Source organism: Coptis chinensis, chromosome 7 (assembly GCF_015680905.1).
Source record: "Coptis chinensis isolate HL-2020 chromosome 7, ASM1568090v1, whole genome shotgun sequence".
NCBI lineage: Eukaryota > Viridiplantae > Streptophyta > Magnoliopsida > Ranunculales > Ranunculaceae > Coptis > Coptis chinensis.
The window spans coordinates 4,770,651-4,892,198 of NC_141462.1; the positions used below are offsets into that span (position 1 = coordinate 4,770,651).

General features: G+C 37.8%; 6 protein-coding genes, 2 long non-coding RNA genes and 5 pseudogenes across 17 annotated transcripts; 6 read left to right on the forward strand and 7 right to left on the reverse strand.

The window, feature by feature from the left end:
- Positions 1–4,646: 4,646 nt before the first annotated feature.
- LOC147485423 (uncharacterized) lies at positions 4,647–7,931 on the forward strand (annotated as a pseudogene).
- A 1,406-nt stretch (positions 7,932–9,337) lies between these two features.
- LOC147485424 (uncharacterized) lies at positions 9,338–11,388 on the reverse strand. The gene is made up of 3 exons (XR_015202302.1): positions 10,781–11,388; positions 10,662–10,707; positions 9,338–9,744 (listed from the first exon to the last, which is right to left on the reverse strand). It is a non-coding gene; the product is annotated as an uncharacterized LOC147485424 (long non-coding RNA).
- Positions 11,389–11,462: 74 nt separating this feature from the next.
- LOC147485425 (pentatricopeptide repeat-containing protein At2g33680-like) lies at positions 11,463–15,797 on the reverse strand. Its single transcript, XM_086573517.1, has 5 exons — positions 15,533–15,797; positions 15,115–15,200; positions 12,572–13,020; positions 11,973–12,488; positions 11,463–11,892 (listed from the first exon to the last, which is right to left on the reverse strand). The coding sequence occupies exons 1-5, from the start codon at positions 15,795–15,797 to the stop codon at positions 11,463–11,465; spliced, it is 1,746 nt and encodes a 581-aa protein (XP_086429643.1).
- A 2,804-nt stretch (positions 15,798–18,601) lies between these two features.
- LOC147485426 (hydroxyproline O-arabinosyltransferase NOD3-like) lies at positions 18,602–22,423 on the reverse strand. Its single transcript, XM_086572345.1, has 9 exons — positions 22,138–22,423; positions 21,347–21,906; positions 21,101–21,168; positions 20,815–21,016; positions 20,468–20,565; positions 20,283–20,352; positions 20,070–20,141; positions 19,790–19,903; positions 18,602–18,820 (listed from the first exon to the last, which is right to left on the reverse strand). Exons 2-9 carry the CDS (start codon positions 21,755–21,757, stop codon positions 18,758–18,760), a joined length of 1,098 nt encoding a protein of 365 aa, XP_086428471.1. The 5' UTR covers positions 21,758–21,906; positions 22,138–22,423; the 3' UTR covers positions 18,602–18,757.
- A 1,362-nt stretch (positions 22,424–23,785) lies between these two features.
- On the reverse strand, positions 23,786–25,141 carry LOC147485427 (uncharacterized). Its single transcript, XM_086573401.1, has 3 exons — positions 24,975–25,141; positions 24,268–24,879; positions 23,786–24,147 (listed from the first exon to the last, which is right to left on the reverse strand). The coding sequence occupies exons 2-3, from the start codon at positions 24,866–24,868 to the stop codon at positions 24,032–24,034; spliced, it is 717 nt and encodes a 238-aa protein (XP_086429527.1). The 5' UTR covers positions 24,869–24,879; positions 24,975–25,141; the 3' UTR covers positions 23,786–24,031.
- A 1,261-nt stretch (positions 25,142–26,402) lies between these two features.
- Positions 26,403–107,951, reverse strand: LOC147485428 (F-box protein At1g30790-like). 5 transcript variants are annotated; one of them, XR_015201966.1, is made up of 4 exons: positions 28,443–28,575; positions 27,881–28,041; positions 27,635–27,756; positions 26,403–27,550 (listed from the first exon to the last, which is right to left on the reverse strand). XR_015201966.1 is itself a non-coding variant. In XM_086572404.1 (4 exons), the coding sequence occupies exons 3-4, from the start codon at positions 27,968–27,970 to the stop codon at positions 26,816–26,818; spliced, it is 1,071 nt and encodes a 356-aa protein (XP_086428530.1). In that variant the 5' UTR covers positions 27,971–28,041; positions 28,443–28,534; positions 107,721–107,830; the 3' UTR covers positions 26,403–26,815. The 5 variants fall into 5 exon arrangements, 3 of the variants coding, with proteins under 3 accessions (XP_086428530.1, XP_086428529.1, XP_086428528.1); XR_015201965.1 differs by having other exon boundaries at positions 26,403–27,561; XM_086572404.1 differs by adding an exon at positions 107,721–107,830 and having other exon boundaries at positions 27,635–28,041; positions 28,443–28,534.
- LOC147485429 (uncharacterized) lies at positions 30,953–35,578 on the forward strand (annotated as a pseudogene). The gene is made up of 9 exons (XR_015201258.1): positions 30,953–32,082; positions 32,175–32,280; positions 32,378–32,582; positions 32,808–32,940; positions 33,896–34,000; positions 34,252–34,372; positions 34,456–34,657; positions 34,834–34,966; positions 35,072–35,578. The product of XR_015201258.1 is annotated as an uncharacterized LOC147485429 (transcript).
- LOC147485430 (phenylacetaldehyde reductase-like) lies at positions 37,229–40,860 on the forward strand (annotated as a pseudogene). Its single transcript, XR_015201957.1, has 6 exons — positions 37,229–37,439; positions 38,133–38,302; positions 38,424–38,617; positions 39,661–39,823; positions 40,208–40,400; positions 40,549–40,860. The product of XR_015201957.1 is annotated as a phenylacetaldehyde reductase-like (transcript).
- LOC147485431 (uncharacterized) lies at positions 73,732–77,898 on the forward strand. Of its 2 annotated transcripts, none has more exons than XR_015202350.1 (5): positions 73,732–73,911; positions 74,029–74,117; positions 76,752–76,825; positions 76,903–77,210; positions 77,318–77,898. It is a non-coding gene; the product is annotated as an uncharacterized LOC147485431 (long non-coding RNA). The 2 variants fall into 2 exon arrangements; XR_015202351.1 differs by having other exon boundaries at positions 76,903–77,205.
- On the reverse strand, positions 80,674–81,322 carry LOC147485432 (uncharacterized). Its single transcript, XM_086573518.1, has 2 exons — positions 81,229–81,322; positions 80,674–81,155 (listed from the first exon to the last, which is right to left on the reverse strand). The coding sequence occupies exons 1-2, from the start codon at positions 81,320–81,322 to the stop codon at positions 80,674–80,676; spliced, it is 576 nt and encodes a 191-aa protein (XP_086429644.1).
- Positions 91,663–94,660, forward strand: LOC147485433 (peroxidase A2-like; annotated as a pseudogene). Its single transcript, XR_015202731.1, has 5 exons — positions 91,663–91,698; positions 92,973–93,125; positions 93,506–93,697; positions 93,774–93,939; positions 94,044–94,660. The product of XR_015202731.1 is annotated as a peroxidase A2-like (transcript).
- LOC147485434 (serpin-Z2A-like) lies at positions 106,492–107,870 on the forward strand (annotated as a pseudogene). The gene is made up of 2 exons (XR_015201967.1): positions 106,492–106,804; positions 107,037–107,870. The product of XR_015201967.1 is annotated as a serpin-Z2A-like (transcript).
- Positions 107,952–109,769: 1,818 nt separating the features above from the next.
- Positions 109,770–111,781, reverse strand: LOC147485435 (uncharacterized). Its single transcript, XM_086573519.1, has 2 exons — positions 111,218–111,781; positions 109,770–109,823 (listed from the first exon to the last, which is right to left on the reverse strand). Exons 1-2 carry the CDS (start codon positions 111,779–111,781, stop codon positions 109,770–109,772), a joined length of 618 nt encoding a protein of 205 aa, XP_086429645.1.
- Between the last annotated feature and the right edge of the window lie 9,767 nt (positions 111,782–121,548).

The window sequence follows — 121,548 nt, forward strand, 5'->3', positions numbered from 1 at the left end:
CTTCGAGTGAGGGCCATTAAAGATGGAGTGGTGAAAAAAAAATATTTTGGGAAAAAGGGAAGTTAAATTTTTTGAGGTGTCTATCCTTATTATAAATAGGCACCCATCCGAAAATGTAAAAGATACGTTTCGAGGTGTCATAAGGTAGTTAGACCACGTGTATCTTCTAAGATATGCGCAAAAGTGGATGTAGTGTGGATGAGAAGAATGGGGCATGTGACAAGGAGTGCACCCTTTGTTTTTTTTTTTTTTATTTAGAAAAACATAAGTAGAAGGACAAGAAAAATGTAGGTATACGATTACAATAAGATGTAAGAACGTACAACGGTATGGAAACACAACATAATGATACGATGACTTAAATACAAACCTAAATGTTAGATAGAACTATATGCCACATGAACAACATGACTATAATAAACAACCGAGCATGAAGACTTGAGTAGCATATTCAATCTGCTGTTGCTCAAACTTTTCTAGTGCATCCATGAATCTTGAGCTTGGAGTGATCTAAAAATGGTTTTTAGAATAAGAAGTGTAGAGGGAAGAATATGAAATGAGTGAATATGGAGGAAGAGTTGAACTTATTTATAGAGAGAAAATTTCCGTTTTCTGACCGTTTTCTAGATGTGGTCATGACCGTTTTTTAGATGTGGTTCATGACCGTTTTCTGATGCGTTTTCATTATCGGTTTCTGAACGTTTTATAAAACGTTAGTTACGTTAAAATTTGTTGTTTAAGTATGACATGTAAAATATATATTTATATATGTATATAATTTATTATTACCAATATATGTTCCTACCTATATACTATAATATTAGATATAGCTAATATATCAAGATAGAAATATTTAGGAACCATCTACTATTAAGCTGGAAAATGCAAACACGTAAATAAAATATCTTATATAAATATTATACAAGACTGGAAAAAAAATCTAGCTACCGATGATCCTCAGTCTTGTCAGAGCGTAATCCTCGGGCCGCAGAAGAAGAACCAGAGGAGTCCTATGACGTCGTGGCATCCGAAGCCCCGTGGAGGCTAACCGCTCCTGGATATCACCAAGAGTATCCATCACCGAGCTGAAATCGATCTTTGGCTCGCCATGAACATTCGAACCGGTTCCGGCGAAAAGCATATTGTCCCGAAATGCACCATGGAGGCTCTCATTTCTCACTGGAATTCGCCCATGTTATCCGTCATCGACTTCGGCGAAAGTGGTCATATCTGTCCTTAACTTCGCCCAAGGTACGCCTCATCGATACCGGGCGAGTGTACATGTCTCTCGCACCACCGCTTCACGGCACGTAGGGCCTCTATGGGTTAGGTGATCTTACTCATGGCGATCCATCAAAGTATGGTGGGTGAGAGGATCCTACGCTTAGCGTGCTTTCGGCAGCCCTAGGTGCTGTGGGTTCCCAAGGGTCCTGTATGCATTTCTTGAAGACAAGCATATTCTCATATTGTGGTATAAGGAGTAGTGGGGGTGGCGCATTTAAAATCCAGATTAATCATAACTTGCGTTACTAGAACGGCAAGAGGGGTCGACCTAAGAGTGGCATGTGTGATAATATCAAAAGAAAGGTAACGATGCAAAAGTTACCCTTTTCGCCTCTGGAGGATCCAGAGAAGGTGGAGGAAGGTCTTGTTGATGTCCGAAGGCTTCGAGGTGCCAATGACATTCAGTCCCAGCCATTGAGTCATCGCTAGCTGGTTCCGTTCGCACCGAAATACCGATACGCCGCATTTCTCAGCCGATGTTGTACTCTCCCTCGATTAAGCGTGTCGAGCATTAGGTCGTAAGTTCGTGGGTACACGGACTGCTACATCGAAGTCGTCGACGTGGTCGACCGTGGGAATGCCCGTGATCCCGAGAGCAACACACAAAGTGACTTTGTGGCGCACACCCTCGACGGTGACCCAAAAATGGTCGCCATTAAAGCTCCCATTGTCGTAGAATTTCATCACCAAATCCTTGGAATAAAGCCCTCCATTGGCATATAACAAACTCTCCCATCCTCTAGAGTGAATTTCGTGATCAAAGAATGGAGCAAACATCCCATTTTCAAACAAATTTCCAAAATTTCTTTCCACACAAATCCGTCTGTTTCCGGCCATTGCTGGTCTTAGAGAGAGGATGGCTATTGATTACTAATGAGGGGAAGAAATGGGATGATCTGACGGAAGGAAAACTTGGTCGGAGATGTGAGGGTCTCGCGCGAGACCTGGTTTTAGTGTGGGCCTGTCTCGTGCGAGACTAAATTGAGAGGGGCCAAGATCCGGTTTTTTAGGAAGAAGAGTGATGTAAATGTGACGCGTGTTATCAGTTTTTTTGGGTTTAAATGGACCGAGAAATCGATATTTTGGTTGGGCCAAAAATTTTCTCGAAGCCCAAATCAAGCCTAAAGCCCGATTTAAACCTAAAAAATCTAAATGCTTACCCACGACTCGTTTGGACTCCGAATTGGACGAATGAGATACCGAAACGATCGGCACGAAAAATGCTATCCAATTGTATGAGTCGTTCTTGAAAGTCACAATTTTTTTTTTTTAAAGAAAGAGAGTGTTTTATTTATAAACAAAGGTTTTATTTACATACAAGGGAGATATACGTGAAAAACATTGGATGTCCAGGGGAGTCACCATCTTAAATCATAGACAACCATGTGTCGGCTCGGGCGAACCCAATCCAGCCGGATCGTGGCTTCACCTCTATGTATTATGGGATTAGGGGCAGGCGGTACCATCCTCGACCGCGGCGCTTTCTGGTCTAATAAAATTGCCCTTATTACATACGGCTATCCTCAAACCACCCGAGGGACTCAAAGTAACCAATTCTAGGGTTGGTCCGGGTGGAATCCATTGCCCGCTTATGCTTCCAAGTATGCAACATATGAGGTTTGACACGAATCCCATGTGCAAAACTTAATGCAAAGGAAAAAGGCAACAATATAAACATATTTACAAGGTGAGTCTTTTAACGCCGATCCTCAAGACGAATCGAAGTCTTTAACGCCGGATTCTCAAGATAAATCCCAACCTCGTAGGAGAAACGGCGCTGGCTGACGAAGATTATCCTACGCGAACCGGTGTTAGACAAAAGTATACCTTAAACCGGCTAGTATCGGATAGGAAGTCAAAGCCTAGACCGTAAGGGTGTTTGGCAATGCATACACCAGCCCATCCTTCGCCTTCAAGACGTCGCTTACGAAAGCAAAAGAACTATGACCATTCCCTATTCGTGATGAGTGAGACTTACACCAAATGATTAGTGAAGTTCGCGAGGTAGAGAGTAGAAAAGGGAAGAGAAGGAAGGAGGTGAAATTTTAGGTACCCATCGTTTACCTAAAGGCACGTTTGCTCGTGTTCGCGAAGACATTTATACTCGCTTATGAAAAAGAGTTTTCGCGGGACTAAGGTTCCGGCACTTGCAACCACACACTTCAAAGAACTTTGGAGATCATAAGATAGAAGATGGCCCGGCTACCAAAATGGCGTTACCTCTATAGAAACAAGATTAAGACGCTGAAACGAAACATCTAGTCGGTGTATCTTGGATTATGAAGAAGAGTCCGCTCAACATCCGTGGCGTAATTCGTGGTAATGTTTTAGCGCTGTCCATTGACTTGAAATTCACTGTTATCTTTTAGATTAAGCAAAGAGATTGCCCCATAATGTTTCACACCCTGATGAAAGGACCGCACCATCGTGTTTTCAATTTACCGGGAAAGATGTGTAATCCGGAGTTGTACATCAAACTTTTTGGCCAATTTTGAAATCCTTACGCCAAAATGTGCTTGTCGTGGCACTCTTTCATATTAGCTTTGTAGGATTTCGAGAGATCATAAGCATCAATCTAATCTCCTCTAGCTCATTTAATTGCGGTTTTAAGCCACCCTTCTGATGATATTGTATTAGTGAGGGCTTTTGATGGCCCAAAAGGCACGATGCTCAAGTTTAATTGGCGTAGATGACAAGGTTTTCCAAAACAATGCGTAAGGAGACATCCCTATAGGTGTCTTAAATCATCGCTCGGTATGCCACAAGGCATCCGATAAAGCGAGAGACCAGGCCCTCCTTTCTTGATGGGTTGATGGTTTCTCGAAATAGACTTTATCTCTCTTGGAGACTTCCACTTGGCCACTCATTTGTGGGTGGTATGGAGTAACAACCTTGTGAGTAACTCCATATTTCTTCATTAAAACCCAAAAATTTTGTTACAAAATGTGTACCCCCATCATCGATGATAGCTTTGGGAACACCAAAAACGAGAAAATGTTTTCTTTTACAAATCTTCACATGATCTTATGGTCATTTGAAGCGACATCGTACCTCAATCCATTTGGACACATAGTCTACAAAATAACTAAAATGTATAGAAAACCTTGAGAAATAGGGAAGGGTCCCATAAAATCAATGCCCCAAACATCAAAAAATTTCCACAATCAAGATAGATTTAGGGGCATCATATTTCGCTTTGTAATTCAATTAGGTGTCGTATTAATTTAATGCAAGCTATGCAATGTTCGAAGGAACACCAGAAGATGCCAAGCTTGTAAGATCATCAATATCGTTACATCTAGCTGCCTGCTTTATACGGAATAAACAAATATATCCATTGGTTTTAGAATACACATGTAAGAATGCGAGGGACTTACTTCCCCAACAGAGCATCAACGCCTTCCTTCACCCGAAGGTTGCTGCACAGGGGTTCCAAATCCTCCCGGTTTGCTGTTCTGAAACCCGAGGTTGTGATTTCAAATACTTGCAACTGTACAAGTGCAGAGGGGTTAGGGACATAATATTGACAATATTATACCATGACCAAAGCATGGATTAACAAAGTTTGAACTGTAAACTATTTATTATGACAGACCAATCACCCAAGAATTAATCCCTGTTACTGGAAAAATATATAAATAGTTTTGTCTCTTTGAAAAGTGTAAAAATTTGGCAAAAAAACGTGAATGGAAAATTTGGAAACTGTTCTTCTTTTCTTGCTTCTTTGTTTCAGTTAGTTGCTGCGAAAACGCTGCTGCTTCTCAAATATGCGGGCTTTCGGGTTGGGCTCATTTCTGTCAAAAGCCCAGTTAGTTGGATTCCAAGTTTACTGGATTTGAATTGGAAGGAGTATCACTGAAGAAGCGTTTTTTACTCTATGAAACAGTTCACAGGTGGCTACGGATGCAAGCTAACATTATACTAAAGATATCATTTCAGACACAACTCCAAAGCAACATTCAGGAAACTAAAGCACAAAGTTAAAGAATCAGACAAAAGAATCAAATAACACATCTCTAGAATGGTCTAACTCACATTAACTAGTTACTAGGCGCCAAGGACTTCATCTCAAACTCAAAACTGGGTGGGGGTTGACCTTAAACTGGAGAAACCATTAGCTTAAACGCGCATGGAATGTGTAGGGGACAGCTTCTCCAATTTATGCCCAAGACACCTTCATCCCATCCTTTAATCATTTGACCTTGGCTAAAAATCCCAGCATTGTATGCCCTTTTCAAAGAGCGTGTCTGGTTTTGCTTGGGTATGCAATAATGCCTTTTGTGTTAGTGCCTAAAATTTCTAAAATCTCCCTTTATATGCCCTTTCAAGATTTTTGAAAGTAAATTTATGAGCCCAACAGTTGTATGCCCTTTTGTGTTTTTGTGTTCTTCCTAATAGAATGTCTGTTCTTTTTTTGGTAGGAAATTAGGAACCCTAATTTAGTGCCTCTTCTTTGGAGGTACTGAGGTTAACTATCTCGGGCTCTCTGGCCAACAATGACAGCTCAGCCTATGGTCTTGAAAAACTTCTCGAAGGAAGTCCTGATATATTTGAGGCCATTCATTTCTGCCCTCTGTCACGCTCCAACCAATTTTACGCCCACCCTCAAAATTCCAAGACCATGGCGCTTGAAAGGTTCTAGGCCTTAAGCCCTTAAGTGCATAATCACCTAATCCTTTTGAGTTAGTGTTATTATCGCTGTCAGGAGTTACACATCATATAGTAGATGCACTAGTACCTAACAGTAAACTACAGGAGGCTCAAAATAGTGGAAACAGAACTAGGATGATGGAGCCAAGTGGGTCCTCCATTGAACTCAGTGGAGTGAACTCAATTCTAAGGAAGCTGCAATGTGTCAAGCAAAGCAAACACAAAATTCTCATTTCCACCTACCCAAAGAGAGAAAGTAGTAATAATTCAAGAAAATAAAAAAAACAAACAAAACATCATCGTCTTTACCACTCTCATCACCCTCAAATTCTTCTTTTCTTGCTTCAATCTCACCTACTGCTCTTAACCACCAACTCTCCTAATTAGTGATCAAGTCATTTCCACTCCATTCTTCTGCTGTAAGTCTATCTTCAGCTCCTCTAGTTCATTTTTTTGTTCTATTGTTTTTCTTATACAACTCTCAACTAAAGGTCCCAATGCTAGTCTCATAAAACTATTAAATATATGCATTTTAAAATTTATATGGGAGTTGCATAAAAATTTTCAAAAAAAGTGTTATGTAAAAGATTTAGGCTTACATTGATTCTGTTTCAAATTTATGCTATTTAGCTGCTTTTGAATACTAGAGCACCAAATTACAAAACTGTTTTAGCTGGAATGGAATCTTTCGGTGGAACAACTGGAGTTCAATTATAATCCCTAACTCAGGTGTAGATGGTGAAGATGAGTTTTCTGGTTTATTGGAAATATATGTTCACCATGCAAGAAACATTCAAAACATCTGCATATATGAAAAACAAGACGTTTATGCAAAATTCTCTCTTACTTATAGTCCAGATGAGACTATCTCAACTAGGATCATAAATGGTGGAGAGGGAAAAATCCAGATTTTAATGAGAATCTTAGAATGAAGATAAATCAACTTGATGCTGTTCTCAAATGTGAGATATGGATGTTAAGTAGGGCAAGGAATTATTTGGAAGATCAACTGTTAGGATTTGCTTTAGTACCTATGTCTTTGGTGGCAGGGGAAGGGAAAGGTGACACAAGATTTCACCCTTTCTTCAACTGATCTCTTCCATTCTCCTCTTGGGGACCGTTCACTTGACTCTCTTTCTTAGCACATCTGTGCCTGTTAATCTGTCTGGCAAGGCATCCGAGTCAAATTTCAATTCTTCCATCAGTTCGAAGTTGTGTTGCTAAATCGTGAAATGTCTGAGGTTGGTTTGGACCCAGTTGAATATGAGAGAATTGAATTCCCTGACATCAATGTTGTAAGGGAGAATCAACAGATGGTTTCAAGTATTTTAACTCTTCTTTGAGGCCTATTATGTGTGGAGCTGCTTCTTTTCCTTCATCTTGGTGCAGTATCAGAGTCTCAGATGATTATGACATGATTTTAAATTCTTCTGATGAGAATCGGGGAATTGGGTCTGTTTCTCCAAATGAAAGTATTCAGAATTCTGGATTCTTCAATTCCACTACAACCAGCAAGTGATGACAGAAGCTCAATCGATTCTATGGAGAAAAAGAGTCCTGTTGCAAATGAGTCATCTGATTCTCCAGTTCAATCAATATCTGTTGACGCTCATCCAAGTTCAGAAGCATCTCCGGAGCGCCAACTTCAAAAGAGAGTGATGTTAGGGACAACAAAGATCCTAATTTCTCAAGCAAAAGAAACACATAATTCAAAGATTGCCATCAAGTTCTGCTGAATATGCACAGGTATTCAAAGCTCCAATAGGGAACATCAACATTGAGGCCGAGCAGAATTCAATGCAGCAACAGATAGTAGATATGTACATGAGAAGCATGCAGCAGTTTACAGAATCATTGGCAAAGATGAAACTCCCAATGGATCTTGACAAACCAGAACAACATGACAACGGTGGCGTTATTCAGCAACATAACAAGAAGACTGACTTGGAGAAAAGAAGGATGGGTCAAGGGTGTTCTATGGTAGCAGCGTTTTCTGACAGGTACATGTTAAGAAATTGCTTCTCCATGGTAGAGAGTGGCATGTAAAATAAGTTATTACACTGCTTTTCACTGTTTTCACGTAGATCAGGGTGAAACCTTTAGTCGAAGGCTCACAAGGCAGATAAACATGGCACTCTCTCTGTGTCTTGCTGGGACTCTGTTGAGTGGATGCATTTGTCTGTTGCTATTTATTTAGTCATCCAAAATCAGTCATGTAACATCTGACAGTTTTTGGTACATCCCTCTGCATTTAGATGATTCTCAGAATTGAAGTTATTTAATTAGCCTTTCTCACTGATCAAATTACTTTCGGTACTTTCTATATAAATTTGTTGGTTCTTGATATTGTGTTCTTTTAGATGAAATGTATTTTCATTAGTAGATTAATTTAAATATTGCTTCTTCCTCTCCTTTTCTCGGTCTCGCTGTTTAAGATCTGCATAGTCTTTAGTGTCCTCAATTAAACTCACGCCTATGTCTTTCCTAATAATATAGACCCCAACCCCCCCAGTGCCCCACCCACACTCACACATACATACACACAACGCACGGGTAAAAGGCTATGGTCCTACAAAACCAACAAAATCATGGCATAACAAATTATACCAAAATGCAAACTACATGGCTTACTGGTGATGAAAACAACATGCACTGACGTCAATTTATATATGTAATTGAGATTACAATTGTTTGTTTTGACAAAGTATTAATAAGAGCCCCACCATTAAGATCATTTAGGATTGTCTATTTGTAAATAGACATGCATTAGCCACGGATAATGATGATTGAAAACCAGAGCGCAATCTTATTTGGACTGTGTTATTGGAGTGACATGCAACACCTAAGGCAATGCGGTAGTAGAACAATCATCCTTCTTAAACAACAAAAACTAGTTAACTTAATATCGGTAAAGTAATGAAAATTAATGCTAAAACTAGTGCAGTATGGTATTTCTGATATGAATAGGCCATTAGAAGTTCTTCAACAATTCAATTTCATTTAAATTAAGTTTTGGTGTTATTTCCTGAAGACAGAACCTCACCAAAAGCAAGAGGAACGATATACAAGGGCACTGGCAAAATGTCAGAGACAACTATTTCCAAAAAGAAAAATTAATATAAATTAACAATATTGTTATGCAGACCTATCTGTGTGAAGCAGGCTGCCGTGTGAACAGCAGATAACCTCGCCCTCATTACAATACATCAGCAGAAACACAGGAATGCCTCGAAATACACAAGTTTTGTATTTTAAGCCAGTATGGCAAAAAGATGGTGAGGTGTTGTACTCTAGATGAGGGCACAGCCTGCTCTAGATTATATTTCAACACAAAAGATAAAAGCTAAAGCACATAATTGACATCTTGAGCTAATTGAAGCCACTGACCAACAAAGAGGTGAATATTGATTTTGAGGATTATGGAGTGAAAATCTATACCATTCAGTAGAAGATTCTATAATCTCTATCCTCGGATCCTCTGATCTACTCAGACGATGACATATAAAAATACTCCAAGCATGATGCTCTAAAAGAAGTGGGGAGCAAAGAAAAAGGACTTTTCAACTTCTGGATGTACATTGACGCAACTCAATCAAAACGAACAACAGTAACAAAATACAGAAGTAGAAAATCCAAAATAAGTTGGCTAAATAACACTGTAATTGGGAGGTGACTCCATAAGGATTTTCTGAGATAACAGTTGATGAAGATTTATTCGATGTCAAAGATCTGAGAGAGGCTGCAGGTGCCAGCTAGCTTATAAGTCTGAGTTACCATAGCCTTGGTTCAAGACTCCATGGCACTACATACCTACTTAACAACCAATAAGAAAGGATCACGAGAGGTCAGAAGTGGGAGAAGGAAAGAAGGCTAAAACTACAAAAGACTTTTTTTGCTTTCGGTAAAAGTGATATTCCATTAATAAAAGAAAAGTAGGCTGAGAAAGCCTACATTACAAGAGAACAACCGAAAAATAAATATTAACAAGCGATGAAACAAAACATAAGAAGAAGAAAAAACAAAAACCCCGGACAAGCACCGTCACCCCATGTCTAAAAAACAGAAGGCGGTCCCATCTAGCAACAAAAGACTCAAAGAAACATCCTCTAAACTCTTTTGAAGACTTTAGACCAATGAAATAACAAAGCTTTTAAACTACAAAAGACTTTAGGTCTCCAAGTAGAATTTGTAAGAATAATACAATTTTGCATTGTTCTTGATAGATAAGAACCTCTGATTATACAATCAGGCATATAAAACCATATTTAAGACTATGGACAATTACTTTTGCCAATTTATTTGAATGTATGTCAGGCGCTGTTAATTCTTGTGATTAAAAAAAATGGGTTAACTAGTATTACCCCCACTAGATGAGCCAATTAGGATTCCCCACTAGATGGGAAATTAGGGTCTCCCCTAAATACACATAAAAAAAAAGTCAAAGTGGGTTGACCGAATTTTTTTTGTGTGTATTTAGGGGGGAGACCCTAATTTCCCATCTAGTGGGGGGGAAATCCTAATTGGCTCATCTAGTGGGGGGGTAATACTAGTTAACCCAAAAAAAATTTGCTTTCAAATAGTGTAGTTTAGAGAAAAGATAAAAAGTTCAAAATTCAGCTTATCATGTCTTAGGAAGTAGCTCTATCTTCATCTCTTAGTAGATTAAGCTAACACCAAGGACTTAATTGAAGATTCCAAACTTCGCTACACAATTTAAGATTACTCACCATTGATGAGCTGTTCAGAAGAATCCTGCTCTATATCCTTGTAGACCTGCCAAAACAAAAAATCCATTATGGTCATGTCGTCACATCAGTATCCCAAAGGAACTGGTAGATGATTTTACCTGATCCAGTTGAAGATTTTAACCACTTGATGAAGGATGATCAAACTCACACTAGTGAGTAAGCAAAAGCTTTTTAAGGTTTTCCCCTCTTTATGCTTGTCGCAGAGGAAATTGGAACCCTCTCATTTATCTTAAAACAGATCTGAATTTTCCTTTCATGCAATCATTGTCCACTCTTCATAAACTTATTTTCACATAGCTTTAAGAACTTAATCACTTGACCGCAACTATGACATGGTGATAACTCAATTTGTTCGCTGCCACCAGGACCGCTCTAGCTGCATTGGACGGAAGATGTATATTTCATCTGGGTCATAGTCTAGATTCAACATTTCTTAAAGAAAGAAACCCAGAGTGATAATCAAGTTTGCTGCAATTTTCGTTTGTCTACTGCAAGGAAAATGTGGGTCTCTCCATTTACCATTAACCAACTTTGACCTGGATTTTTCCTTAGCCCACGATCATTCATCAATTTCCTAATCTTATTTGCATCTTCCCATCTTCCAGCTCCGGCATAAATATTTGCGAGAGCAACATAAGTTCCAGAATCTTTTGGATTCAACTGTAAGAGATTATTGGCTGCGTATTGAGCTATCATGATGTTACAATGAATCATTACTGGCTGAGAGCAATGGCGACCACATAATTTCATTTGGGTTGAAAGGCATTTCTTCAACGACATTTAGAGCTTCTTCGAGGCATCCTGCCGCCCTAATAGGTCTATTAAACAGGTGTAGTGATCAATTGTGGGTTCCTTGATCAACTTGAAATACCTATATCCCTCTTCCACTAAACCACGGTAGCTGCAAGCCGAGAGAACTCCTACAAATGTAATATGATTTGGCTGTATGTTTGGCATGTTCAAGAGTCCTTGAAAAACTTCTATGGCCATTTCAGCATGCCCATGTTGTGCTAGGCCTGTGATCATGGCATTCCATGCAGGTAAGTCTCGTTCAGGCATCTTATCAAATATAAGTTTTGCTTCTGTTACATAGCCACACTTTGAATACATGTCCACAAGGCCACTATTAACAAATACATCAGATTTAATATTTGAGTCAGACTTAATAATTTGGGCATGAATCTGTTTACCTTCTTCAACTGTAGCAAGACTGCAGACACCTAATGCAAGATACTGGAGAATGTATAATGGTTTGGAGGCTCAGCTAATCCTTTCAACATTTGGACATACAAATCTAATGCTTTTTGGCTTTCACCGCTAATAGAGAAACCCGAGATCATTGAAGTCCACAAAATCAGATCAGGGAAATGAACTTGATGGAAGAGTTGAATTGCATCATCCGAACATTGAAACTCTGCGTACATCAAGACTAATGATGTGGAAATGTGAAGATCACTGTCCCTAGATCCTGTAAAACCCAACTTCATAATAAGAGCATGCAATTGCTTCCCTTCACCAAGGTCTTGAACTCTTATCAGAAGGGATCTTAAAGTTTCTTCATTTAGTTCCATGTCCATATGGAGAGCTTCATGGAACAACTGTTCTGCCTTTTGCCTATGTCCATTTCGTCTATACCCTTGTATTGCCAAATTATAAGCGGTAAGATCTTTTTCACAAATGGCATCAAGAACTTTTTCGGCATCAGAAACACAACCATTATCAACATATATGTCGAAAAGAGCACCACCAATAAACACATCCACTTCAACCCCTATAGTTTTAATGACCAAATTGTGTATTTGTGAACTGAATACAAATCAACATCTTTACAAGCACTAAGAACAGTTGCAAAGGGTCACATGATCAGGACCTTAAAATCTGATTCATACTCTCCCCACATTTTCTCAAATAACTTCAAAACTTCTTTGCCACTAAACTCCCCGGCCATGAGAGCATTCCAAGCCACCACAGTCGGCGTCTCAATTTCCAAAAAAGACTTCTTTGCACAATCCACATCATTACACTTTATATACATATTAATCAATGCAGTTCCAACAAACACATCGGAACCTAACAACCCCTTTACAATATAAGCATGGATTTGTCTTCCTTCAAATAAAGAAAACAAACTAGCACAAGCACTTAAACCACAAGTTAAAACATACGCATTAGGCAATATTAATCCATCAATATCCATCAAATATCTCAAAACCTTTAACACATCATCATACATTCCAGCTTTATTATAACACCCCATCAAAGAACTAAAAGCAAATAAATCCAAATCTTTTACACTAATTTCATCAAACACATTACGCGCAAAATCAACCATCCCAAACTGACCATAAAAATTTATCAAATAAGTACTAGTAATCAAATCAACATTACACGACCCAAAACACTTTACTATCCAACCATGAACTTGAACACCCAATGGGTAATAATCATCAACACAAACTTTAAGGAGTGCTCGAAAAGTGAGAATATCAGGTTGGGTATCCTTAAAACTAATCATTTGAAAGAAAAGATTAAAACACGTGGAAATATGATTGGGGTGATTTGAACAATGAGATATGATTGTGTTATATGTAATGGTGTCTTTATAAGGAAGAAGTTGAAAGAGTTGAAGTGATTGTGTTATGGTTTTGGTTTTGAGGTAAGTTGATAAGAGAATGTTGGTTTGAGTTGTAAGTGAAGTGAGTGAAGTTGGTTTTGAGGAAGGTGCTGGTTTTGGAATGTTTGGTTTGTGATTTTTTGAAGTGATTGGTGAGAACGAGAAGGAATTAGTGGTGAGCATTTTTTTTTTTTTTTTTTTTTTTTTTTTGTCTTTGATATGGCGGGAAAGAAACAGATTTGTAACTGTCGTTGCTTTAAGAACATCTTTTGGAGAGAAACAAAAAAAACACCAAATTTTTTAACCAAACCAAAAAAACACCGACCATTTTTAGTAGAAAAATCAAATTTTCGACATCAAATAATGGGGTTTTAGATATATAGTCCACGCCATTTTCCCAAAACCGCGCGTGATGTATGGCACATCAATTTTTCTTTATTTTTTTCCCGATCTCTCGGCAATTATTCTCAAAAAACCGCCATAGAAACCACTTAGTAGCCTAAGCCCATAATGCGGTGTTAGAAAAAGACTTGAGATCTCTACAACCCGTATACGGATCATCTCAGAATCGTGTTATCTAGCCATTGATCCGAATCGAGATGTGTGTGTGTGCCTCGATACGTGTGTGTGCTCGAGATGTTTGTGTGTGCGAGAGATTCTGAGATGTGTGTGACTTGTTAGAAAATCAATGATGATGCGATTATAGACCTTGGGACCGTTAATTTTGGCCGTGATAGATTTGGATTTTTTTTGTGTTTTATCACCATATGAAAACACCAAATTGTTGAAAAATTTGGGGTGTGTTTGTTAAATTTTAACTCGTGGAAAAAGGAAAGGAAATAAAATAGGTGGTCATTTATAGAATGGAATGGAAATAATTTTAAATAATATGTGTTTGGTAAAATGGAAAAAGAAAAATAAAAATTGGAGAAATGAATAATCATTGTTTGTTTGCAAAAGTTATGGAAATGAATAATTGTATTATTGGGTGTGCTAGTACTCCTAGTAGTAAGTCCCTAGCTATTTATTTTCTTTCCTTTCCACAAAATTTTCAGGGATTAAAACTAAAGACACAAAACTTTTTCTATTTCCATGATTTTGTTTTCATATGTAAAAGCTCATTTTCTTTCCATGGAAGGTGAGCCACTCTTATTTTTCTTTCATTTTCGTAATGTCTCCATCGTAACAAACACACTCTTGGTGTTTGATGCTAGGAAAATATCTATGATGCTCTAAAGTAACAAAATCAGTCAGTCGACATTTCTGCGAAATGTTGAAAGTTTATGGTGACATTCTGTCAACAATATAAATTCGGCACCAAAATTTTGGAACATTTGACACTTTGAAGGATCTTAAATAGTTAAATGACTTCAATCTACCAGTACATGTGGACAGTGGACGCAGAAATTAAATCTGGTACATTTTGTTGGAAAACTATTTTGGTACCTTTACCTAGTTGTCTTAATCCTGCATGGGCCTTGCGTTATGAGTGTCAATTCAGTGGAAAATAATAGTGTAGCAAACTAGTGCCCCCACGTGTAGGCCATTGGTGTCGAAAAGAAACCAGAATTGTGATTAATATGTTTTGGCTTCTATCGATGGGGCTAAAGATCGACGCAGACTAGCACATTGATTACTGAAGAAGTTATTCATGGCAAGCGAATGCAATGTTGAAACTGAATGGGATTTACTAACTATATATGGCTTGCATTTCAGAACAATAATGTATTTGTATCTGTATGCCTGTTTTGAACACAGATAGCCATCTTAGCTGACGTCCAAATTTGCGATGCTTCTAAGTTCCAAAATTTAAAGTACCCAAGATCTACTCATCCACGTCTTTCTATGTCCTAGTTCAGAATAGAACTCAGTGATCCCACATGTACATCTGCTGGTACCAAATACTAAAATTACAGTACAATAAGTTAATTAGCTGCTACAAGGCGGAAGCTAAAAGTGGAATGCAGTACCAAGTAAAATTTGGTATCCGAGGAATGTATATTTCCACACTTCCACAGTGATCCCAAAAGCAAGGAATAGCTCACAGAAGTAGATTGATCGAAAAAATAGAGGAACACCATAGTCGTACTGTGCCATACTGCCATATAACATAACTAGTTAACTACTTTCATTAATGAAACACCGAAGTTACAAAATGCATAGCAATGCACACTACTAGCTAGGAAAGTAGTTGAGTAAAAATCATATTGCGATCTTCAACTCTAAGTAGAACTACCATCAACTGTTGGTTTCTTTGCGTTGGTACCAAGACAATCAACTTGATTAGCCAAAGGTGGTTGACCGTCACTCACGAACTTCTTAGTACCACCACCAACATGACCAATACTAGCACTAGTACCACTGGCAATATTAGTTGATCCACAGCCTTTGTTACCAAAACCACCATCTGCTAACACCTCCATTGATGCTGCAGGTTCTTCACTAATCACATTGAAGGATGCTGGTAAAGCTTGTGATGCTTGACGCCTATGGCGAGACATAATTGACTACAAGTGTGTTGTGTGTGTGAAGGATGTAGCAATGATCTCTTGTTTTGAGGGGTATAAAAAGGATTAGTGATATGCGATTCTGAGAAACGGACAAATATTTTGAGCATACGTGTACTAGTGTGCACCTCTTATTTGTCCGTACAGATTATGGGACAACAATCTGACAGTGTTGCCACGTGTACGAGTGTTCCCTTGTACTGGGGATAAACACTAATGAGATGTGTATCCATTGGATCCTTGCGCACAATTTTAAGTATATCCCCTCTGGAAGAATACACCACGTATCGTTCATGAGAAACGGAACTGAGACTGGTAAACAATATTGATTATCGTACCATCCACAAATAATATACTGCATAGAGCAAGATGTAGAAATCTTAAAATTTCATGATATCTGCTATGTTATACATTCGTATAACAGGCTAAGAGAGTGTATTGGAAATTAATTAGAAATATAATGGAGTTGGAAACTATTGGAATAGAATCCATTTGAATAGAATTCGATTCAAACTTATAAAATGTGTATTTGGCAAATTTTCAGAAATTATTGAATTTCAATTCCTATGTAAATTTTTGTATTTGGTTGTCATATTAAATCCTCAATTTAGTTATTTCTTTCTTTTATAAGTCTTAATTTATACGTCAAATGGATTATTTCTTTCCAATTAAAATGCAAATAAGGAAATAAGAAATGAGTTTTGTCGAATTAACAAGGGTCACTTCTCAAGAATGCAAATGAGGAAATGGGTTCTATTTAGAGCATTCCCAATGCAAATGAATATCAAGGGGATGTGACAATATTCACCTCCAAATAGTCACAAACTTTTGCCCAATGCAAATGTGAATATTAAGGTGATTATTTTTCCAACTCAAAACGAGAGTGAAACTTTCAACCGAGATAGTAGTTGAGTTGGGAATTTCGAACGGAATGTTTTATTCCGTCTTGTGTTTTTAAAAAAAAAAATCGTTTGTTTTTTTCATTCCATCTCTCGCCGTCCAAAAATAATAGTCATATTTGCATTGGATAACGTCACTTTGTTTTTCATCAAAACGGTGGAAAAGAGAGAAAATAGAACTGACGTGGAGATGAATAAGAGTGGCTTGGATGGGGAATGCTATTAGAATCCAATTTTTTCAAATTACAACCCATCCAAACCGTCCACCTCAGGGTGGTCCTTCGTGGGAAACAAACGCACCATAAGAGTTTTGTTGGTATCGACTTTTTCCTTGGTAAGTTTGTTATCTTCCAAATTCCAATATTGTGGAAAGTATATCGGGGATATGCCATTCCAAGGGCTTACAATCTGAGCAATATGAAGATCTCGAACTTTAAATTATGGTAATATTTTGAGTTTCAACCGTCTTCAATTGAAAGACATACTTCCCATGCATTTTCCTGATATAAATTCAAACTTGTTTGTGGTCCTGTGGTATTAAGAACAAAATTCACACTCTTAACTCTTTGAAAAGTTTGAAGCAATGTCAAAATTCATCTACATGAATTAGGTAACATTCGACGTAAACGTTCACAAAGCGTGAGCAAATTGCCAAATTCCTTAAGGAAGAAATTTCAAATCAGCTTCCGAGACTAGTTGATCCAACCTCTTGTTTACAAGAAGCGACAAATTTCTGGTTTAAAACTTAAAATTAGCACAATGCATTGCACGAGCACGACTGTGACGACCCAACTATTGACGATCAGGTTGAGGATATTGTCCTCACACGTCTTCTGAACTATGCTGACAAAATAACAAGGGTGGGGCATATCAAGGCAGAAATTGTGCCAGATCTGGGTTTTAGGTGCAATGGTGCATGTGGGTTCATGTTCATAACTTCATACTTCATAAGCCATCACTGTTGACTCGAGCAGCCACACGCCGACACCTGTTTCACTAAACAATCATTTGCCTAACTGAATGTTTCCCCATGACACCCAAACTCGAGCCTCTTGTGACTTTTGTGAGTGTTAAACACAAACCAGTTTCACTAAACAATCATTACGCTTGAGACGATCCCCAAATGTACCATAAAATTGACCCTTTGGACTACGCATCGTAATGTAAAATGTTATTTAACCGTTTCTTTTAGCAGATCTTGCTGCATTGTATTTGGATCCAATGTTATGTTTACCTAGTTTCTAGTTGTAAACATTGGTTGGATACTTGGATGAATGCCTGTTCTCTTGGGAAAAATAAGAATTAAGCTTTGGTTTATGTCCCATTAGGCAGTATTTACTCCCAAAGAATGATTCAACCTTCAATTTTAGCCTAGCTGTAAAAGTTGGATGACCATTGGATCAAGGACCAAAATATCGATATTGGTGAATATATCAGTATATCCAAAACTAATATATATCATATATATCTATTTTTTTGAGACCCGTCCAAACTATTTAAAATATCAAAAATATCGATATATTGGAAATATAATATCGGAAATATTATAAATATATTAGAAATATCAGATTTATATTAAAAATGATCAAAAGTCAAACAATATATATTGTAAATATTGTATATATCGATTATATCAGCAAAATAAAATTTATATCGGAAAAAAAGAATTCAATATTCAGTAGATATATATCAAAAATATCGATATCGATGTAAAAAAAACAATATATATCAACAATATATCGGCAATATTTTGGTCCTTGCATTGGATTGTATATTCCTTATGGCATTGCACAATGGGAGTGTTGTAGGAGCCTAAGAGGTGAAACACACCCGACTTTTAAGTTCAATAGGAGATCATAAATACTTCTAATTTAAACACGTATTAATGAGACGAGATCCTTATTTGTTATCATTCACCTTTCGCCTTATATTTCCATTACCAACCTCAACATAATTTATTAAATGGTTTGTATACAACGATCTTCTATAGCAGTTTAACCGGATGGAGTATTCAAAAATTAGATTACATATGCTTACAACATACTTTTCCAAGCATTACTCGGCCTCCCACCCGGGAATATTTGCGGTAGCCTCATTCACCATCTTAACTAGTGTGACCTGCAATCACAATTATAAACAGAACAATGATCAGATATATGATAAGCATGAAAGTAATGCCAGTGATAACAAAAAAACAGATGTACCCGTTTACTAGAAACATAGAGTCAACAACATCGTGTAGAAATTTAATAGACTAACAGTTTATTAGCAAGATGAAACGTACAACATAGATAAGAAGTAACAGTTATTAAGTCCATTTCAAAATGTTCGCTCTCCATTATGATAAGGGAAGTAATTAGCAATGTGTGGGAATTTGAAATTTTAAAGGGACAAAAGAGATGACAAAGTAGAGCCAAGTGAAATCGACTTTTTACTGATATAATTAAGCAACACATCCTGAAGTACGCATATCAACAAAGTTCAGATGTGATTCTGAAACAGCAGTTTCTAATCATGTATGGTTCGGAACATGTATCAAAGAAAGAGCATATGAAAGTCAGATCCATGTTACCCGAGTAGGAGCCTAAAACTGATAAGGGGCCTCACGCCAAGGCTGTTTATACCAAAATGTAAGATTGTATACCTTCATCTGAGATCATCTGAACTATGAGGATAGTAGAGTTGTAGTCTTGTAGACTGGGTTAGGAGTAACAATTACGTTGGAAGAAGAATATAATCATTACAGAGAAACAACTCGAGAGCAAGGCCATAAAACAAGGCAGTTACAACTTACAACTAAACCAGAATAATGACATTTATTGTTCAATTGCATTTTGACCTGATTGATGTTAAAACTGAGAAAGAAACATTTCAGGCTGTGGTACTAAACTCTACTGAAATGATATTACGTGTGATACATTATAGGATTCTAAATGCCAACTAACAGAGTAATCAAACATTACCAAACCAATAAAATTTTTGCATATTCATTGTTTTAACATTAACAGTGGTTGCAGATGTGTTTGTTTTTCACATTATAACACGAAAGCATTAGCTTGACTTAAAGAACTAAAGAAGCATGCTTACCACACTCTCAGGAACTCCAGGAGGGGGCAAAGAGAGGTTTCTTGGTGGAGGACCCCGAAGATATGATCTTTTGTCAAAACGCCACTTCCCGATTTTCCCATATGTTAGCTTACCCTACATGTGTATCGAAGAACTAATATAAGAAAGCTATCAAGAATATAAAACAGATAGAAGAGAATCAGAAACTCCACTTGACGCAAAGTAAAGTGACCAATTCAAAAGTATACTTGAAAATTTACAATTTCATGACTAATAGCTGGAGAAGGGAATTGCACTCTACCTCCAAGGAGTAATCACATCCGTACGTGTAATGAATGATAAACCTCTTTCCGACCTCCAAATCCCATGGGGGCTGCCATCAACATTTCAATAGCTTTTGTGAAAAAGTAGTAAGGATATAATAAATAAACGATGTAGATGAAATACATAAGAGTATAAGACTGGTTGGAATAAAAAGAAAAAACAAAAGCTTCCTCAGGCAGAAGAACCAAACCTGTAGCATAAAATCTTTTCGAAGAATATGCTGCACACCATGCAATGCGGATGCAACAGCATATGCATACCTTTAGTGTAACAGCCAAGTAAAATAAACATGAAGAGTGTTAATAAAATCTATACTGACTATCATACAAGAAGTACACTGATTGAGATAAAGAATCTTACTGAACATGTTCTTACATTTCTAAAACCCAGCCAAATGCTTTATCGGTCTCTGGATCGTCCTTCATTGTTAACGAGATATTCATCCATGTAGGTGCAATTTTCTCCATCAAGGACTGAAAAGGATCAATTAGACCACAAATGATTTAAACAAGTCAGAATACAAAAGATTGGCTCCGAAAACTAAGAGTGCCAAGAATAATTGAAAACCATAGTGCTAACACCTCAAAAGTACTGCAGTATCAATACTGGTGCACTATTACTCATTCAGATGCTGTAACAAGTTGATGAATTGATGTCGATTTGTCGCTTGATATGGTAGTTCAAAAGTTCCTAACCAGATAAAATGGCAAAGAGGACTCTACCTTCTTGATAATAACAGGGGAATTGCCAATAGGGTCAACATCTGTCACAGGTCCCTTCTCCTCCGGATAAAACTTCCTTATTACCTTTTCATTTTCAGCAGGTTTAATATAGAAAAATGGGAATGCTACTGGGTTTCGTCCGTGTGCCAGGTTAGGTAAGGGATTTGCAAAAATGTGATCAGGCTCAGCCATCAAAATATATCTGGAATTGTTGAAGAAATTATAAGATTTCAAATTAATAACATTAAGGCAATAAACTCCAAAACTCCAATAAAAGCTTACTCACTCTTCCTCTATTGTTGCTTTTTCTAGCCACTGCACAAATGCCCATGGTCTATTTAATACGATGTAACCCTGTAAAATGACATTAGAACAATGTTTGAGAACGAAGGTTTTCGGCTCAAAAGCACACAAAATAGCACAAATATGTTTCTAAGAAAATGTATGCAAGTAGAGTACCCCGCACCAAGCAAGATAGATAACAGGTTCTCAAAAAAAAAAAGGGACAAAACTACTAATGAAATATTCTCACCCGATCCAGACCTGCTGGAAGAGGATCAACCACGAAAGTTGGTATCTCATCCATTAGATTGTCAGGACTTCCGGAGTGAAGTACCCTAGTGAATCCTCCCATGTCTGATTCAGGCATTTCCTTCATCTTCTTATACCAATAGTACATAATACGACACTGCCATTTGCTGTAAGGTGCATCAGTTGCAGTAAGTGCAACATGAAATGGCAACTTAGCATCTTTCACTTTCCTCGGCACTTGAATTAAAGGATCAAAATACTTCGAAAATGCCCCATCATCCACTCCCCCTCCTTCTATACTTCTATTGTGAAGTACCATAGTCAATAAATTATACGTCGCAAAAAAGAAGCCCAGTACCAAAAGAAGTAGAAACAAAGGCGACGCCCGCCCCATGTTCTTTTTTCCAATCATTGTTAGTAATCATTCAAAGTGTGTATTCCAATTCCTTCCAATTTCCAACTCTCTTCTATCCAATCATTGCCAACATAAATACTTCAAAAAATGAGCTCTTTAACATTTAAAGCACCTATTGACCTTGAAGAAACCTTTTGCATTGGTATCTGTGAATTTACAATGAGCTAAAACAAGATCAAATTATCAAACTTTACAAAATCACAGCACACCAACATATCAAACAGACTAAATTGCATAGACCCAGATCTTCAATGTTGAAAAATTGCATGTTGCACTAGTGAAAAGTACATACATATATATTAGTGAAAAAGTGAAAAAGCCCAGGAGAGAAAATTGAAGTAAACGAGTATAGAGAAAAAGAGAGATGCGTAACTTGCCTGTGAGAATGAGAATGAAACTTTTATTCAGGGTCTGCTTGGATGTGATCTGAAAACATATTTTTTTTCAGAAAAGGGGTGGAAAGTAAACGGCTTCAGCAAGATTTGTCTGTTTATTAGTACTTTTTTGTTTAAGTTTTAAGGTCAGTGTGTGTGGGGTAGCACCAAAGCCCAAGTCGCAGATCAATGTTCGTAGTAGGTACGTTAATTAGGTACTATGGTATGGTCAAATCATCCTCATTCCTGAAAATTCTATCCAAATCCGAGGAAATTTTGTGGTGTGATCGATATACGAGTATGAAGATTGGCGTTAAATAATTGCATGAAATAGAAAGAAAAGGACAAGAATTTGGCTTAATCAGTTGTATATGTCCTAGTAGCCTGGAGTTCAGGACACTAAAGTTATATAAAATTTAAAATTCTGTTGCTTAGCAATAGAGAGTGGGATGCCAGTAAATTAAAAATTGCACAAAGTGAGTAGCAATATATGCAGGACATTTTAGATAGGGTGATTTTGGACACACCCATATAAACACTCTCATATTCCATAACTAACTTAAGTTTTAGTCATACCCAATAGCCGTCTCAATCCAATAATATTTCCCAAATTAATTTGAGATATTTAAAAAAAAAATAAAAAATAACATCTTTTAGATACTCGTTCTTTTGGAAGATTGAAGAAATCAATCATATACTTTTTTTTTTTCTTTTGAAAGAAAGAAGAAGAATAATAACACATTCTTTTTCAATTACAAGTGAATAACGTAGAGTATCTAGGGTTTAGTATGGAGTCTCACGATATATATTAAATAAATGACTTGTTTTGTCTTGAGTATACCTAATAAAAAAAAAATTAGAAACCTAAATGTGTCTAAAATAATTTTATTTATTTATTTTAAAGTTGGAGTATGTGAGTGTTTTTATGGGTGTGTCCTGGGTGTGTCCAAGAACGCCTTTGGAGCCAGTTACTTGCGTCTTGTTTTGTCTGAAAATCCACAGCAGATTTTATGGAGAACAAGATATCTCCAACGTCTTGCATATGTGCAATGCTTTTCAGTTTGGATATCAATTCTATGATCTTAGAAATTGAATTCATGGATATCCTGAAATTTGGACTCAATGGGCCCTTGGTCCCTTGCCTACTTTACTACTTTTTAAGTCCAATACTCCGCCTCCATTACAGACATCTTCATGGATATGAGCAGGCAGCTGATAATGCAGAGTTGCAGACAACTGAGACAACAAAGCGTGCTGATAGGGAGCCTGGCAGAAGTGCAGAACTGAGTACAATATATAAAAGTATTGTTCTCCACCCCCATTCTGTTAATACAAATCAGAAACAATATTCTTTGGGGGAAACTACAAGCAGGTTGGTTTTCATTAATGTATACAATAAAGTTCATCATATGTATATAGTTCCTTCATAGCACCCTTTGCAAAACTACATTGATTGTATCCTCCAGCACAAAATCAAAATTTTTCTTCCAGGGGAAAATAAATCAGCAGATGTTTCGATCAAACATCTTTCCATATATGTGATAGCAGTACACCCTTTCCAACTGATTCTAGAGCTCAAAAATTGCATTTTCTAACAGTTCAAATGGTACCTTCAAACTACAGAGAAGCTTAAAGCCTTAACATGAAGAGGGAAGAGGCAAAAAGTCACATTGTTAAGATTAACTAATTTTGTACATCATATTAGAAGCTAAATATGATACATCCTGCATCTAGACATATAGTAATTTGCTCGAACGCTGAACATAGAGAAACATCAACACCATAGAAAATAATTATGTAACTAGAATACCCTTTTGAATTACTAGGAATTCCACATAAACTCTTACTCATCACATTCCATAATTGATGCCCTCCAGACTATCAACTGTCTTTTTTTTTATAAAGTCTGTCCGGCATTCTTTCCATTCGAACTTCCCATCCAGTGAAACAGCGGTTGCCCTTCCTGTAGCCTCACAAGGTGCCTTCTGTAAGGAATTAGTATGCTTCTGAGACCTGCAACAGTAATATTAATAATTAACTTCCAAGGATAACTCACTTGAGAATAGCAAATTACAAACAGAACAATCAAAGACACAAGAGAATCCTATAAAAACATAGGTGATTGGTAAGTACCTATAATGCACATTACTTTATATAGATGCGCAACACCGGCATTGCCTTTAGTACTCATCCGAGGCCTCTCCAAACATTCAAGAAAAGCAAGGTCAGCCTTTAAAAGCTTAGCTTGGTCACCAGTGTCATAGCCAATGTCATGGCAATAGCAGCAGAAATCCAACCAATCGCGTGGGCGTTGATCCCAGAGATGAGAACCACCAGCCTTTCCACTAGACCAGTTTGGCCCGCAATAATGCCCATATCTCGGAAACATCATAGAAAGAAAGCTTCTTGCTCCACTGTGCCAGGGAACCTTAGCAACATAAGGCCTAAACAGCGGAACATAACAACCACCACCTGGCTCCAAATTTCTAATGGGTTCCCTGTATTCCTGTTGGTCTGTTCTGTTCACTGTGATTGTTGAGTGGAATCTGTGTTTAACTTTGAGACCAACCCATGGAATAAAAGACAAAAGAGACCAACCCAAGATCTTGTAATCATAGGACATCCATTGTTTAGTAGTTTCTGTGATGGCTGCTATTGGATTTGGAGTGTGACTGGTATTATGATTTGAAATGAATCCAATTTGTGGTATGTTTTTAAGAAAACCAAAGTTCATTGTGGTTGTACCTAGATAACAATCACAATCAAACAAGAAAATCAAAGTTAAATCTCAAAAAAAATTCTGGACTAAACTGAAGATATGGAGAATTTATTTTTTTTACCTCAAACTAGTCGAAGATCATTGTGAGGAAGTAGCTACAATCTCTAAAAAGAGAAGGATATGAGTAAAGATTTTGCTTCTTTTTGAATATTCGAATGATTCTTTTTTTATTCTCAAAACGACTCTCTCTTTCTCTGGCTCTTGAAAGGAGAGGTGTCAGAAGATTAGTGGTCGACGGAGAATACGTGGGACCTACTACACTATCTTAGCCGCAAATGAGATATATGAGATGAGAATAATGAGATGACATAAGATGATGTAATGTAATTAGGATTTATATTGTGCACCTTCAGTCGGGTAACCCAAATCCAAGTCGAACACGGGGTCTACTCAAATTCGGGTTGGCCCTTTTTTGTGATCGCATCAATAAGCAAGAAGTAAGTAAAAGCGGTCGGGTAACCTAAAATCAGTAGAGCAATTCTGTCATCCTCGCTGTTTTTTTAAAAGGGTAAACATATGGTGCGCTGAGAAAGAATCTTGGACCACTCACACACAGAGGTGAGGGTGTATTTCAACAAAAAAGTACTGATCCAAAGGCCCATACATCCTACATGCTGAAGACATGCTCTTTTTAAAAAGGGTCGCGGTATTGGCACTTTTTTTAGTAAAAAGTAAAACAATAATTGTATTATATGTCTTTTTACGCTCCACATGCCCAATAGTTCTACGACATCAGGTTGCCGCGATATTCCATATCTCACGGTAGACAGTTGCCGTGAGATTGCACAATTCATGGTATTGGATTGCCGCGAAATCCCATATCCCACGGCAGGGAGTTGTCGCGGAACATTTTTTTTGTGTTTTTTGTTTTATTTTCACTTTAAATTTTACGTATTTAACACACACGACATATGGATACATTATTTTTTTTTTTCTTTAAAATTTCTTTATACACTCTAAGAACAACACCAAAAACCATGACAAAAAAAATGTACAATCGAAACATAATTTTGCTATCTCGCGACAAATATTTTCATATGCTATGAGAAACAAATTAATGAAGAAGAATTTTGATAATTAACACAAAGAAATACTCTATTTTAGTGAACACAACCATCTCGCGACAACTAACGTTTTTTTACGATGACTATTAAAAAAAATAACTTTCCGTGGGATATGAGATCTCGCGGTAATCAGATGTCATGGATTGTGCAACTTCGCAGCAACTTCTTGCCGTGTATAAAGTGGACCGCGACCCTTTAAAAAAAAACTTCAGTAGCTTCGCAAAGCAAACCATGTAAGTGAAATTCACGAACGAAGTATATGCCAACTTTTACTGATTTACACCACTGTGCTTGGATGTCACATCTTAAAGATGATTTTGATTTTTTCAGAGCCTAGCTTGATACATGAAGGTGTTCAAATTTTAAACAACAAACATTTCTATAAAAAAAATACGATATATGAAATTAGTAAAACACATGAGCCATGAGGTGGGCAAGGTTCAGATGAACAAGCTTAAGTTGTACTAAATGTCATAGTTTGGTTCTTTACACCATCACTCAACAATTTCGAAACCTAGAGCAAACTTCAGTGAATGACTACTTTTATAAAAAATAACAGAATGTAATAGCCAACTTCACAAATGAAGCTCTATTGGACATTGGTAGACTACTGACAAAGAAACTTTGTGAGGAAATTCTCCTAGAACTTGCAATTAAAATGAAGACACTCCCACGCTTGTGCACATCCAACTGCTTCTCAATCTTGGTTGCAACTCTACTGAGACCTGGTTTCAACTGCTACTGCCATGGGAATCTATTATCCACGGAAACGATTGCTGCAGTACTCGAGATTAATCAGAAAAATGCAATAAAATAAACCACAATCGTCATGACTGAACTATATGGAACTTTTCAGCGATACAAGGCTGTTGCAATAGATCCATGAACGGATACATACTTTATCTTCAATTTCTTCAGTATTTAAGTGCTCCCACTGTCTTGTCTTAACATAATAGACAACTATTTGTCCTCTATTATTACCACCTTCAAAGAAAATTACTTCACCATTACTTATCTTTCCCAAAGCCCGTGCCAATCCATCACATTGTTCAGAAATATTCACCGGCAATGTGTCTATTCGGAATTGTTTTACCCACTCTTGCCTGTCAACATCCTTCAAAATCCAAACATCATAAGGACTCCCCCTAACATGCATATTATCTATGATTGCTAGGAAACCATCCATCTCCATGAGCGACTTGCTACAACAATCTGCTGTAGGGAGTTTCAATGACCGGATTGTTTCTTCGTTATCAATATCAAAGGATATTGTATCTCCACCACTACTTGTACTCACGTACAGGATCCCCTTAACCGAAACTCGTGCATATAGTAAAATCAAAATGTTTGTTGACAGAACACTTGTTTCATTTATCCGTCTCCATGTATTCCTCGAATGGGCATCTAGGGTTTGTACGTGAAACAGAAAAACACCGGTATAGAATAATTCCACTAATTTGTATTTCTTGGTAGATGGAACATATACCACGTCATACAAAATTCTACACATCTCGCCATGGGGTCGAGGAACTGTAATTAGTTCCTTTGTTGTAGGATTTGTAACACAAAGATTCTGAAAATAATCTTCGCCCACAAGCAAACCATTACAAGGACGAAAAAATCTTAAATTTTTCGGAAACTCATTTAATACTCGAACCTTACTAATTTCTGATCCATTCAGGTTCAAGAATCTCAATTCAACGTTCTCACTGTCGTCAGTCATGAATTCTTGTAGCAAACAGACCGCTTCGGACTTCATGGTGTGGGCATCGATGAAAACTGGATCAGAGACAATGTTAAACCATCGTTTACATTGGTACTTGAACTTGTCAAGAAGTATATCAGCTGGAATTCTAGTAAAAATATTGAAGACCAAATCGTGGTTGAGATAAGGCATGATAACCTTCTTTGCCTCATCTCCTTGAGTAACTTCTTGTTCTTTGCTGTTAGACTTTGAACTATCACCCCTTCCTCCTCTCTGCCTCTTAACCATTGCTAAGATTGTGCTAAGAATGAGACATAAAATCCACAAACAAATTTCTGAACTTAACGGAAGGAAGAAACCTGAAAGTAAATAAGAAATGAACCAAACAAGAATCAGAGATACAATCCCCATAAGTGATAAGTTGCATGAAAAAGCAGACAAGACTTGATATTTAACTCTATTAGTCCATTACTTTGTACTTACAATTAAAAAGCCCAAGCATATATCGAAAATTTTAGATTAAAGAGAAAGGTTTACTTTCAAAGTGACAATTTAGTTCTACATATTCCACACAGCCCATATGTACAAAATGACAACAACCAAACATATTACTGAAACCCCATTTCAGAGTTCAATTGCATTTTAACTTAAAAAAAACCAAAATCAAACTGAACTTCAATTTTGTCCAAGTGAATAGAAAATGCAAAATCTAGTGAAAGTCTGAAACTACCCAGTTTTGTTTAAGAGTGAAAAATCATACCTCTTTTTCTTCTCTTGCTCTCTCTGTTTGAATATGTAAATAAAGATTATAAATCCGCCTTAAAGATTCTCCACGATCATAATAAAAGCTGCCTAGAAGGCTACAATCACAGAGAATGAGAACACATTTTCTTCTTTAAAAACCCGCCATTTGAAACCAAGAGGCCGTCGTGTGGTTAGTGGGCCAGAGGACAATAAGTGGGGCCTACTACACTATCTCTCTAGCCAATCAAATATCTTTAGGGAACATCAAACGACTCACTATATAAACTAGTATACTGCTAAGCACTAGGAGTGTGAGCCTAGAGGGAGGAGTGGAGATTGAGAGTGCCCGGAGAGAGAGGGATGAAGATAAGAGATGAGAACAGAAACAAACCAACAAAACACATTTTTGTCCCGACTTACCCCTTCTGCCTATCAAGTTCGCTCCACTCACTTGATAAACAAAATTGACATTTCCCTAACCAAACTTATACTAGGAATTAAAAGTTGGGCTTATAAATAAGTCATCCAAATAATTAATAACCAAAGTAAATATTTGGGTTAATAAGACAAAACCTTCCAAATTATATACCAGTTTAAACTAAATATCTTGTTGCTTAAATCATTAGACTTAAATACCCATTTTATTAGCCCAATCTTGCAAAAATGGTTGGGCATTTCAATTATTTCCAATGCTACCCCTATTTTCATATTCCCCAATCGCTCGTGGTCCTCAACGGCCAACCACAATTTGATTTCATAATCCAATCACAACCCAAATCCTATAACCCCAACACCAATAACATACACAATCTTAAATAAATCCAATGCTATAATGTTTGCTGAAGATGATGAACATTTATCACAATCAATTGAATTGTATCCATTGTCACCAAATACGGCGTTTTTTTTTAAAAAAACGCGTTTAAAACCCGAGATATTGCTAAGGTGTCTGGTTCTAGTTTAAAACCCGGGTTTTTAAAAAAAAAACGCGTTTTAAACGTTTTAAACCCGTTTTAAACTTAAAAAACGTTTAAAACCCGAGATTTTGAAAATCTCCCGTTTAAAACTTTTTTTTTTTTTTTTTTGAAACGCTAGAAAAGAAAAGGGTTTTGGAGTTTACCTTTTTGAAGAGTGGGCGTTAGATTGACTTATTGAGACCGTTCTATTTTGCTTTGGACTATTAATAATTAATTGAAAATTTTAAAGTTATTAACTTATTTGTAGTACTTAATTATGTCATTATGGTTGGTAATTAGTAGTATCTTATTTTGAGTAGTGTTTTTGCAATTGAATCTAAAACTTATAGTATTTGGATGAGTAATGATAATTTGATATTTTCATGTATTTGAATTTTCTTTCATTTGTATTATTATTATTTTTATTTTATGTGTCTATTTTTTTTTTCCACTTTTATAGAAAATCAAACTCTTTATCTATTATATTATTTATCATCGGTTTTTACCGTTTTTTTTTTATTATCACGTATTATCGTTTTAAACCCGTTTTACCATTTTAAACCCGTTTTTTATGCCCCACGTTTTTTTACGTTTTTTTTTCCGTTTTTTTCCCGAGACGTTCCGTTTAAAACACGAACTAAGTTTTTTTCAAGTACACCGTTTTAAACCCGTACCGTACTTGGTGACAATGATTGTATCAAAGGGAGAATAAAAAGTACAATATAGTTTGAACATTTTACCAAATATGTATCGATTTAAATTTTTGGTACTTGGGTTATAATTTTGTATATATATGATGATAATGTAACAAAAAATAATAAGAGCAGTTTTGGAATTAAGTGAAACACTAACCAAATTAGGTATTTAATTCATTTCACAACAAAAAAAAAAACTGTTTTTTTCATTCTGGTACTGAATTGCATTGGGTTTGAAACCAGCGTCCAATGAAGAAAAACAATAGTAATAATAATAAAAACCATTCTAAGCCACTTCGACCCCAGTGTAAAATGAAAAAAAAAAATAATCCTATAAAATAAAAATAATAAAAACCATTCTACGCCCACTTACTTCGAACTGCGCCAAATGAAAAACCAAAATTTCAGATCATTTGGACATATTTCATCGCCAGTGCAGCGATATTTATCGATATTTTGGTCGTTATTCTGTTATCAGAAGTCACTGGTTGGTTCCCGCTCATTATCCATGATGACAACACTCAACTCCTCCACTCACTTCTTCTTCTTCTCCACCCAAATTCCACCACCTCAAAACTCAAAAAAACCCATTCCTCGAAAACTCCATATTCTTTGTAAGAAAAAGGTCAACACTGAGGAAGTTTGGAAGGAAAACAAAGTAGGGTTTGTAGACTACGATAAAGGGAAACACAATGTCACTAATCAAATTAACGGCTTGAGAAAAGATGATTTACCTAAACGCTTAAGTTGATTGGACTATTTCTGAGGTGGTTAATAAGATTCTTAAGATTAAACACTGGAATGATATTGAAGGCGTTCTTAATCGTTGTTTTCTTTTTGTTTTTGCAACATAGCCACCTGATGTTTTCTTTTTGTGTGTGTGTGTGTAGATGCAGATTCCTCCAAGTCGGGTAACATACAACAATCTTATTAATGCTTGTGGATCTAGTGGGATTGGAGAGAAGCTTTGAATGTGTGCAAGAAAATGACAGAAAATGGAGTTGGGCCTGATTTGGCGACTCATAACATTGTTTTATCTGCTTACAAAACTGGTGGCCAGTATTCAAAATCTTTGTCTTATTTTGAATTGATGAAAGGAACAAATATCCGTCCTGATACAATCACCCTTAACATAGTCATATATTGCCTAGTAAAGGTGGGAGAATATGGGAAAGCTGTGGACATATTCAACTCAATGAGGGAGAAAAGAGCAGAGAGCAATCCTGATATTGTGACTTTACTACTATTATTCGTGCTTATTCTGTCAGTGGACAAATTGAAAATTGCAAAGCTGTGTTTGACATGATGCTTGCAGAAGGATTAAAACCTAATATTGTTTCGTATAATGCACTTATTGGTGCTTACGCTTCATTTGGAAAGCATAAGGAGGCTTTATCAGTTTTTAATGAACTTAAAAAGACTGGCATCCGCCCTGATGTTGTATCATATACTTCATTGCTTAATGCTTATGGTAGATCACAACAACCTGAAAAGGCCAGAGAAATATTTGACAAGATCAAAAAGAAACTCATGGAAGCCAAATTTAGTGAGTTACAATGCTCTGATTGATGCATATGGATCTGAAGGATTATTAGCAGAAGCTGTAGGGGTGTTGCGTGAAATGGAAGGTGATGGAATCCAGCCTAACATTGTGACTATATGCACCCTATTGTCTGCCTGTAGCCGCTGTGGTTGACAGGTGAACATCGATTCTGTACTTTCAGCTGCTGAATCTCGAGGCATCCAATTGAACACCATTGCTTGCAACTCGGCTATTGGAAGCTACATGAGTCTGGGGGAGTATGAAAAAGGTTTAAATATATATAGATTTATGAAGGAAAAAGGATTGAGACCTGATTCTGTTACTTTCAATGTGCTTATAAGTGGTTCTTGTAAGATAGCAAAGTATGGGGATTCAGTGAAGTTTTTTGATGAGATGATGGATCTTAAAATTCCTTTAACTAAGGAGGTGTACTCATCAGCGATCTGCGCTTACAGCAAAGTGGTAAGTGCACTCTTATCGTCTTACTTGTGTTGATGCTAACACAATGAATTTCAAGGTGTTTGTAATCTTTATGAAACTTATCAAATTTTTAGGGTCAGCTCGATAGAGCAGAATCTTTGTTCACTATGATGAAGACAAATGGTTGCTATCCTGATATTATAACATACACTGCCATGATGCAAGCGTATGATGCAGCAGGTAAATATAGTACTTGAAGCTTATTAGTTATGGTTAACTGAAATATGCTCAGCCACTTAGTTGAGGTTCTCTTTTCATTCTTCCTATTTACGTATAGGGAGCTGGGAAAAAGCTTATGCGTTGTTCAAGGATATGGAGATGAATGGCATTCAACCTGATTCTATTGCAATCTCATCTCTCATGAAAGCTTTAAATGGAGGAGGCCAGCCAGCTAGAGTTCTCCTCCTGGCAGAGTTCATGAGGGAGAAAGCTATTTCTTTCAATGATGGTACTTTCTTCGAAATCGTCTCAGCCTGCAGCATGTAAGTTTTGTTTTATGTTTTCTTGTAATAGAAAATGCCGACGCGTACAAGCATTGAGCTACAGGAGAAAAAGAAAAAAGAAAAGATTGTATCTTAGTTCTTGTGTGGTTTATCTTCAGTTTGTTGTGAATTGATTAACATTCATTTCTATCTTTTAATAGTATTTCTGAATGTCTGAAAATTTAGTTCTAGCTCTTTAACCATGGCTATTACATTTTGTTGAAGGTTGAGAAATTGGAGGACGACAATTAATGTAATTAAAATGATTGAGCCGTCATTCTCAGTAGTTTCTATTGGACTTCTAAATCAACTTCTTCTTTTCCTTGGGAAAAGTGGAAAGATAGAGACGATGATGAAGGTATATTTGAATTTCATTACACTTGCTGTTTGAACATAGAAATGGTTGTGTTTTGCATTCTAAAGTAGGCTTCTATTCCGCTTATCATTCCAAGACGATATATGAAGTTACATCGTTAGTGATGCTACCCTATCTAGTTAGATAGGATTTCGTATTCATGGTTCTAAGAATGTAATCAAACAGTTCCGTTTATTACTGTTTGGTATTGCCCATTCAATATATGTTGACTATGACATGGTTAAGAAAAAAAAATATGAGTGATGCTTTTACATGGGTCAAGAGGAGTTTTTTTGAGTTTAAGAAAAGAGCTATTTTTTTTTGATTGGCAAGCGAGGTTGTTATAGAGGTCCTCTACCCCTTTTCATTAATAGTAGAAGTTTGGTTACATTCTCAAGTACTTTTTTCCTATTACATCCTCGTAGATAATTTTTTTCATATCCTCTGAAAAGGAACTAGGAATTATCTCTATGTATCTAACGAGTGGGATAGAAGCTGCTAGTGCATCCGCAAGTCGATTAGTTTCTCTGTATATGTGCTGGATAGTTTCTTTTCGAAAAGTGCTATATTAATGAAGTATAGAAGTGCAACTAGAGGAGAGAGGGGTGGCGGGTGGAGATGTGTGGGTGTTGATAGGTGTTTTCCAGTTTTATTATAAACGTCACAAACAATCCAATGTAATTATTTAAAGTCTTGCTTTGAGTAGATGACTCAATAAGGTTAGATAAAAAGCACGTGATAGATGCAGCTCAGAGTGTGCTTGATTATTTATACTCTATTGTATGTGTATGTATCACGTGAGTTTATATTGTATATATAAACCATGAAAACAAATTCATATCTTTGGTTTCATGCTCACTTGAAGCTTGCTCTTTCTCTCTTCCTCGCATTGTGATTGTTAAAACTATAGCATGCAGCTTCTGATAATTGACTTCTTTTTCCCTTCTTGTGTATGCAGCTGTTTTTCAAGATGGTAGCATCAGGAGCAGAAATCAACTTCGGGACATACTCAATATTGTTGAAGAATCTTTTGGCTGCCAGAAAATGGAGGAAGTACATTGAGGTATCTCTTTCTTACCTCCGTACATTAAAATGTGCAGTGGTAGTATCATAATAGAACACTTACAGAGACAAATTTTATGTATGGCACACTCGACTACACAAATTTAACAGTGTAAGGGCTACTTTTTCCCAAAGCCTCGTTTTGAGTAGTGTGAGTCAACTTGGTATCAAAGATTTTGATGAAGCATGGGTTAATGCATCATGATAGGCCTTGATTGTTTTTTTTTTTAAATATGTGAAACTTGACTGCAGGTACTGCACTGGATGGAAGAAGCAGGACTCCAACCTACACTCGAAATGTATCAAAATATTTCTGCTATTGCTTGGAAATGTGGTGACACAGCTTCTGTTGCTTCTATCCATGAAAGAATAGGTATGAAACCTCCAAGATAGGCATTTTTCCATGGTGGTGCATGCTTCTTATTAATCATGTTCAGGATAGCTCATTTGCTTCAGGACATTTTACAGAATCCGTCAAAAGAAAAGTTGGTGATCACATTTCAACACCTTCACCACGATGCTCTTCCGAAGTTCTCGCTGAGTGAGGAACTAAAAGTTTGAAAATATCAGTGTGAGGCCAGCGTCTCCAATCGTGACTCTGTTTGATGGAAGATCTTCAGCTTCAAGGAATGGTTCTTTACAAATTCAGAATCGAAAGGTTGTTACCATCACTGTTCTAAATTCAAAAGCAGACACTTCTCTTTCGTGCTTATAATTGCTGAATGTTCTCTAATTTTTAAATCTACATCACATAAATGTTAGAACATTTAGTTGAGATCTTTGGATTTATATTGTTTTGTCAAAGCTGATCTGATTATCGTATGTTTTCCTTAGTGATAAAAGAGGATTTTGCAGAAATGTGATCCTTGGATGAAACGAAGCAGTGTTACTTCTTGCCCCGTCCTTCTGACTAATGGTCTTGTCTGAAGTCAGGCTGTTGTTACCACATCATCATTCAGAAACTCTTGTGAGTCACTTATCGTTAGTAGAACTTTGAATTAATCATTTCAGCAACCTAACCATGTTCACAGAGATCATATTCTAAACATGTTATGTTTGTTGATGTCAACAGATTGAAAACAATGATCGTTGGACTACTCAGACTGGGCAAAACGATGGTCATCTTTGAGTAGTGTCCTTGCAAAAGGAAACCTGCTGTTCTGCACTTGCAACATTATTTAACTCAAAGAAACTCCTTTCATGCGGCTGCAAGGTTTGCTTGACATCGTCATCCAATGGTATTATCTGGTGGAAGAGGAAATATTTTTTTAATATGTTTTGCTTGTAAAAATGTAACCAGTTGCAATGGTCTTTGTTCATGTGAGCCTTTCTCCTCGTATTGAGGACATTGCTTACATGAGGGAGTTTTTTTTAATGTCTTACATGAGGGAGTTACGAAGTGTATTAGTGTATAGGAAGCCAAAATGTCAATTTAAATGGTGTGCATGCTTCTAGGCTTCTGCTTCTTCTTTTAACTTTTGCTGACATTGTTTAAACTTTAAAGATTCTCATCTGTTTTCGCCCATCCTTTATTTCCTCCCTGTCATATACTTGCTAGAAAGAGATGAATCGAACAACTGATAAACAGTCTTGGATGACACATATATTATCGTGATAAATGGGATGAGCTTCTGTGTCAAGTACGACGATTGTGTGAACTATGGGCATCCAAAACAGATTCATATAGTGCATCCAATGGTACGGCGCAAACGATCAAGGTCGCGCCTCAAATCTTCCCTTGATATCGTTATCTTTCATTTCCCAAAAGATAGTCAACATTTTGCTACGTATAATTTGTGATGGATACCCCAAAAGTAATCAGTCGGGAGACTGTTTGGTCCTCAGATTTGTCTGGTACAAATCAACCCAAAGATAATCTGGATTAGTAATTTCAAAATGACAACCAAACTTCAATTCAACATAATCTCCGTATTACTTGAAGTCCAAAAAAAAAAAATTGATAATTCAAAAACACTGCACTAGATTGTAAAGATAGAGAGAATATTGAAAGTATAAAAATAAAGAATTTGTGAAGATGGTTCTTCTTTGAATACCCAAATTCTATTTGTAGATAATGTTTTGGTTTTTTGTTTTTTCAAATACACAAAAGAAAAAATGACGGGAGTTAGAACTTAAAACAAAAGAAGTAACAAATATTTGCATGGTCGAGATTGGAATGGAGAAGAAGCCCACCTCACTGAAAAGTTGTCAAAGGGCTTTGAATTAATAAATATTTTATTGGTAAACACCTTATTCGATGGTCCAAGTGATAATATAGCCGTGACCCGTGGTTGTGCAAGACACATTTACATTTGCCCGTCTATGTACCAAATTATATACATGATTATATGTTATGGAATTTTTCAACTCTATGAATGTAGACTGTTTAGGCTTTCATCACTTGGCTCTTTGGGCAACTATTGTTGTCTATCGCATAACGAGTAATACTACACTGATACAAGAAAAATGACACAGTCAAGACACAGTAATGTGGTCTGTTGTAACATCAATGTTGCAATGGTGAAAATAAGAGCCAAAAATCTCTTTTCTCTTACTCAAAACACTTTTTCTCGATTTTTCCATTATCATCTTTCCATTTTTATTTTGTCATTTTCATATTTTCTTCATAACAAACTATCAATTCTATTGATTTTCACAAGTCTGGCAACATTGATATTGAAGTGATATTTTACCGGTGCAATATTGACGTTGCGGTGATTTTTTTCGGTGGCAACATTAATATTGTAGTGGTGATTTTTCAGTAGTGCAACATTGATGTTGTGCACGCCACGTGTCGGGTCAACTGTGTCAAATTCTATATGTCGGTGTAGAATTATTGATCGCATAACCCTTAATATTTACTGTAGTGGCCGGCTACATTCTCAATTCATAAGTTGACATGTAATTCACTGCTTTCACTTGGCCTTACTTGGGTTTTTATGTTTCTTTTTTTTTTTTCTCTAGAAATTTTGATGTTTCTTTTGGTTGTTCTCAATGATTAGTTGCCTGAGTTTAATGCAGTGTACGTACTTGACTTGTAATCTTGTATGCTGTGTCGAACATCAGAACATCCCACCACAAATGTTCATGCATTTCCTATCCAATGAGGCAATGACTAGAAGTCGAAAGGATTAGTTCTTGTGTGTGGGTCCTAAGGAGACGCCTTAGTTTACTGGGATTTCATTTAAGTAATGGTGAGACAAGTTCACAAGTAAGACCGAGACAAGAACGATCATTTATATATAAAATAAGGAATCAAGAAACAAATATACCTACCATTAAAGAGGCAGATTGAAAGAGAGAGAGAGAGATAATGAGTAGTAGTTCAGGAGCAGGGAAGACGGTGTGTGTTACAGGTGCTTCAGGGTACATAGCTTCATGGCTTGTGAAGCTTCTGCTTGAACGCGGTTACACTGTTAAAGCTTCTGTTCGTGACCCAAGTCAGTTCTCTTCTCTTCTCATATTTGTTATGGAGTAGTCCTTAGCTGAATCTGACTAAACACACAATTGCCAGAAGAAGTAGTAGAAAAACATAAGCAAACTCATTTTATTTGTTTATTGGAATCACCCTTCTTCTAGCTTATCTAGTGTGTAAGTATTACAGAGGTTCACAAGTTAAAGTAATTCTACTGATTCAATTCACCCAGCTTCAGCCACATGCCCACATCCGAATTTTTTAGTCCACACACCACATAGCAATTAAGCTATGTATAGATGTTATTGATTGGTATTCCAGACCTCTACTGCGGGATGATGAAGAGCGGCACTCAAGCACTCAACCCCAGGATTTTAAGAAAACTCTTACCCAGTTATAGACAAATTTAAGATATCAAACATGCCTTTGTGAGTTGTGAACTTGTGACCAGTGAATTCTTTGAATTTTAGCTAATTAGTACTCTATCACCCCTTGGGAAAAAAGTAGATTAATAGTGAATTATGTTATTTTTCTTGTTGTAAATATTCAAGCGCAACATATAGCAGTCTAATTGCTTTTCGTCTGAAAAGAGCAGTAAGATGAGTTCATGTTCTATATTTCAAGATGGTATGACCAATGTCTCGCCAATCAGATGATTACTATGATACCATCTCTTCCAGTTGTTTAACAAAATAGTTAAGTTGATAAAATGTTGCAGATGATTCTAGAAAAACTGAGCACTTACGTCGACTTCCTGGAGCAAACGACAGACTTCATTTGTTCAAAGCAAATTTAGTCGACGAAGGCTGTTTTGACTCCATAATTAATGGTTGTGAAGGTGTTTTCCATACAGCCTCACCCTGTTTTTTTAAGGCAGCAGATCCACAGGTTTGGTCTATGTATATCTTATGCTGACATTACCATAAATCTATTGAATTTAGCCCCAAGTTCCCCCTGCACAAATTTTTATTCTGATCGTGTGTTAGCTTCAATTGTTTACATTTTTCAGACTGAAATAATTGACCCGCCCGTGAAGGGAACACTCAACGCATTTGGGTCGTGGTGCAAAAACGCCTTCTGTGAAAAAGGGTGGTTGTGACATCCTCTATGGCTTCAGTTCTACACAACGGAAAACCTCGAACTCCTGAAGTTGTAGTTGACGAGACATGGTTTAGTGATTCAGATTTCTGTAGAGAGTCAAAGGTGCTTCCTATATATTATCTGAGCTTTTTTGAAATGACAAGTACGAAACTCTACTAGTTTTGTCCCTTTTATGATGCTAGTTTGAGCATGTGATATCTTCTTCATCTGTTTGAGGAACTTACAACTTGATTTTCTGTTCAATTGTTTTATATGTTAGAATTTGTCATATGCTTGATCAGGGAGTAGGAAACTGTGCACATTCAGGTCCACAACATTTCAGTAGCATCTGCAGACCCATTGTCACAAACACATGTTGGACTTGATTTCATCTTCAGTGATTACTTCTTTTATTCTACGGCAATAGTGTTTCTCCTGGACTATTTTCCAAAATGGTTAAGTTAAATTAAAAGTGCTTGTTGTGTCTTACTGAAACTGAACGACAAGGTCATCTGAAACATGTTGTTGCATTGTCTATCTTATTATCTCTATTCACTTTGCAAGAGATAACTTACGTAGCCAGCATATTTACATCCAAGTCCACCCTAAACTTTCATTGTGAGAGGTGCTACCTTTGGTTTCCGCCAAGTCAGTTCCTAGAGGTTTCCTGTTAGTTTCATTCACATAACAGGCCACTTCCAAATGGTTCGGACATTTCTATGAAACTTTTGTATACAAAATTTGGACATAAATCAGGGATGGTAAAGAGCAAGGACTCAAGCATGAGAGATTAAACAATGAGCACTGATACACAACGTTAACTCAACGATATTCTGCTTACCGCGCCAATTAATATTGCCAAGAGTTTAGAGCATGTTTGTTTGTGAACGTCGCTGTAATGTAGTTTTCTGGACAACATTCTTGTCACCACTGATATTCTCCTGTTCTCCATTGTCAAGTAATTGCTCAGACAATGTTTAGAAATTGTCTGTTCTTTAGTCTTTGACTCTTTGCATTCACGCTCAAATGAACCATAGTAAGTTTTGTCGTGGTGCTTCAATTCATGCGTGGTTTTATCTGTGGTCATGTGTTTAGTGCTACTTACTAAAGTACTGGGGGGCATAAATAACATATGATGTCTAATATCTACTATGTTAATCGAGCAGCGTTGGTATGCACTTTCGAAGACTTTAGCTGAAGAGTCTGCTTGGAAATTTGCAAAAGAGCATGGAATTGACTTGGTTACCATACATCCAGCATTCGTGATTGGTCCTCTTTTACAGCCAACGCTTAATTCAAGCACTGAGATCATTCTGAACTTGATAAATGGTATGGTTTTCTTTATGGTTGTGGACAATCTCTTTATAGTATGTGTTTGGTGATGTGGACTGTGGAGTAGAATACTGACTTGTTCTTTTTATTTCAATCGTTCATTCATCATGGTTTTAAGGGTCCTACTCTGAAGAATTTTAGACTCAGATAGGAGCACACTGCACATGTTCAGTAGAGTTTCAATCGTAATAGATGACAATTACTTCTATAACGTGAGCAATTACAAAACTTTTTGGTAGAACGTTTTGTGCTATGCAACATGATAAGCTTTCTATCACAATTTTGCTCATGTGTAAAAGGATGACCTGATAAAGTTGCATATTTTGAAGTTATCTATGTTTCTCCTGGGGGTCTAAGGGTGTAAAAGGTTAATCAATGCAGGGATACAGACAGATATATATAGCAACTTAAGTTTTGGATGGGTTGATGTTAAAGATGTTGCCAATGCACATATTCTTGCATTCGAGGTTCCTTCAGCGCATGGAAGGTATTGCATAGTTGGAAAATATGCTCACTGTTCAGAAATTGTGAAGATTTTACGAGAGCTCTACCCTCAGATTCAACATCCTGAGAAGTATGTTTCTACCTCTTGAAGAAAGTGGATTATCATGTCTTAGAATCTATAATCAGTTAGGTCCATAGGTATCAGTATCTACATTTTGGGGAAACAGAAACTGATATTGAACCAAATATTTTTGTTTCATGGATATATTTTTTCACAGGGATGCTGATGACAAGCCTTTTGTTCCAGACTATAATGTCTCGAAAGAGAAGGCAAAGAGCTTGGGCACTGACTTCATTCCTTTGGAAGTCAGCCTCAAGGAAACTGTTGAAAGCTTTAAGGAGAAGAAGTTAGTCAGCTTTTGAGTACTCCATATATGTAGGCAGTGCTAGCGCCTGATGATATTAGACGATTTTCAACTTTATATAACCTTTGCTCTTTATACTTTGTATCTGGTACTCGGATATATAGGTTTGAAATGTCATCTTGTGGTTATTTGTTTCTATAATGAAATACATGTTGGCAAGCTCAATGATCTCAACATCGTTCTCTTTGTGAAACCTCTTAGACAGGCCTCTCAGTCGAGCTTTAATTTTGAGATGAGGTTTGGGTAGCCGTATGATGTATAAGACCCCTGATAAGGTGTTTAGTTGTTTGGTCAAGTCCATTTTCAGAATATGGGCCACAACTTATGAATAAGGAGAACATAAATGGCCGATAACAAGGATTACGTTATCTCTTGGGAAAGGTAAGATAACGTACGTTATCTCTTGGGAAAGGTAAGATAACGATATTCATTCAACTTAATCACACGAGGGGAAAAAAATGATAACTTGCAAGAAGAAAGCCTTCTTCTTCACCCCACGTGAGGGAAAAAAAAAAAAAAAACGAGAACTTGCAGAAGAAAGCCTCTTTTTCACCCACTCTAGGCCATTTGCTTGGTTCACCACTTCACTCTAGCGTATACCGGTATACGTGCACCAGAATAAGTTTGTGAATAATTAACTGTTTGCTGTCTCAAGACCTTAGTTTATTATCTGGTGGAGTGAAATCAGTGAATGCCCAAAAAAAACTATTAAACACTGCCCGAAAATGGATTTAACAAATAGAAATGTACTCTGTCCACAAATTCGGACTCTATGTGCACACTCAAATTTGAGACAACAATTGCTGCTTCGGCCTTACTGGGACCATAGACCGGGCCCGAGGCCCATGTACACACCAGGAAAAATAAGAATTGGCCCTTAACACGTGGCCCACACAACCCAAAAAAGAGCACGATAACAAATCTTGGTCCCACGACCAGCTAAACACTCATCGTGCTTGAAAATTCCATTAAAGTAAAACCAACGTCTATATTTCTTCTCACTTAAAAAAACAAGAAAAAACACTTCACAGAGACACACTTTTTTCTACTCAAACACACTGTTCACTTCCTCTCATTTCTCAAAAAATCTAGAGTTTTTAGATTTTCTAAATTAATGGCTTCATCATCATCAGGGCGGCTCAAGATAATCGGGCCCTAAGCAAAGTTCGAATAAGAAATCTTATATGATTAATATATACTAATAAAAATTGTTACATTTTTTTTATTTTTTTTCTCACAACATTTTATTGATTTGTTTACGTTATTTCATATGATCCTAACTTTTTCTTTTTGCCTTTCTTGAATAGTTTTCACACAAACTTGAAACTTCAATTGATTTATTTAACAAAAAATTGCAAATAGAGAGAGAATGTAGAATAATTATACACCGAATAAAACAAATATAGAAAGAAAGAGAAATTATAGGAAAAAATCATAAAAGACAAAAATATAATATAGGTAAGATTGAATTGTTGGCGTGATGAAGAACTTTAATAAGTTATGGAAGTGTGCTACTTGATTATTTGTTATAGGGTGATGAAGAACTTTAATAAGTTATGGAAGCGTGCTACTTTTTGTTGGTTGGTGGAAGGAGTTTAAGTGTTTAAGACTACTTTAACAAATAAAAATTGTTACATATTTTTTTTCCCTCACAACATCTTATTGATTTGTATACATTATTCTAAGCAGTTAATATCGGATTATATCAACGATTAATCGGGCGATTAATAAATATCCTGGGTTGAGCGATATGCTTTTATCCGATTTCTCGGTTAATACTTTCGATTCCGATTTAATCGGTCATATCGACCGATAACACGAGAAAACACTGTTTTCTCGAAAAAAATGAGAAAATCCTTGCCGATATTATCGGATCCTAACAATATTAATATTCAGGCGCAAATGGATGGAATTTTTGAGGAGTGATTCGTTGAGGAGTGATGGGTTCCTCAAAATACAAACAAGATCTATATTTTGAGAGATTGAGGACGATGGATGGAATTTTGAGGAGTGATGGGTTCCTCAAAATACAAAGAGAGAGGACAGAGAGAGAACCAGCAGCAAAACCAGAGAGATTGAGGACGATGGTCAAAGCTTAAAGTCAAACATTGTTTTATTCTATTTTTGTAAAGAAGTACTATGGTGCTTACCAATGTTAGTTACATGGCCATACTACTTTTCTTGTTAAGCCACGTATCTATACTTATATTTTTTAAAGTTTTACTAAGTTTTTTTAATATATATTCTCATCCAAAAAAGTTATATTTTGACTATTTTCTATGTTTTTTCCACTAATAACTATTTTTTATTCAATCAATCAAATTGAAAGAGAGCTTTGCAAATTTTGTCACACCAAATGCATTGAAATTGCAATATTAATATTACATAAGAATGAGATAATTTTTTTATTTTATGAAACTACAAATTAGATAAAAACAACTAAAATTTTAATAACAATAAAATAAATAAGAACAAGGATAACAATGCCTACTAATTAATAATAATTTTTATTAATACATTTAATATTGTTGCTATTCTATATTAAAATATTTTGAAGATATAATTGTATATAATAATATAAAACCGATTAAATCGCCGATTAATCACCGATTAATCACATATCGCTCTTAGACCGATTACATCTGAAAACCGATTTTAAGTGCTTAGACATTATTTCATATGATCCCAGCTTTTTCTTTTTTCTTTCTTGAATAGTCTTCGCACAAAGTTGAAACTTTAATAGATTTATTTAAGAAAGAATTGCAAATAGACAGAGAGAATGCAGAATAATTTTACACCAAATAAAACAAATATAGAAAGAAAAAGAAATTATTGGGAAAAACCATAGAAGACAAAAAAATGATATAGGTAAAATTGAATTGTTGGTGTTATACTTAATTATTTGTTATGAGGGTGATGAAAAACTTTAATTATATTAGTTATGGAGGTGTGCTATTTTTTCGTTGGAGAAATGAGGAACCGAAAGAGTTTAAGTGTTTAACACTACTTTAACAAATAAAAATTGTTACATCTTTTTTATTTTTTTTCTCACAACATGTTATTGATTTGTTTACGTTATTTCATATGATCCAAGCTTTATCTTATTTCTTTCTTGAATAGTCTTCGCACAAATTTGAAACTTTAATAGATTTATTTAACAAAGAATTGCGAATATAGAGAGAGAGAATGCAGAATAATTCTACACCAAATAAAACAAATATTGAGAGAGAGAGCGAGATTATAAAAAAAAACCATATAGAAGGCAAAAAAATGATATAGATAAGATTGAATTGTTGGCGTATATATACTTGATTATTTGTCATGGGGTGATGAAGAACTTTAATTAGTTATAGAGGTGTACTATTTTTTGTTAGAGAAGGCGAGGGAACTGAAGGAGTTTAAGTGTTTAACACTACTTTAACGTGATTTTATGGTTTCCAATTTGCCAATGTAAAAACGTTTATCCAACAGTTAAAAATAAATGAAAAACAATAGTGGCTTTTTGTTTTAATTTTTTTTCTTTATTTCAATGGCTGGATTATATTGTATGGGCCTTGGGCTCACTGGGGCCCTAAGCGAGGAGGCCTACTTTGCTATCTGATTTGAGCCATTACGATCATCATGTGAACCAAAACTTAAAGCTGAAGCAATAGCAGTAGTAGAAAGTAGTGGAGGAGGAGAAACTTCAGAAAATGTAATGGATCATCATAATCTTTTGATATACAGAGGATTAAAGCACTACCAAAAAAACGAATCAGTAAAATGCCACCTTGTGTTGTTGGTAAAAGAAGCTCCATTTATAGAGGTGTTACTAGGTAACAACTTTCTCAAATCCACCATCAAGATATGATATTTGTGAAAAACTAATTTAGTTTCTTTGTGAATGTCAGTACCCTCCACTCTCAACCACTCGTGGCAGACCACGTGTCCAGATTCCAATCACAGGTCGGCACCATGACCTACAAGCATTACGCTCTAAGGTCAGGTCGTCCAGACGACTTAGGAAATAAATGTAACTGCTGCGTACTATAGTCAACAACAACATTAGTGAGAGACTTTACTCTGCAACGGTCTCCAGGTCTTTATTTCATAACAGACGCATCTAGAAAGGGAAGCTCCACCTTCTCCACAGGGGCTCCATCTACTCCACAAAAAGCTCAATCTTCAATCTCTAAAGAACTACGATTGGCTTGATTCGAGTCTAACCAAAGACTCGATACGTAGGCAACTCTTCTCCAAAGGAAGAGTGCAACCACTTCTCCATCAAATCCGATCTCAGGTTGAAAGTATAAATCTATACCTAAACATTGGCGCCGTCTGCGGGGACAAGTTCTTGAGAAAACTATATTCTTCACTCGTTTTTCTCAAGCCCACAAAGTATGGACAAAAAGCTAGGCGGAATTTTTCACAGTGAACATACTTAATACAATAATATTTCAAAGGTTATATGTCAATGGCCCGAAGCAAATCATCTCATGATCAAGATAAGTTTCTCCATTTCTCTTTTGTTTATACAAAAATGTCATCTTTGAAGTAAAAGCTAGGTCGCTAAGACATGAATCTACAGATTTGCATGTGATTAATGTGAGAAATCTTTGTCTGATATAGTGGTTTTAACCCCAGCCATGAGCATATTCAGGATCATATACTATTCTAGCTAGCAGTCACAAGATTATTTTGTGACCCATTTATTATTACTTGTGAAGTCATCATATTCTCTGTATTCCACTTTGACTTAGGACCACTCCAACTTCGAATTATATATAGAGATTTTTTTTGCAGGCAAAATGTGAATGTATTATATATAATAATAAGTTTACAAACTAGGGGTTAAGCACCACCCGGCCTGGATTAAGTTCCCACTTTGAAACCAAAAAATAAATTCCATGAAGGTGATGAAGCCTTCATTCCAAAGTCTAAACCATGTGCATTTCCAGTAAAAGAAAATCATTTATATCTTGCTGGAATTTTCTTTGCCCTGGGTGGAAGAGGAGTCAGATCCACATCTTTCCCCTTTGTCTTGCTTCCTTTCTCCTTTTGAAACAGCCATGGTTCATCACCATCATGTGAGTTATCCTCGTCATCAATCTGCTCCTGAGATATCCATGCAGGCTTATACTTTTTCTTTGCTATCTTCTGCCATGGTTCTTTACCATCCTCGGCATTTTCATCATCATCTGCGAGGTCAGCCCAATTAACCGATCTTAGCAGTGAATTTGCCTCATTCAATAATTTGAGCCTATTTCCCTCTCCAGTAGTGGAAGAAGAATTGAACTTAGCCATTCTCATCGTTGAAGAGGAATCGGGCTCTAATGCTCCACTCTTCATAGTCCTTGCAATGGGAGAATAGGAATCAGCTGCTCGACTATTCTCTTGCGGCACAATTGTATTTTCAGCCATAGTAACTCTGACTGGAGGTGCAATGTAGTGTGTAAGACTACACAGAGTTGGAGAAACAAAATTTTCAACAGCTAGAGAGCAGTTAGTAGCTGTAACCTCCGCTTGCGGTGCATTCAAAGGTTGCATTGATTGCATTTCCACAGCTAGTGGAAGCAATGCAACAACATCAGTAACTATATGTTCTGCTACCCCAACTTGTGGTATTGCATCAACGTGATCAGTTCCATCTTCTTGTGTTTGTGCATCCTCCTCAGTTGCTTGCTGCTCAACTACACTATCCACGGTGCCCACATCAATTGGAACCACCTCAGTTGGTGTTGTAGTAGGCACCTCAACGGGAACTGTACCCATCGTCTCAACTGAGACATTGTTCGTTGGTTCGATCGGTACATTTTTGTTCTTGTTTCTATTCCTCTTATTCTTCTTCTGTTTTTGCACAACCTCAGCTTGTTTCTCAGCCACTACTGTTTCTTTGCGTCTAAATCCTTTTTGCAGTGCTTTGCACTCTGCAACAAGGTGCCCAACAGATTTACAGTGACCACAATACTTTGGGAGTTTTTCAACTTCAACTTCTTGAAGGAAAGATGTATGCTCATCCTCTTCAACAAGTATCTGGTTTGGTATCGGTTTCGCAAGATCTACTTCAACCAATACTAAAGCAAAAAAACCATAGTCTCTTTGCAGAGTATGTTTGTCAACACCAACAGGAGAGCCAAGTCCTCTACCCATAGACATCAAGATTTCATAATCCCAATATTGTTGTCCAAGTTTTGGAAACTTAATCCAAACTAAAGCACTAGATTTTACCCGGGCGTGGGGTCGAAATCAAAGGCCCATTTTGTTAATCGAAGAGTTTGATCTTTGAATTTCCATGGACCACCACACCATATCTTCCTCCAGTCATCCTCGCAAGTTAGCCGAATCATGAAAAATCCTTTACCAAGAAGAATGATCGTCCAGTCTCCCTTTGGCTTCCAAGTTTCCAATGCAATTCTACGAACTTCTTCCACATTGAGCTTTCTGAAGTCTATTCTACCAACAAGGCTGTACTTACAGTAAAGCTTTCCTCGTTCCACTGCTTGTTTTGGTAGCTTAATCATCGGCATATTTCCTTTCATTTCTGGAACTGGAAGAGAATCCAAATCCAGTTGTTGAGGTTGAGCACCGCGAACTTTGTCTGCAAAGGAAACTCTTTTCTCAACATTTCCTTCATTATTCTTAGTGAGATCTACTAAAGGTGCTTCCTTTAGCTGTTGTTGGGTGGGAACAGAGCCTCTAAGGAAGCCCCAAGGACACACAACCACCATTGAGATCTAAACAACGACGGTCAAATGAGAGTCAACGTGAGTCAACGGGAGTCGCCATAAGAGAGTCAACGTGCTTTCTAATTCATCAAGGTCACCTTGAGTCTTGATAAGCACCGACCTACTATCTCGCAAGAGCACGTATTATCGATCTCTTTGGGCTTTTTGACCTAAGTTCTAGCTCCACCACATCTTGAAGTTATATTCTCTTGTTAGCGAGAATATCTTTTCGTATTTATGTTATTTGCAACGCACAAATCTTGATACTTTTATTAGCAATTATCTTTGAATGATAACATACAATATGTTGAACGGTCTGTCCATTACACACCTACACCAATCAATCAAAGACCATTAATACTTGAGTAGTTGAGAATGCTCCCGGTGACCCACGTCAGCTAGTGGTGTCAAAATGGCGGGCTGGCCCGCCCTCAACAATGAAGCCCCTCATGCTTTGAGGGCGGGCCAGCCCTACCCTCATTTACCGAGGGCGGGTCGGTCGGGCCAATGCTTAAATCTCGAAGCCTTTACCCCCCAACCCTCGAGAGGGCTTGAAGGGCCGGGCTTGAGGGCCAAACGTGAGGGCTGGATACTATGTTATACATTTGATTTACAAAATAAATTTAGAAACATTAGTTAAAAATGATAAAATCGAATGCACTTCACAATTAAACCTTCAAACTACTAAAAAAACTTGTTAAAGTTGTATTAGTCAATTAAGATCAATTAAATTCATTTCATAAAATATTATAATGAAATTATAAGGTTGACAAACTTAATAGATAAACGTTTTTTTAAGTAATTTTTAGCATATTAATGTTAAAATGAAATATATTGTAAATTTTTTTATTAAAATATATGTAATAAATGTTGAGGGCCTAATGAGGGCCGGGCTTAAGGGAGGGCTTAAGTTTCAAAGTCTAGGCCCTTACCTCCTCCCTCAAAGGCTTGAGGGCGGGGGTCACCCAAAAGCCACGAATGTGTGAGGGCCTCATTTTGAGGGCTTTTGGGCCCATGGGCCGGGTCGGGGCGGGCGGGCTAAGGGTTTGAGGGCCATTTTGACACCCCTAACGTCAGCTCCCCTTTTTTCTCTCAGACTGACACATCAGATTTTACATAAAAAAATGAATTCTACGCCTTTTTTTGCCGATTTCAATTGTTCGTAGCCCAAAATAGATAAAAACCTCTTTCTATATTTTTTTTTCAATTCTACAAAACACTCTCAACTCTCCAAACAAAAACTCATCTCTTCAAACTCTCTCTCTTATTCCTCTTCCAAAATTAAACTAATGTCATCCTTCAAGCCCCTCCATTCAAAAAAAACCCAGACTTCTTCTTCTCACCAAACCTAAAAAAAACAAGAAGAAATGAAAGAAGAAATAGAGCAAAAGACTCTTCGTCAAAACCCCAGTCCAATCAATCCATCCGCATGACTGGAGCCAGTTGGGATATAAATTAACCGGATCAGTTTATGCGATGTCACTAAGTATGCGAGCCCAATGAGAGAAATTAATGGAAGAGACCTCATCAGTGTTCAATGGGAAGCTTAACATCTTGGTGAGTTTCACACTTACACTCAAATAACTTTTTATTTTCTTTATTTATTTATTTTTGGCCTAAAACAACAAATTAAATCAACAAAATTTATTTTCACAATTTGCTAGACCAGTGATTTGTAATTTTTTTTTTCTTTTTTCACAATAAGCGTTTAAATTTGTTTTCTCACCTTATTTAAGGATGTATACCAAAACAATCACTTTCACTAGGGAAACAGTTACATTCCATGGTTATAACATCTGGGTGTTGTTTAGAAAAGTTTGTTATGAATCATTTAATTAATATGTATTGCAAATGTGAGGATTTAGAGAGTGGTATAACTTTATTTAGTGTATTGCCAAGGATGAATGTTATGTCTTATAATATTTTGATAGGTGGGTTTGTTCAAAATGGGGATTTGGATAGTGCTAGGATTTTGTTTGATGAAATGCCGGAAAGAAACCTTGCGACGTGGAATGCTATGGTTGGTGGGTTGATACAGTTTGAGTTTAATGAGGAGGGGATGTGTTTGTTTGGGAAAATGCATGGGATGGGATTGTTTCTGATAAGTTTACTTTAGGGAGTGTTTTAAGGGGTTGTGTGGGGTGAAGGAGGTTAAACTTGGGCGCAGAGATACATGGGTATGTTATGAAGTCGGGATTGATTTTGATTTAGTTGTTGGAAGCTCCCTTGCTCATATGTATATGAAATGTGGAAATATGAGTGATGGGGAGAAAGTTTTGAGGGATGCCTGTTCATAATGTCATTGGCATAATCTGATTATAGCAGTGGGGCTCAAAACCGATGCTCTGAGGGAGCTTTGGATCAGTTTAATCTGATGAAGTTGGCTAGATTAAGGCCAGATAAAATAACTTTTGTCAGTGTTATTAGTACATGTTCAGAGTTGGCAACTCTTGGACAAGGCCAACAGGTTCATGCACAAGCGATAAAGTCTCTAAGACTAATGATGAAAAAGTGGTGGAAAGGGACTAGGAATTAGTGGAGAAAGTTGAGCAGACAGAGGAGGAAAAATCTGATCTAGGTCGTGGCAGAAGATCGACTAGGTTTAAAAGCTGTTTGAAGGAACCTACTCCATCGGGAGGTGTCACAAGGAAAAAACCAACTACTGTAAGTGTTTTCTGTTTCTACTTCATGTAGATTCTAAACTAATAATCTGTTTTCATCAATAAAATGTATCATGTCCTTTTCCTATTTTGTGTTTTGGATCGAATAAATTGTTGAACATAATATATTTTTTGGGATGAATAGAAAGAGGATTATGGAGATTCTACTATGTGCCACCAATGTCAAAGAAATGATAAAGGGGCCGGTTGTCCGATGCACGAAATGTAAAACAAAAAGATATTGCCATTCATGCTTAAAATGGTAAATCTTTTTGTGGTTGTTAAGTTCTCCTTTTTATGGTAATGAGATTTTGTGCTTTTTAAGTTTTTACTTTGATAACTGTTGTTTGATGAATTTGGGAACCTTTTTAATCCCGTGTTATTGCAAAATTTCAACCTTAAATTACGCAAGGAAAATCATTGCTAAGATATTGGAAACAATGAAGCTTATTCGGTTCAATTTGAATATCATAAGTTTAACATCCCAAAACAATTGGAAAGAAGTATCTTCTAAGAGTAAGGCTTTCATTTACTCTTTCATGTTACATAAACTTAGAAAAACGATATCTGCGACATGTACGTAATGGGAGAACAAGTGTAGGGCACTTTTTGATGGTCAAGTAGAATCATGCTACGAGCCTATGAGACATAATTTTGTAAACTATTGTAACTTGGTGTTATTTATCTATCGCTGATATTAAATGATTTTTACCGATCAATCAAAAAGTAAGAAACAAATATTTCTAATGTACCACATGGCATTAGTAATCTCTATTTTATCTGAGATGGCTACAATTTAATACCACATTTAGTTATACTTCATTCTTTGTCCATGTGTTTCAATTTCGGACTAACTTCAGAGCTGCAAAAAGAGTTCTATCCGAAAAGTCTCGCTTTTTCATGGTTATGCTTTCTCTTCACTGTTATTGATTGTAGGTATCCACACCATCACACACGGAAGTTGTTGAGTCTTGCCCGGTTTGTCGTGAAACCGCAATTGCAAACAATGCTTGCGCATTACACATGGAAATTATAAGGTTTTTTTAGCATCGTAATTTATTACTCTTAATCAATTTTCCCATTTTGACATTTTTTCTTCATACTGCAGTAGTGATATCATGTACATTTCAAATGGTTTTTCTTTCGGAGAAACATAAGTCGAAAGGAAGTTAAATAAAGATGGAGAACATAACTATTCCAAATACTTGGTGCATCTACTCCTTCCGGTCTTGAAACAAATTGATCAAGAACAAGTAATGGAAAAGGAGGTGGAAGCTAAGATTCAAGGCTGGTAACTTGCACAATATCTTACATAATTGACCAGTGTGGGACTAAATTTACTAACACGACCAAGTGTAAACGATACTTTAGCAAGCTTAAGTAGATCTTTTTTCCGTTGTTTAATATTATATTCCAACAATAGAACAGGTGTGTTTCTTTCTTGACACATTTTTTTTTTTCTCTTTCAATTTCAATTTCACCTTTTTTCTGAATTGAGTGCTCACCATAGAATTTAATCACGATAAATATGGTACGTATCACTGAAGAAGCAAGTCAAGTTCAGTTTTCATATTTTGTTTCTCTCCATGACTATATTATCGAGTGTCACCTCCGGCGGGTGTATCACTACCCAAAAGGAGATTACCCGATGTTTTAACATTCACTTTTGGAGGAAAACTTCGGTATCTTTTACGTAAGATTATTGTTCGAGACATCTAATACTTGGAGCCGTGGAAGCTTAATCAATCCATCCTGTATACTACCGGTAAGATTATTATCATTCAATAACAAATTTCTCAAAGAAGCAAGATCTCCATAAGCCGGAGACATAGTACCCACAAAATGCTGCTTTGAGAAATTAATAATAGTCACATTCTTTCCCTGTGAATCACAAGTAATAAAAGTCCAACCATGGCATGCATCATTTCCTGGCCAAGATTGTGCCAAATTCATCGGGTAACCCATAGCACCACAATATCAAGCAATGTCGTTTCGTGTCCAACTAGCTTAATCATAAGATCATCCACTATTAATGTAGTAAGCCCGGCAATAGCCGGGCCAATTAGCTAGTTACTAGAATTAATTGGATGGTCATGCTAATAACATACACCAGGCCACGTGGAGCACCGTTACATCAAGATTCTAATTAACATCGTAGGCAAGCTCTATGCCATTGAATAGCAGTTACATACCAGCTATCTATTTGTACAACATGTCTGGTTCACTAACAAGTGTTGGAGTTTAAACTCAAACTAGTAGTATTGTTTTGTTTCAATAAGGGTCGTGTGATGTGTCACCAAGTCTTTTGTTGGACCAGGTCTTTACCTGTTTCACACAATCTTAGATAGATAGTGCCACAAATATAGGAAGTGGTGATGGCTTAGTTGAGTCAGTTTCTTTAGGAGCAAGTAAGAGTCTATAAACACCTATAAATTGGTGTAGTCTTTTGAATTGAATATGATAGTAAGTATTTGATTAAAGTCTTCACTCTTTCTAAACTTTTCTGCAGCAGTTTATCTTTTCAGTTTTTTGATCATTTAGATATTAGAATTCATATCTAATATCTTACATTTGGTATCGGAGCTTGGTTATCTAGTGTTCTTATTGTTACTTAGATTGCTTGAAAGCAAGTTACAATGATGAATGGATCAATTCAACCTCAACTGCCGAGGTTTAATGGAAAGAATTTTGATCAATGGTGCATCCAGATGAAGGCTTTGTTTGGCTTTCAGGAGCTATCCGAGATTCTCGAGCTTAGGTATGTTGAGCCTATTGATCAAGCTGCAACTACAGCTCTCACTCCAGCCCAGAAGGAGAGTTTGAAAGAAAACAGAAAGAAGGACAAGAAGGCTTTGTTTTTTTCTCTATCAAGCCGTAGACGAGATTGTTTTTGAAAAGATTTCGATCGCAACGACGTCTAAGGAAGCATGGGAGATATTGCAGAAAACTTATAAAGGAGATGAGAAGGTGAAAAGTGTAAGGTTGCAAACTTTGCGAGGTGAATTTGAATCTCTTTATATGAATGATTCTGAAACTATCTCTGATTATTTTTCACGAGTTCAATCTGTTGTGAATCAATTACGGGTTAACGGTGAAAAATTGGATGATTTGCGTGTTCTTCAAAAGATTATGAGATCCTTGGCAGGACGTTTCGATTATGTTGTTGCTGCAATTGAAGAAGGAAGAGATCTTTAAAACCATGACAATTGAAGGGTTGATGGGTTCTTTATGTTCTCATGAGCATAGGATGAACCAAAGGAATGCAGGGTCGTCTGTAGAACGAGCTTTTCAGTGCAAAACAAATGTGTTCGAAAAAGGTAATACTAGCAGTGGTAAGACACAAAGTCACAGCAAGGGTGGTAAGCCTAATCGCCTTCAAAACCAATGTCTCGCCGGAGAGAAACTCTAATCAACAAGTTTCGGAGATTGGAAGTTTGATAAGTCCAAAGTTAAATGCTATGGCTGTAAGGAATATGGTCATTATCGTTCAGAGTGCAAAGGTAAATTGCCTAAGACAAAGTCTGAACATGCTAACTATGTTCAAGATGAGGTTCAGGAGAAAGAAACCTTGTTGTTAGCTTGTAGTGCTTCGGAAGAAGAACATCATGGCACATGGTATCCGGACACCGGTGTAGCAACCATATGTGTGGACGGAAGGAGTTGTTTTTCTCACTTAGATGACAGACGCGGTGACGTAAATTTTGGAAACAAAGCAAAAGTTTCCATTATGGGCAAAGGTACAGTTCTCATTCAAATGAAGGATGGTTCACATGAACATATTTCTGATGTCTATTACGTCCCTAGCTTACACTGGAATTTGCTAAGTTTGGGCCAACTTTCAGAAAAAGGTCTTAAAATTAGCATTAACAAAGGTGTTTGCAGTATTGAGAATCAGAAAAATGAGCTTGTTGCTATGGTGAAGATGACCAAAAATCGCATGTTCCCTCTACCCTTGAAAACTGAAATGGTCTGTTCTTTTAGTGCTCTTGTTATGGATAACAATTGGTTATGGCATTTTCGGTTCGGTCACCTGAATTTTCATGGTTTACGATTGTTGGCAAAGAAAGAAATGGTTACAGGACTACCTTTGCTGGAAAGCTTTAATCGGTTGTGTGAAGGTTGTATTCTTGGCAAGCAGCATAGAGACTCTTTTCCAGTGGGGAGGTCACGACGAGCAACACAGAAATTGGCGCTTGTGCACTCTGATATTTGCGGCCCAATGGAAACTGTATCACATGGAGGTAATCGTTATTTTCTTACGTTCATTGAGGATTACAGTAGGAAAACTTGGGTTTATTTTCTGAAGCAAAAATCTGAAGCTTTTGAAAGATTTAAAGAGTTCAAAGTCTATGTAGAAAAACAGAGTGGTCTGAGTTTGAAGGTGCTTCGCACTGATAGGGGGGGAGAGTACACTTCCAATGCTTTCTCTGATTTTTGCAAAAATCATGGAGTTAAGCATCAGCTTACAGCTAGCTATTCCCCTCAACAAAATGGTGTTTCCGAGCGGAAAAATAGAACCATCGTTGAAATGGCACGCAGCATGTTACAAGCCAAAGGTTTGCCAAAGAGTTTTTGGGCAGAAGCTGTCTCTTGTGCTATATATATCTTGAACAGGTCTCCTACCAAAAGTGTTCTTGATATGACACCCGAGGAGGCATGGAGCGGTTACAAACCAAATGTTGACTCTCTTCGAGTATTTGGGTGTGTTGCATATGCTCATGTGTACCTGAAAAGAGAAGAAAGTTTGATGGCAAAGGTGAGAAATGTATTTTCATTGTTTAAAGTGGTATGACAAAAGGCTATAAATTGTTTAAACCACAAACCCGGTGAAGTTATTGTGAGTAGGGATGTCGACCCAATGAAGTCAAGCTTGGAATTGGACATTTAATGAGAAGAAGAACGATGGGGATTCCAATGTGTGAAGATTCAACTGTTAGAGTCACACAATCTGATGCAATGCGAGGGAAATCTGGGCAGTCCAGTATCACCCAATTCTTCTCCAACTCTTGGTGCTGCTATACGCACCTCGACACGTACTCATGTTTTGCCTGCTCGCTTGCAGGATTGTATTCTCAGTAATGATAATGATGCATCTGATGAGGAACTTGTAAACTTTGCATTATTTGCCGATTGTGATCCTATTACCTTTGCAGAAGCATCCCAAGATGATGGATGGCTTGCAGCTATGGATGTAGAAATTCAGTCCATTGAAAAGAACGATACTTGGGAGCTGACTTCTCTTCCTAAAGGAAAGAAATCGATAGGTGTAAAATGGGTTTACAAAACCAAGTATAAGCCTGATGGCCAGGTGGACAGGTTGAAGGCTCGGTTGGTTGTGAAAGGGTACAAGCAAAAGCCAGGCATTGATTACTATGAAGTTTTTGCACCTGGCCGCAAGACTTGATACTATTAGAATGGTGATTGCTTTAGCTGCCCAAAAGCAATGGAGAATTCATCAAATGGACGGAAATCAGCGTTCTTGAATGGGTTCCTAGAAGAAGAGGTCTTTGTTGATCAGCCCGATTGGGTTATACAATTGGAAGGTCACCATGATAAAGTTCTCAAGTTAAAGAAAGCTTTATATGGGTTAAAACAGCACCGAGGGTGGTACACTCGTGATCGACTCTATTTTCTGGAGAATGGTTTTCTTAAGAGCCCCTATGAACCTACAATGTATATCAAATCTACTTCAAATGGAGCTATGCTCATTGTCCGCTTGTATGTAGATGATTTGATATTCACGAGGCAATGATCCGAGCATGTTTGCTTTGAATTTCGGGAAGGCTATGCATAGTGGGGTTTGAAATGATCGACATGGGGCTTATGTCTTATTTTCTTGGGCTTGAAGTGCTACAAAGTCATCTTTGGAATCTTTGTCTCACAAAAGAAGTATCGTCCGATATCTTGAAGCGGTTCAAAATGGAGTCATGTCACCAATAAAGACTCCGGTTGAAGAAAGGTTGCATTTGTCGAAATTCGATAATGATGAACTTGTTAGTCCTAAGTATTATCGGAGTTTAGTCGGTAGTCTACGTTATTTGACATCTACTAGACCTGATATTGTCTTCGGAGTTGGTGTTATTAGCGGTTTATGGAGACACCAAGCCAAGCTCACTTGCTTCTTTGGAAAACGAATTGCGCGCTATGTCAAAGGTACTATGAGTCATGGTATTTTTATGCTTCCGTGGTCATTGTGAACTTGTTGGATACACGGATGCTGATTGGGCAGGTGATATTGATGAAAGAAAGAGCACTTACGGTTTTGTGTTTCACATGGGCAGCGGAGTAGTTTCATACTCATCGAAGAAACAACAAGTTGTTGCCCTTTCCATCACCGGAAGAGTAGTATATTCGCGGTGCTTCAAGTGCATGCCAAGCCGTTTGGTCGCGACACTTATGTGAGGAGCTGCATCACAGCCCAAGCACTCCCTACTACGATTTATTGTGATAACAAGTCGGCAATTGCTCTCACTAAAACCCAAGTGTTTCATGGGAGGAGCAAGCACATTGAAATCAAATTTCATTACATTCGCGAGCTTGTCGAGACCACGGTTGAAATGGAATTTTGTAAGTCCGAAGATCAAGTTGCCGACATTCTCACAAAACCATTGAAGGCTGAAGCTTTCTACAAGTTGAAGCAGATGATGGGTGTTTGTAGCTTTGAAAGTTTGAGTTTAAGGGAGGCCATTTGGAGTTTAAACTCAAACTAGTAGTATTGTTTTGTTTCAATAAGGGTCGGTGTGATGTGTCACCAAGTCTTTTGTTGGACTGTGTCTTTACCTGTTTCACACAATCTTAGATAGATAGTGCCACAAATATAGGAAGTGGTGATGGCTTAGTTGAGTCAGTTTCTTTAGGAGCAAGTAAGAGTCTATAAACACCTATAAATTGGTGTAGTCTTTTGAATTGAATATGATAGTAAGTATTTGATTAAAGTCTTCACTCTTTCTAAACTTTTCTGCAGCAGTTTATCTTTTCAGTTTTTTGATCATTTAGATATTAGAATTCATATCTAATATCTTACAACAAGTTCAGTTACAGAGATCCGCGTGACTCGCGTTCTTAGCTTAATAGGCCAAGTCATTTGATTGGCTCTACTAAACTGATTCTAACAACCAATTTAGTCTCTCGATGTCTACCATCTGAATGGCTAAAAAAAAGATTATCTTGCTATGCATTTCTAAATTTTGATCCCATGCCGAATCGCCTAATTTTTTCATTTAGACTTGGTTCTACATATATCGCCAAAAAACATTATATAGCTGTGTTTGGTTCATGGAAAATGGGAGAAAAGAAAAATATTTTCTTGGATTTTAAATTCTATTTAGTGTTTGGTAGACCATGGAAAATGATAAACAGAGAAAACATTTCCATTTCAGGGGCTAATAATGAGGAAAACAACATCTTTTTTAAAACAAGAGAAGTTGCTTTCCTTTTGTCTGTCGGGCGAGATTTGCTGAAGTTATTTCGTAGAGGAACTAGAAAGTCATTCGTGTGTACAGAGTTATCAGGTTTTAGGTAGGGTTTGATCCAGTGGACCAGTTTTTAAAATTGTGAACCAAACAATTAGAAAACACATTCTTCGAAAATAGATTCTGGCAAATTAGTTTCTTGATTTTCTCTTTCTTTGAGAATCAAAATTCGTTGAACCAAACACAGCCACTCCAAGTCATAGCTAGTAAATTCGTGGACGGCAAAAGTTCGATACGTCAATTATTCGCTTAAGATTCGAAATTTTCAACAATAATACTTTTAAATATTCGGTCCAATAAAACGCTAACGGTAAAAATACGATATACGTGTTTTAAACGGGTATAATACGAATATATTTCTTTAAAATTCGGCTATATATTTTACATTTAAAATTTTGATATATAAGTATATAACGTTTTTATTTTTATTTTTACAATTTTATTCATGAAAAAATAATACAAATGTCATTTTATTCGCCAAACCTTATAATTCGTGAATAATTTCATAATAATTCGCAATTATAAGCCCGACCCAACCAATTTTAATTAAACCGTATCATTCAAAAATTCGCCAGATATTCGCTTTATTCGCCAAACCTTATAATTCGCGAATAATTCGTGAATAATTCGGCGAATTACTAGCTATGCTCCAAGTCGCAAAAGCGCAATCAAGAGATTCGATTATCTACACAGCAAGGCCCAAAATTTCGATATCGGTTAATATATCGGTGTACCCAAAAACCGAGATATATCGGATATATCGTTTTTTGGTGACCAAATCCAAAGTTTCTAAAATATCGGATATCTCACCGATATATCGGATATCTCACGATATATCTCGGATATATAGGATATTTCGGAAATTTCAATATTAAGTTATTAACAATTGGTCAAAAAGTAAAACCGATATATATCGATTATCTCGAAATATCGATTATATCGGGCGATATAAACTTTCATATAAGAAATTCCGATATATCTCGGAAAAAAAGAGATTCAATATTCGGTGAATATATATCGGAAATATCGATATCGGTGTACCAATTTACCGAGATATATCGGCGAGATATCGGATATCTCGGCGATATTTTGGGCCATGCTACACAGTACCTACAGGTGGAAAAACGGCCGAAGAAAGGGATGATTCGTTTATATATGAGTTTCCAATTACAAATCTTGGTCATTTTCTCTGTCCATGAGAAGTATCGACTCGAATTACCAGCGACCATGCATCCATTACATACAAGAGATCGACAAGCTCAACTTCAGGTTATTTGAACACTCGGTTTAATTTCTTATGCCAAACTGTTACAAGTTTATAAGATTATTACAATCCAAGCTTGGGGCTACAACAGTTTGGACGACTATGCATTGATACTTTGACAAGGCACGATGCAGGTTCCATGCCATTTGACAGTACAACATCATTCGATATTACCACAATGTGTAGCTGTGATACTACATCATGCTGTCTCCATTTGAACAAGGATATAGTTACTAATTCTTTTTGGTCAGCTAGCTCCTCTGCAGGTTGTTTACACGTAACTATGAATACTGCTCGATCAATCACAAGTCGATTGCATCTCAAACTGGGACTAACGGTAGCCATCTGCACAAGTACAATCCACTCGATATAGTGTAGGTCAACCAAGCTCGAAACTAGGGGCTTGGGGCTAGCCAAAACCATATACGAGCTGGGGCTAGTTATTGTCATCTAATCATGTTCAATCCTATTATTATGCATCTCAAGAATCACTACGTACTGTTAGTTGGTACTAACTCCTTGGTGTTAGCTCATTTTTGACAGGTCAGTCAAGTTCCAAAATTGGGGCTAGCTATAATTCAAGGCTAACTATCAATCATAGTAATGCCCCCAAAAGGCTTACTAATCAGCTAACTCAAATGACATCTACGACAATAATAACGCCCCCAAAAGGCTAGCTATCAACCAATCAGCTTGACACCCTGCTAAGGATCAAGTTCAAACCACGCACTACGATGTCAGATCGCAATTAAGGACGCTCAACAGGAAACAACCATAGTGACGCCCCCAAAAGGCATACAATCAACTTAACACCAACGCCAGGGTTAAACTTGATTCAACCATAGTGACGCCCCTAAAAAACTAGCTATCAACCATAGTGACGACCCTAAAAGGCTAGCTATCAATCATAGTGATGCCCCCAAAAGGCTAGCTATCAACCATAGTGACGCCCCCAAAAGGCTAACTATCAACAAAAACGCCCTCAAAAGGCGTACAAATCAATTTAACACCAACGCCAGGTTTAAACTTGATTCAACTGTAATTACCACTCAAAGGCTAATTATCAGTCAAATCCAATCCATTTAACCACGATTCCACGACTACAAGCTACTTTACATATGGTTTACGATCTACGCACCACGAAGCCACGATCTGCGACTACGACGTACAACCTACCACATTAACTCACAACAAAGCTCTAAACAACAAGCGACATCCAGCCTACAAAAACAGAAAACATTTTTGCAACAATCTCAATTTTTTAACCAAGTAAGACACGCGGTCTCATTTATTATCTTTCTTTACACCACTTTTCTACAAACAGTAATATAAATAAAGGGGGCTGTGTCAGTACCCTCCACTCTCAACCACTCGTGGCAGACCACGTGTCCAAATTCCAATCACAGGTCGACACCACGACCTACAAGCATTACACTCTAAGGTCAGGTCGTCCAGACGACCTAGGAAATGTAACTGCTGCGTGCTACAGTCAACAACAGTATTAATGAGAGACTTTACTCTGTAACGGTCTCCATGTCTTTACTTCATAACAGATGCATCTAGAAAGGGAGGAGACAGCTTGACGCCTATAAAAAGGAAGTTCCATCTTCTCCACAGGGGGCTCCATCTGCTCCACAAAAGGCTCAATCTTCAATCTCTAAGGAACTACGATTGGCTTGATTCGAGTCTAACCAAAAGCTCGATACGTAGGCAACTCTTCTCCAAAGGAAGAGTGCAGCCACTTCTCCATCAAACCCGATCTCAGGTTGAAAGTATAAATCCATACCTAAATAGTGAAAATTAGGATTTGGAGATTAATGAAGTAGATTTTGTGATTTGTGTGTTTAGAAGATGAGAAATGACATTATATATGGAAGTAAGTAGTTGGTATGTTACTTGGTATTGTTTTAATAACTTCATTCAGTGATGGGGCATAAAAAATTAATGAACGTAGTCGGATACTAGATATTTAATGAATGTTTAATTTCATACATTACTAAATCTACTTGAGTATTCTACTCGAGTTTCTGAAGTGGCTGGAATGTCGATTAAGATGATATGTAGCTGACCAAATTCCTGATCCTCTCTCACTTTGTTGTAGGTTTCCGTTTTTCTTTTTCATTAAATTTGTTTTGAATTTTAGTTACCTTGAAAGAAAAATTGTTTGTGGTTTCCTTTTTTTGTTTTTTTTTTTTTTTTACACAAGTTTTGCTTATTCCTTAACCGCTTTCATACTTCGCCTTGTTATGCCTAGTCATAAGTCCGTCTTCTATTTTTGTGTGATGAAACATTAGGCATAGATGGACGGGACGCTATGAAGCTCACCTTTGGGATAAAAGTACCTGGAACTGTAGGGGAGTGATATCCTCATAAAGTTATCATGCACACGCGTGGAGCATGTTTAACTCGGGGACGCCGACCTCCAAGACCGATTCTGTGAGCAGCTCCCCGAACACGCGATGCGCAGATATGTGAACCCAAGACATCGACCTCCAAGACCGATCTGTGAGTAGCTCCTTTCAGGTAGGTGGTACGAACAAAGATGTCTCGGTACGAACACATGGCCAGAGACAGAACGCCTCGGATAAGGTCACCACCGGGGGTAATCATTACCAAAATTTTACTTGTACTTCCCACCACGGGAAATAGGGGCGCCATCGCCGCCAACTCCCAATCACCACACCTACACTTATAATATAACTAGCCCAACACTCATTCACGATCTCCACCTTACATCGCGGTGCAAGAGACACACGGTCTCCGGATTGACATTTCCTCAAGCCTATAAATACCACCTATTTGAACTACGCCGGACCCGATTCTCTCCCTAAAAAAGAAAACCAAAAGAGGATACGTAGGAGGCGTTCCGCTCATGTTTAACTCGGTCCCTCCAAAAAATCTCAACTCTCTTCCCTCTCCCTTCACAAACATTAAGGAAAACCAAAACACTCCTTTACATTGGCGTCGTCTGTGGTTTCGATTACTTGAGAAATCACGTTACCCTAACTCAAAAATCTGCAATTCTCAAGCCCACGAAGCATGGTTAGCTTCGAAGCTCAGGTTCAAAACCTTGCGGAACAACTGGGTGTAACAAACGAAAGCATTTCCTTGCTCAGGCAAGAAAATGCTGCTTTACGGGCCCAAGTCGACGCTTATCAACAACAACCAGTCGGTAATGTTGCTGAAAACGGCATCAACGAGGTTAATCAGCATATTAACGAATTGTCACATAGGATAGGCCAGAGTGCAGTCAGAAAGGATGCAACCCAAATAGTTCAAAAGATGCTCAAGACATACCGCGCGTCCCCGTTCAGTGCTGACGTTCTCAGTAAACCCTCTCCTCAAGATTTTATCCAGCCACGCTTCCCCATGTATGTTGGCAAAAGACCGCCTTGGCCAAAGATGTGGCTCGATACATTCAAAGTTTGGCCCTCTACAGTTCTTCTGAGTTTGATCATCTTCATTGTCGACTATTTTCGGCCAGTCTCAAGGATGGCGCACTTGATTGGTTCTTCTTTCTCGAACTTGATTCTATTAAAACTTTTGAGCAAAATTTTATTGACCGCTTTGCTAGCCAATACGGCAACAAATGCATTTAAAGAAGGCAGATCTTGATTCATTGTTCCAGCTTATCATTCGTGAGAAGATGAGACCATTCGCCAATTCTTAGGGCGGTTCAAGGCTGAACTGTTGTGTATGGAAAGCGGACTGAAAGAGTCTTTTACCACACTGGCATTTTCTAACGCCGAAAGCGTATACCGACGACCTCTCCAGATCGCTGATGAAGGAACGCCCAGAAACGCTATCCGAACTGTACGCCCGGGTTGACAAATATATCAAGTTGCAAGAAAGTTTGCAATCCAGTGGTTTAGCCGAGAACCAGGAGGTAGCAGCGATCTCTGATCATACCCCACGTGCCAAAAAGCGATCCAGGTCGTTGGCACCAAAGGCAGGAACCCGACAGGATAACAACAGAGAATTCGTTGTCTTGACACGCCTCCTAGTTACATCCTAGACAAGATCCGGGCGAGCCTCGTGACTTCCGCCTAGATGTGAAGCAGCCAGATCGACGACGACAAGCCATATTGCGATTCCACAAAGCCAAATGTCATGAAACCAATGCGGCCGGGGCTTAAGCACTATCTTCAAGACCTTGTCGGCCGGGTCACATTAAACAAGACACCAACATTTCGACGGTGATTTCGGCGCTATAAGCTCATGGCTCGCCGAGTGCACTGCCGATCTCCACCTCGCCAAGTGCGTAGTCGATCTCCACCTCGCGTCACCATCAAGACTTTCAAGTTCGCCCCCACAATAGAGGACCTCCCCAAGATCGTTCTCGTCACGAGCGAAGACAACACTCCTCAGATCGTGACAATGCTCGAACAATTCACATGATTACTTTCCCCGATGATTTCGCCATTTCATCCAAAGAGAAAAGACGTCGGTTGGCGCTTCTTCAAGAAGTGTATCACTTTACTCCCTGGCAAAGACATGTTCGCTGGCCGCCAGTGCGCCATTCAGAGATATCATTTTCACAGAGGCCAACCTCAACAAAGGTCCGCCTTCCTCACAATGATGCACTAGTCGCCCACGCCAAGATCAGCGACCGACAAGAAAAGCGCGCCTTGATCAACCGGGGGAGTTCCCGCGACATTTTATTTTACCACACTCTCAAGAAACGAGTTTACCCAAGTCGCTTCGATAGATCCGATTGCCCCTTTACGGGTTCAATGGTTCCGTGGCCAATTCTCGCCGGGTGATATTATCCTTCCAAAGATCGCTGGGATCTAAAGAGGACAAAGTCACCGAAGACGACGCCTTCAACGCCCCGACATCCAATCGCCCTATAATGCCATCTTAGGGACGACGATGGATCCACCAAATGCAAGTCGCATCTTCGACATTGCATCAAGTTCTCCGCTTTCCGCCCCGTGAGACTGATGGAGCTGAGAAGCAATCAACTGGAAGCATATCATTGTAACCAAATCTTGTCAGCAGGAAAGATCGACAGTACACCATTCCACACAAGTAGCGAACTCATCAGTTATACCATGGCCAAAGACCTGGTTGCAGAGATCAGAGCCAACGCATCAAAGCAGCACGCTGGGGGCTCCAGTAAGAAGAGGAAGTTGTCCACTTACCCTCCAGAAGTCAATCCAGCTGTTGCCGCTACATCAGAACGGATTCCCAAAGTCGCGTCAGTTGGTGTTAATACCGCAGTCACGCCCCCGGAAGACCCCTCTACTATTGTCATCTCACCAGTTGGCATCCCAACGGATTCACAGCCATGTGTTGCACAACAAGTCTCCATGCCGACAGTCAATCCATCCCTTGCTCCTGTCCTCGTCACCATAGATACCGATCCAGTTTGTGTGAATCAACGCACTCTCCCTCAAGTCGCTGCGGTGCCACCACACGAAGAAGCGTCGCCACCCAGGCCAGCACTTCAACAGGTCGATAGAGAGCGGGTGAACTTAGGAACTGATAATGACCCCAAGTTTGTATATGTAGGGGCTAACCTTGACCCTAGACTCAAGGCCCAACTTGTAAACTTTCTGGCTATGAATAAAGATGTTTTCACCGGTCAGATATCGATGTGCCGGTATAGACCCTAGTGTAGCATGTCATCGATTAAATGTAACGCCCTAATGCTAAACCGGTTCAGCCCAATAATTTCGCCGGTTATCTCTGCGTTTTCAGAAAGCCATTAATGACGAAGTCGACAAACTCAAGCAAGTCGGTTTCATCAGAAAGGTGGACTACCCCGATTGGGTCGCTAACATCGTGGCGGTCCCCAAAAAGAATGGAACAGTTCGCCTATGCGTCGATTTCATGAATGTCAATCAAGAAACACCGAAAGATAGTTTTCCCCTACCACGCATTGACCGACTTTTTGTCGACCGTGACTTTGCGGACATGAACTTCTTTCCTTTATGGATGCGTACAGCGGATACAATCAAATCCCACTTGTTGAGGAAGATCAAGAGAAGACCTCGTTCATTACCGAACAAGGTATTTATTGTTATAACGTCCTCCCCGCTCGCCTTAAGAACGAACCGAGCAACATATCGGCCGATCGGTAACCGACATGTTCCAGACATGTTAGGAGAGACCATGGAGGTTTACATCGACGACATGGTCGCCAAAAGCAAAAAGCAAATGACCATATTACTTTACCTTGAGTAAGTTGCTTCCGACAAGGCCAAGACTCGAATGAAGTTGAACCCGTGAGAAATGCCTTTTGAGCCGCCCTCTAGTAAATTTCTCGGATATCGTGTCACAAAGACGGATCGGCACAAATCCGCACTCAAACCGAAAGCATTCTTAGACATGCCCGATCCACGCATTAAAGAAGCAGATACGGTTGTCGCATGGTCGCTGCGACTTAATCGATTCATATCCGTATGCCGACAAAGTGTCGCCCATTCACAACAACTCCAAGAAAGGCGAGCAGTTCTCATGGAATGATCAATGCCACCAAGCATTCGCCACTCTCAAAGAATACCTCACCACGCCTCCCGTCTTAGCCACACCAGTAGATGGAGAGACACTGGGGCTATACCTGGCAGTATCAGATTTCGCAATCAGCTCAGTTCTCTTCAAAGAGGATAACAACTCAGAAAAGCCGATCTACTTCACTAGTAAGACGCTCACGCCAGCTGAGAAGAATTATTCTTTCCTAGAACAAGCCGTACTTGCTTTAGTGTATTCGACAAGAAAATTCAGGCCGTACTTTCAAGCACATCCGATCAACGTACTGACCGACCTCCCATTGAAGAAAATTCTCCACAAAGAAAACAAGACTACTCGTATGGCCGTATGGGCTGTGGAGCTCGGTCGGTGAACACCATGGGAGTTTGTACTCGCGACCTCTCGTAAAGGTCAAGTCGCCGCCGATTTCCCTATTAAGGACCCACATCGGGAACCGAGAGAGGGAGTTTGCCGTTGACAAAAGAGCGCGGTCAAATCAATCTGGTCTCTTTGTAGATGGATCTAGCAACCCCGGAGGGAGTGGCATCGAGTCGCCTTTAGTGTCTCCCCGGAAGGACTTATGGTTGAAAAATCGGGTTCGACTCGACTTCGCGATCTTCCAATAACGAGGCGGAATACGGGTTACCGATCATGGGCCTTTGTATGGCGCCTACCGCGTGCAAGAGCTTCAAGTCTTTAGTGACTCGCAGAACCGGTCGTTCGCCAGATTGCTAAGGAGTACACTACTCAGAAGGTAACCTTCAAGTATCTTCGTGTCGCTCATCATTTGTTGCCTTCTTTTAAGAAATCTACCATACACCATTTCATTTTTGATGAGAACCGTCACACTGATGTACTTCTAGCTTACCTAGCCACTAAAACACCGAAGTTGCGCCTCCACGACAACTCCTTATTGAGGTAGTCGATCGACCGCATACCAGTCGAAAGCATGCCGAAGTTATAGCCGATCCGTTCCTCTCTCCGACGATCGATATTGCGCCGGAGACTGATGCAGCCCATCATGGACTACATCGCTCAGGGCACGCCCTCGTAGAGCGCCAAAGCCGCAACAAATCCAATATCAAGCACGCGTTGTTATTATGCGGTTACATGATAAGTTGTTTAGAAAATCTGCTGGTGGACCGCGACTTGCGATGTATTACCCAGAGCAGGCCAATTGAAATTCATGAGGGTGAATGTGGAAACCATGCCGGAGGTCGCTTCTTTAGCCCACAAGGCAATTTCCCAAGGCTACTTTTGGCCCCGTGATACAGACCGATGCCAAAGCTGACGCTCTCGCGCTTAAAATGTCAAACATTCGCCATTAACATCATTCAGCCGCACGCCGAAGCCGATCAATATAGCAAGCCCATGGCCATTTCACATGTGGGGCATGGACATTATGGGACCATTCGCCCCTTAAAAGAAAACCGGTTTTCGGTTCGTCTTAATGCAACCGACTATTTCACTAAGTGGGTCGAGGCCATTCCTTTAGCACATGTCAAAGAATCGCATGTCCGAAATTTCATCTGAAATCATATCATCACCAGATTTGGGTTGCCACATACACTCGTAATGGACAATGGACCCCAATTCAAAGGTAGAACAGTTAAAGAATTTCTAGCAAAATGGAAGATAGTTCATGCATTTTCTACTCCACAGTACGCTCAGAGTAATGGTCAAGCGGAAGCCAGCAACAAGGCCATTTTAGAAAATTTGAAGAAAAAGATTGAAAAGAACAAGAGCCAATGGCCGAACCAGTTTGAGAACATCTTGTGGGCTCATCGCGACTACAGGCGGTCCAAGATCGGGCAATCTCCATTCTCCTTGTGTTATGGCACGGTCGCCATTCCCACCGAAATCGCCGACAAATACTACGACTCGGTCCGAGCTCATTGAGACCGGACACAATGATTCTGTCTTAGCACGAGAGGTCGATTTGCTTGAAGAACGGCGTGACTTAGCCACCATCCGAAGTCGATCTTATCAACAAACCCTGAAAAACTCCTACAATAAACGAGTGCATCCTCGATCTTTCCCACCGGGCGATCTAGTGCTAAAAAGACGCAAGACGACTCCAAGCTAGCCCCTAATTGGGAAGGTCCGCATCATCGAGAACGTGTTGTGGGCAAGCGAGAGCGTGCATTGGATAAAAACTCAAGAAGGGAAATTGTTACCTCGCCCATGGAATACTTATCCGCACGAAAAGATTTTACCAATAAAACCTTTGTTGTTGGAGATTCTGTTGTTTTTTTTAAGCACTGTAAGTTTAAGGTTAAATTTTTATGTTACCTAGTATAAGCTATTCCATTGATCGGCATCAAACGCCCTACATACCGCGATCCGATGCACGACCAAGATACCCCGCCTCACACGCTTTAACACGCCATACGCCTCATAAACGAACGCCCCTCAAGCGCAAAGCGCTCTCGAGCTTACGTGCTACATAGCCTCTCAATTCTTGTCACGCCGAGGACCTATATTTCTAGGATCGACTAAACGAGAACGCTCTCGAAGGAAAGCGATGCTCTCTGGAGCTTACATGCTACATAGCCTCTCCAATTCTTGTCACGTCGAGGACCTATATTTCTAGGATCGACTAAACGAGAACGCTCCCCGCGAGCAGACAGTTCTCTGGAGCTTACAGGCTACATAGCCTCTCCAATTCTTGTCACGTCGAGGACCTATATTTCTAGGATCGACTAAACGAGAACGCTCTCCGCGAGCAGACAGCTCTCTGGAGCTTACAGGCTACATAGCCTCTCCAATTCTTGTCACATCGAGGACGTATATTTCTAGGCCGGATCGACTAAACGGCAGGACGTATATTTCTAGAATCATAAACAGAACGCTAGTTACACACAAGTAAATGGCAACATGCATGCGGAGCATAACTAATAACACTATATGACCACTCATCACAACAACTACATCCACCGATCTGCTGGGATTACCTAGAAAATCTAGATCGGTGTTCATTACAAAATTAACAAAGTATCGAACTGCCACTTTCGTGGAAACCAGTTCAATAAATAAAAAAAACCGCTTCGTGCAAGCCCCAAGACACAAAATCTATCATTAACTCTCATATAAGAGAGGAAAATGTAAACAACACTTACAATTTATGGCTGACAGAGACAAAAGTAGATCACATCATCAAATCTTAGTTACGACATGCTTATATTCCGTGCCGCTACCGGGTCGAAGCAGCAGTCGGCAGATCTCAAAGATCACACGATCCCCCGCCGCCTTTGTTCATCGCCATACGCTTCAAAGCGCCATACTTCGCCCAGAGCGGCGAGTTTACACATGTGCTTCGATATCGCCTTCTTCTTCGCCGGCGCCACCTTTCGACATTTCTTAGCATAAGCAGTCACTATAGCTAATTCCCTTTCTAGCTTCACACGCCACCACTAACACAACATTCTCACCGTGAACGCTCGGGTACTTGGTAGTCATTACTTCCGCTTTCTCTTGTCACCCCCCCGCAGCTTCGCGATACACCCTAGCTCGACGCGGAGGGTTATCATCGATCCCACTTGTTTTGTACAATATCTTTCAACTTATCATATCCCGCAAGAAACCGCACGAACCGGTTAAAGAATCACTTTGCCTTGAAACCGACATAACCACCTAGTGTGTCATGAACTCACCAAACAAGCGCCATGTCCATCGTCCCCAAAGCCAGCGTCTCCATGTCCTCATCTTTCACCTCCTCGCCTTTGTCACCATCCAAAGACGATCCCTTCAGAACGCTGGTCGCTATGGGCGCCGAGTGGAAGCTACAGTCTGAGCGTTTCACCATACGCTTCTTCCCCGTCTTCCCCATGTAGTAGAATTCGCTCCCCACATCCCCACATCGCGGGGATTTAACTCTCACCAATGATCGGGCGACCTTTTGCCTCAGTCGCTACATCCGCGTCGACGATCGATTGTCGCCTACCCGCTGCGGTGACCTAAACACAATGCCGCCAGCTGGACGTCCAGCTCTCCTAGGTCGTTTATGATCTTTCACCTCTACAGCAGCAGCTTTCCTCTTACCGCGATCACCATGCACGTGAGGTTCAAACTCCATCCTCTCTATTATCAGAGGGGACGTTTCCCTCATGCTTTCTTCTCCCCTCGTGTATGGACGACATCTTGCCATGATAAAACCTAGGAAACAAACGTACTGTCACATGAGCTACAGTTTTATCCCAAGCTCTTCTCAACGAAATAACACTCACAGATGAGAATGAACATACCTGAACGAGCAACAACGAAGGTAGTGCACAACAAAAGAGCAAAGTGAGAAGACAGACTTAAGCTTAGGCAAGAAGACGAGCAAATACCTTTTTGGTATTCGATGAGCAGTTTTATTCAATAGGAAACGTCTTTTCCTAAGCGCCTCATAATTACCTTGAGACGCCAAACGCCATCTGCCCGCCATCATTATGTTCCTTGAACCGCTGCTCTCCTACACGGTCATGCACGCTGAGGGAACACCGCCAATTAATTTACACTAAACACAACACGATTCGACCTACTTCACAAACCAGAGTCCAGCGACCTGGTGGCCTCGTTACGAGCAACACCTCACAGCTACAAGCAATTTAACAACAAGACGCTCATGCAAGCTTACCAGTCACGTGCAGGGAAGTTGTCACTGCAATGCACCCGCTATGCTTTGTTATACGCAGTATAATCATACACAACTATGGTCAAGCAAGCGATTCACACATAATAGGGAACAAACAAAAGCGTGGCATACACACAAGCAACGAATTGGCCCTAACAAGTCGAAACATAGTAGTTAGCCGTGTTGCCGGTAGACTACTCAGGAAATCCAACCCGACTAAACAATATTCGTCCTCACATGAGTACCCCAAAACAGAATGGGGTACCGTGATCACTCACAAGAGATTAGCACATACAAATAAAAGACGAATCGCCTGGTTACCCTGTGAAACCAAATTTATTGTATCACGCCTTATAAGCCGACAAAGATAACATAACAAACTTACAACTCGCCATCTCTGGGCTCAACAATTAATTCTCCGGGCACGAGTGATTCATCAATTTCAGCATCCCTCCTAGCCACCATAACAGATACTCCATCCAACTCTAAACTCATAAGCATATCGACGCAAAGAAGATCGGCCAGGTAGGGTAGCGCAATCTCCCAAGATGACCTCCGGGCGGCAGGAGCGCCACTAAATCCCTCCTCGCGACTGCTTTTCCGCCACAATGTGAGATGTACAGCGTGCATGATCTGCCTTCAAAGCGTTGTAGTCCGCCTCCAGTTCAACAAAGTCTGCGTCCAGAACATCATAGGCTTTGGTAGCGCCCCGAAAGCAACCTTCTTTGCAGTTGTAACGCATACTGCTCAAATTTACCAATTTCCACCGGCCGCTGCCGTGACATTTTCTTCAACTCCAGAAGTTTTGTCTCGTGATCTTTCGCCTTTGTCTTTCAAGATCTTGGCGGACTTCGGCCGCTTTGATGAGCTTTCTTCAGATCTTCCAGGTTCCTCGCTTTCCATCTTCGAGGCCTCCCCGACATTTTTCACCATCGACAGCCTTCACCACCGCTTTATCCGGCCTCCCGCTGAATCGGGCAATCTCCTTCAATTTCAAACCCACTTACTAACCGCAAAAACACACATGATTAATAGCCACAAAATAACGGTGTGTATAAGTGAAGCATCAAACGAAGATAAACACGCTGTATCAAGCATTCAGGTAATTTCCATTCGCCTCGGGTTATCACCCCTAGCCCTTTCATCCAACTCCTTGCGGTTGCCATCCGTGAGCTATCCGTTTCTAACAGTAACCCGCTACCTTACTCGATCGAAGCTACAATCACTTCGCTTCACAGTTCAGGCAGCCCCATGCTCATCCAGATACATAAACCGTCCCCTCCAGTCGTCGCCAAGAACTACAATGCCTTTCCACTTTCGCCTTTACGCTGAGCTTTTCGCCGCAATGGATCGGGTTTCCCCGCCGAGGCGCACACTAGACCCGCTCTAAAAGTGGCCAAGTCCATGACTCGCTCCGCCAGTCGCTACCACTCCAGCGAAAACAGTAGCCCCAGCCGGGCCACCATCGGAACCGCCCCCGCTACTGAGTTTCCAAGAGCGTGCCGCCACTTTCGCGAACTCGGACAAAGCGCCTTGCTCGAGGAGGCGTGGCCTCTTCTCCGACCTGCTCCTAGCACGAGGGTTGAAAACCACCGTTTCCAACTCCACAGGAGCAGGGCGGGAGTTCGATCCTCCAGCTCCTGAGGCACCACCTCTAGCAGGTCGTCTCGCGCCGCCATGCGCCCGTTGCCTCTCTTCTCGTGTTACCAAGTCACTCGTTCGCGCCTCCATCACCTCTTGCCTTGTCTGACCTCGAGCTCGATCTTTTTGCGCCTTCCTTTTTTCCCGGATCACAGGCCCACCCTTCTCCACAAAGAAATGTGCAACTTCAGGCAATTTCGCTTGTTTTTCTTCACGAGTCAGCCGCGCGAACCTCTCTATCTCCCTACGATCAGTTCGCTTTTTCACAGAAAACTCTACAACCAAAGCAAAACAAGGGCCTGTTAGAACAACTATCAGTCGTTAAGTAAAGCAACAACAAAAAAATATTCCTACCTACTGGATATGTTACAAATCCTAGTTTGCAATCTACACCCGCTCGCGACAAGTTGCCAACTAGCAAAATGTACCTCTTTGTCCAGCCTCGTTGCTTACACCATCGATCACAGCTATAACGCGCCGTCATTGTTTGCAAGCTAAAGTTCAAATTACCAGATCGCCTTATGACATAGTGCTCAACTATGTCGGATACCCCTATGTCAGATTCCCCACTCGATTCAACAAGTCAAACACCTTAAACAATCGCTAGGTGTTACCAATGAACTGACAAGGAGACTTCCAACAATGGGCCAAGAAGTCACATACCAGTTTCGAGAACGGTATTTGCATATGCGCTCTCAGCTGGCCCTCACAGATTATTATTCCACCATTCGGCGGGTTGTACTCCTCACTACGAACATTTTCACTCAACCGTGGTTCGTATATCTCCAGGTCGGGGACATTAATCCCATACGCTACCCTCAGTTCGGGGAACGAGTTTGCAGCACGACGGTTTACACTTCTAAGGGGCAAATCGCTTGATGACGACATCTCCCCTCGACCTGACGTACTGGCCACGCCACCTTCTGACCTAGATCGGGTATTACCCTCATCTACCCTATCTTCCTCACCCAACTCAACTTCAACGCCAACACTCACCGCTTCTTCATTCTCATACTCTCCGCAACTCAATGATATCTCCCGAACCTCCTCCGATCGAGTATCATCAGAATCAAACATTATAACGAGTCTTTTCTATCAATTACTCAAGCTTAAACCCTATAACCTTACAATGACCTACCTACTTAACAAAACGCACTGGACAGAGAGGAAAGCAAATTGAAAATGGAAAGGTAACAGCAACAGAAGCACTCACCTGAGGAACCCTAGCTTGAGTTTTTGCGGAAGAAGAAAACACGCAATACCTTTTTGATGTCCAAAATTTGATTTTGTATAAACCGCCCGTTCAGTTACCAAGAAGTTATGATTACAGCCTATGCTCTAGCCCGCACACGTGTTCCAAGGTACTGTCTTTTCAGCAGTTTCGTATAATGTGGCGACACGTTTCTTCCTCAACTGCTACGATTCTGTCACGTGCATATTACGTCACAATCTCCCTTTCCCGCCAAATCATCATGCCACATGATTCAAAAGTTGCGCTGTCCCAGTCGGATCGTCCACCACAGCTCGCTCATGCTCCACACGTTCTTCCATTTTTTCTCTCAGCAGAGCGTTTCCCGTGGCATAAACACTCTACTGAGAGAGGGGGCTGTGTAGGGGAGTGATATCCTCATAAAGTTATCATGCACGCGTGGAGTATAAGCGAACTCAGGACGTCGACCTCCAAGACCGACCTGTGAGCAGCTCCCTCGAGAACACGCATGTGCGCAACATAGGTGAACCCAAGACATCGACCTCCAAGACCGATCTGTGAGTAGCTCCTTTCAGGTAGGTGGTACGAACAAAGATGTCTCGGTACGAACACATGGCCAGAGACAGAACGCCTCGGATAAGGTCACCACCAGGAGTAATCATTACCAAAATCTTACTTGTACTTCCCACCACCGGGAAATAGGGGCGACCGCGCCAACTCCCAATCAGCACACGACTTATAATATAACCAGCCCAACACTCATTCACGATCTCCACCTTACACGTGTGCAAGAGACACACGTGTCTCCCGGATTGACATTTCCTCAAGCCTATAAATACCACCTATTTGAACTACGTCGGACCTGATTCCTCTCTCCCCTAAAAAAGAAAAACCAAAAGAGGATACGTAGGCAGCTCGCTCATAAGCGAACTCGGTCCCTCCAGAAAATCTCAACTCTCTTCCCTCTCCCTTCAACACTCCTTTACAGGAACCAAAACCAGAATAAGAAAGGAAAACAAGGTACAATATGTTAATGTTTCTTTTGATCCTTCATACACGCACCCATTCATTGTCTCTTGGATTCAAGTTGAATCTAATACTGAAATCGCAATTCTCCTGTTCGTGCTTGCATGGAAAATGGTTGGTGATGGGTTCTCTCTCCAGTGTACTTGGGTATTTTCCATACTCCCTTGAGCTTTGATATTTGAGCAATTTTATATTTGGTTTGAGTCTCGTGTAAAATAAATTTACTTCTAAATCGCAGTTTTCTGTGATCGTGATATTTTGTAGGAGCATATGATGATGAGGATGCTGCAGCTAGAGCATACGATCTTGCTGCTCTAAAATACTGGGGACCTGGGACTCTCATTAATTTTCCAGTGAGAAGAAAGCAGATAGTTTATGTAGCACTAGTGACAGAATGCCTTAAAAACAACTGAAATAGATGGTCTTGGTGTCAATATAGTAAAGATAGATGACACTCAACTTGGTTCTCTATAATATTGACTTCCCAATAAGATCAACAAATATATTCTGAACTCTCAAGTATTGACAGCAAGTAGACTTGGATATTGTTTTGTTCTGGAATGTGGTGATCAACCTGTAAACATATTGGCTGTAGTTTAAATGATTTTTGCATTCTTGTTTTTGTAACTGATGTGCTCTTCAAATGTCACTGAAAAATTATTGACTGTATATAATTTTAAACGTGTATATATTGAAAAACAGATGGCACTTCCTTTGGTTTCTCTGATATTGGCTTCTGAGAGGATTTCTTAAGTTTTCACAGCAAGCAAACTTTTAAATCCAAAAACATGGTGATCAACTAATAGACATATTCTTTTTTATTTCAGTTGAGAACTTTCGAAGCAACAAAGTTTTCCTGCTTGTAGTTGTGTACTTTAGGGATCATGTTTAGTAACTGATGTTCTATCTGCATACGAACTCATCAGTACTAGATACTTTTTTACTGCAGGTTATATTGGAGATAATCACAAGACAACAAATCTTCTCAAGGAAGTCAACAGCAATACCAGCTCACCAGAATGCCAGCTCACTAGAATGCCAGCTTACCACAGTTACAACAAACCCTGTTTAGTTGCCTAATCATATACGGTGTATAAATAGAGAACTAAGGTTGTAATAATTCAATTCTAACATAATCATTTTATCTTTCATCATTATTCTATCATGGTATCGGAGCCAATCACACTTTTGTGAGTGATCCTCAATTTTTTTTAGGGTTTCGTGTTCTTCAATCCAAACTTTAGGATTCCACTCAAATCTTGATTTCAATGACAAGAACTAATCAAACTTCACAACCATCAACACACATGAACAATATAAACGATTCGGTTACTGCTGCTCAAGATCCAGTAACAATCAACACTCAAGATCCAAGGTTACAAGCTGATGCTCAAAATCCAGCTTCAATAATGGCTGCTGCTAATTTTCCAGCCTTACTTGTTAATAACTCTTCACCGATTCAACGAAATCAAGCTATTAATGATTCTTCAGCAATAAATCAAATGAATCTACGTGATCAACATCACACTTTTGGTGTGAATGGAGTTTCAAGTCAACAGGCATTCTTCTCTGGAGTAAATCCTCAGAATACTTCAACTTTTCATGGAACGAGTCATCAACACTCTCCAAATCTAATGTTTAATGGAGTATCTTCTTCAAATCCAAGTTTTCATGGTGGTTTAAAGAAGTCAACAGCATATGGGACTTATCCTCAAATCTCTACTACTGGTTCTCATCTTCAACAATCTACTATTCATGGAGCTCAGAATGCATCTTTCAACAATTATTCTAGTTTTTACCCTCAGTTACCAATGGCGGTGCCACCTCAAAAACTCCCCTCAGTATCTTTTCCAAATATTTCTCATATGGTTCCACTCAAACTCACACAAGAAAACTATTTGTTGTGGAGATTCTGCTTTTATCCAGTTTTCAATACATATGACTTAAATGGCTTCATAGATGGATCAGATCCTTGTCCTTCTAAATTTGTTCTAGATAGTGTTGGAAATCCTACCACTCAAATCAATCCGTATTATGTATCCTGGATAAAGAAGGACCAAATGCTAATGATTTGGATAAATTCCACCCTTAGTGAAGAAATTCTTCCATATGTCATTGGACTTCCCTACATCAAGAGCATTATGGATCAAGCTCTGGAAACAAGATTTTCTACACTTTCTAGGTCTCATGTACTTCAGCTTAAAAAGTCGGGTTGCAAGACATCAAGAAGGATGGTTCTACTATGGTGAATATCTTTATAAAATAAAGAGAATTACCGATGCCTTAGCCGCTTCTCGAGCTATAACCGATGAAGGAGATTTAATCTTCCACACCTTTAAAAAGGTTTACCAAAGGAGTATGCGCTTCACGTACTTCTATACGCAGCGAAAGGTCCGGACATGATCCCTGTGTCTATTGAGGAATTACATAATCTTGCATTAAGTGAAGAACTATCGGTTGAGGAGTTCAACAAAACTACAAAGACATTACGATCGGGTTGCATCAAGCTTTCTATCTTTGGAAGCTCATTAAACTCGAAGAGGAACTTATAATGGTGGAAGAGGAAATCAATCCGGTATTTCACGCCGCACAAAACGTGGAAATTGATTACCATTATGTTAGGGAGCTAGTTCTCAAGAAAGCAATCACTATTCAATATTTATCCACCAAGGATCAAATAGTCGATATATTTACAAAGGGGTTTGTCGGACAAAGATTTGAATTTCTTCTATCCAAGCTTTCGGTTCAACATACTCCCTTCGGCTTGAAAGGGGTATTGGAGATAATCACAAGACAACAAATCTTCTCAAGGAAGTCAACAACAATACCAAATTTCACCGTAATGCCACTCACTAGAATGCCACTTACCACAGTTACAACAAACCCTGTTTAGTTGCCTAATCATATACGGTGTATAAATAGAGAACTAAGGTTGTAATAATTCAATTCTAACATAATCATTTTATCTTTCATCATTATTCTATCAGGTTAGTGATTATTCAAGGGATCTTGAAGAAATGCAGAATATTTCGAGAGAGGACTATCTTGCTTCTCTGAGAAGGTGGAAATTTTCTCTACAGTTAATTATATTCAATCAGTTTTTTTGTTGTTTCTTACAATGCACAGTTACAAATGCAGAAAGAGTAGTGGATTTTCCAGAGGGTATCTCCAAGTATCGTGGACTTTCTAGGTATGACCTTCTATGAACTTGTCTGTTTAGCTGTCCCTAAGGAGAACATACATCGTCATGTATTTTTATCGGAAACTTTTATGAGGATATGAGTTTAGCAAAACCAGCCTATGCTGATTGTCTGAGAAGGTCCCGTTGAGTTTCTTCTGGCGTTATATAAATGCTACGCATTGTTCCAAACCATCTCAAAATAGTCGCTGGGAGACATCTTTTGGTCAAATCGGCATGCCGGATTATTTAAGTAGCATACGGTATGGTAGGTCAACAACTAAGGACTCCCTGTATTTGTTTACAATTGGAGAGTTCAATTAGCTTTTTGCCGATAAGCACATGATGATCTTGATTTTGATTTTGCAAGTGCAGGCCGGTGAGGGTACAACAACAGACTGTGAATATGCAGGAGGCTTTTGCATTGAGAGGAAAATTGATCTGACTAGTTACTTCAAGTGGTGGGGCCCCAACAAGACACGCCGATCAGATTCTCTAACTAAATCCTTTGATGAATCAAAATGTACTGGTTCAGAAGATATTGGGAGTGAGCTTAAAGCATTGGAAGGTGGTCTCCTACCAACCGAGCCATATAAAATGCCTTCTCTAGGTCTTTCCCATGGAGGAGGGTCTACAGTATCTGCCATGAGCATATTGTCACGTTCTCCTGCCTACCAGAGTTTGAAGGAGAATGTCTTAAAGGAGCAAGACGAAAACACTTTCAATAATGAAAACAAGAGCAATGATGAGATGGGCAACTGTAAGCCGATCCAAAAATCAGGTGATGCTATTGGTGGGAGTGAGAGACTCGGAGTAGCATTAAATATGAATTGGTTACCTTTTCAAAGGACATCCTGTCCATTAACCCCTTTCCTCTCGGCACCTATCCTCGCGAACTACACTACAGGGAATCCCATAGCAGACCCTGTACTTTGGACATCTCTTGTTTCTGTACCACCAAGCAGTGTTTAGAAAACCGGACCGGACCGGTGGTTGAACCGGGGTCCGACCGGAACCGGTAAATTTTCGGTTCGGTTCAGTTAAAACTTGAGTTTATGGTTGGACCCTCGGTCTAAGCTTAAACCGTGGTTGAACCGGCGAACCGGTTGAACCGGTTCAGCTCTAAACCGGATCACCCTTATATAATTTTTTTTTTTTTTTTTTTTGAAAAATTGATAATGTGGAGAGTTGAACCTAACACCTAAACAAGATAATCCAAACTCCAAACCAACATACTACTATGTATTTCTTGTATAATAAATTTATTTTGATATATAATACCAATTAATATTGAATTAAAACATGTATTTATTCATTTTATTATTGTAATTATTAAAAAATTTGCTAAATAAACATCAATCGGTCCGACCGAGTCGAATCATGGTTGAACCTGGTTGAACCATTTTAACAAAAAATCGGTTCGATCACCGGTTCGGTTTTCAAAACATTGCCACCAAGTGGACTTTCTCTTGCTACCGAGGTTAGTGTCTTATTATTGCAGTTCTAAGTGAAACTTCAATATGTTGAGTGGTGAGTGGCCACAGGTCCTAGGTTTGAGCTCGTACATGGATGGTTAAGGGTAGAGTAGCGCTAGCGATTTAGGAGTTTAAGAAAATAATTTTGTTAGAAAACAAATATGCTCGTATTATCCGCCTTTACTATTATTATTATTATTGTTGTTGTTGTTATTATCATTCGTAATACTATTATTATTCATTAATTTTTCTTTTTTCTCTTTTTCGGGAGAGGGGGCAGGGGATGAACCTCAGCAGTGAACAGCTAACCAAAGTACAAACTTACTGCATGCTAGCACCATTAAAGCTACCGCTGAATGATACCTAAAGTTCAAAATAATTCTTAACGATGTAAATATTTTATAAACCATTTGTTAAGGAAAGAGTATCAAATTCTGTATTAACTAGTATCAAAAAACAGTAATAAGAAAGCAAGTAAAACTTATCACTGAGGATTGTGCTCGGCACAATTTCCTTAAGACGAAAAACGGCGCCGTATGGTTCTTTGCCAAACCTCAAGCGCCGCCTCCCGAGGATACAACAATGGATGAGCGTGTCACCCACCAATGACACGCTTTCGAGAAAACTCAAAGGCATACTCAGACGGGTTTTTGATTTGAAGAACAATAAGCTGTGTTCAGCCTCTTTGATAAACAAGAGAGTTTGGTTTTATAGATTTGACTCCAGTTTTGCGTGTGAATTAGTTTTGGAAAGAAGACCAAAAGATTCCGCAAAAACAAGTCCAGTACTCGCACCCACGCGAAGCCCAATTGGGTGGATTTGCACCCCCCACACACGCGCACTAAGGTTTTCTGGAGCTCCCACCTCCCGAGAGCCCCCAAACCAAGGAGGCCTTGTGTGCGCGCGAGCATCTCCTTATATCTCTCTACACTATCCCTCCATAAGGACACAACCAATATAAACTTAAGAGTCTTAAGTTTAGTAACCAATGTGGGACTAAAGCCCCCCACATTAGAGTGTAGTAGATACAAAAGGTCATGGGTTCAAACCCATGAGGACACAAATTCCTTCACATTTCCAACAAATTCTTCCGTATTCACGCCATAATCCATCATAACTGATCGTTCTGAATTTGCTTGATCGTATTTAATTATCTTTCTTAATGCTTCTTCCTGAACTTCTTTATGCTTAGAACCAAGTGCACTATGTTAAATATTGAACAACAGGTTTTGTTGCAGGTTACCAAAACTGAGACTAGTTCAACATATACTTGTTTTCACCAGGATGAAAGGTGATCAGAAATAGAACTCTTCATATCCTCAAGCTGCAGAGTGTTTTTCATTTCTTACAATAATTATAGTGTGTAATATGTAATATATTTGATTATATTTGTTTGTTTGTCTGGAACTAGTGATTGATTTTCATCAGAAGAAATTTATTCGTGCTCCTTTTAAGTATATTTACTGTAGGATCAGCTGATTTGTGTTCTTACAAATCTAACTGTGCTTTGACTTGAGAATACTTAGGGGGTGTTTGTTTTTCCTACTTATAAGTGGTTGCTAATTATAAGTAGGTCCTAAAACTTGTTTGTTTTTTGCTACTTATAAGTACTTATAAGTGGCAGGAGTGTTTGTTTTTTCAAGCGCTTATAAGTGGTGACATTACAATTTTATCCATATTTTAATAACATATGTACTCTCTTGTTGAAGTTAATGACGATCATATAAGAAATCAATTTAATGGAAGTAGAAATAAATTTATATAGACCATGCATTAAACAATCCACAATAGACATACCGTTTATTATGATAATCATGAAGTGCTATTGGAAAGACATTAAGGGGTCGTTTGTTTTTTGAGCCTCAATTCTGATTCTCGAATCTTTGAATGACCCACCTTCGAATCTTTGAATGTTTGAATCTTTGAACTCAGAAAAACATGTTTGTTTTTGTCGAGAATGACCTCGAATGAATGCTGAATATAAATCATTTAGACATTTTTACCCTTGCAATCTATTTTGAACACTAACTTGATTACTTGTAAAACCAAAGAGTTAAAAATGGATTTGACAGAATTTCCTTTGTTTATTCAATATTTTGATGCCTAAAAGACTCATATAGTAATATGAGATAAAAAAAAATACTAAAAATATAAACATAAATAATAGTTCAATAACCATAGTGTCATCTATAAAATTTGCATACCAAGTTAAATGACATTACAAGTAACTCCAAAGTTCGGCTCTTGTAAACTTGATCATATATGTCCATTAAACAATTGTTCTGCAATTTGATCACGCAAGTTGATCATGTACTCATGTGCCTCAAGTCCAAATGTGTGATTTATACTTGGTGGTGCTTCTGGTATGTCAGAGTTAATTGAAGACCTCACTGGAATAGTCACATTTTCTTTTTCATATCGCTTGAACAATCGATCATCATCATCAATGGCCACGCAACGGAGAAAATTGTGTATTGCCATGCATGCTACAACAATTTGAACTTGTGTGTGAAAACTATATGGAGCCATCTTCTTCAATATCTTGAATCTTGCTTTCAAGACACCAAATGTTCTCTCAATTACATTTCTTAGCGAAGAATGTGCTTGATTAAATTTCTCTTCTTTGTTTTTAGGACGATCACCGCGATTAAAATCTGCCAACCAATACCTAGCATTCCTATAAGAACACATAAAGCCCCTAGTATGTGTGTATGCAGCATCACACAAGTAATACATACCTACAATAATGAGACACATAAATATGTAAATCAAAAATATATATTTGATCAGTGAGGTTGTTTTGATACGTACCTTCAGGAGGCAATGGAAATCCGTTTTTTTCAGGCCACCTTAATGTCTCATTTAATACACGAGCATCATGTGCAATCCCTTCCCATCCAGCCATCACATAAGTAAATTTCATATCAAAATCACACACACCAAGAACATTTTGGAAACAATCCTTACCTCCTCTTCCTCGAAAGGGAATTTGCTTATCAAGTAGAATGTGTGCATCTACTAATGTACCATCCAAAGCTCCAATTGCTCATTTAAATGGTCCTCTTTTAAGACGGCGTTAGTAACGAGATCCACCTTTATGAATAACCCCATCAAACGGCGGATCAATTATCATCTCCTTTGAGAAATGGAGCATTGCCACTAGCACTTCATGAAAACACTTACTAATGGTTTGTGTTGAATGTTGAAATCGATCCACTATTGATCAATTTCGCTTATTGTGACCAATAGTCATTAAAAACATAGCTATTTTTTTCTCTACATCAATATGTTTACTATCATGAAGCCACTCCCTTTGCCGAAAGTGATCACATAGCATGATGAAGGCAGGCTTCTTCAACCTTAGCATGTTAAACATATGTGTGGAAGTTCCATGTAGAAGCTCTTGTACATACATTTTCCCGAAAGCTGGATACGATATCTTCTCCTTTTATAAACTTTACGCTTTGTCGAAAAGCCATGTGAATATTATGATTAAATACACTAATAACCATTGTCGTTTGTGTCATTTTTCCTGAATTAAAATAATAATAATAAATAAATAAATCAAATTAAATATTAACCTCAAAGTAACAAGTTTATAGCAACCATAAGCAATCAAGTCAACAAAAATACTCATAAATGTTGAGTCATAATAACCATAATATGACAATAATCCAAGTCAACAAAATGTAAATACGATAGTCATCCAAATAATTAACGCTGCAAAGATTATGTCATCCTAGAAGTAATATTCTTCAGGAATTGGATCTTAAGCCTATTTTCTTGAAGATTCAGAAGTTTCTTGTTATGAGAAGCGTGGAGGGAAAGAGCTTAGCTTCCAAGGAGTTAAGATAAAGAGAATCATCTAGCAAACCCAAAACATATAACTCTTGCACCTGCGCATCACCTTCATCCACAAGCTTCTTGTCTCCCATGGTTTCAGTCTTCACCATCTCCACAAGCTCCCCAATACTCTTAACAAGAGGATCTGCTGGCTCAATCGAATCTCTCTTACGTTTTTGCTGCGAGCTACTTGCATCACTCTTTGCTCGTGACGTAGTCGGAACCTGTCTTTGGTTAGGTGGTTCATCTACTGGAGTATTCTGTACATATGTAGGAGATTCTTCATTATCAGATGGGATATCATGAGAAGGATTATATTGTGTGTCATCCATGGGTACATCCTGTGATGTGTAAGGATCATAGTCCCCACAAATTGTGACATTAGGGAAGTAATCAGCTCCATGAATCTGGTTATCCTCATCTCCATCACTTTCAATATTCTGAACCTTTGCAACATCATCATTGGGGGGATTCGTCATTGGAATTGGATGCTTGTGATTAAACATTTCATCGCCAGAAGCTAGGGTGGGCTCAAACAAGGATTCTAACAACTCCCTATTCATCAACGGAGCATGCCTGAATTGACCCGTCAACGGATATTTCTGTTTATAGCAAAAAAAAATCAAATTAAACAAATAAAATAATATGCATACGCTTATATAACTTGTATGAACAAAAAAATGTGGGTTTCTACCTAAATTAAGTCGTCCCAAACTTCATCCGGGAATTCAAAGACACCTCCAACAAAATCGACTCCATGTCCCGTCCGTTTTGATAGTAACCTCCATGCCGCATATTGCTTTCGAAGGTAATCCCATTGGTTCTTGAGTTGCCTTTGTGTGTATTGGACATTGTAATTCTTGCTCATTTTTTCATTAATCTTAGTCCATGACTCTCGATTTTAACTTAAGTTCCACTAAAGCCTTTATTATTAACCTCGTCCAAGCACATTTCGATGAAACATTTTTTCCACATATCATCAGTCTTTAACCTAAGATTTGGAGCAGATTTCTCAACGACTTCGAGTTGCTTTTTCTCTTTCTTAACTCTTGGAGTTAATTTTTTCCTTCCGAGGACCCATGCCTAATGTCACTCATTAGCCATTTAAATGAATTTAAAGTAATGCACTAGTAAAATAAAAAAAAAAAGACATAGAAAAGACTAATTCATGAAATGGTCAGAAATGGATGATGCATAACTTGGCTGGACTCAATCTCTGACCATGAATGATCCGTGTTTCAAAACACAGCAAGACTCGAAGTCTTTGCATATAAAGGTGACGGTTTAAGATACAGTAGTTTCATCCATGGGAACAATCTCACTGATGTTATACTAACAGGTACCATTTCAAAATACATCATAGGTTATGAATCTAGGTAATACTTGCCTATAACTCCTATAGGAAAATACTTTGCTTCAAAATGCAACAAAACTAGATTTCTGACGGACTATCTTCCAAATGACACAACTCTTTCCACAGGTATCCAAACGCTACAAGGCTTTTTGTATTGAAAAGAAGACTCTCAGAAATTACTCTTTCATGTTTTACAAAAATACTAACTCTCACTCTAACTATATGAAAACTGAACTCGAACACAGTGCGCAGAAACGGAATTCTGACGCACTGTTTTCTGTCAACCAAACTTCCCGACATCATAGCTGTCTCTACAGACCTCGGAATGCGTTGAGTCCAATTGGGTTGGAAAGAAGACTCAGAAAACTCACTCTTTCATGTTTTGCAGAGAGTTTGAATCTGAACCTAACTATGTGAAAATGTGGTTCGAAAACAGGCACAGATCCTGATTTCTGTAGTCAGAAAATTCTGACGTGCTAACTTCCGAACACCATAACCATATCCACAAACCTCGGAATGCGACGAGGTCGATTGGGTTGAAAATCAGACTTACAGACCTTACTTTTTTGTGTTTTTAAAAAAAACTAGTTCAAACTCTAACTAAATCAAAATTAAGCTCGAAATCAGACCAGCGCTAAGCTTAAAACTTCTGACATCTAAAACACGCTAAGTCATCCAAAGACCAACAGTACTAGCTACTACCACACACATAGCCATGGAAACATACATGCCTACTACTCAAGCAATTCCACAAACAACATAAATTAAGTATCAGAAGCCCAATCTGTATGCTGTTTAAACGACACACCTAATTTCTATTTTTTTTTAATGAAATCACATCAAAATGCAAAAAATGTTTAATTTGTTTGAGTTGTTATTACTAGACTGCTAGTGTCAAGCACATATACACGTGCCAGAATCTATATAGTGTCTTAAACACCTAGTAACCATCTCAAGCACCAAGGCACATCTCTGTCCTGGATATGTAGGTGTCAAAACATATTGGTGCCTCTTTATGAAGGTATGGTATCAAATTACATAGATGACACAAACGACCAGTTACATCACCTTCAACTAACACAATAAAAACAAGGGCGGAAAATAAAAGAACATGAACTCACTTCATTCAGTTAACCAAGGATTTAATAAATTTCATATACAATTACCTATCAATACAGAGAAAACCAAAAGAACGCCTATGCGTCAATATGCGATTTAAGTCTTTGAGCCACGGTATCGAAATTTGTTTGCCATAAAAAGTGGTAATCACGAGAGAGGGGAAGGGGAAGAAGTTTTTGTTTGCCACAGTATCGAAATTTGTTGTGCATCCTTCCTATATTATAGCTCAAACCCCATCCATTCATGTATACTTGCACTCTCTCACCACAAGATACATGATCTCAAGAATAATCCCAAGTAAATTTGAGTACGCAGCAATTTAATGTAATGATCAATTTGTGTGCACTAGGCATTTACGAGATAGAAGAATGTCAATTATTCCATAAAGTGTCTTTTAAAACAACATAGGTGCGGTTTGCAGAATTTGATATTCAATGTTACCTTCTTTTTCTAACGATACCCATACTGAATGTTACAAGTCATTCATAGATTCAAAAAGAGCATGTTCGTGCTCTTATTCATTGGCGACACTATCTCATCCATCGTGAATTTATTATTAATTTTGACCATGATGCTATGAGGTTTTTGGGTACCCAACAGAAGGTTTCAGATAGACAGGCTCGGTTTTCTAACATTCTACTTATGCTAATTGCATCAATACTAGCTAGGTAGGCAGTCTTTATATAAATAACACATATTAATCAATACTAGGTATATGCATCATTCAAAACATGTTGATTAATCAATACATATTACAATGAAGGAATTGTTTCCAACGCATTCAAACATATTTGTCAATCAAAAGAACAACAAAAACACAAAAGCAAACAGATATATAAATAGTACACACAACACATATTAAGAATGGATCAAAGATAAATATAGTAGAGAAATCGATATTTGCTGGAAAAAAAATAATAAAACACGACTTTTATGTACCTTGTTATTATAGCGCCAACAACCAAAAGTGGGAGAAGATGAGTTGGAGTTATCAAGTTATGGAAGGGTAGAGGTGGAAACCTAACTTGAGCGACTCTTTCTTCGCCGCTCAGTTGAGAAAAAAGAAACGGAATGCTAAAGTCGGTTTGGTACCTTTGAATGCTGAAGACTCCAACAAAAACAAACAACTTGACTTTGTTGAATGCTGAAAACTTAGTTTTCAGCGGTGCTGAATGCTTAAAAATAAAAAAACAAACAACCCCTAACTTCTTCTCAAGGAATATGTGGTTTTTATATGCGTTCATGGGTAGTTATGTAATTTTATGTCTAATCCCAACTTATAAGTTGCCTAAAAGTTTTTTTTCGCCTGTTGGCTACTATAAATGGAAAAAACCAAATAGGTAAAAACAAGTGGTCCACTACTTACGCGTGCTTATAAGTAGTCTATCACTTATAAATAGGAAAAACAAACACCCCCTTAGTAAAGTACCTAAGCACTTATACCCATGACAATTGCATGGATGAGGGCATCATTTTGACGTAGAGGATTGATTGGTTCAAGCATCTTAGCTTATTTTGACTTTAACTTTTTAAACAGTTTTAATATGGCTAAATCTCCTGTGCGCGAGATGTAGGGTACGCCCTCACATCTCGGCCACTCATCACAAAGGGGGTACGTGTGTATTGCATCACAAAGTAGTGATCCACGGCCCTCAATTCTTGCGCAGGATACATCTCGCGCACCGAAGTAGTGCTCTTTTAATATTACAAAGTCTAAACAACTCTCAACCACCCCAAAAAAGAGATTATCAGTATTTGGGTGTTAACTTTTTATGTAAAATATGAGGCTCTCCCTCTTACCAGATGCAGAAATGTTGAAGAAGTCCCTTTAAAGAAAAAGAGATGCATTTGTTGCGTTAAGTAGTCAAATCGAGAGAAGTGATATTGAGATGGGTTAACCAATATTATCCCCCACTAGATGAGCCAATTAGGATTTCCCTCTACTAGATGAGAAATTAGAGTCTTCCCCCAAAAACACACGAAAAAAACATAGTCAACTCAAGTTGATTTTTTTTTGTGTGTACTTAGGGGGAGACCCTAATTTTTCCATCTAATAAGGAGGAAATCCTAATTGGCTCTTCTAGTAGGGGGTAATACTAGTTAACCCTATTGAGATAAGTGTCATTATGCCATCGCTGTCGTAAATATTGAGCTCAATCACTTAACTACCCCCCTCCCGTCGACCAAATTATTTGAGATATGATTCACGCTCCTCGTACTTGGGTTCTTTTTAATTGAATCTACAATAAAATTTATCTGGTGTAGAAAGTTTCTTGAGCATTACATTCGTCTAGTTTATTTTAAAGTTCTATATGGATGACATCTTACAAATATAGAATAGAGAATTCTCTTCTAAAACGAACCACTCCATTAATTAACATTGGAATTGTATTTTTACGCCTGCACACTACGAAATTATAAAATGATCCGCTCAAAACCATGAGTCCTTGGTTTCTCATGAAATTTGCCTGGGGAACTTCTAGAAAGACAGATTCTAACAGTATATAGTTGTATTATTATTAATCTCAGACACGTTTTTATGGAATATGTTGCTTTATACCAGTAGGCTTTATTGATTTTTTTAACGGGCATGATGTATGTAGCTACCGCTCTCACTATATAAATATAGCAAGATCAGAGGCTAAATAAACAGTTCAATCACAAGGAATTTATGTGGAACATGGCTTCTTCCAATCTACTGATTGTACTAGTAATCTTTATAGGTTTCTTTGGGATGTCGAATGCTCAACTGAATAGCACATTTTGTTGGGAGATTTCACTAGAAAGTCACACCTCAATCTAGCTACTTTCTATCCCAAATGATTTCAACTTGGAGATCACACCAAGGAAATCACCCACCCAAGACTTTGGTAGTTATCACAACAACCTCAACAAAGCAAAACCACTACAATATCATCACAATTCATAGCAACAATAATAATGGAAGTAACAATGCAAAGAGACACAAAGATTTAGGTGGTTCGGTAAATGTTACCTACATCCACACACAAGAGCCGAGTTTCCTTTATAACAAAGATTGGAGAGTTTACAAGAGATCAAGAATCAATAAGAAGAGGCCTCACTCAAACCCTAGCTCAACAGAGCTCCCACAATACCCTAGAAATGAATCTCTCAAAGTTGTACCTCAAAACCCTAATCTATTTTCTTTATATATGTGTACATAGACAAAGGGGAAGTAAAATGGGCTTGGGCCTCAATTCTGGAGCACGAGCTGGCCCATAGGTGTGGCGGCGCCTCTTCAATAGAGCTTGGCCTTGAGTCCGCCCTTAGGTGAGCGTTGCGCCTTCTTCAACGGTCATGGGAAGGCTATATAGATGAGCTGAGCCCTCTTCATCAGAACCAGGGTGAGTGTGGTATACGGACACCGGAGCAAAGCTCGACGGTTCCAACAAACCCAACAATCTCCCACTTGGAACCTTCGAGATGCTTCATGCACATCACATCTCAATTGTAACAACTCAATCCAAATCCAAAAAAAAAACTAAAGAAACACTCGGCTCATTCATCATGGTCTTCAAGCAAGAAGACCCACCGAAGTTGAACACAACTTCAACTTCTCAGTAGGCACGGCCTTGGTCAACATATCCGCCGGATTCTCACTCCCTTGGATCTTCTCAAGTGCCAAGACCTCATCCTCCAACAGAGATCGGATAAAATGATACCGAGACCAATGTGCTTGGTCCTAGAATGAAAGGCGGAATTCTTGGCAAGATGTATAGCACTCGACCGCCATCAGCGTGTAACACACTTCTCTCTTGCTTCATCCCAAGCTCTTCCATCAATCCCTGTAACCAGATCATCTCTTTGCTTGCCTCTGTAACGGCCACATACTCTGCTTCTGTGGTAGACAAAGCAACAATCTTCTGTAACTGAGAAATCCAACTCATCGCAAGTAGCACCCATCGTAAAGACATAACCAAAGTGCTTCTTCAAGCGATCTACCTCACCTGCAAAGTCGGCATCCACATACCCTTGCAAGTTCACAACACCCCTTCCATAACATAGGCATTTCTCTGTAGTACCTCTCAGATATCTCAATATCCACTTCACGGCTTCCCAATGTTGCTTGCCAGGATTAGACATAAATCTACTGACAGCTCCCACTGCTTGGGCTATATCCGGACGTGTGCAAACCATGGCATACATAAGACTTCCAATGGCAGAGGCGTATGGTACCTTAGCCATGAAGTTTCTTTCCTCAACAGTCTTGGGAGAGTGTTCCTTGGACAACTTGAAGTGGACTGCCAAAGGTGTGCAAACTGGTTTCGCACTACCCATGCTGAACCTCTTCAGTACCTTCTCAATATACTCACCGAGACAACCTCGAATACCTTTTCGTCTATCTCTTCTGATCCTCATCCCTAGAATCTGTTTCGCTGCACCCAAGTCCTTCATAGAGAACTCACTTGCTAACTTCTCTTTCAATCTCCCAATTTCTGACATATCAGAACTCGCTACTAACATATCATCAACATATAGCAACAGGATGATGTAGCTGGAGTCGAACCTCTTGAAGTAGCAACAATGGTCAGCGTTGCACTTATAGTAGCCATTTCCTTGCATGAAGTTATCAAACTTCCTGTACCACTGCCTAGGGGCTTGTTTCAAACCATACAAGCTCTTTCTGAGCCTGCATACCATATTCTCTTTACCCTTCTTGATGAAACCCTCCGGTTGCTGCATATAAATTTCCTCAACTAGGTCACCATGGAGGAAGGCAGTTTTAACATCCAACTGCTCAAGATACAAATCTTCTGCTGCAACAATACTCAACACTGACCGAATAGTATTCAGTTTCACCACTGGAGAGAATATCTCTGTAAAGTCAATGCCTGCTTTCTGCTGAAAACCCTTGACTACTAGCCTTGCCTTGTACCTCTGGGAACCATCATGTTCCTCTTTGACTCTAAACACCCATTTGTTCTGTAGAGCCTTCTTGCCCATGGGTAGTTTGGCTAACTCCCACGTGCCACAAGAGATGAGGGACTTCATCTCATCTTGCATAGCAAGCTCCCACTTGCTTGCATCACTCACCTCCAATGCTTCATCATAGCATTGAGGCTCGCCACCATCAGTAAGTAGCAAGTAATTCACATAGGTGGAGGGCGGATATCTCGAACTCGGTACATGTGGCCTGGATGTCTTCCTTGGGGCATGAGGTGGAGGTGGACTTCGGTGGTGTAGTATCCTCATCATTCTCTCGAGTCGCTACTATCGTCATCCTCCCGACCGTGGGGCTCCCACTATACCACCGACTTACATCAAGTCTTCCAACTCAACATACTCGTGCCTCTCTCGCACCCGATTCCTTGGTTCAGGCTTCATCTCGCCCTTATACATCACCTTTTCATTAAACACAACATCTCTACTACGAATGATTTTCCGATTTTGATCATCCCAAAAGCGATACCCAAAATCATCACCGCCATAGCCGATGAAGGTGCACTTTAGTGACTTAGCATCAAGCTTGCTTCTAGCTTGGTCACTAATGTGAACATAGGACACACAACCAAACACCTTCAAATGGGAAAGGTTCACATCCTTCCCGCTCCACACTTCCTCCTCCGAATCTTAAAATCCAAAGGCACCGATGGTCCTCTATTGATCGTAAGCTGCAGGTTGCTAACACTTTCTCGCCCGTAATCGCTTGGGCAAGCCCGCTAGTGTACGCATACACCTAGCTCTCTCGTCGTTGTTCTATTCATCCGCTCTCGCAACCCCATTTCTGCTGAGGTGTCCCCGCAAAGTCTTTTCCATCTTGATGCCATTGTCAAGACAAGATTCTTAAAACCTGAATCCTCATACTCTCCACCGTTGTCGGATCTCAGCTTCTTTACTTTCAAGCTTGTCTCATTCTCAACCATGGCCTTCCAAGTCTTGAACACTTCAAATACTTCTGACTTGTGTCTCAAGAAATAGACCCACACTTTCCTAGTATGGTCATCAATGAAAGTCACAAAATATGACTTTCCGCCAAGTGAAGAGACATTAGTCGCCCCCCGGACATATGTCAGATGTATCAACTCAAGCCTTATAGCTTTTGAGTCCGACCCATTCTCTCGAAAACTCACCCGCTTACGCTTTCCAAATACACAGTTCTCCACGTAAGTCAATTTCGGTCGATCATTTGTAACTTTGGGAGTTTACCGTAAGAGTGAAGGATTTTCATTCCTTTCTCACTCATGTGACCAAGTCTCGCGGTGCCAAACATTCGATCCTCTTTGCCATGTGTGCCCAAAGAATCGACTCACAACCATGTGCAGTCATGTAGAGAGTACCATCTTTCTTACCATTTGCAACAATCAATGAACCCTTCGAGACCTTCCAAGTATCACCAGTAAAGACTGTAACAAATCCTTCACTTGCCAATTGCCCCACAGAAATCAAATTCTTCCTCAAATCCGGAACGTGTCTGACGTCCCTCAATAACCATGACGAGCCATTCATCTTGATATGCACATCACCCTTGCCGACAATGTCACAAGGTTGGTCATCACCGAGAAAGACCGTTCCAAGGTCACCTTCGGTGTAGTTCTCAAGGAACTCTCGATGTGAGGTAGCATGGAAAGATGCGCCGGAATCAAGTACCCAAGACTCCTTCTTGTGCTCCATCGAACATATCAAAGCGTCATCTACCATCTCAACAACATTAGCTTCTTGATTCTTTTTCTTGTTCTTATTAATGTTGTTGTTGTTTCTTGGTGCCGGGCAATTGGGGCTATAGTGGCCAGGCCTACCACAATTATAGCACACCACTTCACTTATGTCTCGAGGTTTGTGTTCAACGCTTTGCAATTGGGAGGCTTGAGATTTCGATCTCCCCCTCCACTTTTTCTTACTACGACTCCTGTTTGACTTTCTTCCCCTACTTTCGATCAATCGATGCGAATACGAAGTTGATCCCGAAGATGACGGACAATCCTGTCTCCGGATTTCCTCAGTTAGTACCATACTAACAACGTGCTCAAACTTCAACTTGGTCATTCCCGCAGAGCCACTAATAGCCGCCATAGTCGCATTCCAACTTGGAGGCAATTGTCCAAGTATCGCCAAAGCTAGCACCTCATCACTAAATGTAATTTCAACTGACTCCAATTGGTCCTTAGTTTGGTTGAATTCATTTAGGTGATCCTTGAAGGAGGTCCCCTCCAACATTTTCATGCTAAATAGCTTGGTGATCAAATAGACTTTGTTTGCGGCCGAGGGTTGTTCATACATCGTAGTGAGTGCCTCCATGAGAGACTTAGCCGTCTTCTCGGCCTTTTAATATTGAAGGCTACCGACTTGAAAAGACTCAATCGGATTGTGGCCAAGGCCTTTCTATCTTGCAAATCCCATTTATCTTGTGGAATCTCCTCAGGCTTCTCACTTATCAATGTTTCCATCAAATCCTTCTGATAGAGAACATCCTCAATTTGCATCTTCCAATAGCCGAAGTTTGTTCCGTCAAACTTCTCTATCTTGTAGCTTTCCTTTTCGGTCGTCATGACTTTACTGAATAAAAAAACCACGGTGGAGAACCTCTCAGAGGAATTTCCTCAAACACCCTGTAGCTCTGACACAGTCACCTATGCTCCGATACCACTTGTTGGGAGATTTCACTAGAAAGTCACACCTCAATCTAGCTACTTTCTATCCCAAATGATTTCAACTTGGAGATCACACCAAGGAAATCACCCACCCAAGACTTTGGTAGTTATCACAACAACCTCAACAAAGCAAAACCACTACAATATCATCACAATTCATAGCAACAATAATAATGGAAGTAACAATGCAAAGAGACACAAAGATTTAGGTGGTTCGGTAAATGTTACCTACATCCACACACAAGAGCCGAGTTTCCTTTATAACAAAGATTGGAGAGTTTACAAGAGATCAAGAATCAATAAGAAGAGGCCTCACTCAAACCCTAGCTCAACAGAGCTCCCATAATACCCTAGAAATGAATCTCTCAAAGTTGTACCTCAAAACCCTAATCTATTTTCTTTATATATGTGTACATAGACAAAGGGGAAGTAAAATGGGCTTGGGCCTCAATTTCGAGCACGAAGCTGCTGGGTATAGGTGGCTGGCCCTCTTCAATAGAGCTTGAGCGAGTCCGCCTTAGGTGAGCGGTGGCCTTCTTCAAACGGTCATGCGAAGCTGATAGATATAGATGATGGCAGCCTCTTCATCAGAACCAGGGTGAGTGTGGTATACGGACACCGGAGCAAAGCTCGACGGTTCCAACAAACCCAACACATTTTATGCTAATACCTGCCCGAACATATCAAGAATTGTTAGAGGTGTTATACAATAGGCTCTGCAATCAGATGCTCGTATTGGTGCAAGCCTTATTCGACTTCATTTCCATGATTGTTTTGTTGATGTAAGCTCTTAATTACTTCATGAAAATTATTTTTTTCATCAATCTATAGTTTTATGCCAAGAGTTAGATCTGCAATTAGATTATGATATATCATGTTCCTTGATCTACTATTACTTTTAAATTTGTTAAAGGGAAAAAAATATTTCTCTTCCTTAGTCCTTAGCTTGTATCTCATTCTACCATTGATACTAGACTTAAATATGTGCTAATTAATTGTATCTCAAGAAAGTTAATAGTAGAAACTGCCTTTGGTATAAAAAAGTTTTTATGTAGTACCAATGCAATCAAAAACTTCAGAAAGCGGCAAGTTTTTCCAATGATTCAAATAGACTCGCATGCTGTAAGGTACTATTGAATATCTGTATCTGTTTATTTCATAGGGTTGCGATGGATCACTATTGTTAGACAACAGTAGCAGCATACGGACCGAGAAAGACGCTGGTCCCAATCTTGCCTCTGTCAGGGGTTTTGGCGTGGTTGATAACATCAAGACTGCAGCAGAAAAGGCTTGCCCTGGTGTCGTCTCTTGTGCTGACATTCTTGCAATTGCAGCTGAAGCTTCTGTTTCTTTGGTATGTCTCAGCATTTATGTATCAACACGGTATCCTGGATGATAATGTTTTACCAATATTCAATTCATGTTTGTAGGCGGGAGGTCCTTCATGGAACGCATTACTAGGAAGAAGGGATAGCAGGACTGCAAACTTTGCTGGAGCCAATAGGTTTCTTCCTAGTCCATTTGAAGTGCTAACCAATATAACTGCAAAGTTCGCAGCTCTGAATCTAAGTGTCACAGATTTGGTAGCATTGTCTGGTAAGAATTATTTATGTGCATTTTAGAAACCACAAATGGTAAATCCGACATGTTAGAGCACATGGCGGCAATGTAGGCTTAACACAATTCTTGGTTATTTGCAGGAGCTCACACATTTGGACGTGCACAATGTTTTACATTCAGTAATCGCTTGTACAATTTCAGTGGAACAGGAAATCCTGACCCAACATCAAACTCTTCGTACCTAGCTATTCTTCGTCAAATATGTTCGCAAAATGGGAATAGAAGCATTTTAACCAATTTGGACCTTACCACGCCAAACGTGTTTGACAGTAACTACGTGTTTGACAGTAACTACTTCAGCAACCTCCGAAGGAATGAAGGCCTACTTCAATCAGATCAAGAATTGTTTTCAACTAATGGAGCTGCCACTGTGGCCATTGTTAATAACTTCCGTGGAAATCAACGCAGATTTTTTGCAAGCTTTGTGCAATCTATGATTAATATGGGCAATATTAGCCCATTGACGGGAAGAAATGGAGAGATTAGATCTGACTGTAAGCGAGTTAATGGAGCTGGTAATTGGGTTGGATGGAGCTCCTCTTGAACAAAGCTAAGAAATAATCATAAGTTCACGATCAACTGCTGGTTCATGAATAAATTTACATATTCTGTAATGTATATCTCGCCAAAATAATACAGGACTGTATCTACGTACACCACTTTGATTATGATATAAATATCAGGACTTTGATAGCTACTATCGATTGTAAATGACAATGGGTAACTAATTGGAATTTGTTAAAACATAAACATTAAGGAAGGTTACTTGGAATTGTTTTAATAATTCATTCAGTGATGGGGCGTAAATAATTAATGAATATAATCGGATACTAGATATTGGATGAATGTTTAATTTTAGATTTTATACATTACTAAATCTACTTGAGTATTCTACTCGAGTGTATGGAGTGGCTGGAAAGTCGATTAAGATGAGATGTAGCTGACCTAGTTCCTGATCCTCTCTCACTTTGTTGTAGGTTTCCATTTTTTTAAAAATTTATTTCGAACTTTAGCTCGAAAGAAAATTTGTTTGTGGTTTCCTTTTTTCAGCGTCTCCTATGTTTTTTTTTTTTTTTTTGCCTAACACAAGTTTTGATATGATTGTTCCCAATTGCTCATACTCTTTGTTGCTAGTTTTGCCATGTCTTGTTATGCCTACTTGTAAGTCTGTTTACTATTGCTGCATGAAACATTAGGCATAGATGGACCGGACGCTATGAAGCTCACCTTTGGGATAAAAGTACCCGGAACCAAAACCAGAATAAGAAAGGAAAACAAGGTACAATATGTTAATGTTTCTTTTGATCCTTCATACACGCACCCATTCATTGTCTCTTGGATTCAAGTTGAATCTAATACTGAGATCGCAATTCTCCTGTTCGTGCGTGCATGGAAAATAGTTGGCGATGGGCTCTCTCTCCAGTGTACTTGGGTATTTTCTAAAGAAACAGATAACAGTAAGTTGTTTTTATTAATTTGCTTTAAGTGAAACTGTTCGACTTATATAGACTCCATACAGAAACAATCTCTGGAGGATATCTAAGAGTTATCTCTTAAGTTGTTACAGACAATGATCTCTTAAGTTGTTACAGAAAATGGGATCTGGCGACACTTGTATAAGACCAAGTCTTCCAAGTCTTTGAGTGTTGTAGATTAACGACCGGTGTGTTACGTGCTCTATTACTCCCCTTCAAACTTGGCGTGGGTTGGAGCCAAAGTCCAAGTTTGCTTTTAAATCCTTCAAAGGCATTTCGAGTCGAGGTTTCGCGGAAAATATCCGCAAGTTGTTTTCTTTGAAGGAACAAATCTAGTAACGAGTGTGCTTGAGAGCAACTTTCTCCACGAACAAAATGATAATCAATAGCTATGTGTTTGGTTCGAGCATGGAACACTTGGATTGATTGACATGTGAAGTCTTTGAGATATTATCACGAGAATAGAACTTGTGGTTTTGATGGAAAATTCCAAGGTCACGTGGGATGAAAGAAATCCATGTGAGTGAAAGAAGTTGTAGATGCCATTGCTCGATATTCGGCTTCCGCGACCGAACGTGATATGGTAGGCTGCTTCTTAGCACTCCGGGGAGATACAATTAGACCCGAAAGGTACGTAAACCCGGTGGTAGATCGTCTAGTAAGGGGCACCCGACCCGGTCCGGCCGGAAAAGGCATAGAGATCAAGGCTGCATTGGTTTGAAAGTATCGCATAAAACCAAGAGAGATAGTTCCTTTGATGTAACGGAGTATTCTTTTAACCATCTGGAAGTGTGCATTGGTAGGTGCATGCATATGTTGACAAACATTGCTCACAACATAGTTCAAATCAGGTCGTGTCAAGGTGAGATACTGAAGTGTGCCGACAATCTTTCAATACTCGGTAACATCATGATAGAGAGCTTCACCATTTGAAATGAGAGCAGGTTTAGCAGCCATAGGAGTAGATGTCGGTTTGCAGTTAGTCATCTTTGTATTATGAAGCAAGTCCAACATATATTTTGTTTGAGATAGAAAGAGTCCATCTTTGAAATATTGTACTTGTACTCCGAGAAAGTAACTGAGAGGGCCAAGATCCTTGATGGAGAATTGAGCCCCGAGTTCTGCAACAAATTCATCTAATAAAATATTATCGTCACCAACTAGTATTATATCATCAACATATACCAGTAGAACCATGATATTAACACCATTGTTGAAAATGAATAATGATGAGTCAGCTGGGCTGCATCTAAAACCATACTCAATGAGATAAGAACTGAATCTGTCAAACCAGGCTCGTGGAGCCTGTTTTAAACCATACAACGTTCGTTGGAGCTGACACACATGATTTGGCAATAGTTCATCTACAAAGCCAGGGGGTTGCTCCATGAAAACTGTGGTTTGAAGATGTCCATGTAAAAAAGCATTCTTAACATCAAGTTGCCGGAAATTCCAGCCTTTAACAGTTGCAATGGTGAGAACAGTCCTGATAGTAGCAGGTTTTATTACCGGACTGAATGTTTCGAGAAAGTCGACTCCTTCCCTTTGGTTATAGCCTTTTGCTACAAGTCTTGCTTTCAGCCGATCCAATGAACCATCAGAATTGAGTTTGGCTCTAAACACCCACCGACAATCAATGACATTCATGTAGAGTTGTCGTGGAACAAGTACCCATGTCTCATTGTGTGAGAGAGCATTCATTTCTTCTAGCATAGCAGAATTCCATCCTGGGTGACTAAGAGCACTTTTTGTGGATTTTGGTGTGGTGGGGATAGGAGGAGTAGTAGCAAGTAATCCATGCCGGGTTTGGTTGGGCGAATAACGTCTTTCATCTGAAGTTATCATTAAGTGCGGTTATGCAGGCCTAGGAAGGGTGGAAGAAGATATGTGTACTGGTCTTGGGGATGTTTGAGTAGTATTAGGTTCATTTGGAGGTGGATTATTTTGAGATGGAATAGGTGGTTCATTTTGATGTGGTATGATAGGCGACTGTTCAGTGGGTAGTGATGGATTGATAGGAGCTGAATTAAATAGCCTAGCAAGTTCTTGGCCAGCAGGTGAGCACAATTGAGTGGGAGGATTTTTGGAATGAGTTTCAATAGGATGCAACCAATTTTGAAAATGAGTTGTGTGACTTGTGTCAACGAGTGTATCTTGGGATTGTGAGGATTGAGGCACCGATAGCCTTTGTGTTTAACACTATAACCCATAAATACACAAGGGAGAGATCTTGGTTCTAGTTTATCCTTTGTATATCCTCGTAGATAAGGATAGCATATACTGCCAAAAGTTCTAAGGAAATCATATGTGGGAGGTTTTTGATGTAGTAGATTATATGGAGTGGCCATGTTAAGAGTTGGGGAAGGCAATCGGTTTATTAGAAATGTGGACGTGTTAAAAGCCTCGACCCAATATTTCTTAGAACTCGACGATGAAACATCTAGCTAAGCCAAGTTCAACAACATGACGGTGTTACGGCTGCGCTACGCTATTTTGTTGAGAGTGCACAGGCATGATAGTTGATGAATTATGCCTTCACCACTAAGATGATCAAGGAACTCTTGTTTCAAGAATTCACCTCCATTATCATTTGAAATTTTTGATTTTCTTCTCAAATTGTTTCTCCACCATCGGTTGGAACAATAGAAATATCTTGTAAAAGTCAGACTTTTGCTTGATAGGATAAAGCCATGTATATCGCGAAAAATCATCAACAAAGACAACATAATATCGAAAAGCCTTGATTAGATAAACTGGTGCAAAGCACCCCAAAGGTCACAATGAACTTTAAAGAGTGGTTTAGAAGACCCTCTTGCTTGATCGAAACAAATGGGAGTTTGGAGCTTTTACTCATCTCACGGCTTCATACATAAGCCAAAAGAACTTTTATTAACGAAATAGAGTTATTCTTCTTAAGAAAAGCAATGATTCGGAATGAGGGTGGCCTAGCCGACCGTGCCAAGTACTTTCATCGTAACACTAAATCTATTTGAGAAGAAAGCTTTAGCTTTGGCATTGGCTAAAACATATAGTCTGCTTGTCTACTCCCCGATGCCATCACTGGTTCGCTTTTTCGATCCTTAATCAGAAAACCATTTTTGTCAAACTCAAAATAACACGGATAATCAGATGTTAATTGAGAAACAGAGAGCAACTTCTTCTTAATATCAGGTACCACAAGAACATTTTTAATTTGTAATAAAGAGTTATAAGTGGCATCACCAGTATGTGTGATGGGTAGACGATCTCCATTACCAACCATAACATAATCAAATCCAGTATATGGTTGTAAATTGCAAAGAGTACCTGGATTATCAGTCATGTGTGATGTAGCTCCAGTATCTGGAACCCACTCGCCATCATTAGAGTCATTCATATGGAGAGCAGCTAAGGCTTGTGGAACGTTCTCATCTTGAAAACTGTTATCGAATCGGTGCCAACACTTGAGAGCATTGTGTCCTCTTTTGTTACATATTTGACAGAATATGATAGCAGGTTGAGCAGCAGGAGGTTGAGCCTGAGCAGGAGTAGGATTCCTTGGTGCTGTAAGCTGTGACCTGTTGTTATAGTTAGGCCTATTGCTAGTCTGTGTAAAGCCACGACCTCTAGAGCTAAATGATGATGAGCCACGCTCCCATTGAGGTCGAATGTTACGACGTTGCCCCACAAATGCCACATTAGGATTGACATTTTCAGAAAAGATTGACTTATTTCGGAGTTCATGACTTTGCAAAAGTGGAATAAGATCAACATAAGATGGAACTGGAGGTTTTAACATAGCAGTTGCAAAAGATTCATACCTTGGTCCAAGAGTATTAAGAAGCCAGAATACCTTTTTATCATCAGAGAGTGGCTTTCCAATGGCATTTAACTGATCACATATAGCCTTGAAGTCCTTGATATAGTCAGATAAAGGTGTTGAATCCTTTTTCTTCTCCTGAAGTTTGAGAAGTAGTTCGAACTCCCTAGCTTGAGAACCTTGAGAAAATGCATTTTGTAATGCAGACCATACATCATGTGATGTTTTCAAACCAACTACGACTCGAGCTTCGAGAGATGGTTGCCGTTATCCATGCTTTTACCAATCGATCGGTGCGAGTCCATGCTGCCAGATCTAGATTCGGTATTATATTGGTGTTGTTAGCATCAGTAATCTCAGTATACGGTGGAATTGTATTACCTGTTACAAAACCAAGTAGGTCTTGACTTTCAATCAATGACAAAACTTGTGTTTCCCACAGAAGATAGTTTGTAGAGGAGAGTTTAAGAGAGACGAAATTGGCTACATTGAGATTTGCTGGATACGGATACTTTGGTAGTGATGTGTTGGCCATTGGCTGAAATTTTTAAATGAAAAAAAAAAAAAACAGGATCTTACTTCCTCGTTGGAGACTATAGAAGTTCTGATACCATAAAGAAACAGATAACAGTAAGTTGTTTTTATTAATTTGCTTTAAGTGAAACTGTTCGACTTATATAGACTCCATACAAAAACAATCTCTGGAGGATATCTAAGAGTTATCTCTTAAGTTGTTCTGCATAATGATGATCTCTTAAGTTGTTACAGAAAATGGGATCTGCTGACACTTGTATAAGACCAAGTCTTCCAAGTCTTTGAGCTGTTGTAGATTAACAGACCAGTGTGTTCTGTGCTCTATTATTTTCCATACTCCCTTGAGCTTTGATATTTGTCAATTTTGTATTTGGTTTGAGTCTCGTATCAAATAAATTTATTTCTAAATCGCAGTTTTCTGTGATCGTGATATTTTGTAGGATCATATGATGATGAGGAGGCTGCCAGCTAGAGCATACGATCTTGCTGCTCTAAAACACTGGGGGCAGTGGCGGAGTCAGGAATTTGTTCCAGGGTGAGCCGGTGTGAGCACTACAAGTTTGCAACACAAATTAAATCGTTTGTTTACACGTCGATTTGCTTGTTTTTTTAATGAATTTTAGATAATTATTTTTTACGTAAACAAACAATTGTTACTTTATCCAAAGATTAACATACTTGTTATTTTTGTGAAATCGGGCATAGTACATTGATATGTTTGTTAAAAAAAATTGTATGTTGATACAAGTGTTAAGAGAATCTAAGTACGTTGTATGTTTATGTAATTAAGCCTTTATCCAATCATCAATTTACGTTAATTTACATAATAATGGAGATTTCCAATTTTGAAAGTGTAGGATCACCACCACTAGTAAGCTAGGTTAATTAGTTTATTGGGCTAAATAATATAATTAATTAGATAAGATAGTTCATTGTAAGTATTTGTTACTCTAGTCTTATTAATTTATATATAATAATTTTTGAAGAAGTTGTCTATCTTTAAATCTTTATTTCCCTTTTTTTCCCTTTTCTCCTGTTAACATGTGAAATGTCACCTGTTCTAATGTCCATTTCCATATGCTTCTTAACAATTGGAGGAGCATGAGTGATAGGATAAGGCTTACCAGGGTAGTTTTCTTTTTTGCACATGCAAACGTTTTTGTTTTTGTAAATGCACTTGTTTTTGTAAATGCACGTACAGAACTTTAGTGGGTGTGAGTGTGGACCCATATGTTCCCATAGATAAAACATATTGAAATCAATTGGTGGAAATTACCATATCCCCTATACACACCCAATATCAGCAAAGGACACACCCAATATAATATCAGCAAAGCAGAGGTTTTATTCTATGGACAAAAGAGACAATAGTGGGTTATTGGTCAAAGTTTTTTACCAAGACTGCAGCAAGTACTAGTAGTATTTTTTTTGGTTGGAATCCAGGGTGAGCCATGGTGTACTCTGGGCCCCCTAGCTCCGCCACTGACTGGGGGACCTGTGACACTCATTAATTTTCCAGTGAGCAGAAAACAGATAGTTTATTGTGTTATGTAACACTAGTGACGACAGAATGCCTTAAAAGAACTGATCGAAATAGATGGTCTTGGTGTCAATATACTAAAGATAGATGACACTCAATTTGGTTCTCTCTAATATTGACTTCCCAATAAAATCAACAAATATATCCTGAACTCTTTAATTTATTGGAAAAATAGTTTAGAAATGAAGTTCCTTGTATTAGGAATATGTAGACATACAGTTGTCTAAAAACCATTTAATAATAAATGAGAAATTGTTTCTAGTGTACCTACTTGAGTAGAAATAATGTGACTTACATATATTTTGAACTTAGGCTTATGGTGTATATAAGTAATATTTTTTCTAGAATGTAGTTTATGTAACTACCGTAACCGAATTGGGCTTATGTGAAAAGGTCACATGTCTTTTCAAAACATATATTTTTTTCGAAGAGGTGCTCAACTCTTTGAATAGGTGCATGATCTTCTATAAAACCAACCAAAATCATAATTTGAAAAAGGATTTTGGAGACAATCATTGCTTAGAATTTTTTTTGTGCATTCTCTCTCTCTCTATAAGTCTTCATTTTAAATTATTCGAGTACAAACACAATGTTGTGTTCGTTGAGTCATTTGAATTGGAGTGGTACATTCATAGAATTGAAATCCGTTCTATCTTGTGAGACAATTGTACGTTCATCCACCTTGAGCACCGAGAAGGAGCAAATTTGCCATAAGGTCGAACCACGAAAAAGATGTTATTATGTTCATATATAGAAGTGAAACTCAACAACTACGGGTGTATACTAGCAATGGTGGATACTGGCCGATGATACTCATTTGTTAATCTCAGAGTATGTATCCGAGCATATTGGATTGAAACTCGTAGAATGTAATAACCGCTATATGAAAAGCTTGAACCAAGAAGCCAAACCAGTGAAAGGACTTGTTTTGGAAGTTGACATTGAGATGAACAATTGGCGAGGAAAGGTGAACCGGCCTTTTGGCAGCTCGATTAGACAAGTTTCAAGTCATTCTCGGAATAGACTTCTTGTACGTGCAAACAAGGTAGTCGTCATGCCACACTTGTGGGGAATTGTGTTCCAAGATTCCCATGATGATTACTTTGTTCCTACAGTTCGTAATACACAAACAAGATAGATTCTATTATTTCTGCTATTTTAAGATATATGTACGTAAGTATTCATTATTACACCCAAGAGTTTAAATAAAAATGTTTGCTAAAAATATTGGTGTGTCAATATGCTAATTAGCAAATATGGGGCAATGGAAGTGTTTAAGCACTATAAATATAAAGATTGTGTCTTAACAATGCAAGATGCCTCATAAGAAAAACTGAAAAAGTACATACGTTTAATTGGTTTTTCAATTTATTGACTTTATTTTTCATGAGAAATTGGAAAATGTTGGGGATTATGTATCTCTTTGAATTAATCAATTCAAATTTGAAAATTTGTTGAAGCATTACTCCAAAGACATCAAATGTGGGGGTGTTTTACACCTAAGAATTAATTAGGCGAATGACATACTAATAATCAATGAGTGTGATGTGTTTATGTTAAGCTGAACACGTACTCAAAGAGGATATGTCATTAAATGTCTTATTTAGGTGGATGATATGCTAATCAATTTTAGGTAGTAATATGTATGTCATATAGAAGCTACCAAAGCAAGCAAATGTTGTCCAGTAAGTTTGACATGAAAAATTTAGGTGCTGTGGATGTTATTATAGGAATTAAGATTTCTAGAGGATAGATGGAATTGGTCTATCACATTCTCATTATATTGAGAAAATATTTGGTAGGTTCAAGAAGTATAACATCACTTCAAAGAAGACATCATTTGTCGTAAATCTTCATTTAGTCAATTTAATACTGGTGAAGTGTATTCCTAATAGAGTATTCTCGTACACTTGGCAATTGATGTACGCCAACCATGAATTGCATAAGACTTGACATAGCATATTAAGTAAGCAAGCTAAGTCGATATACGAGTAATCCTGATAAAGTGGATATATATGTCTTTACTCTAGAAGGTGTAGAAGTTTCAAGGAGATCCTAAAAGAAAATGTGCATTGCTAGGTTCACAATGGAATTTGAATTCATTGCATTGGACAAATCTGAACAAGAAGCTAAGTGACTTCGTAATTTCTTAGAGGATGTTCCAAATTGGGCAAAACCTGTGCCTATAGCCTGTGTACATTGTGGTAATCAATCTGCTATTGGTAGAGCACAGAGTAACAAACATAATTAGTAAGTCTAGATATATGCATCGCAAACATAATACCATTAGACTATTGCTCTCAAATAAAGTTATCTCAATTGACTATGTAAGGTCAAAAAATAACAGTGCGTGCAAATCCGTTGACAAAATGTTTAATGAGGGAGCAAATTGAAAGATTATCAAGGGGAATGGGCTTGAAACTACCTTTGAGAATATCAAGAGTCCTCATAATGGAAAAACCAGCCTAATTGATTGGAGATCCCAAGATCTAAGTTTGAATGACCAACTGAATTATGTCTATGACTCAGTTAGCACTGGAGAGTAATACTACACTAACCCATTCCAATGATAAGACAGTGCATATATATCTGCCACGAGAACCATGATAAGTTAAGCTTTTAATGATTTACTATATCTTGGACAGTTATGTTATCCAAGTGGAGTATTGCAGGATACTCTTTCTAGAAATCACTTATGTATGTAAGTGTGAAGTGGGGCTGCTTCTATGAGAATTTTAAATGCAAATATCTCATAAGCACTTTCTGAAACCAAGAAGTGTTCAAGGCTTTATGAACACAAACGTGAAAACCAAATGTATTCGAAAAGGTACTGTGTGAAGATGATTGTCTACGTTTATACCAAAAGCTGACAGTTCAAGGACATTAATTGAAGTCTAATGATCGTCCTATTAAATTTGATTGTCTTTCATTGTGGCAAGTTCAAAGCCGCCCATGCTATATTTGACCTGATGCGGTAACTTTTCATTAGTACTTGAACATGTGTCTGCATATTTTTTTGCATTTTATAAAGCCAATTTTACACTCATGTGGGGGTATTGTTGGAAAAACGGTTTAGAAATAAAGTTTTTTTGTGTTAGGAATACATAGACATATAAAGTTGTCTAAAAACCATTTAATAATGAATGAGAAATTGTCTCTGTGACTTATACTTTGGGATTAGGTTTATGGTGTATAAGTAATATTTCTTCTAGAAGGAAGTTTATGTAATCACTGTAACCGAATTTGGCTTGTGTGAAAAGGTTATGTGCCTTTTCAAAACATGTATCTTTTCGAAGAGGTGTGCAACTCTTCGAAAAGGTGCATGCTCTTCTATAAAACCAACCGAAATCATATTTTGAAAAAAGATTTTGGAGAAAATCATTGCTTTGATTTGATTTTCTGTGCATTCTCTCTTTCTATAAGTCTTCATTTTAAATTGTACGAGTACAAACACAATGTTGCGTTCGTTGAGTCCTTTGAATTGGAGTGTTGCATTAATTCATAGGATTGAAATCCGTTCTATTTTGGGAGACAATTGTTCATCAACCTTGAGCATCGAGAGGGTGCAAATTTGTCTTAAGGACATAGTCATATGATCATCACTAGCTAGGCTCGGATTTAATCATTAGTAAATTAAGTTCATTTGTTGAACTAAAAAGTTTGTTCACGATATATTTGTTATATCAATTTGATTTTTTCTGTTTACTTAACAATGAGCTGAGTATATTTTTGAAATAAAGTTTTATACACTCTCAAGCAATGACATTAAGGAGACTTTGTTCTCAAATGTAGTGATCAATCTGTTAACATGTTAGCTGTAGTTTGTATGAATTTTGCATTCTTGTTCTTATAAATGATGAGCTCTTTAAATTTCATTGAAAAGTTGTTGGCTGTATATCATTTTAAACGTTTATATCCTGAAAAACATATGGCACTTGACTTGGTTATCTCTGAAATCGGCTTCTGAGAGGATACTTAAAAATTTCTTAAGTTTCCCAGCAAGTAGACTTTGACCAATGTTCTGTCCAGAATGGTGATCAAGTTTATTTGACATATTCTTTTTATTTCAGTTGAGAACTTTCTAAGCAACAAATTAAGTTTTCCTGCTTGCAGTTGTGTACTTTATGGATCATGAACTTTCTAAGCAACAAATTAACTTTTCCTGCTTGTAGTTGTATACTTTATGGATCATGTTTAGTAACTGATCTGTATACGAACTCATCAATACTAGATAATTTTTTACTGCAGATTAGTGGTTATTAAAGGGATTGATATTAGTAGAGTAGTTTTGCTAGATTGTTTTTGTTTTGTTTTCACAGCCTTCAAAGTGTCAATCGTCAATATTACCTTACTCACGAATTTCGTGTGTATAATTCGAATAAGGTGTTCGTCCAACCTTAAAACTAGGCTGATGTCACAACTGAAATATAGATGGTTTTTTAAGCATGCTGAAGTTTATACGGGCTACCTTACTGTTTACTGATGTTGGTATTTTTTATTTATTTCTATTGGGGTAGTAGTTGATTGTAGTAAATGTTAATTTTTCTGAAGTCTTAATCTTTTTTTTTTTTTTTGATTGGTAAGCCTGTTTTTAAATGAGATCAGTAACTCTTTGATGTTGGCGGGCTTCGAGCCCAAAAGTTTTACCGACTTTGCTAGTCGGCACCTGCTGAAGTCTTAACTTCTTCTAACAGGAAAGTATTTTAGCTTTAAGCTCTGCTAATTATGTGGAATTTTACAAGTTTCTAATTTCAAAAGTTAAACTATGGTACTTGCAGGAAAGCTGAAATAGGTGGAGATATGAAGACAAAGAAGATCTTTGTTGGAGGGCTACCTCCCAATTTGACAGAAGAAGGATTTCGCCAGTATTTTGAGACATATGGGCATGTAACTGATGTTCTGTACAATGAGAATCCTCAGCATCTTCTGGGATTCGGATACATATCATTTGATACTGAAGAAGCAGTAAATAAAGTTTTGCACAAGCCCTTCCATGAGTTGAATGGAAAACTTGTGTTGGTCAAACGTGCTTTTGCAAAAGATGCAAATCCAACCAGTGAAGGCAGTCCAATGGGTGTTGCAAATCCGAGACTTGGTAATGCTGGAGGTCAACCGATGCCCTGAGGAGCCCGTATGACGCCCATTCATGTGATCCCAGTATACCCTTTGCAAGTTGTCGAATTGCTAAGGATCTCGCATTAGGTGAAGCCAAAGACGGAAATTTTGTATTCTCACCTTGTTCAATTCAACTTGCACTAAGTTTTTTTGACAAATGGTTCCAACAGCTCAACCTTAAAGGAGTTGCGCATGTTTCTAGAAGCTGAAAACCTGAATGATCTGAACTCAGTTGCTACAAAACTTATTGATACACTCACTGGATCCACTCAAGGTGGTCCAATGTTATCTTTTGTTCCTGGTGTTTGGATTGAACAGTCTTATCTTTTGGAACAAACCTTCAAGACTATTGCTGAAACTGTGAATTGCCAACACGAGGTTAGTCAGTTTTTCTTTAAGTATAGTACTATGCATTTCGTTTCTTTTTAGTATCTATATTTCTAAAATAAGCATTAAATTGACCAGGAAAATTTGTTAGGATTCTGGAGGAAAATAGTAACTTGGCATTAACTCATGAAGTTAGAAATTTTCTTATGGTTTTCTTATTCTTCTCTATTTTAATTGTTGTTAATGTTTGATGTGACTCTAACATTTGATTATGTGGATGAAGGCAAAAGAAGTAACCGAGAAAGTGAATAAATGGGCTAAAGACGCTACTAATGGACTCATCCAGTCAGTTCTACCCCATCCTTTACTTCCAACAACCAGATTTGTGCTCGCAAATGCACTCTATTTCAAAGGAAGATGGAGTCAATCCTTCAATAAAATGTTTACCAGGGACTCTAAATTTTTCTTACTCGATGGAAATTCTATGGAAGTTCCTTTTATGACCAGCCACGAAATGCAGTTTATCAGTACATTCGACGATTGCAAAGTTGTTAGACTACCTTATAAGAAGAGTATTGCCCACAAAGCAGCTTTTTCCATGTATGTCATACTTCCCTACAACAGATATGGTTTGTGGCCTCTTCTTGAGAAGGTTGGTTCGGATCCATTGTTCTTCAAAAATCATTTACTTTCATATACAAAATCTGTTCCCGTGAGAAAATTCATGATACAAAGTTCAAGATCACATATAACTTTGAAGCTTCTACGGTTCTCAAGGGCATCGGACTGAAGATGATTTTCTCTGACCAAGCAGAATTTAATAAAATGGTACGTGGTGCAAAGCCTGCTATGGGGCTTAAAGTTTCACAGATTTGCCACAAGTCTTTTTTTGAAGTTAATGAGGAAGGAACCGAAGCTGCTGCTGTTACTGCAATTTCTGGGCCAATGGGTTGTCTTAGCCTCCCGCCTCCCCCTGTTGATTTTGTTGCAGACCGTCCATTTATGTTCCTGGTGAGAGATGATAAAAGTGAGATGGTATTGTTCATGGGACATGTAATTAATCCCTTGTTGGGGTAGGTACCTCATCTCAACTTCTCAAGTATTATTGTTCATTCTAGGGTGTTAAATTCCGAACAAATATCTGTTGGCTGTTTGTTTGATGATGCCATTGGAGGGCATTTTACCTTTACTAATTTGACTATGTAAGAGCAGCTCTAGGTGGTGGTAGCATACTCTTCAAATTTGAAGAATGCGACCACATAATCTGGTAGCAAATTTCGACCAACTCTAGGTGGTCGCAAATTCGTGGTCGCAAAATTCATTGGGGCCCACCCTGCGCGACATTAGTATTGGCCGATACCATTATTCATCGTCATGGCGATAAGCTTGGTAATCGGGCGCCAAGATTACTAATGTCGCGTGCTATGTTTTTTATATAATGTCGCGACGGTCGGACTTTTGTCATTTTACAATTTTTTTTTTTCAACTCAAATCACTCTAGTTAATAGGAAAAAATGAGTTCAATTGACGAATCCGTCTATAATAACCAAACACGATGGAGTGGTGGCGGTAAGGAAGAAGAAAACGATTGTATCGTTTGGGATAATCCAGTGGTGATCTAGATGATGAACCAACCACTTTGGTTTGGAAATCAAGGAGTCGAGGTCGACGATCCATTCTCGCTTCAATATCAAAAAGTCGATTTTGAATTTCTGCGGAGGCTATTGATTTCACCATCTTAGGCGGTGTCTAAGAGGTTTCATGATAGGCATGTCTCAAGAGTTGTTCTTGAACAACGGTATGTATTTTAATTTCATAAATTGGTAGTAGTAGTAGTTAATTTTAGTAGTTTAATACATATATATTTTTATTTTTATTTTTTAATTTTAGTTTCATTTTCGCATTACATCGGAGATGTGTTATGTATCGGGTTCGGTGCACTCCACGTGCGCTTAAGATGTGGTGGGATGATATTAAGAAAGTTGGTGCACTTGACCATGTTAGAGATGCAATTTTAGCGACTCTCTTTGCTCATCTAGTTGACATCCCTTACAATAAGACTGACATTAGGGGAGTTATTAATGGTTTAGTTGAGAGATGGTGGGATAGTACACATACTTTTCACTTCCCTCAGGGAGAGTTGGGCTTCACTCCATTAGATTTTTGCATGATATCTGGTTTGAGTATAGGATTAGGTAATCCGTTGAGATCTAGCACTGAATTCCAGAGTTGTACCCAAATGATGACTTTCTTCCCTTGTCTGACCGAGGAGTCATATGACAGTGCTGGTGTTAGGATTTCTGGTATCAAGGCTGCATACATTACACCGTTGACTACTGATTCAGGATTGCAGTTTTTGATAGATTATTTGTCACTTGATTCCGATGATGGTCAAGCACATATTGATGAGTATGTAAGAGCTTTCTGTATGTATTTGATGGGTGTCTTCTTTTTTCCTTCTGGCCATTCCACGATTAACTTGGAATATCTAGCTAACTTTGAGCACTTGCATGAGTTGGGCGGTATTGATTTTGGTGGAGCCATATACCGTCATTTGTTGCGTTGTTTAGATAGGGCTTCTCGACAGTGGTGTTGTCGACGTAGTCCCCGGATGGGAGGGTTTGTCATTCTCTTAGAGGTATGGTTTTATGAGTATTTCCGTCTTTGCAAATCCTATCCTCACGAGTATACCGATGATGAGGCCTAGGGCTCGGGGCTTGGCACAGACCTTGTCGATTTCGTCGACCCGGTGAGATCGGTCATAACATAACTTCGTCCGAACCCGGATCGAGCTTAGCATAATGTGCTTCTATTGTTTGGAGGCCTTAGAGGACATCTGTGCACATCGGCGTGAATGATATGAGATATGCATTGTTCATTTTCATAGGAGGATGGTATTCACTTGTGGGAGTGATATGGAGTGGTATTTAAGGAATAGATGTTATAGACATCTCACACCATACTTTGGTATCCCTCCCGATCCGCTACCCATGTATCAGAGGCTAAGGACATGACCTTAGAGCAAGTCCTCGAGAAAGCGTGCATTGGACTTGGCTCTGAGGGCTTCGACCTAGTTACATTGCAGACTTATGAGCAAGTACTACCGTTCTTGGTTTAGGGTGTCTATTGGTCATTTGCTCCCATGTATGTAGGTCGTCATGCAACATTCATACGGTTAGCAATTTGGGTGTCGGGCGTGAATTCAGATTGGCCACCGTCCACGGCCGACGTTCAGCCGTTTGGGTACACATTTGTTCAACAAGAAGATCCCCTTAGTCGAGTGGCCTTGGGTTTTCGGTTTGAAGCGATCCGAAAGTGGCGGACGATTTACCGACCCATTTCTTATATTGATGCCACTCATTAAATGCGGTTAGAGAGCGACCTTGGACATCTATCTCGGTAATTATTTTTATTGGGTTTGTTTTATTATTTTGGTTTATTATGAAAATGTCATAAATTATTAATGAATAATTATTTCGGGATGACCCACGCATGAGATATGAGACAAGCATCCGTGTAAATGATGGCTTGCGGCTCCTCGGTATTCGCTACGGTGTTGAGAGAGAGACTTCTTTCCCGGCTCATGTGGATTATGACGATTTGCAACGCCAGATTGATGAGTTACATGCTCAGATTGATCGCACAAGGGTGAGTTCATCACATCATGGACAGACGGAGAGTTCAGCACAAGGACAGTCGAGGAGGAGTTCACGGTAGAGGAGGCGTATGTAGGATAGTCTAGGAGGTTGTTGTATGACGATTATTATTATGTTGTGTGATTTAGAATTGTTCATTTGATCATTTTGATATGTTGTGTGATTATTATTATGTTGTATGATTTAGAATTTACTTCATGTAATTTATGCAAATGAATTACAATTTTTATTAATAGAACGACAACTAATATATTATTGCAAAAACATAAAATAAAAATAAATAAATAAAAGATAACTATTACATATCACCCTTATTACATACTACTAGATAACTAATACATGATTACAACAATCAATGTCGGTCACCCCTAATGCTCCATAGATGCTCGACAAGGTCGCTTTTAAGTCTATCATGTATAGTCTTTGATTGAACTCGTAGAGTCCCTTCAATGTAGTGTTCCCGAGTAGGTGGGATCTGTGGTTGCCCTTCTGGATCAAGAATGTACCTCCTCATTTCATAATTTTTATTCTTAGCTCCGATTACCATATTGTGCAATATGATACATGCTCTCATAACAGTACCCATTGTCTCCACATGCCATAATTTGCAAGCTTTTGCCAAAATACCAAATTTAGCTTGCAAAACCCCAAAAGCTCTTTCAATATCTTTTCTTGCAGCTTCTTGCATCGTTGCGAACCACTTCGTCTTTAGAGCATTAGGGTTTGAAATTGTTTGTATAAATGCCGCATAGTCAGGATAGATACCATCATCTAAATAATAACCCATATTATAGCTATGCTGATTTACATCAAAAGAAATAGGTGGAGAAGTACCATTGATCACGTGCTCAAATACCGGCGAGTTGTCCAACACGTTGATGTCATTGTGTGACCCTGGCATCCCAAAGAAAGAATGCCATATCCACAGGTCTTCGGTTGCAACAGCTTCGAGAATAACAGATGGTTTTCCAGAACGACCACTGTAAGCACCTTGCCATCCAGTTGGACAATTATGCCATTCCCAATGCATACAATCAATGCTTCCCAACATACCCGGCCATCCACGTGTGGCAGAATGTGCAAGCAAGCGTTCTGTATCTGCAATATTTGGCCTTCGCAAGTAGACTGAACCGTACAATTTGATAATTGCATCACAGAAATGCCTCAACGCCTGGTTTCCACTTTGCTCGGAAATGTATAATTGATCGTCAAGTTGATCAGACACCGTGCCATAACCAAGAATACGCAAAGCTGCAGCCACCTTGACCAGAGGATCTATACCAGGTTTACCAGCATTGTTAACTTTAGGCTGAAAAAACTTAAAATGAGTCTGAATATCGTTGAAGATGTGAAGAAATAAAGATTTTTTCATACGAAAGCGCCGTTTGAAATCCTCTTTCGGAAAGATAGGACGATCGACGAAGTAGTTGTTCTTCAAGATTTCCAAAGTCAGAGCATATTTTCTATGTTTAATTTTCGACCCTTCTTTGAACCACCATGTGGTGCCTTCGGAGCATGTACTTGTGCTTGTGTAAGTACAGCCAAAGTGTGTTTCATAAGGGGCATGACGTTAACAAATTCTTCATCAAGACTATCTACCGAGTCTTCCGCTGGAGGAGATGAAGAAGAAGACGACGATGAAGATGAAGATGAAGATGAAGATGAAGATGAAGATGAAGATGAAGACTAAAGCGGAAATATCTCATATACTTCATGATCTATTTTTTCGCAATGTGTGTGTTGTTTGTTAAGGATTGATGTGAAATGGTTGAGTTGTTTGATACAAATGTTTGAGTTGAGTGTGTGTAAAATGAAGAAGGAAATGAGTGTAGATATAGAAGGTAGAAATCCGGCCATTTTTTGCCCGTTGGAGCACGCGACATTAGGAGTGGCCCGCGCCAGTAGTAGTGGCGCGCGACAATGGTAATGGCGCGCCTTTGTTGTGGTCAAAGTCAAAAAAGTTGTGCGACATTAGTACTGGCGCGCGACATTACTATTGTCGCTCCGCATCCGCATCCAAATTGCCAAATTTGCGAACAAGCAAGTGATGCGACCACGAATGCGACCACCTAGAGTTGGAATTCCGGGAAATTCCGACGCATTTCTTCAAATTTGAAAAATGCGACCACGAATACGTCCACCTAGAGATGCTCTAAGTATCTACTTACCCGCAGAAAAAGAAAAAGGGAATTGTTGCTTCTGATTCCATCCGTTAGCCTTTAATTTGAGGGTTTTGAAGCTCATAGACTTCTTTAGGAACTCAACTTGTCAGTTGTAATTCTTGATTTGTGGCATTCTGTGTTCATTGTAGGGTGTTAATTTAGCGTATTTGTGATGATATGCAACCTTGGTCTATTGATTGATTAATCTTTGTTTACAAGTTCTTCTGCGAATTGTTTTTGAACAAGGAAATCCGCAAAAAAGTTTTAGTGCTAAAACTCTGCAGGGTTCTTTTTAGTCTTAATCTCATTCATAGAGAACAGATCCAATCCTGAATTAATTTATTTTTCCGGTACATAACCTGATCCTAATACCATAATAATAGGTAGAAACTAGATTTTGGACCCGGGCATACGCCCGGGATCTATTAAATATTTTGTGTGCTGAAAAAGCTTTACAAAATGTCTCACACAAATTTTCGAATCAGAATATATTTTTATTAAAAATAAATCAAAATCGTTAATGAGCAAATGATTATGGTGCATAAGTACTTGGAAACTAAGGGATCAAATTGAGATAGCATATTCACTTTGTGGTTTAGGATATTAATCCGTAATTTTTAAATAGAATTATCTTAAACTTCGGTCTAGCTTGTATAATAGTTTTCTTAGATTTATAGTGATTTAGCGGCAAATTTTGAATCGAATATATTTTTATTGAAAATAAACCGAAATATGTTAATGAGCAGCGATTATGGTGTATAAGTACTTGGAAACTAAGGAATTAAATTGAGATAACCTTTTCACTTTATGGTTTAGAATATTAATCCATAATTTTCAAATAGAATTATCTTAAACTTAATCTAACTTGTATAATAGTTTTATTAGATTTATGGTGATTTAGCTGTAAATCATTATCATTCAGCTTATGTACTAATGTGTACAAATCACTAAAACAGATTGATTATTTTCATATCATCAAAAAATACACTACTCTCATTTGAAAAGATTTATCACATGAACGTGTCCTATGAACGGGTGTCATTATATTAAATTATTCTAAAAAATATTAGCAACTATGCATAACTATGAAAAAATAAAAATTATATTAATTACTCATTTAAATTTCTTGCACCATTCTCTATAAAAAGGAAGCACCAAACCTTGATAAAACTCATCGACTTCTTTTTATTGTTAGGTTTAATAATATAAGTTTGATTAAAGTTTTGTGAGAATGTCCAATGTGGCCAAAATAATATTGAAGCTGCTTGAATAGCAAGACATTCCCAATCACAATAAAAAAAATTATAATAAATACTATTTAAAATGCAAAACTATATTTGTCGAGACATTTATTCTCTCTACATATAATACAAATATGTTTTAGGGTTATTAGTTCAATGCATTTGCATCAAGTTTTTGATTTTCCATTAATTATATATTCTTTGAGATTAGTTTAATGTAGTACGTTGCATCCAGTTTCTAATTTTTCATTAATTATTCTTTAAGGCTAGTTCAATGCAGTTGCATCAAGTTTCCAATTTTCTGTTAATTATTATTTGAGGTTAGTTCAGTGCAATTGTATTCACTTTATGATTTCCAGTTAGTTATTCATTAAGGTTAATTCAGTACAGTTGCATCCAATTTTCGATGTTTCGTTAATTAGTCTTTGAGATTAGTTCATTGTATTTGCATCCATGTTCCAATCTCCCGTTAATTACTCTTTGAGGTTAGTTTAATACATCTGTATCCAGTTTCTGATTTCCTATTAATTGTTTTTCTAGGTTAGTTCGATAGTTTACAATTTCTATCTGAGTTTACATATATGTAAAGTGGTCTGTTTTTTATAAATTCACTTTCGTTTTGGGTTCCTAATTACTCGTAATTATTCATGTGAGAAGGCTAAAAAGTGGACATTTATGTTTTGAGGTCGGTCGCGATCGAGTTACATCCGACTTCGATTTCTAGTTAACTATTTTTTTGAGGTTATTTCAATGCATTTGCATCAATTTTTTATTTTCCATTAGTTAATCTCTTGATTTTAGTTTAATGCAATTGCATCCAGTTTTTTGGTTTTCCGTTAATTATTCTTTGTGGTTAGTTCAATGCAGTTGCATCCGATTTCCGATTTTATGTTAATTGTTTTTTGAGATTAGTTCAATGCATTTGCATCAAGTTTTCGATTTCCCATTAATTATTTTTTGAGGTTAGTTCAATGCAGTTACATCAAATTTATAATTTCCCGTTAATTATTCATTAAGGTTAGTTCAGTGCGGTTTCATCCATTTTTCAATGTTTCGTTAATTAGTCTTTGAGATTACTTCATTGCATTTGGATCTAGTTTTCAATTTCCCGTTAATAACTCTTTAAGGTTAGTTCAATGCATCCGCATCTAGTTTATGATTATTTATGCTTTGAGGTTAGTTCGATACAATTATATCCGGTTTCTGATTTCCCGTTAACTATTCTTTGAGGTTATTTCAATGCATTTGTATTTAGTTTTCAATTTCCTACCAATTATTCTATGAGGTTAGTTCAATGCAGTTGCATTTAGTTTTTTATTTTTTGTTTATTATTTTTTGAGTTAAGTTTAATGCATTTGCATCAAGTTTTTGGTTTCCCATTAATTATTATTTGAGGTTTGTTTGATGTATTTGCATACTATTTCTGATTTTTCGTTAAATATTTTTCAAAGATTTGCATCCAATTTCTAATTTCCCATTAATTATTCTCTGTCGTTAGTTTAATGCAATTTGTATAAAGTTTCTAATTTCCCGTTAATTACTCTTTGAGCTCAGTTATGTATTTTAATCCAGTTTTCGATTTCCTTATAATTATCTAATGTGGTGTGTGTAATACCAAGTTCTCTTGATCCATCAGTAGTGTCATTGCAAACATGACATAAAAGTAAATTATGCTTAATTTACTATGTGGGATCATCGAAGATTATTCAGTTTTTGATTTCCAGTTAATTATTTTTTAAATTATGCATGACTCACTATATGGAATCGATCTTCAAAGATTATCTATGACGGGTGTTGTTTATATTAATTATTCTGAAAAATATTTGCAAATATTGAGAACTATTATATATTAATATTATATTTATCACTAAACCAAATTTCTTATAGCGTGAAAACCTCACTCTCCATTAAAAAAAAAAAAACTTGCATTTGATAAAATCCTTCAACTTCATTTTGTTGTTTAATAATAGAAGTTTGATTGATGTTTTGTGAGATTGCCTAATAAAGTGAAGTTCATATATATTGAAGCTACTTGAATATGAAAAGAGATAAGATAAACACCATTTTAAATACAAAACTATATTTATCGAGACATTCCCACAACATATAACCCAACTATGTTTTGAGGTTAGTTCAATACATTTGCATCCAGGTTTATGATTTTCCGTTATTTATATTTTGAGGTTAGTTTAATGCAGTTGCATCCAATTTCCAATTTCGTTATTTATTTTTTGAGATCAATTCAATGTCGTTGCATCCAGTTTCTGATTTATCGTTAATTATTTTTTTTTGGTTAGTTTAATACATTTGCATCAAATTTCCAATTTCCTGTTAATTGTTCTTCAAGGTCAGTTCGATGCATTTTCATCCAGTTTTTTATTTTCCGTTAATTATTCTGTGAGATTAATTTAATGTATTTGCATCCAGTTTCTGATTTCTCGTTTATTATTTGATAAAGTTGTATTTGCATATAGTTTCCGATTTCCCGTTAATTATTTTTTAAGATTAGTTCCACGCATTTGCATTATGTTTCTAATTTATAATTAATTTTTCTTTGAGGTTAGTTCAATGCAGTTGTATTCAATTTCCGATTTTCTGTTAATTTAATCTTTGATGGTTAGCTCAATGTATTTGCATCCAGTTTCCGATTTTATGACAATTATTTTTTAATGTTAGTTTGATGTATTTGCATCCAAGTTTTGATTTTCTGTTAATTATTCTTTGAGGTTAGTTTAATGTAGTTGTATCCATATTCCGATTTTCTATTAATTAATTTTTAAGATTAGTTTAATGCTTGTATTTGCATCCAGTTTCCGATTTTCCGTTAAATATTATTTGAGGTTAGTTCGATACATTTGCATCCAGTTTTTGGTTCCCCATTAATTGTTTTTTTTTACGTTAGTTTCATTCAATATTATACATATTTTAAAATATTTGTCATTATTGCTTTGTCGTTATTTTTTTTTTTTTTTCTATTATATATTTTGTGATGTTATTTTTAGTATAATTGTTACGCTGCGTTAAAGATATATTGAAATAAGTCGGTGTTTTATCATAGTCTCATAGACACTAAAATTGTATGATTTGTAATATGGAATTAGTTTCTACAAATCACTTATTTTTTAGCAATTTTTTTATTTGATCAAATATATAAAAATTAGAACAATAAAAGTGTTTGATTCGTAATATGAAATTACATTCTACAAATCACCTATTTTTTAGCAATTTTTTTTTTATTTTATCAAATATATAAGAATTGACAATACACTCAAACTCTCCAAATATAAGAATTAGAAATACACTCAAACTCTCAAAAGAGCTCCAAATATAAGAATTAGAAATACACTCAAACTCTCCAAAGAGGTTCAATGTAGGTAGGATTGTAGGCTATTAGAAAATATTATCTTTCATATTATAGTGCCACATAGGATAGAAAAAAATCTAACTCTCATATTAGAGTGACACATAGGAGAGAGAAAATCCTCCTTTAAAGGTCTCTCTTTTAGTATATAGACTAGATTTTGGACCCGGACATACGCCCGGGATCTATTAAATATTTTGTGGGCTGAAAATACTTTACAAAATGTCTCACACACATTTTTGAATCAGAATATATTTTTATTAAAAATAAACCGAAATACATTAATGACCAACGATTATGGTGCATAAGTATTTAGAAACTAATTAAGAGATCAAATTGAGATAGCCTCATCACTTTGTGATTTAGGATATTAATCCGTAATTTTCAGATAGAATTATCTTAAACTCGATCTATCTTGTATAATAGTTTTATTATATTTATGGTCATTTAGCGGCAAATTTTCGAATCAGAATATATTTTTATTAAAAATAAACCGAAATACGTTAATGAGCAGCGATTATGATGCATAAGTACTTGGAAATCAAGGGATCAAATTGAGATAGCCTATTCACTTTGTGGTTTAGGATATTAATCTATAATTTTCAAATAGAATTATATTAAACTCGATCTAGCTTGTATAATAGTTTTCTTAGATTTATGGTGATTTAGCTGCAAATTTTTTAATCAGAATATATTTTTATTGAAAATAAACCGAAATACGTTAATGAACAGCAATTATGGTGTATAAGTACTTGGAAACTAAGGGATCAAATTGAGATATTCTATTCACTTTGTGGTTTAGAATATTAATCTGTAATTTTCAAATAAAATTATTTTAAACTCGATCTAGCTTGTATAATAGTTTTATTAGATTTATGGTGATTTAGCGGTAAATCATCACCGTTCGGCTTACGTACTAATGTGTACAAATCACTAAAACAGATTGATTGTTTCCATATCCTCAAATAATACACTACTCCCACTTGAAAAGATTCATCATATGAGCGTGTGTCCTACTGAATGGGTGCCGTTATATTAAATTATTCTAAAAAATATTAGCAACTATGCATAGTTATGAGATATAAAAATTATATTAATTACTCATTTAAATTTCTTGCACCACTCTCTATAAAAATGAAGCACCAAATCTTGATAAAACTAATCGACTTTTTTTTTATTGTTAGGTTTAATAATTGAAGTTTTGTGAGAATGCCCAATGCGGCGAAGATAATATTGAAGATACTTGAATAGCAAGGTATTCTCAATTACAATAAAAAGAATTATAATAAACAATACTTAAAATGCAAAACTATATTTGTCGAGACATTTATCCCCCCTACATAAAATACAAATATGTTTTAGGGTTATTAGTTCAATGCATTTGCACCAAGTTTATGATTTTCCATTAATTATTCTTTGAGGTTAGTTTAATATAGTATGTTGCATCCCGTTTCTAATTTCTCATTAATTATTCTTTGAAGTTAGTACAATCATGGTTTGCATCAAGTTTTCGATTTTCCGTTAATTATTATTTGAGGTTAGTACAGTGCAATTACATCCACTTTATGATTTCCCGTTAGTTATTAATTAAAGTTAATTCAGTACGTACAGTTGCATCCAGTTTTTGATGTTTCGTTAATTAGTCTTTGAGATTAGTTCATTGTATTTGCATCCAGGTTCCAATCTCCCGTTAATTACTCTTTGAGGTTAGTTCAATATATTTGCATCCAGTTTCTGATTTCCCATTAATTATTTTTCTAGGTTAGTTCGATAGTTTACAATTTCTATACAGTTTGCATACATGTAAGAGTCTATTTTTATAAACTCACTTTCGTTTTGGGTTCATAATTACTTGTAATTACTCATATGAGAAGGCTAAAAAAGTGGATATTTATGCCTTGAGGTTCGATCATGAGTTACATCCGACTTCCGATTTCTAGTTAACCATTTTTTTATGTTATTTCAATGCATTTGCATCCAATTTTTGATTTCCCGTTAGTTAATCTCTGATTTTAGTTTAATGCAGTTGCATCCAGTTTTTAGTTTTCCATTAATTATTCTTTGAGGTTAGTTCAATGCATTTGCATATAATTTTAGATTTTATGTTAATTGTTATTTGAGGTTAGTTCAATGCATTTGCATCAAGTTTCTGATTTCCGGTTAATTATTTTTTGAGGTTAGTTCAATGCAGTTACATCAAATTTATAATTTTCCGTTAATTATTCATTTAGGTTAGTTCAGTGTAGTTTCATCCATTTTTTAATGTTTCATTAATTAGTCTTTGAGATTAGTTCATTGCATTTGGATCCAGTTTCCGATTTCCTGTTAATAACTCTTTAAGGTTAGTTCAATACATCTGCATCTAGTTTCTGATTATTTATGCTTTGAGGTTAGTTCGATATAATTATATCCAGTTTTTTATTTTCCGTTAACTATTCTTTGAGGTTATTTCAATGTATTTGCATTTAGTTTTCAATTTCCCACCAATTATTTTATGAGGTTAGTTCAATGCAGTTGCATTCGGTTTTTGATTTTATGTTAATTATTTTTTGAGTTAAGTTCAATGCATTCGCATTCAGTTTCCGGTTTCCCATTAATTATTATTTGAGGTTTGTTTGATGTATTTGCATACCATTTCCGATTTTCCAATAAATATTTTTCAAGGATTTGCATTCAATTTCTAATTATCCGTTAGTTACTCTCTGTCATTAGTTTAATGCAATTTGCATAAATGTTATGATTTCCCATTAATTACTCCTTGAGCTCAGTTATGTATTTGAATCCAGTTTCCAATTTCCTTATAATTATCCAATGTGGTGTGTAATACCAACTTCTACTGATCCATCTGTAGTGTCATTGAAAACATGACATAAAAAGTAAATTATACTTAATTTACTATGTGGGATCATCGAAGATTATCTAGTTTCGATTTTCGTTAATTATTCTTTAAATTATGCATGACTCACTATGTGGAATCTTCAAAGATTATCTCTAACGGGTGTTGTTATATTAATTATTCTAAAAATATTTGCAAATATGCATAACTATTATATATTAATATTATATTGATCACTCAACCAAATTTCTTATAACGTGAAAACCTCACTCTCCATTAAAAAAAATAACTCACCTTTGATAAAATTCTTCAACTTTATTTTTTTGTTTAATAATAGAAGTTTGATTGAATTTTTGTGAGATTGCCTAATAAGGCGAAGTTCGTATATATTGAAGCTACTTGAATAGCAAGGAGTTCCCAATCATCTGAGAAAGAGATAAGATAAACATTATTTTAAATGCAAAACTATACTTATCGAGACATTCCCACAACATATAACCCAACTATGTTTTGAGGTTAGTTTAATGCATTTGTATTTAGTTTCTGATTTTTCGTTATTTATATTTTGAGGTTAGTTCAATGCAGTTGCATCCAATTTCCAATTCCCATTATTTATTTTTTGAGATCAGTTTAATGCAGTTGCATCCAGTTTCTGATTGATCGTTAATTATTCTTTTCGGTTAGTTCAATACATTTGCATCAAATTCCCAATTTTCTATTAATTGTTTTTTGAGGTCAGTTCAATGCATTTACATCCAGTTTCTGATTTCCGTTAATTATTCTGTGAGATTAGTTTGATGTATTTGCATCAAGTTTTCGATTTCTCGTGTTTATTATTTGATAAAGTTGCATTTGCATCTAGTTTTCGATTTCCCGTTAATTATTGTTTGAGGTTAGTTCAATGAGTTTGCATCTAGTTTCCGATTTCCCGTTAATTATTTCTTGAGGTTTTGCATCCAGTATATTTTTTGAGATTAGTTCAATGCAGTTGCATCCGGTTTTCGATTTTCCGTTAATTATTTTTTAAGATTAGTTCCACGCATTTGCATTATGTTCTCAATTTATAATTAATTTTTCTTTGAGGTTAGCTCAATACAGTTGCATCCAGTTTTCGATTTCCCATTAATTTAATCTTTGAGGGTTAGCTCAATGCATTTGCATCCAGTTTTTGATTTTTCGACAATTATTTTTTTATGTTAGTTTGATGTATTTGTATCCAAGTTTTAATTTTCTGTTAATTATTCTGTGAGATTAGTTTAATGCAGTTGTATCCATATTCTGATTTTATATTAATTACTTTTTAAGATTAGTTTAATGCTTGCATTTGCATCCAGTTTCCGATTTCCCGTTAAATATTATTTGAGGTTAGTTCGATGCATTTGCATCCAGTTTTCCGTTCCCCATTAATTGTTTTTTGTCGTTAATTTCATTAAATATTATATATATTTTAAAATATTTGTCATTATTGCTTTGCCGTTATTATTATTTTTTTCATTTTCTATTATATCTTTTGTATAATTATTTTTAACTATATTTTGA

Coding starts and splice junctions, on each gene's coding strand:
- LOC147485425 (XM_086573517.1), bottom strand. CDS start 15,797: ATGTCTCGCCATAGGCGTCAAGCATCACAAGCTTTACCAGCATCCTTC. Junction 15,201..15,532: donor AAAGAAACCAACAGTTGATG/GTAGTTCTACTT, acceptor CTGTAATTTTAG/TATTTGGTACCAGCAGATGT. Junction 11,893..11,972: donor AGCCAAAAAGCATTAGATTT/GTATGTCCAAAT, acceptor AGGTGTCTGCAG/TCTTGCTACAGTTGAAGAAG.
- LOC147485426 (XM_086572345.1), bottom strand. CDS start 21,757: ATGATTGGAAAAAAGAACATGGGGCGGGCGTCGCCTTTGTTTCTACTT. Junction 21,017..21,100: donor AAAGCAACAATAGAGGAAGA/GTGAGTAAGCTT, acceptor CAACAATTCCAG/ATATATTTTGATGGCTGAGC. Junction 19,904..20,069: donor GATGTGATTACTCCTTGGAG/GTAGAGTGCAAT, acceptor ATACACATGTAG/GGTAAGCTAACATATGGGAA.
- LOC147485427 (XM_086573401.1), bottom strand. CDS start 24,868: ATGAACTTTGGTTTTCTTAAAAACATACCACAAATTGGATTCATTTCA. Junction 24,148..24,267: donor TAAAGTAATGTGCATTATAG/GTACTTACCAAT, acceptor TTACTGTTGCAG/GTCTCAGAAGCATACTAATT.
- LOC147485428 (XM_086572403.1), bottom strand. CDS start 27,970: ATGGTTAAGAGGCAGAGAGGAGGAAGGGGTGATAGTTCAAAGTCTAAC.
- LOC147485432 (XM_086573518.1), bottom strand. CDS start 81,322: ATGGCTGGATGGGAAGGGATTGCACATGATGCTCGTGTATTAAATGAG. Junction 81,156..81,228: donor ATTTCCATTGCCTCCTGAAG/GTACGTATCAAA, acceptor TCATTATTGTAG/GTATGTATTACTTGTGTGAT.
- LOC147485435 (XM_086573519.1), bottom strand. CDS start 111,781: ATGAAAAAATCTTTATTTCTTCACATCTTCAACGATATTCAGACTCAT. Junction 109,824..111,217: donor CTCCACCTATTTCTTTTGAT/GTAAATCAGCAT, acceptor CAATGTAACTAG/GTCGAAGCCCTCAGAGCCAA.